Raw genomic sequence first — 144,179 nt, 5'->3', positions numbered from 1 at the left:
GAACTGTTATGTATTAACTGTTACCTGCATTCCCCATCCTCCCCACAATGCTCAGTGGGGCTGTGACAGGAGTCAGGACTAAAGGGAGAAGTTAAGACTGAGAATGGTGGAAGAAAAAGAGTTGTTTTAGTATTTGTGTTCTTGTTTCCCCCTACCCAAATCTATTCAAACTGGCAATAAATTAAATTAATTTTACAAAGTTGAGCCTGTTTTGCCAATGACAGTAATTGACAATTGATCTGCCTGTCCTTACCTCAACCCACAAGCTTTCTCATTTTTGCTTTTTTCTTATTTTCTCCCCCTGTCCAGCTGAGGAGGTGGAGTACAGTTGGTTGGCATTTGGCTGCTAGCCAGGATTAACCCATCACACCATTTTCAAGTTCTAGATTGATTAATTTTTTTCAGACATTATGATGTATAGGCGGCTCTGTGGTGCAGCATGTGTCTGTTTTTTGGCTAATTTGAATAAGAATGATCCTAAGCATCTGTGCCTTACTTGTAAGATCAGTATGGACATCTGAAGCCAAAAAAGAAGCTTCTGTTTTACTGCAGAGCAATGAACTCCCTGATGCTATCTTGATCTAGAGTTGATCAGTAGACTCAAAAGTTACTTGGTGTGGGAAATTGTAGGAAGGTCAAAATAAAAAGAGATGTTCACAAAAAAAGGCTGACTGAGTCCTAAAGAACACTCAAAAGCATAGAATCAATCAAGTGAGGAAATAGCAGTAGATATTTCTCTATTTTGAATGACTCTGTATTTTGACTTGCATGTTTAATCTGTTATGAGTCCTTTAAAAACATGTACCTGGCAGTTTAAAATCCTGGAAAGAAAGCACTAATACTGACTGTAGGACCCTAGTTCTAAGTGACAGAAAACCAGACCTTTTTTCAGGAATGAAGTTAAATCAAAGATTCAGTAACTGAAGTTTTTTGGCTGTTGATGCTTCATTTCACAGGAAAATCAGAAAAAGCGAAAAACACTGGGCAAACACAAGTGTTTTTTTAAACAAAATTTTAAACTACATGAAATATTTAACTTAATCTGAAGTGGACATTTCATTTTGATTTTATTTACTTTTTAGTGACACATTTCAATGAAAATTGAACATGTACAGTATATTCAAACCCCTTATTTTAAAGTATTGCAATGAAAAAACAAAATATGTCTTCCAATTTAAGGAGTTTAGGGAAGTTACTTTTTGGTTGGTTGGTTTGGACAAGTAACTTGATAAAATGAAATCAAATTCTCAGACTCATTTGATACTGCTGAGCCTGCCTTTTTAATGCATATAAAAAATATGTATACTGTGTCAGATGAAAAGTATTGACAAACTTTACCTGGAGCCAGACAAAGTCCACCTGGAGAGCTGAAGCTTGGAGCTGCCACAAGGGAGAAGTCTGGGCAAGGTTGAGGGATGGAACAGTGCTTCCTATTGATCCCAGTAAAGTTGCTTAGGTTTAGAATACCAGACAAAACTATAAAACATATAACAAAACCAAACAAACAAAAGGCACATTCCCTTTGATGTCCTTTTATTTAAGTAAAACTTCTTTAAAAAGTAAAACAAGACTGTACCTTACTTCCTTGGAAAGTGAATTTAAAATTTCAATAATATTTCTCTTCCTTTAAGCTTTGTGAACAAAACAAGAAGTCTGGCCAAAAGAAGCAAACAGCACAGAATGTCAAACTGATTACTCCAAATCTGGATTCCATAAGTATAAATCAATATTAAAGAGTAATGATATTTACACCAAAACCATCTTCCCCTCTTATTGCTAGAGATGACAAACCTCTCACATTCGACCATTTAATGACAGGACCCTGCTCAGAAGCATATGCTTAGCTGCAAGAAAAGGGAACATCTTGTAAAGTCTAGGAAAAACTCTCATTCTGAGAGCTGAGCATGTCTCAATACCTCACTTTGGGCTCCTAGCAAATTCCTGTCCCTTATATGTTTAATAAGTATCATGTTCACGTGGTTAGACTGACCCAGGAGTTGGTCTACAGGAGGTACCCAACTCTCATTTTTCAGCCTGACTTTTCCACAGAGAGAACGGGAATATTCTGGGAGGTAGAAAGGCATGGCTGACTCAGACCATCAGGTGACTGCATTATTGCAAGGAAATGGGACTGATTGAGGAGGAAAGAAGGATACACACCCCTGCCCATACACAACCCCTACAGCGTGGAGAGAGGGAGGAAGTTGGGCAGCAACATCTCTAACAGCTCAGAGTCAGAATGGGTGGAAGGAGGCGGCAGAGATGGAGCTGCTTCCAAGTTTCAGCAAAGAAGAAAGGGAGAGTAACCTCACCACAGCCTGCTTTATGTGGGACAAGACAGAAAGGAAGATGGCAAGGAAGAAAACATCTGCTTACCCAGCACAGAGAAATCTGGCAGAAATACTAACTTTCAAGGTGGGAATCCTGAGGTGGGATGCTGCTGCTGAAGCTGACAAAGCTGGAACTTGTGGAACAAGGACAAGAGCTCCTTTGGGCCTACTTCTCAGCCCCTGTGCTGTGAGATTTGCTTGCACTGACTGTAGTCAGTGCTGAACCTCACACCTAATCTAAGCTTGTGGTAACCATGACTTCATCAAGCCAAACTACTTCTGAAATTTTTCTGCCTTTTCTTACCCAAATACAGGCTTCCTTTTGTGAAAGGCCAGTATATATTTTTGCTTTGTGATTTTACTGGTGAAGCTTCTGGTTTGTGACAAAAGATCATGTAGCCAAACTCAATGGGATAATTTTCCTCACTTTCATGCACTTTTCCTGTAGAAAGCGGTATGAGGTATTCGGGCTATCAGTATGTATTCCCAAGATACATAAAGATCACAATGGTTTTCCTTAGGAAAGGGTCACAGTTATGGAAACTGATCTCATACTGGTGGAAGGCAAAAATTCCTACCAAGACAGAGATTTCAGGGCCAAGTAAAGCCACCAGGTCTCCACTGTCATGGAGCCACATAGGATCTCCCATGCCCATGAAGTGAAATTCATTCCCACCCATCAGATAATCCCAATGACAAAATCTTGACTCAGGTTATGAATGAAGCCAGTCCTATGCTCTTTACTTAGTTTTCCTAAATCCAAATAGATTCCATTGCTGGGGGGTTTTCTTAAGAATGGGCTTTTTACCTTTTTTTTCCTGTAAGAATGGTATCTTGGACTTTCTGTACTTGCTCAGACACTCTGAAACAGATATAGATGTGCACATCTTCTCACCCTGTTCATCCCTCAAAAACCTCACATCCACATGGTCACTGACTGAATAAACTGACTGAATTTCCCCTGAATTTTTGATTTTTCAGGATAAAATCAACAGGGAAATAACTTATCTGATACAATTTTCTGTATCATTGTACTAGACAGTACCCAGGTCCCACCATCATAATTTGTTTATGAGGATAAAAGCACTATTATCTAAAAGGAGGCACTGTGTTCTCAGTGGTGTGCAAACAATGGTTCAAATACTCTAGGTCTGTAACTTAGTCCAAATACATTCTTTAAATTGCATTGTCAAAGCTTTTCACCTTCTCCTTTTCAAAATAAAAAAATATAAAATTTTATAGTGTGAATTGTTGGAATCAAAATTGGGCAGAAATTGGAAGATCCACAGCTGTGATTCCTGCAACTGACCTACAAGATATGTCTTAACCCCCCACCCATATATCTGAAGTTCAATAAATAATGTTCTATGCTGTTTGAGTGCAAAACATTTAGATAACAATGAAGTAAAACAACTTAAAGGTTTTTTTTTCCTTTTTACTCTGTTCACACATACATTTGCTGTGCAAAGCCAGGTGACACTTTCATGAAAACTTGAGGTAAATTCACTGTATATTGTTTAACTTATATACTCACCAAACACACAGATGTTCACATACACTCTCTTCTCTACATCAGTGACCAAAGCTGAAAATAAAAACCAATTTTCATGTTGTCTGTGTCTCTATCACAGTTGCAAATCTAGTGCTTGAGAACACCTTAACCAGCTTGCAGCTGTTTTATGAGAATTCATATATATATGAATTCATATATATGAGAATTCATATATAAAACACAGAATTTCTACTTTTCTACCTTCTTTTTGTTCCAATAAACACAAGAAAACAAACAAACCACACATGACTCAAAATAATTTGACCTAACACTTTATCCTTACTCTCTTCCTATTGGAAGACCACCTATCATATTTTTCTAGTTCTTTTTCCGCTATCCTCTTAACAGAGCTACTCACGTCTGTCCTTTTCCAAATGTTCCCTCTGCTTTAATTCTGATCATTCATGCAGAGACATAGAAGTGATCACATTCCTTATCAGAGGAGTTTGTAGACATCACCATCACCCACACAACAATGTCTCCCCTTCCCACATCTCCTCTGAGATCACTACAGATGGGCCTAGACTCCGACTTCCTTTGAACACTTCTCCCCTTGCACAACTCACTCTTGTTTTCAAAAATGCTCTCTTCCCTCTGTGGTTAGATTTAGAGTAATCTATGCATATTTGGTGATCAAAATTCACAAGTATAATCCAAGTATCCAAGTTTACAACAGCTAATCTCAAGAAAGTTGATTTACACAACAACCTCTTTGCTGAGAAGACATCACACCATTACTTCATTTCCTCTGCTGGCATCCTGTTGAAGATCAGGTAATATTTAAGATTTTAGCCTGCACTTTCAAATCCACATATACAACTAGTCTGAATTATGTTTAGGATTTGTCCTCTGCAATCATGAGTCATTGCATCAGCTACTCCCCAGATGTGAACAAAGTGCTTCTCCCAGTGCAGAAACATGTTAGTGCAGGAGACAGGACTTGGACAGCAGCTGGTGTGCATAATTAGAAAGGAATTCACTTTTGGTATGCACAGGAGGACCACAGAGTCATCACCTCAAACACAACATATATCCCACCACATATCCCACAACATTTATCCCACAGGGTATCCCTAAAAACACTTTCACAACAAAACAGTCTGAAAACAAAGCAAGCCAGATGGACGGACAAAGAGATGTCTTTGTGGGTGTGACAGACTAAAAATGTTAGTTGCTTTCTTCACAAAAGTTAAAGCATTAAAAAGTATACCCAAAACTTATCTTCAAATTGCTTAAAACACCAGCCCAATGTGTTTATCGTGCATATGTACCTTGTCAGGCAGATAGTGTTCTCACTGCTCACACATGGGCACACATCTGTAGGCCAACCCCAGGTCAAACACATCAGTGTCACGCTGAAGGAATGAATCCCCATCCCACTGTGCTCATTGGAAGGGCTTATTTATACACTGAATACTTTTGTGACTGAGAGCAGATGGGATCTGGACATAGACTTGTAGAGTTTGCACAGTTTGTTTAAAATCCCTTATGTAGGTTTTAACTTCTGTCTTAATTCCTGGTTGCATATTCATTTTCCACAAGCTTGAACATAAGACCAAAAAGATTATGAGTCAGTCAGTAAGAATATATTTCTTTGTAGCTAGGAGCTCAGATTTCAGATACTTGACTTTTGTATGACTTGGACAAATTTACATTAAGTGACAAGTGATGTCACGCTGCTGAAGGACATAAATGTCAATATGTGATATATAGTTTAAATGGTTTCAGATTCAAAAAAGAACTGTAGTAAGGAAACTGGAATGATTATTTTTTCAATACCTAGGAGAACATTCAGCCCCTAATTACCCCAGCAGGTGCTGCATATGCACTTTTCAGTTGTTCTGAAAAGTTATAAGGATAGGGCACAACCTGAGTGGTCTTCTCCTTCAGATATGGAAGGATTTACTCAAAATGTTTGTGAACAATCTATCTTGAATATTTTTCTGTCTCCAAGAGATGTTCAAAGCAACCTATAAGGATGTATAAATGCCTCACTTCTCATCAGCTGTAGGATTTGGTAGCATCCTTCACACCCTTGGAGATTAGATGTTTGTGTTATCAGCTAAGCCCACCAAAACCAAGGTGGTGTGGGGCCAGAGTTGGAGAAACCATCAGCAAAATGGAGGGATTCTACCTTTATGGTATCATTTTCACTATGATCTGGTCTCCTTCAGCTCATTCAAGTCTTTTTCATGGCAATCCCCAGCTCCAGCCTCTGAGAGGCCCACAGGAGATGTAAACAGTGTGCTGATCATGACTCCCTCCACGTCCTCATGAAGGGATGAAACTGAAGAGACTGTCTGCTGTCAACATAGTGCAGGTGGTTTGCTTTTGAGACAACACTTTAAATTATGACTGAGGGCTCCCATTCACACAAGCGCCTCCAGCTTTAGCCTTGCACACTCACAGCTGCCCAAGAAGCTATAGCCCTTTGAGATCATCTCAGGCAAAGTGCACCAACATAAAACTGGTTTCTGCCCTGAATCACATTAAAGTTTTCACATGACAATTATTTTATCAAAGCAAATCTAAAAAAAAACCCCACTTTTATTTTAAAGTACATCCATTACCTTCCTCAATGTTGCATCCAAAGCAAAGACATGTTACAGAGCAAGGTTTGAAGGCCATTTTCTGACTTCTGAGTTAATTTAGCACTTTTAATGCAACCAAAGTAGACATAAAAGTAGAAACATTGTATGTGTGCAGGGAAGGTGAGATTGTTAAGAGAAAGTAAAAAAAATTCCCTAAACGTTACCAGTATGCAAAACAATATGAAACTATAATAAAACTACAGCTACTTAAGGGAATAGGACATAATATGACTGGAAGGAGAAAGAAAACAGATACATGTGCATATTGATAAGATGTTTAAGCTCTTGGAAACCAGCTTAATCAACAGAGTGGCTAAAACAGCATAAAACAAAATGTTACCCCTTCAAATGCACAAGTTCTGATAATGGAGCTTCCTATCCAGTCCACAGTTTCTTGCCATTCTCTGTACCTCAGCGTTGCTTGAGCAAAGTGAACTGATACAGTGGGAATAGAAATGCTTCATCTCAAAGCCAGCTGTATTTTTAAATGTATTTTTTAGCACTTCGTGATGTATTTGCCTGTGTCAGGAGACTTAAATATTTAAACAGGGTGACAAAGTTCATTTCAACTTCAATGACAGTCAAACCCCCTGACATCCCCCTTTTGTAATGTGAGCAGAATTTTCTTCATAGAAATAGCCCACCTCAAAGGAGTGTGGAAAGGAAAAAGAAAAAAGAAAACCAAAAACTTCTACAACTTTTAAAGCCCTGAAAGTCTTTGCAATGTCTCTTTCACCTTTACCTACTGAATGACCCCACTCATCTCCTACCGGTAGATATTTATTTTCTAAATAAGCTGCAGGCACACATATCGTGGAAACCAGCCGCCCGCTCTCAGGGGGCAGGCGAGGGCAGGGCGGCAGCCGCCAGTGACCTCCCGGGGCCGGTTGCTCGCCGGCCTCACCCCAGCCCGAACCCTCCCCGGGCACGTCAGGCCGCCTCCTTCTTTCCCAAGCACGGCTCTCTCAGGTCTGCCGGAGGGGTGTGCCTGTCCTCCGGCAGACCCGGCGATGAGCAAGCGCCTGTGAAATGTGACAGAACGAGAAACGCGGACTCTGTGCTCCCAGCTGGCGCGGCCCGGGGGCCTCTGAGGGCTCCGGGTCACCCGCGCGGAGCCGCCTCGTGGCCTGCGCCGGGAACGGCAGCCGGCCGCCCTGCCGGCCCGCGCTCCTCCTTCCCGGGGAGCCCTGCTGAGCCGGGAGCCGTGCTGAGCCGGGAGCCGTGCTCATCCAGGAGCTATGCCCGCTCCGGCTTCCCCGCCCTGCGCCCTCCGTGCACCGCTCGGGGCCTGCAGCCGCCCGCACACCCTGCAGGTGAGCACAGAGTCACAGAACAGCCTGAGCTGGAAGGGGCCCACACGCAGCAGCGAGTCCAACCCTTAGCTCTGCACGGAACATCCCCAGGAATGACACACCATGTGCCTGAGATCTGTTCTGTTGTTCTGGTTCACCGCGGCTCTGGCAAGAGCGGTGCATGTGCAAGCGCACATTGGCTGTTGTAGCTGGAACGTGGAGGGGCAGGCAGAGCACGGTGGCAGAAATATCTTCTGCTGGCGTGGAAAAAGGTAATGACTGTCCTCAGGTGAAGTACTTGGCTTGTATTAGGGAACAGTCACAGCCTGCTTGAGACGAGAGGAAGGAGAGAGCTCTCACAAGTCCCGTCCTTGCGGCATCATCCCTTTCTGCCGCTGTGGAGGGACAGAGGGAAGAAAAGACACTCTTGGAAAAGACCATTCCATGGAAAAGAAAATTGTTCTGTGAAATACGTCTTATGATGAATAGTACAAAGGTATGAAAAAATAGTGTCTTTTGTATGGAGAGTTAGTAGTCACTACACTGACAAATCACAGAATCATCAGGGTTGGAAGAGACCTCTGAAGTTATCCCGTCCAACTGTCAGTCCAGCACTAACACTGTAACCACTAAACCAGGCCTAACCCCTAAACCACACCCAGCGCCAGATCCAAATGCCTCTTAAACCCCTCCAGGAATGGTGGCTGCACAACTTCCCCAGGGCAACCTATTACAGTACCTGACCACTTTAAGAGTGAAAAATTTTTTGTAATACCTAATCTGAGTCTCCTCTGTCTCAGTTGAAGGCTGTTTCCTCTGGTCCTCTCACTACAGTCACAGTAGAACTAGAAACCAGCCCCCAGCTCGCTACATTCTCCTTTCAGGGAGTTGTAGAGAGGGATGAGGTTCCTCCTGAGCCTCCTGCAGGGTAAACAATCCCAGCACCCTCAGCTCTTCCTCATAAGACATTTTCTAGACCTTTCATGAGCCTTGTTGCCCTTCTCTGGACACGCTCCAGCCCCTCAATGTCCTTTTTAAAGTGAAGGGCCCAAAACTGAGTGCAGTACAAACACCTCAAGACTGGCTCTGTCAAAAAGGGCTTAATCTGCTGAAAATACTTGACTGGGCTGGGTGGTTGTTTTGTGAGTGTGTGGTTCATTTTTTTTTCTAACCAGTGGGCATGTGGAGGACCTGCGAGGAATGAGCAGCACCTGGAGCTCCCTCCACTCTTGCTGTGTGTCTCTCCTTGCAGTGGGGCCAGCACATGAACACCTGAGCAGCCTGCGGGAAGGAAACAGAAACCAGCTCACTCTCAAGTACACCAGGGTGCTTGCAGCCCTGGTTTTTACTTAGTGAATCAAAAAGCATAAGGAAATGGGAAATGGGGAAATCATGCCTCATGCTCTTCCAGAGCATTGCAGGCCAGTACCCTGTCAGACCTGTTTTTCAAGCACAGGGGTGTAGAAATGGCTTCCTACACACACACAGGGCTAACACAGGAGTCCCCCAACCCCTTATCTTCAAACAGGAACAGGACTGAAGAAGCTGATTGCCCAAACTATTTTGACATTTATATCCTTGGTCTTTTCTTTGACCCTAGATCCATCCTTCCATAATCAGCTAAAACAGACATGGTCTACCACACAAGGGGCAAAATTATATGTCTAAAAAGCCATGTCTGCTGTACAGTCATGCCATGGGCCATGAGACTCGGGGAGGAACAGAATCATCCTACCAGGAACTTCAGCTTCCTATGCAGGGGAAGGCAAAGAAATTAAGTTTCTCCTTCGTCCTCCATTTCCAGCTTGCTCTGTGCAATAGCCTTTGTGGCTAAACAAGAACAGCAATGATCTTGTTATTCCAACGTATGACTAGAAACAAAGTGGGTCTGACATGTTCCTACCTCTCTATCAGCCTCTGCCCCTCTGTCATGCTTCCGCAAATTTTTATGAAGCTGCTTAGTAAAGCAGTAGCTGAAGTAGCCAAACCTGAAGAAGTGCTTTGAAAATGAAAATAGGGTGATTGTTCTCAAAAGATTTGTATCCATTGTATTGCTTCATGGAGCTGTTGGAATAAGCAGAAAGGCAGCATTCTTCAGCCAGTTTTTTCAAGATGACATGTCTGCTGGTTTCCACCACTGCTGAACCATCAGAGTCTCAGGAACAATGTTCCTATCATTTGTGTGTGTGATACAGAGACATGGACTTCAGGGCCCTGCTTGGTGACTCTCAGGAGATCCTGCAAAGCCCCATGGAGCCTTAGCCTGACACCTGCAAAATCAGCTTCCCTGCCTGAGACAGCAAGTAAGCAAAAGACTGTGGCATACTCTGATATAGTTAAAATGGAACCCATAAAAGCACTGGAGCTAGGAAGTCCCCTACCACCCTCAGACACGGAGTTCTGGGGCAGATTTCTGTCTCTGAGGGGTGGCCACCACCCATGGCAGCACAGCAAGCTGGCACAGGGCTGCTATGTCAGCATGGCACTGTGCCCAACTTGTCAGCTCTGCCGGGAGAGTTTCCTCACTGCCCTGGGTCATGTCTTTCTCACAAAGATTTTACAGAGGTGTCATAACTATACATCCTCCCATATGCACGGTTAAGAGTTAGAGCTTTCCTAATCCTGCATAATTATTAACATGAGAGTGATTAGACAGAAAGATCAAATAGCTTGTTATTAAAAGACCAATGAAGAACATAAAGAGCTACCAATTGACATAAGAAATCTTGATTCCAGAATACTAAAACCCATAACTTATGGAGAGTTTACTTTATATGATATGATTTATATGCTATGGGATGTATCATTCAAATTCGACTTGTCCTGTGCTATGTGGGAACAGTATAATTCATCATGTAGATCTCCAGGTAAAGGAGAAGTGACATCTTGTGTTGCTGGATAGCCTAATTCCGCATTTTTATGGTCAGACTTTAGAATATTATTTTAAGTTCAGCTAAAACATTAGAGATTCTGATTTATAGCTATTTTTTTTCATCATTGAACTGATAAAGTAAGCTATAATGAGAACTTTCTGGATGATAGATGTCATTCTTCTGAGCGGTGCTATTAGCACTTGTCCAGTTTCAGGAATATTTATTAAAGGAAAAAAAGACACACATATGGCTTGGTATAATTATGTAGCCCTTCAGAGTAAAAGAACTGTTCAAGAGAACACATATTCCTAAAGCTATGTTTATCTCCTTTTAATTTCTATTACTTTTTCCAAGTCTGTCAGCTTTACATATAATTTTACATTTTGTCAAATGAAGTTGATAACATTTATTTCACAGAAATAAAGGCCAACATTCATAAACTACAATAACAAGCCAACACACGCCAGCATCTGTGAATGGAAAGGGGGATAGGAAAAAGGCCTTGTTTTGGTAGGCAAACAAATTTCAGTTTGCATTTCACAAGGGATTATCATTAGTCTTGAGCAAACTCAGTGTCTGTGAACATCTTACATTATTCTTCTGGACCACAGAACCTTCTTCTTTTTTTGAAGAGCTAGCTTGACTTTGCAGACATTTCTTTGATGTAATATAAACCCTTTTTTTTTTTTCTTCCCATGTAGGAATTGGAACTGTACTATAACTTAGCAGGTAGGTTGTGGTAAAAAAGCCTCACACAGCTACATAATCTGCCAGATATTTCTCTGGACCATGAATAGAAGTTATTACTAGTATTCCTTTACTAGTATTTACTATTACTAGTATTTCCTTTCTTCTGTCCATGTTACCAAATTCATTCTTCACATGGTGTTGGTATTTCTTTTCCCATTCTGCTTTCTTCTCTTTACTTCCCTTATTTTATCATTAGGTATTATTCTATGTCATCATCTTCTGAAAAGAACAAGAAGCTAATAATATTTCGTGATTAGAAGTAGTCTTTGAATGGGCTTGTAATGAGGTAAAATGAGTTCACCCATCTCTAGTTGTTTTGTATACAATATTCTCCTAATAGTGAGAAATACTTTGACAGAATCCCCTTAATTAAAACATTCAACAAACTGAGAGCCTGTAGTAGCTGGCTTTGTAGATTTACACAGTACTCTACCTTAAGCAGTAGCTGGGCTGAATTCAAGGGTAAATTACTGTGATCTATGATTTCTTCAGGCCAAAGGTATTTTATACTGTCTTAGGTTTTTTTTTTTTATTTTAGTGTACTTAAACACCTTCAGAGTTACTTAATTACCCAGAATAGTTTTGATTCACAATCGCTGATTAATGTATGAGTTACATTCTTGGTCACTTAGATGAATCCTTTACCCTTAGTCTATTTTACTATAAAAAGATTTGACAATGTTGGAGTGTGCTTCCCAGGATGTGCTGTTGTTTCACTGATGAACTCCTTGTGACTAGTGCAAATATCAAAGAATTTTTTCTCAGTTGTAAGAATCAATTACAATTTCTTTTTCTTGCAAGTAACTGTGGGGTTTGCAGCTTTTTTCTAATATGGGTTTTTAAAGAGAAGAAATGCAAAAACTGCTGACAGAAAGTTACTTTCCCACTGAAAGTTACTACAGCTTGTCTGTGGGCAGAGAGATTTTCAGTTAATTTAAAAAGTCCAGAAAAAATGTAGATGTTATAAATAAACAAACCAAAACTACTATTTCATTGTACTATCCATGGCCCTTAGCCATAGGTGATCTAAAATCAAGCCAGGAACAGAAAACTGGAAAATTGTATACCAGCTACTGTTAATAAAAGCAAAAACAAGATTAGCACATTGAGAAAGGAATACTACATTTTTGGCGTCAATCTTTCTCTAGACTTTTCTATACCTCTGGGACAGTACCTGTGAGAGAGGTGCGATGGACAGGGAGGAAAGGAGTGTGCTCAGCATAAGTAGTGCATTTGTTTGAAGTTGTAAAGCAGCATCTCAGCTGGGTTCATGTGAGTTCATTGATGGCACTTCTTGGAGTTGCTTATTCTTGGTGGTGTACTTTGATTAACTCTTTGAAAAAAAAAATGGTGTTCAGATGTTATGAGGCAGGAACTGACAGTCATTCTGCAATAGCGTGGGAGTTTATAGTTTACTCAGCAAAAGCTTGCGTGCTGGTGTATTTTAGAAATGTTGGTCACCTCAGTACTTGAGAACTCTTTTTTTTTTGGAGTCTCTTAGTTCTCCAGAACAGAAATTAACTGCATGGGTTCAGAGTTTTAATTTCACTTACTATTTTTTCGTATTCATAGAACCACTATTTGAGCAAGTTGTGTAGTTTAGAACAGTTATGAACTCACATGAACCATCTGTTCCTGACCTGACAAACTTACCTTGTTTACTGAGCACTGATAAATTCAAAGGATAGGGTCTTCCTCTCGATGAACTGACACAACTGGTCCAAAGTTTTCTGATGCTAAGGCAAGACCCTCACAGACTTCAGAAGTCTAGGGATCAAGCTGTAGTTTCAGACATCCTAGAATGAAAGAGGGCAATGAAAAACAGCACTGTCATTAGTACTGCAACCTTAATATGGCATATTTTATAGAAGCATGGTGTAAAAGCATTATAAACCACATTTTTACACATATATGTTCAGGATCAAATTTCACTTATAGTTGCTGAAAAACTGTATTCACTGGAAAAGACGCACAGCATAATTTTAGTCTGCAAGGAGTAAAAAAAATGCTTGCAGCAGCATGCATCAGAGAAGATCTTGTCAGTTTTATGAGGAAGAGAAGTGATGCCCTGTTGGTAACAGGTCTGTCACAGCCTGGTCTTACCGCAACCAGACTGCATCTGTATCCTCATGTCTACCTGTCTCCTATGTCACTTGGGCTGGACGCGTGTTTGATGGTGTTAAACTCACATTCCCAAAAGCCTGGTCTGGGAAACTAAGGTGTCTTTTCTGCTGTCTTTTGGGCACGTAGGAAGTGATTAATATTCTCCACGATATGCCCCATGCCCACATCCCTGTGTTGTCAGTTGTTAGTCAATGCAGATCATTTAGCACAATGTTCTTCATCTGCCAGGAGAACGTGGATCCTGTTGACCCACTTATTTCACACTATGCTGGAAATATCAGCCGGTGTATCTATATATATCATACGTGTTTGCCATAACAATAGGAACCAGGACACATCTAGCTGGTTTTGCTGCTATCAGGATAATGCTGCTAGCTTTTGAAAGGCATTATGGGAAAACTCTTTGAATAATTTTTGAGGTGAATCACAACTACTAGGTTTGGAAAGTGATTAGGTAATGTAGACCAGCATTTCTCAGCATTGCAGTGGACAGTAATACCATTGCAACATTTAATTACCAACATTTACATAAGGAAGGAGTCAAACAAAAAGGAGGTAATAGTAAAGAAATATTCAGAACTATTTGATTTTAAATAAAAAGTGTAGTAGTTGTACAACATGAGGAAATCCTTCTTTTTTCAAAAAAAAAGGATGTTTGTTAGCTTCTCCATTAATTTAAAGAGGCTGAAAAACTTTAGGCTCCAAAATATTTGCAGCAAATCAAAAAAAAAAAAACCCGAACTTTCTGGATTTGTGAGGAACTACTTAGTTGTTAAAAGGTAATTGATAGTCTTCCTTTTAGAAGTAATGAACTATGTTTATATTTACATGTTCTTTGCACTGAGAAATACAAAGGCAGCATCATTTTTGAGTGATTCCCTAGTTGCTGCAAGAAGTTTCAAGTGTCATCAGCGCTTGATGAAATTAAAGTTTCTCCAAGTTTTGCAGCTTCATTTAAAGATATACTACAGGTTTTTAAGTGCCAACGAGTTTTTGGTGTCCTCCACAGAATATAAATTTGTTGCTGTTTCTTTCTAAAAAGTTATTTTTCTCCTGTGCTTCCCATAAACAATTGCAGTAAGACTACTTTACATATACAAAGTCATGTATACAATTAAAAAAAAAATGGAAAAAGGGGGTGTAACAGCCATCTCTTTGTGTCCACTGTGTGCGAAACACAGTGTATGAGCCACAAGCAGACATTTTCATCTGCGTCAGAGGTGGCTTCTGTGATGTTCATCAGTGTTGCTGTATATGTCATTGGTTAGGGCACTCTTAGGGGTTTTAGTGTAAAATTTCTCCTCCAAATGTTGGTGAAGGGAAAATAGTGATTAAATCAGTGTCTTTCAGAGATGGAAATTCTGAGGCCATATCAAAATTAGTCTTGATGACCAACAGCTGATGATTCAGATTAAACTCGCTTTTCTGAGAACCACATTGCAAAAACAACACAAAACCAAAGGCTTTTCTTCCCTCCTTGTTCTTATGGGTAAAAGTTATATAGAAAATATTAGTTAAAGTGTGGTGAGCTGGCTATCTTGTGATTTGTTCCCAGTAACCACAGGAAAACTTTCTCTGACCTTGTGGATGTGTGGGGAGTCTTAGGAAGGATCACATAATGCTTTTTCTAGAGACTGCATCCTCACTGCAGAAAGGTTAATGCAAGTAGAGTCGAGGCTTAAACCTGCCCTACCTAGTTAATTCAGCTGGTCATTTTATGAAAAGTAACCCTTGTTTTGGAGTTAAAGGGTTCAGGTGCAGAAAAAATTAGGGAGTGATGCAAGTTGTCATTAAATGATACAGAGGAGTTGGCAGGGAAGAAACTTTCTATTTCCTCCTTCCCACTCCCCACTTAACAGTTTGCCTCCCCCTGGTCATGCTGACACAACTAGATGTTGGGCTGTGAAATAAACGAGATCCCTGAAATGATCCAAGTAAAAATAATCCTTCAGAAGTCTACAAATGAAGTATAACTCTAGCAGAGCTCTTAGAGACCAATTTTAATGCTTATTTTATTTAAAATAAATCAGACAGAAATTATTAATTGTGTTATCAGAAAAACACTATTGTTAAGCATTATAAAGCAGTGCGTCATGCTTTTATCAATTCATAGATTTATTTTTTTACAGCCAGAAGGGACTAAGTGTTAGGAAGATGATTTCAAGTTCATGGAGAACAAATGAATTGAATTTTGAGTGAAAAGTAAAAATTGACACCCTAAAGTTAAAACTGGTTTGGCAGGATATCTAAAAATGCAACACTGAGTATTTAAAATGAGAGAGATCTAACCTTAATAACAAGAAAAGATGCAAGACCAAGTGTAAGCTTTTGAAAGATAAATTTATCCCACTTACATATTACTGCTGCTTGCTAAAGCTGTCTCTGCCTAGTTAAAAAAGATTGATGAAAAAATGCTAAAAAATAGAAATGGAAAAGTGTGCATTTCATACAAGTGAAGCAGCAAACAAGAGCATAAGCAGATTGCCTAATAATCAATGTCTGTTCAAATGGTTGACAGGGATAACTTTTAAAACCAGTGCTCAAAGTCATGCAAAAGAGAAGAGATGGTGGGTAATGGCACAGACCCTTCAATAATATGGCAGTGGCATTTTGGTTCTAAATTATTTATATAACTTGCACTGTATTGTAATTCTGTTACTTTCACAAAATACATGTGAAAATTATGCTGTTTATGCTTTAACACTTAAAGAATTGTCTGTGAAAGACAAGGTGATCAGAAAAAAAATATTAAAAGTGCCCTGATTGAAAGAGTAGTCTCAAAAGGGTGTTTTAGCCCTTTACCTGAATGCTGCAACTTTCTGTTTTCAGTCTGCTTAGTTTCCTGGACTAGAGAGCACAGTTAAAAAATACACTTATTCAAGGAAATTTCATTTTGATTCCTGCAGCTTAGCCTGCAGCATAATTTTCTCATCTGCTTCTCCATTTCACTCACTTACTTGAACAACTTTCTCTCCTCTGCTTGAGTTGAAGCAACCTTTCATCAGCATCATTCCAACCATCTCTTTCTTTCAGCTTCATCACTACCAAATGTCATGGTGCAGTATTTACCTGTTTACATTTTAGATTCTCTCCTCCCACAGAGTAGGTAGCTGGGGCTTGTTTGGCTACAAAAAATAGTGGTGGGAAAACCTCTATTATTTTCTAGAGAAATTTGAAGAGAAGAGTGAAAGATTCTCTGTGTTTAACAAAATAGAAAATAATAAAGCCAGATTTACTGAACCCTTCTATATTGCACGAAATTTTATAAGCTTGCTGCAGCTTTGGGTAAAGGAGTAGCAGAAAAGGGCTTATCTACAATGCAATGTAGTAATGAGATACTTCAGGTGTTTCAGATTATGACTGTTCAGCTTTTTCTGGAACAGAAATATAACTTTTGGATATTAGTGCCATTTCAAAATCATTTATTGCTTAGCTCTAATAATATTTTTTTCTTTAGAGTGTCATTTTATTTCTTGCATATTCATTAGGGTCTTGTTCTCAGCCATTACTTCTAAGACCTAATCTAACATGAACAAAACAATATTTAAATAAAAAAAAATTTGAACTCAGATTAGAGCACTCCTATCTTCTGCAAGTTCTTTGCCTTGGTGCCAGGTAATATATTTCTCCTTCTGACATGAATACGCACATGGCTTTTCTAAGCTATATGTAGTAGATACCTTTGCAGCATTTCTTTCCCACATCCATATTTATCAAAAATCTTTTCAAAATGCTAATATAATCCTAAATGTTGGGAAGAAAACATCAGTTAAAGGGGCAATTCAAAAGGGTCCATTTTCATTTCAGTTTACTGGTGTTTATTTCTTCTAAATGTTGAATTTTAATGCTTGTTGTTTTTATCTAGGTTCCAGGCATTTTGTGACCATTGTTTGGAGAAAGACAAGAGAACAGTGAAAGACTGGATGAAAAAGATTTACAACACCTTTTCCATCGTTGGTTACATCCATGTAATTATAGCAAAGCACTGAGTGGGTACCCCTTTGCCATGCACCTGAAGCATTTTTTCCTTGAGAGTGCACTGATAGTTTAGTAACACAGCTCCTACTGTGACTGACAGTTGGTTTTGGACTAAATCATATAAAATTGAATAGGAGACGGTGGCTATTGGCTAGTTCAGCCAAAGTCTATTTGGCAGAGTAGATTAACTTCCATGCAGCTCTGCATTATTGCACAGCTCCACGTGATGCTGGTGTCTGCAGCACAGATTTACCCTTAGCTTGTCTACTAAGAGTAGCCAAAGGCAGCGCTGTAGAAAAGCAGAGAATCACTGGAAAGGCTTTCTTTAGCAGCAACAAAGATTACATGTGTGCCAAACACATCAGTATGGCAGATGACCTGACAGAACCGGTAGTTAAAACAATTTAGTCTTCTTAGGAATGTTGTTCCTGGGGTAAAAGCTCAAACCTCAGCTCACTGAAAAGAAAATTATTCTAGAGCATCATTTCTGTAGTTAACACCTTAGGACTGAAAAATGAGTAAATGAATACTGTTGCTTCAACACTTTTATCTACTTCATTTAGTATTTTCCAAGAGCCAGTTCAATGCCATCTGAATCTGTAAATTACAGAAATGAAAAGCATTTAAGTCTGTTGATTGGGGATAAAAGAAAATAGAATATTTCTATTGAAGAAGCCAAATATGAAGGTGATCTGAGAAATTGCATTAATGTAAGCTTTTGCCAGGAATCACAGATGAGTCTAGTCATCAGTCATCAGGGAGAGATGAGAAAATGAACAGCAGATTAAGAGGTTGAATGGAAACATGATATACGTCCTGCCATCTGACCTCTGCCAGACGAGCCCAATGTGATGGGACCACCTGTGTGAGTTTTCCAAACGAAGTTTGTGCTCTTCTCAAGGGTGCCAAGGCTGCAAGATTTGGTCTCCCACTTGATCTGCACAGACCCCAGTGAGGGAGGAGATTGTCATGTATAGGCATGCATTACTTTAGACACCTAGACCAGTTGAAATTCAAGGTAATTAAAAGTATGAGCCCAGGATTAAATTACTTTCTTCCAAATTAGGCATCAAGTTCATGGAATAAGTTAGGGTAGCCAAGATATCAACCCAAGGTTGACTGGTGTAATACAGACACTATATAGGAGAGCAATGCCCTTCTGCTGCAGCAGCTGCAGGCTAAACAGGTGACAGGAGGTTGTCTCCTGCCTTCAGGAAACTGATCTGAGAGCCCAATTTCTCTTTGTAACCCCCAGAAAGATGTTGGCACCTGCATCAGTTAATTTAGGGTGTTGAAGTTAGAGAACATGATCACAGCCCTCAGAAAGTATTTACGCAGACAGATGGCCTTGTCCATTCACCCTTGGAAATACACATTCTCTCCTCAGTATTAGTGACCTTTCACTCCTGCCACCAAGACAAAAATGTTATTGAGTCTGCTGTCGTGCAGTGCTGGAGTCCTTTTCCCTCTGCTGACTCCTGTCCTTGTCCAGGAGAGAACTTTATTGAAGTGAGGCAATGGCAAAACTCTGCCTGATGCTGAAGTCTGCAGCTTCAGGCTGTCTCAATCCAGGCTGCTGTATCTCACCTCTTCAGCTTGGCCTCTGTCTGCCTGTGAATTGCACTTAATTTAAATTCACACAGGGTGGAGGTGATATTTGTGCAGAGAGGTGGGGAAAATCCCACCCTTGAAAAAATGCTAGGATGGTGAAAAGGGGGCATGTTTGGTACATAGCCTTTGGCAGGTTCAAATGTTCAATTGGAATGAAGTAAAATCAGGGCTTGAAGCATGGGACACTAGCATCTTCCACGTGAGTGTCCTAATATCCTGTACATTAGTGGCTTCTCCAGAGTTGCCTTAGAACACTTGTTTCATCCTGATACAAAAAGGGAAATTTCTGAATTTTTGGCAAGATAGTAAAACCACCCAGCTACAGTCTCAAGGCATGCACCCTCTCTTCATGGGAGGTGAGCAATCACACGCCACGTTGTTCCCTCAGGTACTGGCCCAGCTCCACAGGCTGATAAAGAGGGATAATAGGTCTACAGCCCCACCTCCTTCCTTTGCCTTTTTGACATGCTGCTCCCCGAATCTGAGTGACAACAAAGGCTACCGTAGTTCTTGGGCTGCCTAGGACACCCACAAGGCAACCTGTCAGGTCCTGCATGGATGCCAAGGCTCAGCTGGGAGCAAATCCTCCTCAACACAAACAGCTCTGGAGACTCAAAAGCACTTCCTTCCTTTTCCAGCCACTGGGTTGCCTGAATTTACTGCAGGGTCCAAAGTTTCCTTCCTACCCTGCCATTCCGCTCCTGCGTCACATGTCCCCTACTGGCCAAACCTCACCTGTTAGAGGGGCAGGAGGCGGGCTGAGATGAAGCAGTCATTGAGAAGGCTCGCATAAAGCAGAGAGATAATGATTGCTCCAGCCAGCGCTGGCAGCCCCGGCACAAACTTCCCCGCGCAGCGCTGCCAATGCGGCTCGCTGCTGACTGCGGCACACCTGCTTGCTGAGAGATGCGCTGCCCGTGCCAGGGCTGCCCTCCGCACCGACCGCGCCGCGCTCCCGAGCGGCGCACACGCCGCCAAAACCACCCCGGTCGCTCCGCTTCTAACTGCAAAGAGCCAAATTCAGGCCTACAGCTCTCGGTCTGATGTAGTAACACATCCTTTGCATTCTTACCACCTGTGTGTGTGCCGTATACTTAACCAGGAAGTCGCACTTTTCTGCCCGTAGAATCCTCTGCGTGATTTACAGAACATCACGGAGCACATTTTAAGAGAATTCAGTGCTGGAAAATGATTTTCAGTGAATCTTTTATTTATCTACACGTGCTAAATCATATCTGCAGGGGAAAAACAAAATTCTAAAAGAAGCCCAAACAAAAATAATAGAACAATTATTGCTTGAAAATTCTGATTGCCTATAAATTATAAGTCTATTCAGCTCTGTGAAAATTTATGTTTTCATTTATGAAACCATTCTTGTTATTAACTTTCAATCTTGTTTACTGAGGGAAGTAAGAATACACCAAGCAGGCAAATAATTTTAAACCATGTCCTGAAAACCTAGGGTTATGGCACACGGGACAAGTTTATTACCACTGTTTTAGAGCACATGATAAGTTTAAAATGGGGCCCTATTTCAAACAGCAGGGGTTGGTTAGGACAAGGCAACTTACCATGACCGCAGTTTCTAATGTAAAAGTGTCAATGTGCTCGGTATATTCATAATGTGTTTATTCTCATTACAGTTTTCAATTTGTCAGTGTTTTACTGGCATGCAACCACAGAGCACAGACAGCTATTGCTGGTTAACCTTGTTATTGCAGACAAGTTACAAGTCCTGACAAGAGTCTGATAACTGTGCCGACTTATTTTAAGCCATGCATGAGGAAAGGGTAGGAGGTTCAAAGTAAGTTATGCTTTCCTGTGTGAGTCCCCATATGATCACTCAAAGTTACTGTAAATATAAAAGCAGAAGTGCCTGATTGCCATTTTGTCATTATGACATTAGACAAGAAGGTAATCAAAAGACAGAATCAAACATGAGGCTGAAGTTGCAAAAGTGTAAAACCCTGAAGCCTCAATCCTCTAAAGCAAATACATGGATTTAGTCACCTGTGCAGGTTTTTGCAGGATGGAGGACTCATTCACTTGCAAATAATCTGTCCTGGAATCTATATCCCAGAAGAAACAATGACCAAACAGGTAAAGAGTAGAAATTACTATTTCTTATGGAAAAAGTATGCTTTTCTCCTCCTCCTCCTCCTCCTTTTCCTCTTGACACATTTACCACTTGCTCATCTGTCTCAGCACCTTGTTGCATCCTGATGTAAACTTGTAAACTTGCTGGATCAGAATAATCTCTTTTCCTATTAATTTAACAAAACCAAAGCAACTTGTAAAAAAGCCCATGATCTAGCTCTGATCCCTGACTGAGGTCATGTATCACTGCTGGAATGTAAATATGATCTTACTAGTTGACCAAATGCTCCACAGCAGTTAAATAATAAATATACAGTCATGGAGGAAAAAAGAAAAAAAGTTCAGGCAATTCCTGGGTGCAATTTCACAGATCATGGTAAATCAGATAACACTTTTACAGCTTCCCAAAAAGAGACACATAAATAAAATCTTTTTAATATTCAGAGACATAGGCCATGCGCTGTTCTTTAAAAGTGAGGATCATGGATGTGCAGCCCTACAATTAAGGACTCATTTTCTATTTACATTTTGCTATTTAAATTAGGAAGCCACCAAGGACTGCTAGGGAAAAAATAAAGAATAAAAATATAAGGAAAAAAAAGTCATCAATCTCTTACAAGCATCTGCCAGTAGCCATTTGCACATAACTTCTGATTGTTGTTCTGCCAAGGAGAGAAGTGGTGCTGTCCTGTGTATACCTTTGGTTTCAGCAGAACTTCCTCATCGTTTGGGTCTATTAGAGCTCATTCATGTCCTACAACATGAGCAGCCAACATGGGAGATGGAGCAGAGAGAGCCAGGACTCTGCTCCCAAACAGCATCTGATGCTGCTTGGAAATCCTGCTTCCTCCATCTAGGAACATGCTGCCTCTGGAAAGGCATTATCTTACACATGTAGCATTCTTTCAGTGAAGGCCAATTTTACCAGAAAATTAAAAAAAAAAAAAACAAGCTAAACTCAGACTGCTGTGAAGCTGCTGTAAAATTAAAATTAAGAAAGCCCTTTTCTCATTCATCTTTTAATGTTCCTTTAAATTAGATGGAGAGGAGAGATAGTTACTTGCTTCACCCTCACCCTTCTCCACCCTATCATTTAACCACAAAAAAGACTGATTTATAACAAGAGTAACTTCTGTACTATCAGACATCTACAAGTTTTTCAGTCTGCAATTTTACCTCACATGGATAGGTACTGCAGACTTAACATGCTTCAAAAAGTTAGAACCATTTAATGAGCTACTACTAATGTGACTACACTTCTGAGGACATGCAGTTCTCACAAATGTGTTTCCAAGTGAAATAATGCTTCTGAGATTTATTATAACACATATATTTTTTGTCTGAAAATTCAGGGCTCAACTAGTTGGAAAGCTGAGTGGTGTGTACAGACCTTGTTAGTTCTGGACTGGACCATTTTCAAGATAGATGGCTTTAAGAAGAACTGTGCTTAAATTATTCTTAAGTGTTTGAAAACTGGTTTTGGGTTGGTTTTTTTTTTTGCTGTTTTTGTTTTTTGTTTTTTGTTTTTTAATCTGTTTTGATCCAAGCTTGGTTTAAAGAAAAACCAAGACAAACGCAAAACTGTCCATTTCTGCATTTGTTGTTTTGCAGTCCTACGAATGTTTTGCATTACAATACTCCAACTCAGAGCAGAAATTTCTCACATCATTTCACAAAGCTTCAAGATGGAACACCTATTCTTCTGATAAAATGTTTGTTTAGAGAAACCTCCCAGGCTCCTCGGTGACGGTTTTGCCACCTTGGTAAATATTTATAAATGAGTCACAAGCCTCTGAACAAAATCTTTGGATTGGAAGCCTGACTGAAGCCCTGATATTAGTACCCATATTCATATTTCACTTGCTGACCTTGTATCTGCCACTTTTATGTGAAAATCAAATGCTTTTCATTATTACATTCAATTTCTGTCTTATATTTCAAGCCACATCTGAATTCTACTCCTTGAGATTCATGATTATATGCTTCTTTATGAATCATACAGTTGTCAGCACCATGGGTCTTGGGTAAAGTTAACACACCTAATGAAGCTAAACCATAAGGGACTTTTTGTTGGGTCTGTGAGAGTGAAATGGCTCATTGAAATGAATTCTGTTTATATCCAGTGCACAAAAGAAATTTATTTTTATACTCCAACATACCTCAGTATCAGGAAGTGAAACATCAGGAGTAATAAGGAATAAAAGGATGACAGACATTCCACCAAAACAAATATTCTTTTTTGTAGATGAGATGCCATGCCAGGGCTAATCCCATTTTTAGCTCTGTCGTGGACAGTCCATAGGGACTGTGGTGTCTCCACACAGCTATTCTACATAGGCAGCCCATGTAACTCTCACTAGGCCAGTAGATTCACATGGTAACACACTGTTTTGGAAAAATATCAGACCTAAATTAGATTAATTATTTGGATTTTTTTTTCTTTTTAATTAAGTGCCAAGGAGAGCTTAAGAATGATATGAACCATGTGAGGTCCATCACCAAGGGATTCCTGGCCACCATTTCTGTCCAGTTCACAACTTCAAAAAGCCAGGCCAAGCTTTCTTAGCCAGTTTCATTTCAGGATCAAAACAGAATTCAGACCAATGAGCTTCTCTAAAATTAAAGAAAAAAAAAGGAATATAGTCTCAGTTGTAATCCTCATATTGACCTTCATGAGGCCAAGATGATTCCATCTACACCAACCACAACCCCTCTGATGCAACTGGAGACCCACAGATGTCAGGCTGATCACTTTGCATGTCTCTGTAAAAGAATGTTGGGGACATGAATCCCAACAGAAGTTGCAACTGGAAAATGAGCCTCCTACAGAAATGCAGGGAATGTGCTGGAAGGAAAAGACCTTTCTTTCAGGAATGCAAAGTAAAACCACAGCAGGTATTCTCTTGCAGGTCTCCATACTACCTGGACCTTTTAGGTGTTGGAATGACATGCTTCCTGATCTGCAGCAGAACAAAACAAAACAAGCTTTAAAACAAAGAAAAGCATTTATTCTTTTTTTTTTCCAATGCTTTAGATTTGGAAAGATGTGACAAAGAAACCCCAAAGTTGAGTGCAAACAAGACCAGGGAATTCATAGCTAAATAATTAACATTCTTACTTATTACAGTCACAATGGCTGATGGACTGAGGGCAGGCTGCTCATGAAAAGGTGAGGGATATAGGACATGATGGAGAAGGTTTTGAGGGGACAGTAATGCGAGTGATACAGAGTAAAAAAGAGAGTTATATTTCCTTTGGTAGGAAACCTGCTGACATGATTTTAAACAGCACTACTCTTATTTGAAATGTGTTAAAACATGGTAATTGGCCTGAATAGCTCATTTTTCTAGTGCTAATGATCAGGATTGCAAGAAGAAAAACTATGAAGACCATCAACTAAGAGAGAATATGAGAATACCTCCATATTTGTGGACAAACTGCCCCATTTTTTGCAAAGGCATTAACTGGGATATTTCTCATGGTGTTTGAAAGGGTAACAAGATTATCCTCAGAATACACCAGTTAAGAAAGTGTGCAGGAACAGGCTGAATATCAGAAACAGCACAAATATTTTATTTTCCTGCCTGAAAATAGTTGAAAGCAATAGGAACAAGTATCTGGTGCCAAAAAAATACAAATATTATCACTCCAGCATGGGATTCATGAGCCAGCTCTCAAATTTGGGTCCAAACATTACTGACAATTCTTTTAAAAAAGTTCAGTAACATGTTTTTAAAAAATTCAAATGTTTCTGCAATTACTGTTTTCATCCAGATCACAAAGTGGAAGTATCAGAATGTGAAGAGAAAGGTCTGGCAGTCCTGCTGAGCAAGATGAAAACACAAGAAGAGCTAGAAGACTCACATAAACAAACAACCCCTCCCAACAGTTGTTTTGGTGATCTTTTTGTTTTCTTTTTCCTATTTCTCCAAACAAGAAGTTAGGAGAAGTGTTTGTATATTGAGGATAATATCCCTACATTATTTCAAGTATTCTTTTCAATGCTGATTATTTATTAGAATATTATTTATTCATACTTGCCAAGCATGTCCTCTCAAACTGACTGAAATCAAAGGGATTTTAAGGCGAATTCCCCTGCTTCACCCCATTTTCTGGGACATCTTTAGAGGGCTGTGAGAGAGAGGACAAGCCAGTCCCTGAGTGCCTACATCTGCTGGGTGACTACAGAGATAAGCAAGGGTCCCAGGAGATTGCACAAACTTCTCCTCATCCAGGAGCCACAGAGATCCACATCCCAAATGTGTGTGTTGCTGAGCCCTGGACTAGCTGGGGTGGACAGACAGCAGCTTGTCACCCTTGTCCGCAGAGAGGAGGGACAGAGGGAGATGCCTGAGCAGTTCCTGGGGTGAGATCCGAGAGGAGCAGGGACTGGGGCTCTGGAGGCAGATTCAGGCACAGGTGTCCGTGACCAGAGTGCCGGAGGGAGGGTCACCTCGCCAGCGTGGCTCCAGATGGCATTGCACATGGCTCTCCTCTTACCGGAGCTGTGTCTACTGAGGCAGCACCTAAGGTCACGGCAAGCCTTGGCAGAGACCTTGCAGACCTCCCTCTCCCCCCACAGTTGCTTGGATTTGGAAGGCCAGTGGGTTAGCAAACGACAAGCTGCTCTCCCCCAAGCTGGGGAGAGCTACCTGGTGACCTTCCAGAAGACAGTGCCTACTAGCCTTTGCCCTGGCATCAGTGACTTGCCTGCTTCAGGAAAAATAAAGAAAAAGAAAAGTAAAAAACAGTTGTGTTCCTTCACCTATCCCAAAATTACAGGCAGAGGGTCAGTTGTTCCTTACCCAGGAGACCACTACAGCATTATTTGCTTGTGATAGGCACCCAGAGCAACTGAGAATTTTAGATCTGCACTCAGAGGTAGCAGCTCTCACCAACCAGGTACTGTGGACCAAGCATGGAGTTAACACTCGTGCTTGTCAAGGTGCCTTGGATGGTAGATATGGTGCTTGATCAACTGGCTTTCATGCTCCAACAGAACTGGCATTTTCTACTCTAGGCTGGAACATTGTGTTCTTCCTCCCTTCCTTCTCCAGCCCCGTGAGTGGCCACATACTGCAGCAAACATGCATATTGGTGGGACCTTCATGTGGGATCAAGTGTAAGGATGGCATTACCAAGGATCCCACTGTGACTATGGGAGTGGGGACAAGTCCAATGGCATGCCACGCAGTGTGTGCCCCAGGGATGACATTGAAACAGTCCAGGACACTGCAAGCGTACCTCTCTCATGAGGAAATGACAGGAGTCAGAGTAGATGATCCTCTGTGGGTCACCAATAGTTAAAGACACCATGAGATTAACACATAGTGATAGGATAGTCCAACTTCTGCCCAGAACCACAAACTCCAGGAGTCTTGTGCCTTTTACATAGTTTTTATGGACTTTACAAATTCAAGGAGAGTGAAAATATGACATATATATATTTATATATATAAATTATATATATATATATATATATACACTATACATCACTCAACCTGAAGCAAGAGTACTGTGCTGAATGGTGCTGTGCACTTCAGTACAGTATTAATACAATAGGAGGTGTATCAGCTTACTTATAAAACATTCCTCATTCTCATCCTTGATTTTAATTTGTTGTTGAGGTACATACCACAGGTTGAGCATTTCAGGTCATTTAAGGAGTTATGACACAGCACCATACCATGGCTACCGTATTCCAAAAGACTGAACATCGCTGTTAATCACAGCTTCCCAGTAGATCCAGAGAGGGAATACCATAAAATTGTTTAGTAAACAGTGCATCTGCTTTGAATAAAGATGAAAGCCCAATTTGAAATATTTGAAAGTAATTTTTAAAGAAAAAAGGCATGAATTCTTATTACAAGTTTCCACAAAATCCTTTTCTGCTGCTATTACAGTGTGCCTTCTTGGGATAAATGTGTGGTCTACAGCATCTACATTACAATGTATAACTTTTAGCATTCACTCACTTGATGCTGTAAGACAATTTTTTTCTCCTCGAACTTCTTTTGGATATGATTTCTTAAGGCTTGTCTACTTGGGGAAAGTTAAGCAGCATAGCAATTCCAGGATAACTACTCTGTGATAGCTCCCTGTGGACACTTCATTGCAATAAAAAAAAAGACTTTATTTGGGAATAATTACCATGCATTGTGACTAGTGGAATAATTATTCTAAAATAAAACCCAACCTAATTCCAAGATAAAGTATATACACCCATGCAGGAGTTTTTGTCTCTTTGCTTGGGGTTTGGGTTTTTTACCACAGAATATGAATTCTGTATATGAGCAGTTAGAACACTTATTTTTCCCCTAGAATAGATATGTCAGTCCATTTTTACTGATAGATGAGGTTATGATATTGAGTTAAAATAAGCATATGTCACCTGGATTCCTGTTACTTTGAAATGTAGTTTTTCTCAGTCCAAAATATTTGTGTTGGCAGCCTGTAACAGGCTGATGTGCCTTTCCTTGACAAGGATTTTCCATTCCTTGGTAACAGGAGGACTTGTCCTCCCCAGCATATTCTTTAGATAGGAAATCTGTAGCTGGAAGCCAAAATGTTACAAATTTTCTTTGGAGCAATCTGTGATCATGCTGGAAATTATCTTCTTTTTTGTGTATCTCTAGCAAAAAGAACAATTGCTTCTGGCCCATAAATCCAGAAGAATCAAATTGTGATGGGCAAGCTCTTATCTAATAGTGTTTTGTCTCTCTTTTCTCTCTAAATGCAACTGGCTATTTATTTTAAGCAATTAGGTAATAGACAAAGATTTGAGAAGGCCTCAATGCTTTGCCTGTTAAGCAAAGCTGAAATAGCTCTCCACCTGGTCGAGACACCAGCCAGCAGCAGGCATCTCTCCTGGTCTGGTAGCACCGATCTTTCTCCAAGTTCACTCAGGCATTTCTTACCTCCTGTATTTATGACCTCTCCTGCCTTTGTATTTTAACTGGTTCTGCTCTCAGGCTGTGGGTGGAGAGAAATGTGTAAAACTACCTGCCCATGATGATGTGTTTCCATTCAGCTTCAGGAAAAAAAGGTTTATTCAGTAATTAAAAACTCTATTTTGTCTTTGGATGTGCCTAAGTGCTTCTAGCAGAGTATAAGACATGCAAACATTCCATTCCTCATCCATCTTGCTGGCCTACCTTTCCCTTTTAAAGCCATGTAATTCTGTAATTTTGGTGGAAGGTGATCTTCAGGGTTCTTAGTCCTTTCATAATATGTCCTTTCATTTCCCTTCTTACCCTCTAGTATTTTGAAGATCTGGCAGCAAGGGCTGTTTCAGATACAGAATGTGTTCCTGGTACAAACAGTGTTTTAATACACAAGCCAATGGAGATATTTAAAGCATCCCATCAACCATAAGGAGTTAAATTCAACTGTCTTCAATATGAATCAGCTTTATGTGCAGATGAATTGCCAGGCAAAGAGCAAACTGCAAATGTTGCTCCTAATTCTGTGTACACCAGCATTTTTGGTAATTTTTAAACATTCTATATTATCTTTTAAACAACAGATGGTGTTAATAAAATTATAAACCACACCCCATAAAATACCAAGCAGCAATAGCATTTTCCACGGAAATAATACAAGGTATAATATTTCTGCATTTATGAAAAGCTGAGCCTGGAAAACATTCAGGTTGCAAAAGATAAGACCCAAAATACTCCTTTTCATTTCTTGTTAATGCGGCTTCAGCATTTTAATTAGTATCAATTACTGGGAATGCAGTTTTTGATGTGTTTTAACTTGCTCAAAAGTTTCAAAAAAGAAAGTTTTTATTTGTTTGGTATTAGTCTCACTGCAAGTTCAGATGTGCAACATGTAAAAAAAAAGAATCTACTTCAAGAAATTGAGTTTGCTTTTAATCATTTAAACTGAAAGAGATGGATGACATGTTAAGTTTTCTGTGAGCTCTGAGTATTAAATTACTTAATAAAAGAAAAGTAAAATTTGGCAATGCTGGATAAGTAATCAGAAAATAATGAAAACACTCTTAAATAGGTGACAAGTCAAAGCTCTATCTAAAGGGCCAATTCATATTCCAGGAAATCTCACATTAACTTTGACTGAAGCAAGAGCTTATGGTTCTTCCACAGATAGCAAAAAATACAGACTAGTTAACATAAAGATCTTTATTCTACTGACATTTTTCAACAGTTTATAAACTAGATGGAAATACACTGGCTTTCTCCTTCAGACTAAACTTGTGGTCTGAATATCTCTCCAGAAGAACACAACAGTAGTTTCTTAGCTACAGTATGGGTATGAAGACATATGGACAAAACAAGTGTCTTCTATACATGCAGGAGAATGCCACCAAGCCTGTCATCACTTGGTCATTCAGCACTTCCTCTGTCTATTTTGAGACCAGCCTGCTGCCATATCACACTATGCTGAAGGGAGAATCTGTTTCTTCTCTCCTCCATCTATATTTCTGATATTCACAAGGCAGTTCTCTTTCCCCGAGAAGCCAGCAGTCATGGCAGTTCAGTTACTGATCTGAAAGAAATGAAAGTGGAGAGTGTTTGTTACAGAGCTGGACAAGGAGTCTGGTAGTGAGGATGTGAATGTAGCTAGACTGCAGCACAATGAAGTGTGAACCCAGTCAGACTCTGCACTTAATTATGGAAAGTAGTGATTATGCAGGATGAAAGTCTCGTCTCAGCCAACTGCTGCCAGGTCTACCTGTCTTAAGGTGTTCCAGCAAGGTGTGTGGCTGAATCCCCATAGCTCCACCCTCCTTTTGCAGTCTCCTGTGGCATGAGTGCATCTTCATTTTATAGTCTTCAGGGCTAGTCCTCTGAGTGCAGTTTGTATGAGTCAAGACACTCACGCTGGCATTACCAAGATCAGAATCTAGCCATTTGTATGTCTGAGCACATATTCTCCTTGAAACAAGTTTGTGATAGTGTATTCAGGAATGTTTCGCACTCAGGTTCAGATCTGGTTCCAGCTGGAGTTCCCTTGTAATGTTCCAAATCTCATTAAGTTAATGAGAGTTTTTTCCAGCAATTCCAACGGGATTCCCTGTTTCTGTGCCCACATCCTCAGCTCAGCCGCGCACTCAGGACGCCAGGGTGAGTGTTGGGAACAAGAGGTCAAACTCCATCCTGGCTGCTCCCTTTGCAGCAAGGAAGTAAAGCGGACAAGTAGCCACCCCTGCCTGCCTCCCTCATGCCTTGCCTTCTCCTGCTCCTCAGTTTTTTCTGTTTATTGGTAGGGTCAGAGACTTGAATTTAGGAATGCAGGGGTAGGTCATGCAGAAGAAAAATTAAACATGAATTCTGTGGGAAGTGCACACTGACATTATGGTGATGGGAAACGATGTGACCCCCACCTACAGGTCAAGTCCAAGCATTTAACATACCTTTTTTTTCCTTTCCAACTACATTATCAAATTGCCCTGTCACACCTGGCTGCCTTGTTGACCATTCCAAAATAAAAGAGAACCACAGATAGAAGAGCTTGCCCTCAGATGAACTGGGATGGCTGGAAACCTTGCACAGCAGGTGACAAAGCTGACATTTTCATGGAAAGAAGACAGTAGCAATCAGGACAGTCTAACCAGTACCTTTAATGAGAACTAGATTCACCCACACAAACAAGTTGAATGGACTCAGAGATATATATCTTCTCATATCCAAATCATATACTTCCTATTAGCAGTACAATTATTATACAGACTCACCGAGAGAAGACAATCTTCCTAAATATTTATTTAGTGTTGATAGAATTGCTTACAAAACCTCTCTCTCATTCTGAGAACCCCTTACAAGACTCCCTTGTTCCCAAGTTCATTATTGCTACTTATATTATTACTGTAAATCTTTCTAATGCCTCAAATGCTTGGCTCAGAAGAACATTTTTATAATGAGGGTGGGGCAATGCAAAACTTTTCCTCTCCTAATTCATTGCTAAATTGTATTTGCAAGTTCAAATGCCAGAGTGATGAAATCACAATATTATTCATTGGATTTTGTTTGATTATTTGGTAGTGTTGTAGGGAACGTATCTATAAAACAACATGAAAAGCAAAGCAATAGAGCTGTAGGGGTTTTCCGGAATTTCTCTTCCGCACACATCAATTTTACTGGATGACTGTCCTGAAAGATTTATGCTTTGTGTTTTGAGGGCCAGGTTTTAAATGGCTTCACAGAATAAAAATATTAAAATTTAAATGCAACTTTAAAAATGTGTGTTGGACCTTTGGGCCTTCTGAAGAGGTCAAGTTCAAGACACTTATAAAAAGACCATTCCCAGAGAGACTGCATGGGAAAGCCTATTAACATTACTGCTTTCCCTTTATTTCCCCTTTGATCATAAAACAAGGTTATGGGTGGCAAAAGCTGTAATGGTGGGAAGATCCCAAATAGGATAGTATGATTTAATCTACTGAATATAAAAAACCCCAAATTACCAACAACAATATGGTGGGTTGCCAAGCAAGTATATAACTACAAAATACCTTACTAAGGAGAAACAAAAACAATAACAACAACAAAAATGTGGGGGGGAAAGCCCTGTACAACTGCACAGTAGGAACAAGGTTTGCTTCTTTTTTTTAAAAAAGGAAAAAGAGAATTTTCATTCTACTTCTTCTTTAATTAGGCCTTATTTTGTCCATATGACAAAAAAAAAAAGTGCTATTTAAAGTGTTCCTAAATATTGACTAAAAATAAACAAGTTCTGCATCTGGCTTAGAAAATACCAAAAGAAAATTTTCTGTTTAGGCTAGAAACATGACTTGAAGTCTCCATATTCCACACAGAGGATATCAAAGCCCTCTTTTTCCTACTTCTGCAGGTCTAATCGTGATAGTGAGTGATTTAGGGGAAGACAGGGAGAATCTACAAGTCTGCGTGAGCAGTTCTGAGCTTATTTTCAGCCAAACAAACTGACTTTGGACTGTTACACATATTTTATATTAAAAACTGGGGTCTTTTTCTCAATTTTACTGCATGAGGTAAAATGTAGAAAATATACTCTGAACTTTATAAATTCTTCAATTGCTGCTAAGGCCATTTTTTACTATGTGGGTATCAAAAGGTCCCTAGTGTAAAACAGACTTAAGCTCATTGATTTTAAATAGTCCCATCTAAATAAAACCAAAATTTGGCTCTGAACACCTCTAGCAGAAAGCTCTGCTACTGTAATGAATATCTTAAATGTAATCTTTTTTCTTTTAATTAACATTCAAAAGAGAAGAGGAAGTTGGAAATCCAGATAAATCTGTTATGAGTCAATTAAGAATCTGGGATTAGCATATGCAATCAAGATGGGTGCAGCAAGATTTCATGGAAGAGTTCATGAGGAAGCAACCAGGATGTATCATTTGCATGGGCGGCCTCCTTGGTTTGTGTTCTGCTCAACCTCAGTATTGTTGACTTGACTCACTGCATGAGTATTGCCAAGCAGTAGCAAACCACGACTTCATTTTCCTGCTTGCACAGATGCAACTTACCTTGACATGCGGTTTTAAAAGAGACAAATATGAACTGTGACAAACTGTAGTGGTGCTTTTCTTCTTTCTGTAGATGTTCCTTTTAACAAAATCTCTTCCTAAACCTCAGTTGTTTGAATATCATCAGCAGATATTGTATACTGTCCTACCCTTTCCTTGATCTGATAAATGATATTGAATACCCCCTGGGACTAAAGTGGGATACTTCACACGTAGGCCACCTGAGCAATGGAAGCCTTTAACAGGGTGTGATTGATTAGCAGACAGTATAAAAGGAATTGATGAACTCACACCAAGCATTTATATTCTAAAGCCAATGTCCAATCTACATGAGAATGCAGCACTTTTTCTTTTTTTTTTTTTTAGTTTTTTCTTTTTTTTTTTAGTAAAGCAAAAAAATACATTACATTTATTGTGCAGAGCTTTCAACTTTTTACATTTTAACCTTTTACATTTAAATCTTTCAACCGATTATTCTAGAATTTGGTTATCATGGATATGATAACCACAGAGATCAGATGCACAGAGCATCTTCTGTGTATGTAGGTATGCATCTATCTATCTATCTATCTATCTATCTATCTATCTATCTATCTATCTATCTATCTATCTATCTATCTATCTACCTATCTATCTATCCATGATTTATATTTTCTACAAATAAACTGAAAGCATGAGTATCCTGGGAAAAAAAGCAAATTTTTCCTAGCTTCACCTTTCACAGAAAAAAGATTTCAAGCCTTTTAAAATGTGACACTCAACAGTAATAAAAATAATTAAGTATATATGTGTGATCTCAATTGTTTTGAAAAAAGCTGTCCATAACACTGCAGAACAATACAAATTTAGCACAGCTGCTGAAAGACAGTCACTACTGAGCTAATTTTCAACATATGGTGTGATTTTTGCTTAGATCTACAGATTGAGGAAGTTTGATGAAAACTAAACAATCGTTCATAAATCTCAAGACTCGGTTACCATGGTTCACAGGAAGCCATACACCTAATGCCAGTTAAGAAAACTATTTGTTTTGTAATGACACAAGAACATAGAATGTGAAATAAGAAAAACTGAATTTCAGCCACCTGAAGCAGTGTTAGAAGATCATGCCTCCTTTTGTTGATTTCACATTCAGTGGTTATGATAGGCTTTGCATAACACTGCTCTCCCTCCTATTGACCAAGACTTATGTTGATACTAGTGTAACACAACATTTTATCCCTTCAGATTGAACAAAGAAAATCACACTACATCACAAATGTGGTTTCCTAATTTGAAGTTTTTGAAAAAAAAAAAAAATACAGTACAGAGGGGTATGTGGGTTTTTTTAAACAGGCTGCACAATGAAAGATGGCAAGACCCTGACAGTGCAGTGAAGACTGACCACTGTAATAGTGGCAAACATAACCCTTTATTCTAGGACAGAAGCTTAAAGTTATTAAAAGAAACACATCTATGGTATCTTCATTTGTCTTACTGAATCATCACAGTCAATCTAAAAAGCAAAAAAAAGAGTAAGGAACCCTGCAATTCAGAAATGCTCTACATGGACTACATTTTTAGAGGGTGTAAATACATTAGAATATATCAATGTATATTAACAAATTAGGGTAAAAAGGTGTGTTCCAGAGGCTTCTGAATGTGTGCACACTATTAAAATCTGTCTGAGATCTGTTTGGCGAAAGCAACAATTATATTTCTTATTAAAGAATATGCAATTACAGCCCTCTTAGCACTTCCTGCTTCCTTCAACAATGAAGACCTGTCTGCACTGCAGATTATAAAGTCCTCCACTGTTTCACTGGGTCACCAGACTAAACAGGCCAATCCACTTTCACGGCAATTTATTCCATATTTTCTCTTTTGGGCCAGCCAACTTCTTGTATAATAAAACTGGGCCTAGCTAAAGATTTACAGGACTGTCACCACAGGAGAGTTAGCCCCTGTAAAGTGGCATAGAATGTTGTTTAAATTTAAACACCAAAAACTTTTGTCAAATCCCTAGTGTATCTGATCTCATATCTATTATCTTTGAATTCTTCATCAGACATTGAAAAATATGATCTTCAGACTTCTCACGCTTCCACAAAAGTTACCACGGCCATAGAGCTGGTACAAATGCTTTATATACTAAACTACTATTTTAGTTCATGGTATTTGTCTGTCATCAGAAAAACCAGAAAGTCTACAGTTCAGATTTCTCAGGATCATAAATGGTTTGATTAAACTGCAGATGTTAATTAAGACCCAAATCTGTATCTTCATGCATAGCCAGAATAACCAGCTTGTTAGCTGGGAAAGCCCAAGATATTTAGAATATTCCATATTGTAGGATGTAGATCACAAGTGGAAGGGTTCCAGGACAGCTTTGTAACCTACTCTTCAGTTGTATCAAGCAGGTTTGGGGAAGGCAACACAGATGGGGCAGACTGTCTGAACTGTGCCCATACATCCTATATGTGGCAAAAGCAGTCAGCTATGCCATGGCAGAGGAAATCCATGCAATGGGCTGCTGTCAAGTAGTTGCCTTTTTTTGGAGGAATATATTGTGCCCTGATTTTGGAAGTTTTCAAATAGGCAAAATAAAAGTATTATTAAAGAAGAAATAGGCATCTTTAACTATTATCACACTTTTCCTAGAGAAGGCCAAAATTTTAGTGGGTATTTCCATTTTAATTTAGACAAATTCCATAAAAAGATAATTTTAACCTTGCATCCCACAGGACCCAAAACAAATATAAGTGTCTAGCCGTGTTAGCCATTAGAGCTTCTAATGGGAAACACTTACAGAGAGAATTTTCATTATAAGTAATATGCTATCCAACAGTTTCCTGTGCTGTCCTTTGTGATGCAAAATAAAAATGGACCAGAAACTGTACCGAGAGAGCAGTTCCCAGCAGATACCAAGTATTGCTGTTATTACGAAATAAACTGTTGTTAATAATTAGATACTGATTTATATCATTTGTGGCCTAATCCTATAAAGCATCCTGGCGCTCCAGCACTAAATTTTTGTCCCATGGTTCCCTATCAAGTATCCAAAACCATGTTTTGAAAGCGTGACTTTCCTGCGGCGTACCAGGAGAGACACCTGGGTGGCCTGGAAAACAGCCAGCACAGCGTGTCTTGACCTCAACATAAGACAACTGGAGTTAACCAGGGGAAAAATGAGGTTTGTCCCAAATCTACAATCCTGCCTCCTTCTCTAAAGCAAAGGCCCTACCTGAGGGTTACCTCTAAAGACAGGGCTCTACCCAGGGCTGTCTGAGAGATGCCTCCATCCACTCAGTATCTACACCCTCGTTCTTTTTATGAAAATAGGTCCCTGTGATCTTTCCTTCAAAACTTATGTTTTATTAAAACATAGCTGGAGGAGAAGCTGGCTTCCCATCTCCCTCTATATAACAACTCTGTGATTAGAGCACTAATGCAATCATGGGATTCATCTCTGCTGCCCTGAAAGGCCCCAATTTACAACTCCTCTCACCCCAGGGAGGACTCTGACCACCAGGCTGATGGTTATTTTAAAAGAGGCAGTCTCGACCCTTCTGCTGAAACAGTGCCCTTGAGCAAAAACGAATTCAAGATTCCTTAGACCATAATCTTATGTTTAGTTTATTCCCAGGGCTGGGGCACACACTGAGTTTTCTTGGGATTATTTTTGTCTCCACTATGTTAAATAGTTGTGAAATACATACAACATCCCCCTTAAAAAAATTAAAAACAAATACAAAAATCAGAGTAAAAATCAAAAATAGTCCTGGGATTAAGTCCCATTATTACCACAGTGACCCTGCTGCATTTTGTCAAGAATGCAGTTATGTCAGGAAGGTTGGGCACACTCCATGAGTAACCAGGAGGCCAAGCTGATCAAGACACTCGAGCAGAAGAATATTGCAGGTCTAGAGGACTTGGGTGGGCATGAACAGTCCTGAATGGCCACTTAGGAGTCCCAGGTGGAAAAGGAACTAACTCTAAGGCAAACCCAGTGCTTTGAGGTTTAGGCAATTTCTTAGAAGAGGTCTTGTGAATCACAGCTGTTTGTTCATATGTCTGAATTCCACCCGATTCCCACATTTCAACCCATCCAGATCCTTTTATTGACTGAAACACAAGTATTGACAGAGACATCTTTGTGGTCAACAAAATATCATTTTATTTAGGAAAAAACAGCCGCAGTTACTGAAAATTATTAACATTAAAAGCATTGAGGGGCTACCTTCACAGCATAATGCCTGTCATAGCTCATCTGACAGACTGATTATTCAAACTCTGGTGCACCTATGGTTGGGAATCATATTGCAAGGCTTAGGGCTTGACACTAAAACTGCCCTGTCTACAGGAAGAATTATGCTAAATCCCGTTTTCACTTCACAATATTCCTGAAGTGAAGATATAATTTTGTAGAAGTAAAATGTTTATTTTGACATTGTGACTGATGTCTTCTACTCTGTGACAAGCAACATTAATAAAAGGTCTCACTAACTAGACACTGTAAACTCCAGACCAAAAGCATGTTTCTCTGAAACTTCCTTATTCTGGGCACATTCTGTTTAGGCCCTTACAAAATCTCTACATTTCTAGAAACCAAGTGTACTTTTTTCTCTAAACAGCACAGTAGTGAGGCATTTATATTATCACCTACACCAGGAAAAGCTTTTTCACTAGATTTAACAAAAATACAAGAGAAAAAGCCAAACATCTTCTGTTTCTTTTGGGTTTGTAAACCTAGTTACTAAGATCTAGTGGCACACCTTGTAACTCCTAGTTAGGCATTCAAAATTGCCTACATGACTACAAGTTAAATATAATTTGTGAAATATATGCCATATTTGATAAAAAATGCATGTAGTCAGAATCATATGATGATTTAATTTGCATAGATGTAAAACCGGAATTTATTATACACAACCTATATTCATAAAAGTAGACAGTCACCTGGTTTCTCTTCACTGGTTTAATCTGGCAGTCTCTCAATAGAGGCAACAGAATTTTTAAAAGCAGCCAAGACAAACCAGACACCAAGTGGAAGGAGAAAAGAACAGACAATGTGCAGGGTAAGTGGTTCACACACATATTAACATATCTCCTTCAATCCTTTAAAAAATGATACTTTTAGACTGATGGAAGAGAGACACGGCAGCCAGGCAAAACAGAAGTGAGTCTGACATCACTGATGCACCTGCAAAAAGTTGATCTCCTTTCCAAAAAGCAAAGTGCTATGAGGAAACCTACAGGATGCACTTTACTTTTTTAGGCAATCCAAAGATCTCCTGTAACAGAGATGTGGAGCAGAAAGCAGTTGGGGCAGTACCATGTTGGAGAGAGGCCGAATGGACTGAGGTACTGAGTAGCACAAGGGCCTTCACTGTATGATTGGAGAGAACTTAAGGCAGTCTGGAGATAGACAGATGAATATGCTATTATTGACATGATGCCCACTTCAGTAAAGAATTTTTCAGAACAGACACTCAAGTAGCAAGGTGATATAGGCCTGAGCTCAAGAGATTGATGTCTAACCAACACAGAGTAGAATAACCAACAGCCTGCAGAAATGCACTAAAGACATATTCAGAAAAAGACATCTGACTATCTTCCACTGAGCCACTTGCAAGATGAAACATGAGAAAAGGTTGTGGTACAGCTGGTAATGGCCACTTGCATTTAAGATATGCACAGAAGGCTACTTCAGCATGGTTGTATCTGTTGATTACCATTTTCATCTACAACAGATAACATTTATAACTGGTTGGAACACAGTTCAAACCAAGTCTTAACATTTCATCAAGCTGCTGAGACATCCATGTGTACTCCACGCCAATATGCAGGTTTATTTGCAAGGTTTCACAAATAATAGCATATAAATAGTTTTCAAAACGTAGGCTGGAGCTTTTGTATGTTAAGAAGGAAAAAATACCCAAATGTTATTTTCAGTTTCTGATATGCTCAGCTTAAGCAAACCATGATGAAAGCAAGCAATTATAAAGAATGATAGGTGGCATGTGGTGGTTTTCACTGATATAGCATTATCCACACACTACATGCTGGAAATAAACCACACTCGATAATGTACATATAACTTGGGAATGACACAAGTATCTAAGCACTGCTGAGAGTTCTGTTGCTCATCAGTAATTTCAGGCAGAAGATGGCCTTCTCTGTCAACCATGGGTCAACATAACTCTCAAGTAGGCACACGTTCCTGAAGCATTTCTTCTAGATAATGAACATTTCATTTCAAGCCCCAGGTAATATCAGATACAGAAAAAAGCCCACATATGTATGTATTTGGTTCCTGGATCCATGTGGATGCTTTTAACCCCACTCTACTCCTTGCTGAACTTCACTTTCCACCCCTCTGTACTCATGTCTAAACATAAAGGTATTTACATGTCTGAAAGGAACTGGAAAGCAACTGTGATATTTCCCAGAGGATTTTAAAGCTCTTCTCACACAAAAGCAACACATCATTATGTCATAGTAGCACTTCAATAAGGGGCAGCTCAGGAAGGGCCTCTGACATGGTTATGATTAGCAGATTCATCACTTTCTCTACCTCACTTGTAAAAGAAAGACTGGAACAGAAACATTTTCAGTTAGTATTATCCTTCCCTGGAATCAGTTATGTCTGTAGGCCTTATAGAATGTGCCATCAATAAGATGGTCTTTGGATAAATGTACTTATATGCACTGCTGGAAGTACCTAAAACTGATGGGTCTCTGAAATCGTGTGTGTATCTGTTGTTCCTTGGCAGGTTCTAAATCCACAAATTCATGAGTGGCTTATTGTGATTCATATGCCACTTACATTTTTGGCAGGTAATGCTAATGGTATTGGAGAATGACTATTTGAATGAGATCTGCACCCACTTCCCTCAAATCAGGACTCTAAAAATGCTCAGAAAGGAGCTGTCAGCATAAATAAAAAAAAAAAATTAAAAAAGAATGTGAACACTTATTCTGTATAGGGTTTCAACTCCACAATTCCAGGCATCAGGGATGAGCAGGATGAACAGGACTTTCTATAGCTCCTGTAGAAGGCTGGGCAAGCAAACATCTAGGGGGGGAAATTGAGGAAGAGGAAATATCTACGTGTCAGTAATAGGAAAGCTATATTGTATACCTGGTTTTTAGGCATGCCATCTGTGCTCAGTCATACCAAATAGCTTTGATGACATGCCACAGCTAAAGGACAGGCAATATATGTCTTGCTCCAGTGACATGAATGACACAACTTGGTAAAACTCACTGCTTAATGATATAAATCATTACTCTCAAACACAGTATATGGTTGTCCCATACGTTTTTCAGTGATTAGACTCATACTAGGTATTTGGATACTGAAAGCACTGAAGGAGCGTTATGGTGAAAACCAGTGCACACTAGGTAAGCAAGAGAGCCTTATCTATACTAATCCTGGACTTCCCATCATAGTTTGTTGGTTTGTAACAATACCATAACATTCAGCTAATATTGTTTACAGTAGCCTAATAACAAGCAATTCTATTCCCATTACTGCTCACAGTCTGGTATTAAATATTTGTTTCCAAAGTAAACTGCCTGATGTAGTTGAAAAGTATTACCACACTTTTTTTTTAAACCTGAATAAACCTTATCTTTTAAAAACAAAATGTGACCTTAAAAAAGGGTGTATATTTTGACTAATATACAAAGTTGATGGAAAAAAAGGTTTATGTTACATTTCGATTTTAAGGAAGGATTTTCCATAGTGCATTTGAGGATCTTTAAGAGGGAGCTTGATCTAAACTCAGTTCCAGTTCTGGATCTGGTCTCAAATCCATGTGTAGCCTCAGGCAAATGTGTTAATTTTCCTGTTTCAGTTTCCCTGCCTTTAAAGTGGGGATAACGTGACTAACCGAAATAGCTTAGCTGCAATTTGTAGCAATGAGTAACTTGATTATTAGATTTCTGAGACATGAAACATGATTATTATTAGGGCTTACTGACCAGCCAGTCAGAAATGTGATACAAATAAAGGAGATGGGTCTTTGACAATAGAAGGATGTAGGTTAGTCAGTCAGTCAGTCAGAGTAGCTCTGCAAGGAGGCAACTCCAGGGAGTGGAGAGTTGGACCTATAAAAGAGAGAATGTTCCCTTTGTACTGATCTCCTCTTTATTACCCCATGGTATCAAAAGACCATAAAAAGCTAAGTCCTCTCTGAGAAATGAATAGGTCCAAAGCACTACAACAAATCAGCTGCAGGCAAATAAATTTTTATCTGTGTGAGTGAGCTCAATGTTATTTTCTAGTGGAAATGTCAGAATTTATTAAAGACCTAGCATTTCTATTTAAAATGAGAGAGTAGAGGATGATACGTTTTAAACTGAGAAAAAGTCAGAGGACTGATAACATGGAGATAAAGGAGTGAATTAATTTCTGGTGTTGTTGAAGTAATTTGGTATTCAACATATTGAGTCCAAATTTGCACCACCGTACCTAGTATAAATAGTAGTGCCTTTTAATAACTGTGACAAAAATACTCTCCCCACTGGCAAGGTCAATATTATTAATTGCTATTCCTATTATTAACCTTTGGGCTTGTGTATCCTCCATGGATTAATGATTATTCAATAACTGAGCTACAAGGTTAACTTACTAATAGCAATTAATAGAAGGACATACTGCTGGCTAACTAGGAAAAGCAATGACAAATCAACTTCTTGGCCTTGGTCTTGTTTCATGCAAAGGTGCCTGCGGGAATTGTACCTGTCGGCTCCCAAAGTTGAAAGAGAAAATCTGCCTCAAAGTCGAGACAAATAAAAAACGGAGATCGGGCTGACATCCGGGGTCCCCTCTATCGTCAGTCTCCTAGGGAATAAGAAACAGCCTCAGCTTTCAGGGAAACCTGCGTTCATTGCCAGGGTCATTCTCCAGGAACTCCACTTCCAAATCCTGCATCAGCGAAGAGGGGACAGAAGGTCTTAAAAACAGAAAAAGGAGAGAAAAGTACTTCCCCTAGGAGAAGTTTCATGAATAAAGGCAATTCTCAAAGAGCGTTACGGAGGAGCACGTGGTGCCAGGTGAAACACCGGGCAGGAGGACCACAGCGATGCGGGATTCGGCCCCGCTCCCGGCCCGACGGGGCAGCGGAGCTGCCGGCAGGCAGAGGCCTCCGGGGGATGCCTGCTCGCCCCCGGGCATCCCCAACCCGCGGAGACGGCCTGCGCGGTAGCGGAGCTGCTCTCCGTCGGCCGCCTCAAATCGCGGGTGGCCGTGGAGCGCTGCCTGCCCGAAAGGGGCTGCCGCCGGCGCTCTGGGAGTAGCGGCGCGGGGCGGCCAGAGGGCGCGGGGACAGCTGTGGAAATAAAGGAGCGGGGGAAGGATGGAGTGAAGGGGGAAGAGGGGGGCGGGGGCGCGGTGCCGGGGAAGGCAATGCGGGGACGGTGGAGGGTTTCGACCCGAGTTCTGGAGGGAAGGGGGGCACGGCAGGCAGGGACACACGGACACCGCCATCCCCCGGCACTTCCAGCAAGTCAGCCCCATCGCCCCGCGGGGCCGGGAGCCGCCAGAGGGAAGGAGCCGCCGCGCACACACACACACACAGACACACAGACACACGCCACCGCTGCACTCCAGCCGCCGCTCGCTTCTCCCCCTCCTCCCACCGCCGCCGCGCAGGCAGGAGGCAGCGGGCGCGGAGCAGAGCGGGCGGCGCAGGGCTCGGGGACCCCGGCCCCGGTCGGACCGGCCTCCAGCGGCCGCGCTGCCCCGACGGCACCGCCGCCCCCTCCCCGGGGGCAGCGCGCACCTCCCCGCCTGGAGGGGCCGTGCGAGGCAGCGGGCGGGGGGAGCGCGGGCACACACACACACACACACACACTCACACACACACACACACACATATACACACACACACACGCAGGCACACCCGCACAGACACACGCAGGCAGAGGCAGGGCTGCCCCACGCCGGTACCTTGCTGCCCTGGTGTTTTCCGTCCGGGCTCCTCCTTGCTGAGGCAGCTCGGAGCGGAGCCGAGCGGGCGGGTGCGTGTGCGTGTGTGTGTGTGTGCGTGCGTGCATGCGTGTGCCTCTCTGTGTGTCTGTCTGTGTGTGTCTGTGTGTGTGTGTGTGCGAGAGCGAGCGAGCGAGAGAGACTCTCCCCCCTCCCCCTCCTCCTCCTCGCTCTCCTTCCTTTAAACGCCCACTCCTGATGGGTGAAAAGACAACTTGAACTTCAGTGCAATTAACTTCGCCGGCGCCTCGGAAGCCGGAGGTGTCGCCGGCCTCGCCCGCCGCGCTCCCATGAGTGAGTCGGTCCCGCTCCTTCGGCGTCTCTCCTCGGGGACGTGGGGGACGGGGGGGGACAGAGCCGTGCCGGGGGCACCCGCCGCGGCGATTTACCCGGCCGTGCCGGCCCGGGAGGGCGGGCGGGAGGGAGGCGCGGGGCGGGTGGCTGCGCTCGGCGCTGCTGCTGCCGGAGCTTCCCGGCCGGCACGGGCTCTCACCTGCCGCCGCGCCGCTGCCGGTCGCCGGCCCCGCTCCGCTCCGCTCCCTCGCCCGCTGCCGCCTCGCCCGCCGCCGGCACGGGGGAGCGGGGGGGAGGTGGGGGGTGGGGGCAGAGGAAAAACCCCAAAGTTTGGCAAAGTTCTTACCCAGCGCCGCGCGCCTCCCGGCTGCGGCGGGCGCGGGGCGGCGGCGCCCCCGACGGCGCGCGGCGAAGCGGCGGGGCCGGGGGTCGCGGGCAGGGGGGGATGGGGGGTCGCGGGGTGGCGCTTCCGCGGGGCGCGGGGGTTGCGCGGGCGGCCGAGCGGCGGCGGCTGCCCCAGCCGGGGGCGCGCCCGTGGCGGTGGGTGGCACGTCCCCCCGCCCGTCCGCGACACGACCCGGCGCTGCCGCTGTCACGGGGAGCAGTGCCAGGAGCTCATCTGTGTGCTCCAGGATTTACTTTTGATTTTTCCGCTCCGTCTCCGAACCCGCCACTCGAGGTTTTGCTAAATCCTCGCCCCTTTGTCGCCGTGTCCGCCGGCTGCCGGGGGGAACGCTCCTGACAGGCACCTGCCCGACCCGGAGTTTCCCTCTGCCAGTCTCCAGCTTTTTCTGACTGCGGGAGAAACTTCGCTACAATCTAAGTTTTCTGAAACACTTTGCACCAGCTCCTAAGCTGAAATGAGTTTAAACTGAGAAAAGCTCTCCGCTGGTTTTACTCCGTGCAAATCAGCACTGCGCTTCTGCGAAAATAATTCACAAATTCAGATGCAGAGACTCCAGGACGTGTGATCTGGAGGTGCTCTTTCATTCTGGTCCATGCTACTTGGGTGGGAGTTAGCAGCAGCCTCTTATTTCTACTTTATATTATTTTGGTACAGTGCGTTCATATATTTGTCTGCTGTAGTCTGCTGGCAAACATTAGCATTCAAGCTTACATTTTTGACAAATGTGCAGACAGGAATAGCATGAATAGGCATCTTAAATATTAACAACCTAAGCATCTGTTGTGAAACAAATTTAATATATTTACTCTGTTTTTCTCACATTGTTAGGAAAGGTTACAATAAGTGTAAAATTTCAGCTGTAGTTAGCACAAGGAATGCTTGGATATTTCACTATCTGTTCAAGCATTTAACACAATCGCCAGATAGAAATGTGTCAAATCAGGCGCACTATTCAAAAACAACTTGAAACTGTAAGCGTAGAGTGTATAGACATGAATATAGCATGTTCTCTGCAATTTATATCTTCTAATTACTCTTCAGCACTATTTGTAGAATTTGAGAATGCTTTTTCCAGTCCCGTACTCCTATATGCTCTTTAATATGTTTATACCTACACACACTCATTTTCTAATTCACTATTTGAGATTGTTATTGGTATTACCTTGCTTTTTGAGTTGAAGCAATAGTTTTGTGAGGAAATGTGAAATAATATAGAGTAGGTAAAAAAATGAGCAGGCAGAAAAAGCAATGTGTTCACATATAAGCATGCGTCGGAACAGATAGTGCACAAACAAGGCAATAGAAGAGAAATTAAAATCCTTGGCTAGTATGCTATGTATGCCCACTCTTCTGTACAGCTAGTGGAAAAGAAACAACTGACTCCAAGGAATTCCTCTGTCCCTGTAATAAAACTGTTCAGAGCAGAACAAGAGCACAGAAGAGCAAAGCCTCCAAAAAGGCTGTAGAGTTATTTCAGGAATCAGTGCATTCCTTCCCTTTTCCCCACAAGTTCAAATATGTAATAAATAAGTCCTTTGTATGCAAAATAGTTTACTGGAACAAAAAATATTTAAATGAAATGCTTTTTGTGCATGAATTTTGAAAAACTGGCCATTTCCTTTTTATATTCTTTGTTCTTGATACTTTAAATAGCAAAGTAACTCTTGCAGTTTCCCCTCTCATGCTATTTTAGCGACTTGTGTGAATCCTAACCTGCTGCTGAGCTCCTGAGAAAGCAGTGTGAAGCAGAGTCGATCTGTAAGTCACTGATGGGACACAGTGTTTTGGCAGTATCAGAGCAGAGAGAGGCTGCCACGCCAGCCCCAGCTTGTACAGGAGCAGGGCACCTCTTTGGTTTGCAGCGTAGGCCCAGCGTGTCAGGGGATGAGCACCTGCCCTCTGTGGCTGTGCTTCCCAAGGCAGCTCCAGCCCTGCCTGCAGCCCTGCCAGCATCCCACAGGCACCAAGCACCACGCTCAGCCCTGCTGGGGACGTGGGCACATCCACCCCAGCAGCACTAAAACCTCTTCAGAGAGGTTTCTCTAAAGAAAATGCTTCTCCCACGTTACAGGTTTGGGATAGAGAGGGCTTTACATGTGTGCAATTGCCATTTAGATGATAATCAGTTGAAGTCTGGTGTTCTTCTTAAAAAAAAGACCAACCAAAAACCCCACCAAATCTTTTAAATGTATCAACTACTTGATTTTTCAAAGTACTGTTACCTTTTTAATGTCACCTAATTTTTTTTAGTCTAAGTATTGTCAGAGGAATTTGAAGTAATTCTTTAAGTTTCCAGCTGTATTTGAAAAAAAATTAAGAAGATTACTTTATTAATAAAATAGCTCATAATATATAGAAAAATACATTAAAGTAGATTTCTGAATTAAAACTGGAGGAAATATGACTTCTGAAATGTTTTAGTCATATTTCTAGGAACTATGGTATTTTAACATAGACTCTAGTGAAGCATTTTATTGCCTTCTTGTATATAACAGCCATTGCTCTCTCTAGATATATTTAATATATATCCAGTGAAGGCACAAACTTTCCTTCTACAACAGTTTAAACACATCTGGAACATTTTACTTTCTTATAATTTATGTTAATAGATGTAGAGTGCATATACAATCTTCTCAGACATCATTGCTTTTTCCAAAGGGGAATTTTTTTACTTTCAGTCAGGGAATATATTTATAAGAACAAAATAACTCAAAGTATAGGCAATTCTATATATCATTTTATTTTCTGTTATATTAGGTTGATTATATAAAGCTTTCATTTAGAGCGATGGGATGATGAAATTACAGAGGAGTGATTGGCTTTTGTTTTTTCAAATGGTTCAAGTTGAGGGCTGCAAAAATGAATGTTTTTTGTAAAGTTCTTTGAGTGCATAGTATTTTTCATAGAATTCTGACAAATTAATTTAATAGAAAAGCCACAAGTCTCTTAGCCAGGTAAAATGGAAGTTCTGTTTTTGCCGTTATAGGCATCAGGCTTCAGTAACCTGCTGCTCTTGTGGAATGAACACTTTCTACTTAAAGCTATCATGCACCTACTGTTTATTTACGCTGCATTAAACTGACAGCACGGCAATCAGAGGAAAAAATATTACTTACTTTCCTGAAGTAAACACCAGTTTATAGGTTAGTGCCTGTATTTATATTCCTGTCGCCACTAAATAATGGCTGTCTCCATTTTAATACCTACCTGTGGTGTTACCCAGGGCAGCTGGCTCTTCCTTGTTTAAAACAAGCAAAAAAGGAAGGTGGGGGTGAGGAAGAGAAGAAAGTTTTGTTATCATTCCACTCTAAGAGGAACTTAATAGAAAAGTGATTCAGTATTCCTTTCTGTGGCAAGCCGAAGCCAGTTTTAAAGACATAGTATTCAGTTTTACTTGGTGTAATTGAATTGCATCTCAAACAGGGAAAACAGAATTCCTTAACAGTATTTGTCTATCCAAGACACTGTAATTGTATATTCAGGCAATGGCAGATTAAGGGCAGAAGCATTTTATTAATAACTGAAAGCACATATGTGTGTGTGATGAAAAATGTTCTGCAAATCTGTCACTATGCAATCAAGTGCATTTTTTAAACTTTAGTTGTCACAAAGTTGCTACTGATTCTAAAAAAAAAAATAAAGAAAAAAGAAAGAAGTAAAACAGTTTGACGGTTAAAGAGTAACTTACAGTTCTTACTGCCTGCTATACGGAAATTTTGTAACTTTGTAAAGTCAGTCTCAGAAAGCCCTGTTGATGTTACTTTTAATCTTGGACTGATGAGTCCAAGTAGCCAGCATTTGAACCGAAGATAACTGCAGTCAGAATAACTCACAGTTTGTAAAAAGGTTCTCTAGATTCTCTGTTGAAGGACTCCATTAATAACTTTTACGTGAGAGGTTAATTCCACCCTCAGATTCTCAAAGTATTATACTTAACACTAAGTTGGCTTGTTGGTCAGTTCCCTTGGCTGTGGTATCATGAACTCTCAACAGTCCTGACCACAACTTGTAACTGTTACTTCCAAGAGGATATACTATGATGTTCCCTTCAAAAATGCTGGTGGTTTTGAACATTTGCCATCCTGTGGCATCTAAGTTTACCACAGTTATCACCAGCACTTCATTACATAATGGGTATCCATCCTATTGCTTTGCAAATGTCAGCTTTCTCATGGTTTCTGCACAGCATTGCTCTCAGTATGTTTGTCTTGATAGAGATTAATTTTAAGGAGATTTGCCAGCACTGATCCTTGTGCCCTGTACCAGTTGTAACCTACACTTAATCTGTTTTATCTGGTGCTGTGTACTAGGAATGGCATAGTAATAGTAGAGTACAGTAGTAGAATGTAGTAACATACCTCAGGCACTGTCTGAATTCTAAATATTTCCTTTTAAACTTGCTGAGCCTGACTTTGCTCCCATGCACACTGGTGTGTCTCTGCAGAGCTTGGTTTTCACCATTCCTGTAGAGCATCAGTGTTAGGCATTCAGATGGGCTGAGGGACACACTAACACTCAGTATTTGTGGCAAGGTCCACCTTTCAGCTCTTTATTTAGAACACCAACGCACAGCAATCTCTTTGGAGATTGATTCCCCTGTGAAACACCGTGGATTTGCTGGGACTGTGACTGTAAGACTTGCTTCCACCGGAGTGCAGGCTAGCTGCTGTCTCTGAGCTGCTGTAAAGCACTGCTGATGACACCTCTGCACAGCTGTAGGCTGAGAGAAGTCAGCTCTCGCTACCTCGCGCTTTGCTGCTGTGAACTGCGGGTGAGAGAGGCAGAGGAGCCTGCTGGCTTGCACATGGGCCTCGGTCACCCCAGCTGCACCTGGGTGCAGAACATCAGGATGGGCCACGTCTGTCAGCTGCGCTGGCCTTACATAACTTCCAGGGACTATCTGCTCTATCTCTTTCCCGTGGCGCATTATGACATGATATGACCTGAGGAGATGAGGGAGGTGCTTTAAACCTCAAGTGCATCTCGTCTTCCCGGGATCCTGCTCTGACAGGATTTATTTGGCCAGCAGCAATCATTTGTGGGTCGTTACACTTGCTGCTCACTAGACGAAGTGGTGATGCACTCAGACCACCTGTGCTTGGAGGACTGTCTCATCATCTTTTCTGATGTCTTGACTCCTGGCTCTGGTTTCAGCCCTGAAAAAAAAAGTGTAATTTTGGGTTAATAACTGTCATGCCATACTTGTCATCTTTGATGCTGTAACACTGATTTTGAAAATGCTCAGCATATAACTTCATATGAAGGAAAAGGAAGCTGCAGCACACTATCCTTTTATAAATGCTGCCTTAATATGCTCCTGGTTTATTTACCCAGCTATAAAATTAGTAGTATATGTGTTTCACAGAACAGTGAAGGATTAAGTAATTCTTTATATTTGTAAATTAGTCCTAGAGTGGAAAATATTTTTAGCAGAAGTGCCAAGAATTGCTGCCCTGAACTCAAACCCACATGCAAAGGTATGAGAAAGGTATTTCCTTTTCAGTAACTGCACTTAGAATATGTGTCTGGTCATAATAGTCTGGTAATTAAAAACATTTTCAATGAAAAGGAGGAAAGTTCTAAACATCATACACATCCTATATTCCTACTTCTATTACATTAAATAAAAGACAGAAAAGAGAGGAGGGGAAAGACAGTGGGAGAGAGCGTGCGTGCGTGCAGGGTCTCAGAAGGACCAAAGGCAAAAAATGAAGTGGAGAGGAATTCCAGACTGAGTTTTAAAATGTTTATAATCAAAGATTAAATTAATATTTTTGTGGAGAGCAGTATTAGAAAGATTTTAAATCATTAGTGCTTTTCATCATAGGTGGGCTTTCTTGATAAATGTAAGAAGTCTCAAGAATAATTAAAGGCATCTTAAAACTTAAAAATGACAATTTTAGCTTCTAAGAATTCATTGTAATGTAATAATACTGTATGCTTTTTAGTGTTACTTCTGTACTAGACATTTAATTACAGTCTTTGTGAGACATGTTATCTGTATAGTAACCAGTGCATAAAAAGAATGATATTTACTTTCACATGCAAGCTCTTGCTTGCCAGCTTTCTTTTTAAGATTATAGATTAAGATCTCCAATCTAGAATGTTCATGACTTCAATGAAAACAACTTAATTTGACACAATTTTGGGGAGGAATGGAGCATTTATTGTAATAGTACTGCTTCTCTAGTCACACTTTTGCAATAATACTTGAACTGCTGTTTAGCAGTGGGGTTTTCTTCTGTGCAAGGGCCCAAACTCAGTGTTCTTTGCTTGTTCAAAGGGTAGATTTTAGAATATCAAATGAAAAAGCATGTCTAATTCTTGTGTTGAGAAGTAGGATTAAAAAAACTTCTAAGCATAGTATGGTAGGTTTTTCACAGGTACAGTTTATTGCTGAGAGGAAATTTGAAGCTTGCTTTTGCTACATCAGATATTGACTATTGTCTGAAACATACACTGGACAATGTGAATTTATGGGGTTCATAGTTTGGTCCACCCATTGCTGTGAAAAAGTGAGTACATTTGCAAAAAGGTGCATAAAATTAGTTTTTCTCTCAATAAGTTTCCAGATTCCCCTACCTGTGGAAAGTGCTCCTCGACATAGTGAACTTCCCACAGTTCCTAGGTTCCGCACTGCCGTCATTGCAGAATGAGGCACGAGGGAAAAGAAACCGCATCCAGCTGTTTTAAAGCAGAGCTTTTCAGTTGATAATGTCGATCATAGATCTTCTTTTAGGTCTTGTTTCTCATTTCTTACCTAGCAGTCCTGTGCAGGAACGGTATGATATAGGTTTTGAGCCCCTAGTTTTGGTATGCTTTGAAAGAAAATCTCACAGTAAAGTCAATCGGTCAAAATCAATCTCTGTCCCATTGACTGCATTTTATTGACTTTCTTTTTCTTTTTTTCTTCACTTGACTCACTGAATACCATAATAATTTTTGCCATTCCTGATGACTTTCATTATAATCTGTTCAAGACAATTTTATGGCATGTTTGCATTTGAAACTTGTGATTCCACTACTTTATTTGGGCTGCGAGCCCTACAAGTAACTGACTTCTGCATTGCCGCTTAAAATGACAATTAGGATACTCATAGGTGTAGTTATTGTTTTCTAAGCATTCCAGAAGAATTTTATGGATACTGTGCAGGAGAATTGAACCAGTAGAATTTCTTTATATGTTTGGCAGGATGACAGATATGCCGTAAGAAGCATTATACTGTCTGATAAATTGCATTACCAAGCACTATTTCTTATAGGTTCTGTCTCTTTAAAAATGCAGTCTCCTCTATTTGCCCTATTAATTGTTGATATGTTGCCATCCACGAGACAAAAATTAGAGCTGTAATTAAATAATCATGTGATGCTCCTTAGTGCCAGTGAGAGCAAACTCATTTTTCCAGGCCCTGATGGTCACTGATTATTGTATTACTACTGGCTTGCTTTATTTTTTTTTAATGGCTCTATATTGCTGGGTTACCTAACCACTGCCCTTCTTTTCAAAATTAAAGGAATTGAAGAACATTAAGTCACCTAATTGGCCAGTAGTCTGTGGGGATACAAAGCAGTCATACCTTCTCTGCTTTTTGGTCACTCAGTTGGTTCTACGGGGAGAACTACATCAGTGGTGTGGTTGTGTGCCATTTAATTTACACTGGTGTTTTGGCTGGGATGGATGCATATAGGGAATGCCAGGAGAATTACAAAAGGAGCAGGGTATTAAAATTCAGAAATGATTAAAATTGAAATAAAAGGATGCTGCTGCTTTGCCAGTACTCTGGCAGTCATAATGACACATAGAGATTAGTTTCCACCTTCATCTTTTCCTTCTTTCTCATTTCCTCTTGTTTATTGTTGACACATTTTCCTTATGTCTCTGCTTCTCAGCACTTTTTTTTCACTGTTACATATTCCTACTTTTTCTCTTTCCTTAAGCATGGAGAAGCTTACTTAACCTTATTATAACAATAACAGAATAGGTTATTAATATTTAATATGCACATGATTAAAATTTCTCTCTTAAACATAGGTCAGCTCTATTATTAACTGACATGTTATTTTTCATTAAAAATTTTTATTCTGCCCTTACGGTTTCTCAAACACCCTTTACTTTGGTGGTGATTTAACACATAATGTTTAGAAAACTGTGTTAGGCTAGTGAAAAAAAAGAACTTACCAGTCATGGATAATCAATTATGCATGAATTCAGATATAACAGATGGAAACTGGTGAGTTAAAGTTTCTCTTTAGCTTCGTGATTTTTTTGTTTTGTTTTTGTGACACCTGTCTCTTATGTATAGATAAACATCTAACATAGCATACTGCTTTTCATGCATCTTTGTGTTTTTTGCTTTTTGGGTTTGGGTTCTTTTTTTTCTTTTTGGTTTTGTTGGTGTGGCATAAACTTATTTTCCCCTGTTTATAACTTACTATTTTTAATTTGTTTGTCTGTGAGCATTTCTATACTGCCTGCCTTTTCTAGGGCTGTAGTGTCCTGTGATGAAGCAAGCATTTAATCTTCTAATAAACTACACAATGTAATTTGACCTTAAAATTGTGTCAGCACGATATTTTAAATTATAGGAGTTCGTTTTTGCCTTCAGCTGCTCATGGACTATAGTGTTATGACATTAAAGCAACAGGGTAGACTGTGGCTGAGCATATGTATTCATATATGCATATATGCACATTCTTGTGATTGTGATACTTATATAGGCGTTCCCTCCAAAGGCATTAATTAAATTTCTTTCAATCATTTGACAATGAAGTAGATTGCTTTACTGCTTTTTATTAAAAAGTTCAGTATGGACTGAGTGCAATGCTTCTTTTGGTCATGGAAAGAATTTTACAGAACAAAATCAAGCAAAAATGACAGTAACTCTTTTGATATGCCCACAGCAATGACCACTTGGTATTAAGTAAATGAAGATCTGAATACATTTTCTTTCTCCTTTTATACAAAAGTATCTAAAAGAGTTTTAAGCATGAACTTAGATGTGAGATGTGTTTCTGTGTAGTTCATTCGTGGCAGCATATTCAGCGATTCTTGTATTTGAAGGTGTTTGAAAAATATGGGGGTAAGTTGATTTGGATGTTATTTTTCTGCAGCTGTAATAATTTGGAGCATTTCTTCACCTGGCTCCATCCACTTCAGAAGTGGCACATTTGTAGATGTGGTGCAGAGAGGTTTTCCATCTGTATATCCATAAAGGAAAAATGAATTGAGAGAATGCACTGCATCTTTCATGAGCAGAATATTCCAAAACTTCTCATTTTATCAAGATTTGTGAGGGAAAAATCTAATACAGGAAGGAGTTTGTAGTATAACCTGCCAGAAGCAAATTACAGAGAAGACATCTTTCCCGACAAATTTTTGTATTTAACACAGGAACTAACTTTCTACACACCTGTTACAGCATTTCCTTCAAGTGTTTTCATGAGTATAAATTACTATCATAAATATTAACCAAAATTTGCCCTAAAAATACTGTATTCTAGTGACTTTCCAGCTGCTGCTCTCCATCTCAGTTTGTTTCCATTGTAGCCACTTTGCAGGAAATCTAGAAACATAGTTGCTTTAAGAAAATATATACATCAAATACTTAAATACATGTTTGTTAATTTCTCTCTTTTTGTGTGTGTGTGTGTGTGTATGTGTTTGGTTTCGGGTTTTTTGGGGGTCTTTGTTGTTTTTTTTCTAAATCAGAACAAGTATGTTTAACATTTTGAAGTGATTTGGTTTTGCTTTATGTTGTTTGCATTAAACTAAGCATACTCTGACACATGTATAAATTACCTTTATGTAAGTGACACTACATATGCTAAACCTTTTTTAGTTAGCACCTGGTAATATTAACAGGTATCTTGTTCCTTAAAAGAGCTGTGAATATTAACAGCTAATTGCTCCTGAAAAGAACTAAAAAACTCATTCATTTCATCTTTGTTACTGTGGAATCATCTGCGTTTGAGATTGGAAGGAGCCCTAGAAGAAAATGCTAATTTGGCCAAAACCACCAACTTTCATTTTGTTTTACACCAAAACCACACATTTTGCATGTATTTCATGTACAGTGAATATTGACTTCTGTCAAGTTTTGGCCGTAATTAGATGCACAGTTTTACTTACAAGGTTTTGAACTGTAGAAAAAGTGCAGCAGAACATGTGCAGAGTTCTGAGTTAATGAAACTGGAAACAGGACATTTCATGTGGTTTTGTGTTTCATAATGAAAGTTTGACATAGTTCAATTCATCAATCAGTTCTAACCATTTCCTTCGACTTAAAACTCTTCCATGTTTTCAGTTTGTGTCGCTAGATTTTTAGTTGTATCATCAGGTCAGTGACAGAGATGATTCTCCTGTTGGTGAAGAATCCCTATGTAAGAACTCGCCATGGTTTGAGCTCTAGAGCACGAACATCTAAGTCTACATAGTAATATTTGAATCATCCTCTGTAGGGCTAAGTGCAACAGTTCAGATGTTTTCTACCATAATGCACAGCTTTCCTTGGGCTGTGTGAAATTCATCCCTACCCAGAATTGTTGGATCAAATTTCTGTATTCATAAAAGCATACTAACTGGGATAGAAGCACAGTGGTTGGAAGTGAGGGAAAATGAGTCACAAAATGGAAAAAAAATGCAGAACCAGTCAAAAAATTGCAAACAACATTGAAAAACACTTAGGAGATAACTTGCTGTAACTTTCCTTTTAAGAAGTAAAAAATAACAGGAACTGTGGCTTTCTGTGTCCAGGGATCATGATTTACATACTCTTAAATTAATAGAGCTTCTCTTCAGACACATCCCTAAAATAACCACTTATCAACTGACTCTTTTAGGTAACAATTATATGCCCATCTCATGCCCTAGGAGTTATCTAGTGCTGTGATGATGACGGAGAAGGAACCACTCTTTTTTCATCTCTCAGTGTCCCACATTAAGCATCTTCACATGAAAGACCTAAAAATTATACCTCTGGGTAGAAAGCTGTGAAATTAGTGACCTGCTGAAGATACATTTATGACATGGGAAACTTGACTGATCCTAAGATGCCAACTTTCCTCCTTTCTTCAAGCTGCCTAATTGCATAAAATGTTATTACATAAAGCTCTATTGCATTTTTTAATTTGTTCTTTTTTGTGGAAGTAGTTGGCTGTAGTTGCCACATGGAAATTACAAGCATGACTCATCAAGGTCCTAGTCTAGTGTTAAGGATGGAAGAGAATATGGTCTTCAAAATGCTTTTTTTAAAGTTGAAGCTTTTTATCTGAAGTGGTTCTAAAGTCCACAGTCATAAAACATACTGGCTTATATTAAATGACATATAGGTAGTGTTTGTGGGAGTTTATGTCCTACTATTGATAGCAAAAAGTGAACTCAGTTTGTCCACATAGCAGGCAAGAGACTGTGCAACTACAGAGTAAGATTTATGTGATTAACCACTAATATTGATTGCTCTAATCTTTTATGGGAAAGTGGGCACCTCTCTATTACAATTTTAAGCACCTAAGATTTCTTGTGGCAACCAGGGGTGAAAGACTCACTATTCTCATTAGCGCTCTTGTTCACCCTTCTCTACATCATGCCAAACAGATTTGTTGGATTTTACTCCATAATTTTCTTCCAGCATTTTGCCTCTCCGTGACTCACCAAGGGGTGAACTGAAATAACTGTTGGGGCCACATCTGCAGAAGTATGTATTTACTTCAGTTGCACAACCATCTTAGTCAAAATAGACATACAGCTACGAAATTACTTGCACAAAATGGTGCAGTAGTTTGACTAAAAGTAACTTGTTTTATCCATAATCACATTTTGCATATTCTTATTCAACTCCATTTTAAAAAAAGATTCCATGATTGAAGTACATTGCTGATAATATTTGCAGGAGTAAACGAGCCTCGTCACAGAGGCAATCAATAGGGAGATGTCTGTTTGTATATGATTTTACATATCTGCAAGCTAGCTGAGACATCCAGCTAAAAAATGCTGCACCATGGGACACTGTGTAGATATCTGATACTTCCCAGGAGCCTTGGGGTCTGTAAACTAATGAATGCACTACATGTATCCATATATGTAGGTTTTTCACCTCTGACAAATATGGTAAGGATAATTTACTTCACTTAATAACCAATTAAGTGCAGTTCAATACAGCTGACTATCGTAAGTTAAATATTCATTTTACGTAACTGTTTCAGGACATGGTGTGTGAGAGAACACAAACGAGCAGAAATTGCTCATGCAAAATGTGAGAGGGGACGACAGCTTGTGTGCGATGCCTTTCAGTGCTATGAATTTCATTTCATAGCACTTTTGCTTTTTGACAGGCATCCTATCCAGGCTGGGGCAGGTTGCAGTCAAAAAAATCTAGGTTGGTATGTAACTTTTGAGTTCAGCGTGGGGGATGTCGCAGAATGCTGTGATTCACATTGGTGTGCATTGGATTCTTGGGTCATATGTAAATTGAGATTGCTGCAGTCAGGTTGGTTGAAGCATTTGAGCGGTGTCAAGCAACTATTGTTGTTCAGGGCAAAGTGAAGGGGAAGTTAGTCTGAGGAAACTGAAAAACAACTTTAGTCTGAGGTGCAAAACTTGTAGGGCTATGGGACTGCGCTGACACAGCAGCGGTCATGTGCTGAGGTTTGCATAGGTAGACGTAGGAAAGGACTGTGGGGTGCATCCTTCCCCCTCACCCACAGCTCTGTCTAACCCACGTGGCAAGTAGGCACGAGCCCTCCGGGGCGTCACCCACCTTCCGGCCACAGATGTTTACCTTAAGAAAGCCACGGAAAGGTACTGCCATTGCCTTGCTGTCCAGCAGTACCATTACCCATAGACGTGCGCCCGTCACACCTTGCAGTGGGGGAAATGCATTCAAATTCCCACTGAAGAGAATTGTCCTGCTGTCCCGCTGCTGCTGCACAGCTCTGCATCACCTCCAGCATGGGATGGTGCTTACAGGTTGCCCAAAGGGCTGCAGCATTGTCAGAAGTATGTATGTGTAAAAGCCAATCAGCCTGATCTCCCCAAAGAAATCTGATAAAAGAGAATACACAGCCATGCTGGTTTTGCTCTGCTGCCAGGTCATTTCTGTTTGCATTGCACAAGAGCCAAGCCTCAAGATTTGGGCCCATATTTCCTAATTTATTTTGAACAAGAAAATATTGGAACAGAGACCTTAGGAGGCACTGAGGCAGCATGCCACACTGGAGAATTTGTTTTGCTTTGCAGCTACTGAGACTGCTGCTCGAGAGTTAATTCACCATGGGGTTGAAATATGCAGCCCAACTTTTTAAATATTTGTCTTATTTCAAAATATGCTAGGGCAAAATGCATTTATATATAATAAAAACAGTGCAACAACTTTATTAAGGATTAATAACCTTTATTAAGCATATATTTGCCTGCTGTACGTTGACTAGAAGCTATGAAAAATGTGATGTTACTATTGCCGCGTGTTTAAATGATTGCCTGCATATGTATCCATGACAATATCTATTCATCTTCTGTATTTTATATATGTTTTTATTATAAATATCTTTATTCTAGCTGAACATTTTAATATCAAAGTTGACACAGTGAAGTGCAAATTGGAATAGGTCAAATGAAAATCAGATATCTGTATCTTGAATTATTTCCAAGTAGTTCGGTATTGATAAGAGATATCTGATTGTTGTCTGTCAAGAAGTAGCAGCCTTCAGTAATTCGTGCTTTCTAGTCAAAGCAAGGGTTTCACACTCAGCTTTCCAAGTCTGTAGTAAATACTTTACCAGGCATAAGTGGTGTATGGGAATTAGATTAATCCATGTGGTAGAGAGTTTATAAGGTTTAGTGCATATATGTAATTTCAAGTAGAGAGTTCTTTTCCATAACCATTTATCTCAAGCATAGGAAGCATATGCACAATTATATAATTAACAGAATATTTGTTTGTCAGTGTTTGGTTATGTGCGTAATAATATCATTATTAGGCCTTCTGTGCTCCTGTATTATCAGATTGTTATCTCCCTGCTCCTTTAATTCACCATCTCTGCTTTTTAGATTAATCACTTTGTTTTAATCCAAACATTGTGTTGTTTTGGTTTGTCTTTTTTTTTTTTTTTAACCAGGAACAGAATTATTTGTGAACACCAAAGCAAAAGTTATTTTAGAAGATTTTAATCTTTTGTTGTTGTTATTTGATTTTGTTATTATCATATCTGGTAATCATTTTTATAAGGTGGTATTTTAGTCCCAAATCTTGTTCCAGATCATATTTGCTCTATTCTAATCAGCTCTGCATCTCTTAAATTATCTTCAGTGTCCTTTTCCTCCATCATGCTGCAGACAGCATACTGCCAGCTGAAACTCTCACAATCTTCATGATTTTTTTCTTTAGTGGCCAGTCTTGCTTACTGCTGAAGTTTAAGTTTATCTTATCAGGCTTTTCTGAAAAGGTTGAAAAAACAGTACATTGATATTTTCCATTGTGCCTACAAAGTTTGAATTAAACTAGTTAATACAGTTTTCCTTCAAATATTCAAATGTATTGGGAAATACATATATATATAATATATATATTTTTTTTAAGAGGGACTGATTGATACTCTATCTTGTTGAAAAAAAAGATTGGTTTCTAAACAAGCAACCTGCTAGACAGTTACCCCTTGATCATATGTTATGGAAGATGTCATCTACATTTTCCCTTGTTTTTCTTTGTGAAACATGTTTCTTTGGTTTTGGGTTTTGGTTTTTATTTTTCCTTTTCAGCAGTCTCGGTAATGATCTTAGTAAGCCTTTTCAAGACACACAACATAGGTACAACTTTTCATGTTTCATACATATGCCACCTCCACTTATTCTGCTTTGAATAATAGTATTATGTAACAGTGTATTCATTTTCCAGCCTTGCATTTCTTTGCTTCTGAGATTATAATCTATTTTATGCACTGCAGAATATGATAAATATTTCATGCATTTTGCCCTATTATCATTTTCTTTTTCCTGCATGTCCTATATGCTGTTTGTGCTTATTTTAGTAAACATCAATGTGATTCTTTACCTTGTCTTCATGCATTCCTCTTCTTTAATAATAAGCAATATATGCGTAGTGCAAAATTTTCTCTTTATAGAATTAATGATTTTCCTTTTCTGTGTTCAGAGGCCATACTATTTTGTGTACTACAGGACTGGTATTAGCCTTCTCACTCACCTACTTTTGCTGCTGCCTCATGTTTGTATTTTGTTGTTGCTTTGTTGTTGGTTGTTTTAAAGTTACTGCCCTAAACGTTTTGGTTATATACCTGTCTATGCAGTAATTCATGTTTTCTTTGGTCGATGATGCAACTTTCCCTTTAGACATAGTCTATTCAAACACTATGCATTTTATCAATAAAGAAGTTTAATTTTTCCCTTATCTCGCAGCTTGTACAAACTTGTTGCTTTCAAGTTTGTCTAGTTGGGTTACTTTCTTCCAAGTGCATGATGGGAACAAGCCATGTCTGTCTCGCAGTTACTTATTTTGTCAATACTTTACCACCTTTTAGCTTTCACCTTCCAGGGGTGGCTTTCGGTCCCGCGCTCCGGACTTGACCCAGGGGCAGTTTTGTGGCGTGGGGATGTGGCATCTGGCCGTCCCGAGCCCGGAGCGGTGTATCGCTCTCACGCGCGGTGTGTTGCAGCTCGCTCTGGCTGGCTGCGGTGCCCAGCGGAGCCACCAGAGCCGCGGTGGATGATGACCTCCGCGGAACGAGGCCGGTTTCACTCAGCCTCGGCCGCCTTTCAGAACCGTGGCTGGTGCTATTCTTTAACCCCTGTCGGTATCGAAGGCGAGGGGAGGGAAGGAAAAACTTCTTTCCCTCACGTGGGCCGCTGGCTCCCCGGGGCGGCCCCCGCGGCGCGTCCCCACCTGCGGGCCCTGCGGGGCCACCGCCGCTGCCGCTGTGCACCTGCCAGGCGCGGCCCGCGCAGGCTCCGCGCGGAGGGGCGGGGGCTGCGCCAGCGCGGCGCACCCGGCAGCGCCGGCAGGATATTGTTCAGCCTTCACCCCCGCCCCTCTTCCTCCTCTTCTTGCTGCTGTTGCGGGTGCTGCTGCTGTGCCCCCATGCCCGACCCCCGGCTCGCCCCCTCCGCCGCAGGCCCCATCTGCCGGGGGGCGCGCTTGTGGCGCGGGGCGGCGCGGAGCGGGCATTGTGCGCGGCGCAGGCAGGGCCGCCTCACCCGCACCCAGCGAGCTGCAAATTCGTGCGCGCCCGGAAGCCGCACGCCCTCTTCCCCCGGCCCCCCCGCTCACCTACCGCCGCCGGCGGCCGCCCCCCCGGCCTGGCCCGGCCCGGCCCGGCCTGGCGCCCCCTCCCCGCTCCTCGCTGCGGTCCCCCTCTGCCGCCGCACTTCTGCCGACCCCCTCCCCCTTCCCCGGCCTCCCCTCCCCCACGCCTCTCTCCTTCACCACCACCACCTCCTCCTCCTCATCCTCCTCCTCCTCCTCCTCTGCCACTTTCTCTCTCTCTCCCAGGACGCGTCGGATGATCCGGGGCCGCTGGGGAAGGGCTCCGGGCAGCAGCAGGGAGGCTGCGTCCTCCTCCCGTCTCCGGCTGTGGGGAAAAAAAAAAAAAAAGCCGGTGGCCTCGGTGTTATTTTGTATTAAAATGAGGAGGAGGAAGAAGAAGCAGCGGCAGCAGCGGCAGCGAGCGGTAGCGGAGAGGAGGAGAGGAGGCTGTGAGCAGGGGACGGCGGCGGCAGCAGCAGGAGGAGGAGGAGTAGTGATGAGTCAACTAATAATTTAATGGGGACAGAAACAGAGAGGGAGAGAGAGAGAGGAGGGGGGGAGCAGAGCAGAGCGAGGCAGCTCCGTCCGGGGACACACACACATACACACACACATATCCATGTAACATCCAGCAACAACCACCAAACCGGCCTAAATAACAACCATACCCAGCCAGCCAGGGGAAACGAGAATTAAAAAAAAAAGACAAAATACAAAGCCTACCATTATTATTCTTTTTCAATTGTTACTGGGGTTTTTTTGCTGGCTTGGTTTTTGTTGTTGTTGGCTTTTTGCAACCTTTCTATTTTATATTTTTTACCCCTTCTTGCGAGTAACTCTTCTCGGAGTTCCCAGATTTTTTTTTTTTTTTTTTTTCTTTGCAGAAGCAGAACCAGTTTTTTGTTGTTGGTTATCTTTTTTTTCCTTTTTTTTTTTTTTCCTAATAGGATCGGGGTTTTTTTTAAATTATAATTTCTCCCGGTGTTGGACTCGGAGGGAGTGAAACCTCGTCACTTTTTTGTAGTGGTGGTGTGCCTTGTTGTGTGTTTCCTTCCTCCCCTCTGTTCTTTTTCTCTCTCCCCTCCTCTCTCGCTCCCTCTCTCCCCCTCGTCACTCGCACAACAGCCCCCGGTAAATGAGAGGAGACAGGTCCTCTCTGCCTTTTTTTTTTTTTTTTTTTTTTTTTTTTCCCTCCCCGGACCGCAGAGGCGAGATTAAAAGTGGCATTTTAGTGCCTTTTCCTGCAATTTTCTCTCCACTTTTTTTTTCTCTTTTTATCTCCAGTAGCGATCTCTGGGGCTGAGGTTTCCGCAGAAAGTTTGGGGGCTGTTACGGTGTATATTTTGCGGAGGGGGAGGGGAGCGGGCTCCTTCTGTGTGTGCTGCTCCTCTGGGTGCCTATTGGAGAATAATAGTGTAAGTGACAACCTAGAAGTAGACTTTCTGCTCTTCACACTGGATAGAAAAGCTGCCTTTTTTTTTCTTTGCTTTTTTTTTTTAATAATCCCCTTTCTCACTTGATCCTTTATGCATTGGTTTTATTTTTGAAAGGATAGCTAGACTTAAATCACCCTCCACCTTAATTTAAACCTGCTACTTATTTTTAAATTATTATTATTATTATTAATTCCTCGTTTTGAGCGTTACACTTGTCTGATCAATTTGATCTGCAGCTCTGTCTTCCGTTGCTAAACCTCGAAAACTGGCTCTCTCAAAAGATATTTAATCTCTATTTTTTTTTTTTGTCCATTGCCATTTTTGCTCATGGCTACTCTGTTTCTCGCTATCTGTTTTTGCCCCTCCCCGCCTAGAGGAAAATAGCAACAAGAAAAAAAAAGAAAAAAATAAGAGAATATTAGAGGAAGTAGTCCTCAGGTCTGCTGCCCCCCACCCCCCCCCCCCCCCCTTCAGAAAGGGGGGGGACCTAAAAACATCAGTCTTGAACTTCTTCCTCTTCAAGAGCTCGGGCTGCAAAGGAAACCTCCTTTGTTTTTGTTATTTATATGCTGTCAAGTTTTGAAGTGGTGAGTTTCGGGTCGGTTTTGCTAATTTCACTCAGAAAACTGCAGTGTTTCTGTTTCTAGATAAGTACTTTGCTTCTTTGTCTCTTTAAAAGGTCACAGGGAAAGCTTGGCCTGGATTGTGAGAGCCATATGGAACGGATAAGTGCGGAGCCTCTCTCAAATGTGATTATGGGTTTTTATGGGGGAGGGAGGGAAGAGGAGGGGAAAGGCATGGGGAGGGGGCTGATTCAGGAGGAGAGAAAGAAATAATATAATACCGGCAGCGTTACATCGCGACAAAAGGAGATACGGCACCGACTCTCATTCAGAAATTGCGCGGTGTGCCCGTACGTGTACGCTGGCTCCGGGAAACTGTGCCTTGAAATTGTGCTCTTCTCTCACTGATCTGTGATGAAAACTTGTAGTTGTGAAAGATGCCTAAATGCGAAACCCGGGGAAACTCCTGGCCTGGAACCGGCAGAGATGATAGGTCTTTCCTGCCACCCTCTCCCTGGGCAGGCCATGCTGGTTGTTGCTCATCACTATTCCAAACTGAGGTTTCATGAACTTTAGCCTTGGGCATGGAGTTTAAATGAGTAAATTAGGTGTTTTATGTGCATGTAATTTTGCTTTGTAACATAAAGCTTTTTACAAGATGACTAAGCGGTGAAAGGATGCCGATGGGTGGGTATTCTCAGGCCAAGCAAAAATGACCCATTTGGTGTTTTGGTTGCAGTCAGTGTATTAACTAAGTGGCGATCTATCACTTTTATTCACTGTACATGATGTAGTGCGATTCTGACTCATGATGACTAGATACTTTTTGTAGCAAAGAACCTTCCTGCCTTAGAGTACTTCTGAAGTTGCCAAAAGTGATGAGGAATTTCTTGTTCGAAGCTTTTTTGTGTGTGTTTTCTTTTACTCTTCCCCCCCCCAACACCCCTTTTTTTTTTTTTTTTTTTTTTTTTGTTAATCCTCTTTTTCTTGAGATAGACCAGTCTCAGAATAGCAGCCCTATGGTCTGTTAGCGTTGTTAGAAACATCGGAAGATGTTAACAGTTTGAGTCTGTAATTCTTTGCTTAGGTTACACTTAGCACAGTTTAAAAAATTCTTTTTGAAAAGTGGCTAAAATAGGCATATTTACTGTTAATGAGACGCATGACCTAAAACAGATGGGATAAAGATGAACCTTAGCTTGTCACCTAACAGCATAAGGAAAAATAATGATTGTCTGAACTTCATCTATTTGGTTGCATTCTTGAGGTTGCTTGTAAAGGTTTGAATTAATACATTGCTTTTTTCTTCACCGTATCGGGAAAAACAGCGTGATGTTCAAACAAGAAAAAAATAGTCTACAAAATTATCATTGGCATGTATACTAGTGACATAGAAGTGCATATATATAAAGATTCCAAGATATTTAGGCTCTAATAACTTGGCTATGAAATGTGCAGAAAATGTATTGAATTATTAGCAAACTGAAAGAAAAAGCAGCAATTTTCCGATTCACACCAGTCTTTCTAAATGTGACTTCCCCAGTATTACTATTTGTACTTGCTAATGTAAATACTGGTTCAAAGATTAATGTCTGTTGACCTGTCCTTAGTAATTATATTATTTATGTATATATATAACATAATTGTCTGTATAGTTATACCTTTCCCTGTCAGGGAAAGGTAGATAAAATACCTAACAATCACAACAGTATTGATTAGTGAAATCATAACCAGAAAGATGCCTTTGCTCTCAGCAAGCTTTTTTAATATAGTTGAAAACCAGGTACTGATGAGTGGCAAAAATCCTTAAAACTTAGCGAAATTTTTAGTGATTTAACTGTAATTGTTATTCATGGACAGAGGTTTCAGAAGTTTAAGAGAAGGGAAGTACAAGCATGCCAATATATACCTTTTCTTAATTTGCTATTGAAATTCTGGTTTTTTGGTTTCAAATAGCTGTGTCAGCATCACTCAGGTTTTGGGGTTTTTTTATATTTAAGGGCATCAAAAGTACTGTGGAAATTGTGGAGGATTTTCCCCAGCTTTATGTTTGATGAGAAACTATTCAGTTATTTATCTTAATTGAATAAACTACTTTGTTTAACACTTGAAGCTTAATATCTGAAAAATTACATATTTTGAACCTTGCAGAAGTTGATAAATTCTGTCTAATATTGGTTAGGAAACTCAAAATCAATCCTCTCCCGCCACTACTTTCTGAAGTTAAATGTCAAATTCTTTTCTAACTTCTGTTTTTAAGGGGGAGAGGAATTGTAAATGGACAATAGTCTACATCTCTAATAAATCTGTTGCTCCTTCAACTTAAGTTTTAACAATCTCTCTTATTTTTGCTTGTCCATTTTATAATCAAATAGATCAAGAAATTTTTCATTAGAATCTTTCTCTCCACAACAAAAACATCCGCGAATAATAACAAACATTTCTGTGAGATTTGTGACAATACCTGTCTTGGAGCACACACCTTGACAATCATCATCATTTATATGGGTTTTAGACTCAGTTCTAGTAGAATATCTCCAAAGATTTTTAAATTTTTTTTAAGAGGTACTCTGGTTGGCTTTTAAAAACCATTCCACTAGATTATGATACAATTTCTCTGTAAACTGGGATATGAGGTAATTTTTGAAGAATAAGTTTGTTTCTTTTAAAAAAGGCATTTCTTTCTAGTTAAAATAGTTATCTATTCTTCTTTATGAGCTTGTGATACATTTATATCTGTCTCTGTACATGTGCAGGCTGTGTACGTATACATATGCGCACACGTGTACAACATATATATTTTTTTTTAATCATGGCAGGTGATCTTTAGAGGCGGGACTGAGTATGGATCATTTGAACGAGGCAACTCAGGGGAAAGAACATTCAGAAATGTCTAACAATGTAAGCGATCCGAAGGGTCCACCAGCCAAAATTGCGCGCTTGGAACAGAATGGGAGCCCATTAGGAAGAGGAAGACTTGGAAGTACAGGAACTAAAATGCAAGGAGTGCCTTTAAAACACTCTGGACACCTGATGAAAACTAATATTAGAAAAGGTAACGCTTTTGATAATTCTGCATTAGAGAAATATGATTTATAATATTTGGGGGGAAGCATACTTTTGCAGACTCTACTTCATTTATATTTCAGGATTAATATCTCCATTCTAAAATACTATATATTCCCAATTCTGATATAAATCACTTTTGGGAAATGTAAGGTTCATTCTTGGGTGGAGCATCTTGCTTTTCAGGGTGGAGTCTGATTTTTGTTAAGGTAAAGGCTAGCTACTGAGATTAAAGCAAATTCTTACATTGAAATAATAGTAATTTGGTGCGTTAATTCTTTGAGTAGGCGCTGGGCTAAGAAACTCAAAAATATGTAAGAGTAAATACTGAACCCCCAAAACAAATTCTTCGCCTTTCCTCCTAATGATGGTCCTATGATTGGAAGGGCAGCAGTATTTCCATAGCAGTTGCAAGTTGGTTTAAAGGAGAGAGTGTAAATCTTTAGGTATCACATTGGAAAAGTCATTTATGATGTCAATCTTCGCAGTTTATTTTCTTAAGTACAATTCATTATTGAACAATGAACAACTTGGGTGTCATATTTTTCAGTGGCTGGTTTGCTGTAATTAGACATTTACACAAGGAAAAGGCACATTTAGAATCATTGATGTTTGTATATGGATGGCTTTTGTTTGCATTGAAAATACTTTAAATGGACAATAATATGCAAATTTTACTTATCAAAATTCGTAAGTCTTTTTGACCATGTCCTGCAGGCTTGCTAATTTAAATCGAAATATGCTGCATATAATTTGGCATATATCTTAAAACAGCCTCTACTTTTCCTAGTATAATCAGTTATGTTTATAATCCAGATTTTTCTTGTATTTGCTAAGCAAAGTGCAAAATGCAACCAAGACTATTAAATGCACAAAGTTAGAAGGCAGAGGAATTTCATTGTGTCTGATGCATAACATTTATCGTACAATCATTTATTTTTTCCTCGGTTTGGCGAAAACAAAGAATATATTGATCCTGAAATGAACAGACACAGCAGTCCGTATTGTTAGATCTTTATCTATTAAAAATGGAAAAACAGCACTTCAGCAAATTCTTTGGCCTCTGCTCATGATTACCCTATTTATTGATTGTTTGCCAAGAATGTATGCATCTTAAGAAAGCCAGGGTAAGAGCATTAAAAATATAATTTATTACGGCTTTTCAAGCAGAGTGCATTAACATTGTACAGTGAAGCAGTGGGGCTGTATAAAAAGGACTTTCTGACGCCTGCAAACATATAAGTTCCATAAATTCCTAAATAGGAGATTTCAGCTGTCTCTGGTATTATGTGATATTTGCACAGCAAACTTTAATGCCAGGACAGTTTTAGACAAGGATTCTACAGACTTCAGTGCTCCTTATGGCAGACGTGCTGTTTACACAGACTCATAAAGCTTCAGCAAAAGCTCTAACACTGCCTTCAGGTTTAAATCATGCTGTATTTTTAGCAGGGAGCACTGACCAATGCTCTCCCCTTTAATACTAGAAGGTTATGAAGTTGCTGCACTTGGAGGTCTTGCCAAGTACTAGCAGGAGTGATCAGCCAGCTGAGATGGTGCTCTCCTGTATAACATTTTTCACATTTACAGAAGGACACTAGTGACAGTTTGCTAAAAGATTTAGTGGCTTGATTTGTAGTCAGATGATACCTGTGTCGCACTGCCGGGATCCACCTCTGTTAATCTATGCTGTGCCTCAAAATTTGGCCAGGAGGCTCTCCTGTGTTGTTTAAAGTACCACATTTCCCAAAATGCTGCAACTGAAGAAACCATGTACCCGGCAAAAAAAGGGGCTGATAAGCAGCAAAGTACCTGTGTGTTGTGTCTGATCATAGCCTAATTTGTAGGAGCTGATAAGGGGAAAAACTAATATGCTTTAGCTGGTTTAGGATGTATCTGCACTGTTTGTTAGAATGAAGCTTTGCTTACACTTTATCTTCAGGAATTACTGGTGAAACTACGTAAGAATTTTGAGCCCTTACTCTGAGTCAGATAGGTAAAACATCAATTGTGAGAGCCTGAAAGGGAGAAAAAGCCCAAAAACCAAACCACCACCTTTTTGCAGATGAATCGTGTGTGTCCACAGCTTATTTAAAACCAGTGAAATAAACATCGCTTTGCATGTACTGCTTTTGCTTTGGTCTTCTCTCCCTTCCTGGCCAGTCTCACTCAGATTACAAAAAAAAAAAAAAAAAAAATTAAAAAGAAAAAAAAATCTCCTTCCTGCACTACATAAATATTGGCAAGCTTTTGCTCTTGTGTTTCAGTCTTTCATGCTGAGCCTATTGGGCAAACTGGAGTGAGTTTGTGAGCTTTTCCTTGCAAGCCTGAAGGGGTTTGTTTGTCAGAGATTGGCTCTGTGGTGAACAGATGTATTTTAAATATACGTGCTTAAGAGGTATCTTTTTTATCGTGATTTCTTACTATACGTTAGAGCACAAATCAGCAGACATGGTCTTACTCTATTGTCAAGAGTAAAGCTTCCTTTTAGACTATAGCACGTCTGGTGCACCTTAGCAGGTTAGGAGGTTTCTGTAAGTCTAGAGGGCAGTGGTTATAGAGGCATTAACATTGTAGGACTAATTGGAGTTCCTGGGTGCCCTGTTAAAATAACCCTTGTCATCATTTATGCTAAAGATGATACCCCTCTGGCAGGCTGCCATAAGACAATTCTGTACATCTCCTTTTAACCCTTCTCCTTTCTGTCATTAAGAGATCCTAACCTGTGCTGCTGGAGACAGTGGAACAGGATTGGAGCTTAAAACCACAAGTCATTGTGTCATCAGTGTCCATCTGGGAGGCTGGGAGGGATTTTCATAAAGTCCAGGAATCTGATTGCTGGGAGAGACTTTGTCCCTAAACCAGCTTGGGTTGTTTGTTACCTCTGTCATCAAAAGGGAGGAAAATAAAATAAAATAAAATAAAAAAGAAAAAGGCAAAACGAAAGAAAAAAGGTTACTTGCTTAATATTCTGTGCAGTGTATGGAAGGGTTTGCCATATGATGCTACGAAACTGGAAACTAGTGATTAACTTTCAGGCATGCCAAAATAGCGTTGTGGGATGTAAAGTGCGGGAGACAACAACAAGAACAACAAAAATAAACCTGAACTGCAGGTACACTTCTTAAAGTGGCATTGAAGTAATGATTTGTTCCTTAAAGATGCAAGTGAAAGTAGTGCTCAATTGCACTCAGTGAATGAAACACGAATTAGTGTTAACTTTTGCCTTGTTTCCTTGTGTACTCTTTTCAGAGTGAATGTGTAACACACAAGGTGATTTGTTGTTGATGTTGAAACCAATTAAATATTTTTGGCAGGACTAAGAAAGTTTTAATGTTAACAAACAAAATTGTGTGGCTGGTACTAAAATGGCTTACAGTGAAGACATCTGCAGTATGTATTTAGGTTCTCATGCTGCCTGCTACTCACAACAAATCAGGCAGGACAGACAGAATCAACTTCTCTTCAGTCAACCTTGTTATTTCTATAGAAGGTAATTCTTTAAATCTGCATCTGATCAAGGGAGATAAATTTGCATTTCTGCCTTTCAGGGAGATGTATGTTTTGTAGAACTTTCTGGTTTTTGGGGAGGGTGAGGGGAAAGGACTCGGTGAATATGTTGATTAAATATTTGTGATGATTCTTGATGCCTCCTCTGCCTGTTCGTACAGGTTTTATTTACATAACTCTGTATAGACCCACTTACTCTAATATAACTCAAGTTTAATATGTTAAATTTAATTTTTTTAATAGGAAGTATGCTTCCAGTTTTCTGTGTAGTGGAACATTATGAAAATGCCATTGAGTATGATTCTAAGGAGGAGCATGCAGAATTTGTGTTGGTGAGGAAGGATATGCTTTTCAACCAGCTGATTGAAATGGCATTGCTATCTCTTGGATATTCTCACAGCTCTGCTGCCCAAGCAAAAGGTAAATAAGATTATGAAATTGTACAATGAATTGTGTTTGTTTGTGGGGTCTTGGGGGAGGGGCAGGATTTCTTTCAGGAATGCAATGCAGGTTTTACTTCTTAAATTTCTTACAGATTCTGTATGGTTTTTTTTCCTTGATGTGTTTTTATTTAGTTAGTGCACATTTTGTTCATGGGGAATGTGGAGGTAAATTCCTTTTTTTTTTTTTTAAGAAGAAAAAAGACTTCAACTGAATCATTAGTATGCTTATTGACCTTAATAATCTGCTCCACTGAGGATCCACAAGGAAGTGTAAAGCATATTTGAGCAGATGGACTGTTGAGAGTCAACTTGCATTTATGACTGAATATCCAGCTCTGTTTCTTTTATTTTGTTCCTGATGGTTTTATAGACTGCAAAGTAATTTTTTTTTTTGTGCTCAATTCTTGCATTGCAAAATTCTTACTAATTTGTTAAGCGGAATGCTAACTATTATATCATGTCCTACTGAATTCATGGGAGCTTAGGAAAATATACTTCTATACATATTAAAAAAATCTCTACTGCAATGCATTTGTATTATTTCATAATATAGATAAGGCCTATCCTTGGTGGTGTGTGGGTGGGGGTTTTTGGAGGGGACGGGGTTGTTCTTTTGTTTTGCCAGATTTAAGAGGTTAGAAACAAAGGTAGTGATCTTGTTAAAATCAGATACTTCTTTTGCCCCTAGGAATTAGGTAAATCACTTTCTTTCAATTTTTCCTGTCCTTCTTGCCCACTCCCCTTCCCCTCCGAAAATTACAATCCTGCAGGGCTTATCCAGGTTGGGAAGTGGAATCCAGTTCCACTCTCCTATGTGACAGATGCCCCTGATGCTACAGTAGCAGACATGCTGCAAGACGTGTATCATGTGGTCACACTGAAAATCCAGTTACACAGGTAAGTCATATACCAGTTCTGGGTTGTGAACTGTTACTTGTCTGCTCTTAACTGTTAATATTGCTTGTATTTAATTCCCACTGTGTTTTGTGCTCAAAGTACAAAGGCTTGCCTAAATTCCTTTTTAGTTACTCTAATTCTTCTTTAACTTACAGTATACTATTGCAGAAAACTTTTATAGCTCTGATACATAGATTTTCTTTGGATATCTCATTAAAACTATATTGCATTTTAGTCAATTAAATGATGCATTACAAGAAGGCATTTTACATAAAGTTTACTTAAGAGAAAAATATTTTTGCATATCATGAACAGTACCATCTGTGTGCATTTTGTAAAAGAATGACTTGCTCTCACTTATTGTTGCTGTCTAGGTTCTTAAATTTCACGGCAACAAAAAAGCAAAAATAGTTAATATATTAATGCTTTTCATGATCAGTCGTGAGAAAGCATTACACCTTAAATTGTTTTACCAAGCGCATCAGAGCAGGAAGGTAGAAGTAACATGAAAAAATAGTCGCCACATGCAGCTGATGTATAATTCATGCATCAATACAGCAGATGTGTTGTATAAAGTAATTAACTAATCGGAACAATCAGGAGACCGAGAGCAATCTCCAGATGCATCTGCTTGATGCGCAAAATGAAATCTGTCTGTCTTAAAGGAATGTTCTGCAGCAGGATGCAATCTTGTAATAATCCCTTTTCTAATCTGTGTTTCAAATAGTTGCCCTAAACTAGAAGACTTGCCTCCTGAACAATGGTCTCACACAACAGTAAGAAATGCTCTGAAGGACTTACTGAAGGATATGAACCAGAGTTCATTGGCCAAGGAATGTCCCCTTTCGCAGGTACTTAGCATAACATGTAATAAATAATAAAGCACTATAGGCAAGGCTGATGTGAGATTTGAGATTTCTACAGACTGTAGCAAGTAGTACCCGTGGAGTGGATCTGCCAAAAATGCAAATGCATTTGACCACTTCATGATCTTTATAAATATGCCTGATTCATTTTGAACATAGTCTTACAACATTTCCCATGGGGAGTCGTGAAAGGTTGTTTACACCACACTAAAATCATCTCACAGCAAACTGGATTTTAACTGGTTTTTGCCTGCAGTCTTTGAACTGCTTTGATGCAACTACTTTTTTCAAGCACATGTGTTCAAGATGTTAAAAGGCTCTTTACTTACTGCTGTCAAAAGTACTATTGAATCTGAATGCTTGTTAGATAACCTACAGTAGTTTTAAATGCTAATTCACAAACTGAGACAGTCTTTGGAATGCTATATGAGAAGGGAATAAAGAATAAAGCTCTTTGGGTGATATGTCGTTGTTGCAAAGAACCAAAGGAAAATCAGTCATTTATTAGTTATAATCAAAATATACCTAAACAAAAATGAGACCTCAATTTATGCGTTGCTAAATATTGAACCGATGCATTCTTCAAGCCTTAGTCGTATTGTTCTATTTTTGCCATTCTTTTTGTTCTTCTCCTGTCAAATTACTGCAAAGGCACAACTCATTTTTCTATGCGGTATGGTGTCCAATGATACTGTGGTGGGAACATGGTATTTTTTTTTTGCCTTTTACATTTTAAAATGTATTTTATTGTAGCGCAGTGGAGACAAATTCAGTGTACAAATAAATGATGCTAGTTGTGGCAGGGAGGGAGAAAGAGAAATTAAGTGAAGGTATTTTTATGGGGATTTTATTTCTCTTGCTTAGAATACTGGAGTCTTTGTCTCTGAAAGACTTCAGTTAATCTACAGGAGACTACTCTCCTCCTCTGTCTAGTTTTCATGAAGAGATTAGCAGACTTGTTTCCCATCACTTTTTTTTTCCCCCTACGGTTAGATTGTTTTCAGTGATGTGGCTCCAATATAGGAAGTTTTGAAGTGGAAATAATCAACATTATCTTCACTGGTTGCAAACCATTCCAGTAATATGTCTATGAAGTTATCTTGTATGTACCTACTGTAAAAGCCTGTGAGCTTTTGCACTGCTGGCTTATGGAGGCTGCAGATAACTTGGGATTTTTCTCCATTTTAATCTAATAGTGCTACTTTTTACTGGATACTGATAGAAAGAAAATAATTTCTATTGAGGTGGAATATCTCATTTCTATTTGAACATTGTGTTTCACAAAGGAGTTTCTGTATATATGTATATATAAAGCAGGAAAAAGCTTTTAAAAGGAATACTTTACTATAGAAAGTATCCTGGTACAGGAGACAAATCAATAATTACATTCTTCTAAAAACATTTCTTTCAAACTATACTGAATTTTTATGTAATAACTTTAATGGACAAAAAACCATCTTTCTTAATAGCTACTCTTCAAGTTAATGCTTAAGATGACTAAAACTCTACACTACAGAACTCTGATTTGGGACAGTTTGTTTACTGGTTTGTATTTCTTTATTTGTAAAAGAATATACTTAAAGCCATGAGCTTCTTCCAGTTGTTAAAAGTGTGCTTATTACTGTTGCCATCTCTGTCTTCACCAGGGCTGCCATAGTTGGGTTGCAAGAATTTAAATAGCTTCTGCTTTTCTTTTTTCTTTAAAAAGCAAATCATATTAAGCTTAAAGCACATTTATTTATTCTTAACATTAGGAAAAACAAGCTTTTACAGTAGTTGATCAAGAGCCCATCAGTCAGTCTAAGTCTTCCTGTTTTCCTCTGGGAGCTTGAGGGAAGATGTGTTGATCTGACAGTGTCCTTTTCACATGAGTAAATTGATCAGAATACTTCCCGGTTTTGCCTTACCTCTAACTCCTTGTATATCATTCCTATGGAAAGGGCACAGATTTAAGAGTGCCAGTGTTTTATTAAAGGTATTAAAGTTTTTGAATTGCCCTGCCATGGCGTGCTCCTGCAGCAGAGGTGAGAAGTAGGGGCAAAGCAGAGGTCAGGAGACAGCGTTTATTTAGGGGATCCATCAAAGTGCCAGCATAGGAAATCCTTCTGAGAGCAGAGAAGGGCTCTCTCCTGTTCTGTTCTTCCATGGGTATAGGTAATGCCATATGAAGTTCTTCATCATAAATGCAAACTAATGCAGTGACACCGTACCATAACTTATTAACACTGTTATGGATATAATTTATTAACCACAGAAAAATGACTCAAAGTGGAAACGAGAGTAGTTATCATTTTCTGTCACTGTCATTAGCAATACTCTGTTTTGTGTAGGTATGGAAGAACTTGCTTTAAAGTAATTAAGCCGCTGTGCTCAATGCATAGCATCTCTGAAGCCCCATTTTCACTTAGAGTTTACTGTATTTTCTGAAGCAATCTTGAATTTTGTCTATTTAAAAAATTGCTCATATTTGTTCAGAATACTGGCATTCTATATACTGAAAAAAAACTAAAACCAAGCCAACTATTTTGTAGCGCAGACATACTTAATAACTTGAAAATACATGAACAAAACTTTGAGAGCGAGTCTGTTTCAATTATAGAGTCTTGAAAACTTAACAATATTATTTGCTAGAGAGTTTGGTTTATTTTACTTTTTAGCCATTTATTTTCTTGTCCCACTAAAACCTTGAGGCACGAGCTCTTCATGCCTTTCTTGATAAAATACCACTGTGACTCTTGCTCTCATTAGGAGAGTTGAATACATGGTCCTTTTTGAAGCTGCTGTAATTCTCACTCTGTGGCTGTGTGGCCACCCCTGAAGGTCAGTTTTATTGCTCAGTGTATAAGCCCACATCATGGGGAATCCCTGTCAACATGACTTGGAACACTTGGGATGGCCAGGAGCAAACGCACGCCTCTGAATTGCTGTGGAATTGCAAACAACCATTCAGACATTTAGCCTCAAATTTTTGGTATCAAGCAGTCAAGGTAAAAGGACATTTCAAATTTTGCACGGAAAACCCAAGCCTGTTCTGAATTACGCACTAAAGTGCATGTTTTCATGCTTTACATCAGGTTTGCAGATTTTATTGCTAGAGACTGGCAGCATGTGCAGATGCCGACTGAAAGACTTTTTGCATTTGATACACACAGCTTGCTTCATTTCTCTTTCCTCTCCAGACCTCTTTTGATGGGGAAGGTAACTTGGAATTTAATCTAGGGCTCAATTTTGGGCCGTCTTGTGCATTCCATTAAATTGGTCTATCTCGCGAGTGGCCTAGATCTCATTTCCCTCCTGTTTTGGCTCTTCAGTCTCCAAAGGGTTGTAAAGAAATTGTTCTACCATCAGTTCTTATTTCCAAACCCTTGCACAGAAGCTCTACTCTACTTCGGCCTTCTGGGAGCTGCTCTAAAGTGATCAGGCAGGCAGGCAGTTCTGTTGCATTTACTTACTTAATGTTTGTCCTTCAATGTCTCGCCTTAGTCTTAGCATTTTCATACTTCACTTTCACTGTTTTGCTCTGTTTTATTTTTTATTACAGAAGTTTCTTCTTACTTCCACAGTTAATAACTGTGAAATATTATTGAATTATATATTTATTCTGTATTTATTCAGATATTGATAAGGGTTTTTTCCTCTTTTGCTCCTATTGAATTACTACATCTTTCTCTGTTTCTCTGTGTATTTATATATATATATATATGTATATAAGTATGATATATATAGTTCGATCAACTTTTATGAGGAAGAGGAGAGCAGCGTGGGGTATTGGTCTAAGAAAAGGACAGGAAATCCTTTTGATAATTCTAGAACAAACTCACGGTGTGTTTTGAACATTTAGATGTATCCCTTATCTTCAGTTCCTGTAACCTTTTCCATGAAAAGATGATAACGAGTCACCTACCAAATGATGAGATTGTAGAGATTCATTAGTATCTGGGCACTGCTTTAAAAATACGGCAGCGATCAAATGACATTGACTTTTCTACTAGTATTATCTTACCTGATTTTTTTTCTACAAAAAGATATTCTAAATGATTGTTGTTAGTATTCACAAACAGCGCTTACAAAGCACTGCAAAAGCACTTCTGAAGCAAGGTATTCTTTTTTTTACCCTGTAGTATCCTGAAATGTGAAGGTATTTGGTTGGGGATTTTTTTCCCTTCCCTTTTGCTCATCTTTTGAGACTGTTTGTATCTAGTCTGACTCTCAGGACAACCAGGAGTCAGTGCATTATAGATGAGAAATTCCAGGCCTGATATAGAGTACAATCTCAAATCTCAATGGCTTTTTGTTCAATATTTTGTAGGGGACATGCAGTATTTAAAAAAATTATATCCAGAGGCTGTGATACTTGGGGACATAGTAATTTACAGACTATTTAAAAATTTTTGGAAGATATTTGTGTGTTCCTCCCTTCCCCCGCCTGTAATGTCATTTACATAATTTTGCTCTAGGTGATGAGGGAATAGCGTTATTGCAGTCAGAGGGATGTATGCTTGCATTGCATGAAACGTATGCATACACAGTACAAGTGCTGGTACGATACCCAAGTCTGCATAGCTTTGCACTTGTGACAAATATAACTATCCTGACTGCATTTTTAGCAAGCTTTCATCCTGTAGTGAATGATTCTCTTCACCTGACATGGGCATGGTATAGATCATATACTTTCCTTTCTGTTCAGATACCCTGCCCTGAATTTGCATGCTGTTTTGTTCAGACTTTATATGATCTGGCAGAGACAACAGACAGAAAGCTTTCTTGGAACATCAGTGTTTCTCAGTTCACCTGATGTGAAGGCACTTGGCCATCATAGCAAATAGGCAGCTCAATAGAAATCCTCTCACATTTCCACCGCTGTTCTGATCTACCCTTCCAAAATCCTAACCAAAAAAGTTGTGTTTGCTAAAATTAAAATTTCTGTACCTATAGATAATCAAGGAATGAGCTATTAAGAGTTGCCAAAATATATACTTTTTATGAGCAGTTTTTGATTCATGCTTTACTAAACCAAAGGTGTTTTTTGCCCCCTCCCCTTTCAATTTTACCTGCCTAGACCTGAGATCAAGTCCTTGGATTTCTTTGTTGCTTGTAAGTCTCTTCTGTCTTCCTCCCTTCCCCCAATAATTAATAACCTGAGTAAGGAATGCAGCTCTTTCTTCTGCTTTAGAAGTTACTGTACTTTAGATTTTAAAGATGCCATTAATTATTTCGGGGAAGTAAATCCTTGAGGGCCTGGGCTCAGCTTTTGGCAGGCAGGGCTTTTCAACCCACTCCCCATTGCTCAAGAGCATTCACTGTGATGTCTCTTCAAGCTGACATGGTATCTGGATTTTTAAAACATTTTCAATTAACTGTTAAAATTTCTGCCTAGAATTTTTAGTCATCCAGATAGAAAGGGCACTGCAAAGCCTATTGCTGATGGGATGAGCAAGATATATTTAATAGGTATTTGGGTAGAGCTGTGTGAGGACATTCAGAGGGTACTCAGCCTTTCAATTGACTGATCATTTGATCATTGATTTATGTTCTTTAGATGCACCTAAACATTCTCAGTGTTAAAGCTACACCAGTCTATATGCAACTGTTTTATCTGTGTAGCACCCTATTAAAGGTGAAAATATATAGTTCATTTTTTTCTGCCTCTTTATTAGAATTAAGTATAACAAGGATGTAAAGTCACTTTCCAAAACAGTTATGAGGCCTGAAACTATTGTGGGAGGAGGGCGAAAACATATTTTGTTCTTCAAACAAATGCAGTGTCTGACTTCAGTGGTGTCTGTGAGGTGTCAGCATGTCCCTTGGTATCTGTGCTGTAATGTGATCTGCTTCTGAAAAGTGGAGGAGTCCAAGAGAGGAATGGTGCTAGTGTTGAGGATTTTTGTTGTTGATGTTTGATTTTTTAAGTTTTGTTTTTACACTCCTAAAGTCAGGAGTTATCAGCACCTGTCCTCCACCAGGCTCTCTTGCGAAAAGTACAAAATTAATGCTTTTTTAGGGCTGTGTGTCCCGCTTTGAGTACTAACCATTTTTGATTGTATCTTGGCAATTTTGAGAACTGTGTCATGTGAATAATTATCTGCATCACATGGACTTCAAGTTTTAGAGAAGTTACAGGATGAAAAAGGAACACAGATAGTTTTCTTCTGATACATTTTCCTCCTAAAGCATGCATGCGTTGTAGAACTGAGCCCATTTGTAGTGATGTTCTTCTTTTTGTAAATACACACATACACATAACCATGTTCTTTTTTGTTTTTTTTTTCTTCTGGGTACATTTAGTGGGTTAAGAGGCAGTCAAGTAATGCACTTCTTTAGAATTTTGTATTCGTTCATATTCATTCATGTTTCTTGCATACCTCTTAACACAGTCACAGCCAACTGCTAGCCCTGATTAATTTCTTTTTTACATCATTTCATTAAAGAGTTAACAAACCACTTCTCCAGTGTTCTTTAAAGTAAGATTGCAAATAAATATTTTTTTTTCTTCTTATTGGCAAATTTTTGGCTGTGGAGTACTGCACAAGTATAAACAACATGAGAGATCCTTTAACATAACATGAGAGAGCCTTTAGTCGCTTTGCTCCCCAGCTTTGGAACTCATTGCCAATTGAAGTAAGGAAAGCTTGGCTGTTGGGACTTTTAAATCTAGACTTAAAAGTTATTTGTTCTGTTTAGCATTTTTAAAATGATTCTATTAGGAATTGTATGTGCTTCAGTTTTAATTTTAACTCATAATGATTGTAAAGCACCCTGGGATGCTTGCATGAAGGGCGCTACAGAAACCCAAGATTGTATTGTACTGTGTTGTAATGTATTGTATTATTACATGGTACTGGAGTTGGACCACGGACAATTCATATAGAAAGCATTTGAATACTTAGCTAAAGATAAGGGGTGGGGGGGGGATACTGTCTTTTCTTGCTTCTTTTCCCCCTTTTCTGTCAGTTATTTTATTAAACTAAATTAACATGGCAGTTATTCCCTAAGAAATGCCAGCATAATTTACTGCTGCAAAGGGGCTCAAAATGTAAACCAGATGATAAACTAAAAATAAAAAAGTCCACATTAAGATTTAATTGCACTTCCCTTTCTATATTACGTTCTTATGTAAAATACATTACAAAACAGTACATTCTTTATCACTTCCTTCACTTTTAACTGAATTTCATTAACAATAAAGAAATATATTGTCTCTATTTTCAGTAATGTCACTTGACAGTTAATCCCTTAACTTGATGTACATGTCTTTAAGATTTTTTTTTTTAAATGAAGAACACGATAGCACTGACTGGAGCCAAGTATTGCACAATCATGTGATTTGCAAGTTTCCCAGCTCGCAGCTTTGCCAGTGCAGGTCAATTCACACCTGCCACACTTATGCCATTCTGGTCCTCATGTTGCTTTTCCTCGGTGATTGTCAGAGGTAGAGAGAGTTGTGCATGCGGCTCCTTCCTTCCCCCCTCCCTCCCCACTCCAAATGTGTGGTAAACCTTGTGCATTGGAAGTGTCTGCTCAGGAATTAAATGGAGTTTAATTTCTGTCCATTAGAAAGCTGCGATCCACATTGCCAATTAAGCCTTCTATTTAAAGGGCGATGAGATACGTATGTCTACATCTTAATCACTGCTGTGACTGGTTTGCAGAGACCTTCTCTGACTGGTTCAGTTATTACTAGCAGTGGTGGGAGGCACAGGGATTGATTTATAACCAATCAGCGTGGTTATAAAACCTACCCAAAAGCTGAGCAAATTCTGTAGGTGCTGTAGCGTCACTGTCAGCAGATTTGAAGCTGAGGTACATCTGTATTAGGGGATGCAGGAGTGTAGGCATAAAGATGAGCCAGGGAAAAATTACTTGCACTGGTAATAATTCTTACCTGGCAGGAGCAAAAGCAAACAGGACCCACTTGTTGAGAGGCAGTGCTCAGAGACATGCAACTCTCACCTTGTCAGACCGGACTCATTGCATGCCTTCACTATAATTATAACTTAGAGGAAAAGAGATGAGTTTCTCAGACTGAGCAAAAGTCTGAAAGCTTACTCCCCCACCATCACCGCTCTTTTTCTTTTTTAATTAGTGATTAAGTTCTTCCTTTTTATATCCAAGAACCATGGTAGAAGAACCTTAAGGCAAGGGTGAGCTCTGTCTCTCTTTGCTTAGACACTTCCTTAAGAGCAGCACAAATGGTATCAGATTCCACTGGTGCCTTGCAGCAGTGATCAGAGGACAGGTTTTTCAGGACAGTAGCAGCCTCAGATGTGCCTCACTTGAAGCCGTGCACTAAACTGCTCAAAAGGGAAAGTTCTGTTCCCCAGAGGTGGAAAAGGATGGAATGTTCTCCTCATATACACCTATCTCGCTTATTTTTATTTTGTTTTTTAAGTACTAAGATTTCCTACACCGAGAACTGCTGTTCCTCTATAAGCTTGCACCAGAAGAGGGGAAAGTATGCCTGCCTGTGCCTCTGTTCCAAGGGATTTGATAATATACAGTAAACTGTCAGGGAGAAGGATGACTTTTGTGATGATGAAAAACTGAGACACATGCAAAGGACATTGGTGTCAATGGCCTTTCTTGAGCCAGAGAGAAGATTTCAACTCCATAAGTTTAGCTAGGGTGTTTGTATTTGAATCAGTATTTTGGGACTTCCTTAGAATTCTAGGGGTTGTGTGTGTATTTTTATATATATATATATATATATATATATATATCACAATAAAATTCCACCAAGATATATGTACCAACTCACACATCCCTGAGCTCCTAAATGTGTGTTCCTTACTCTGCACTACTTTTAAGGAGGGTCTTTGTGTGCTAAGTCTAATTCAGCTCATTGTTTTTTTTTTTTTAAATTTATATATTTTAATGTTAATGCAATGACTACTCAAGAAAAATTTAGTAAATAGAACCCTAAAGTGCACATACATATTCCTCATGGAAAGCTAGCTGGAACATTTCTCTTTTGAGAAACCTTCATTGAATCTTGGATCTTTTTATGAATTCTTCAGAGTGTTTACACTTTTCACAAACTCTTGCTAGTGAAAGATGGCAACACAGAGGCAAAACTAATACCTTGGCTAACACAGCTGCTTACAATATCACCTTTACAATTTTATGTTGCAAAAGTTAAGAATCCATAGCAAGTTTCATTCTATAAATTACTTTTCTCCTGACAAATTTTTATGTTTTTCTCAGTACAGACAGAAGTGTGTTTGTGTGCTTTTAGCAGCACATCCGTCATAGAATTTGGGTCTATATGATTAAGAATAATCAGATGTACATGTGGTTCATAAAGAGGCATGTGACATGAAACAGTAAAACTGAGACTTAACCATTTAAACAAAGGATAGATAAGGGATGTTACATTTGGCACTAGAGGGGTATTTAAGTGAGCAATCAGAGGCATGAGAAATGCTCTCAGTAGGAGCAGAAATCAATGAAGTTCAAAAAGCTAGTCATACATTTAAAAAAAGAAAGAAAAAAGGTACATGAAAGGTACATTTAGAGGCTACAGAAAGAGATTACAATGGATATGATGAAAGATCCAGCACAAGAAGTCTTCAGATAAATACTTGATGATTTCTCTAGCTTAGCCACTGGTAACTTGGCTGAATTTGGAAATTGCTGGATGAAGTTCTAGGGTCTCATTTTATGTAGATCCCAAAATGGATGCTCAAAATGGCCTCTTTTAATTTTAAAAATCTGCAAAAACTTATGTAAAAATGGGAAAGAGATTAAAGAAAAGGCTTATCCTTAACACCAAAAGAAATTCAACAAGACAACTGTTAGTGCTACTGAGTCTGATGACTTCTTGTCTGGACATTGTGCCTTAGGGCTCAACTTCATGCCAGACATCTGATGCTTTGCTTAGCAGAACAGTGGAATCTGAGAAGAGACTTGCTGAAAATCATGTCCTATTTCCCAGAAAGGAAATCTTCCTTAACATGGTAGGTAATATTAGGCAAAAACTAAAATGAAAACAGCCATTGTGGCTGGGTGAAGATAATGCAATTATCAACACCTCTATCAGGAGTATGTATATACTGCAGGTTTGTAGAAAATTTTAGTGTACACAAAGCTGACTTTAATGCATTAATAGGTCTAAAATGTCTTGTATCACACAAAGCATTTGCATTAGGTTAATATTTGAAAGCGTGTTCATTAGGACAGCATCACAGATAGGAAACAAGGCAGAAGCGCTCTGACCTGGCTAGAACAGAGTGGTTGGAAAGAAAAGCAATCCATCAGAGAGGAATGCTGAAGGTGTCTCATATTTTCACCAAACCAGTCTGTGAGATCTCCAAGACCCACCTACCTCTTTATTCTCATACAAGAAATTCTGGTTTGTATCTTAGACTATTCAGATTGTCCTCTTGGTTTCTAGTTTCCCCTAGTATCCATTCATTGCATCCCAAGAAGAGGTGACTGCAGGTGCCCAGGCTTCATGTAGTACATTGCCTAGTGTAGGAACAGCAGCCTTCTGGAGAGATGCTGAGGCTGTCACCACACAGAACTGGTAAGAAGGGATGTATCTTACTGTGGTTTTCTGGACTTACAGTCCAGCCCAGGTTGTAGCATGGCTTCTGAGTTTGTCTTCATCCAGCAGAAATTCTGTCTGTACCCCAAGATAGTGTTGTGGTGGGTACCAGTGGGGAGAGCTCCTGAAAACGTGCATCCCCAGCTCAAGCTGAAAGAGAAGTATAAAGAAATCTCTTCATTTCATAACAGCTCTTTTAAATGGATTCCTGGCTGAAATGGATAGCACATTTCTTACTCATGGAACTCTCAAATTTCAGAGCTTTGCTGGCAAAGACACTTGCATAATCAAAGTCTTAGGGTGTAATAACTCACCCCTCAATTTCATTTTCATTCTGTGAAGTAAACCAAGAATTAACTTATTAAATACTGGTTATTTTGCATTCTGTATTTTATCCAAGTTGTTTTTAGGAAGGGTTTAGCCAGGACTTTTACTACTAAGTATCTGCCATTTACAAATCGTGTGCAGTAAAATCGGGATTCTTAAAAAGATTTGTGTTGGACATCTGACAATGAAGACAAAAATGCGTTATGTCTCCTTATCTTTTATAGGTTGAGGTTGTGACTTCATTTTCTTTCCTTTTTTTTTTTTAGTCTAAGGCACTGTGCCATGAAGCTTGTAACGCAGTTATGAAGTTCTTCAAATCTGAATTAACATTTCCCACCTACCTATCTTTCTCTCTTTTAAGCTTTTAACCTTTGTAGATATAAGAGTAGTATCTTGGGAAGCAGCTTTTTATTTGAGCTTTATTTATATCCATCAGTGGGAGATGCTCAGAAAACATTGGGAGAATGCTGCTCTGTCATGCAGCAACTGGGAATTTACATTACAGAATGGTAAAAATAGTGCAAGGATCAGTTCCTTCAGATGCTGAATCCTCATTTCTGATTTTCAAAATCTTCCCATGTGTGGGTATATTTCTATCCATATATAAATATATGCGTATATATGTATATATAATTTGGGTTCTTTTAGTTTTGTATCTTCCCTCATTACACCAATGTAGCTCTATGTTTACATTAATACATACCTTTAAAATACTTAAAGACAACATAAGACAGAAAAGGAGGAGGAGATAATTTCAGTTTTTCAAGGATAGGAGAAAGGAGGAAAGGCATACTAATGTATTGGAAGAAAAGCTGATGCCATCACTGTAAATCTGCCTTTTATTCAGTTTTAACTTACATGGCCAGCATTTGCCATGCAGATCCTTATTCTCCTGACCCTGGCAACAGTATGGAGGTCAGATAGCCATCCAAGTGCAATGCCAAAGGCACAAACAAAAGTTTTTTTCTTCTCTGTCCATCTGTGGGTTTTTCTCTGATCCTACATGTTTGTAGGGCATATGACAACAAATTCCATTGCATTATTTGCTATAGTTCAATATAATGGACCAAGGAATTTAACATAATTCTTTGTACGCAGTTAAACTGTCCATGTCAGGACTTCTTGCCCAAAAACCAGCTAGTGGCTGGATATATTTGGTCTGCTTTTATTCAGAATGGCAGATGATATTTCTCTGCCATGCCAGAACACTGGGAACGACATTTTGCCCTGGTTGGGTCTTTGCAGTACGTGGGCTGGCATAGGCTCAGGCAGGCTAAAATCTTTTGATTTGGGGATAATCTTGTGTTATCTGGTTGGGGCTTGAATGTTCCCTTCTCATTTGAAAAAAGGTTAACGTGGAGCCTCCTGAGAAATAAGCACTCGTAAGAGTTCAGCTTCTGTTAGAACTGATGCTTGCTATTTCCATGCAAACAAAAGCCACTGATAGTGGCTAGAATAGAGGAAACAAAGTTCCTCTGTCCTTTATGAAAAGATCCCCCCCTCCATCTGCCCCCAAACTTTTAAGTTCTGTTCTGCAACTTTATCACTATTCAAACTAGGTCTAGGGACAAAGGCCCATAGCTTTTCTCTTTTACTTTTTTTTAAAAAAGCATGTTAAGTTTGCAGCATTGGAACATGCCTCCCTGCTGGTGTCTAGGGACGTAAAGCAGGGGATTTATGGGAGACAAAATAGAATAAAGTCTTAAAAGTTTGGCTTTAAAAAATGGAGCCAGTGGTTTGACAGATTGTTCAGTAAATGTTCGTTTTATTGAGAATTATAAAAAAGGTGCTTAATGCCTCTGTACCACTAATATAATACATTAAAAGGGTACTGTCAAGATTAGTGTTTCAGCTCTGAAAATTGACTGTAGGGTTTATGGGCAGCACTGTTCATACTCTGCTTGTAAGATGAGGTATCTTCTACTTACCACTTTACAAAACCATTATGTTGTTACAAGGCTTTATATTGAAAAACTTGATAAATAGTAAAACGTAAATATAATCTTATTTGAAAAGTGAGAGGATAGTTGCTGCCTGTCTTATAGCCAGATTTAGCAGATGCGGGTTTGAATGTAAAACAGTTGTGAAAATAGCCAGTGCCAAACTAGTGCAAAATTAAACTTGTGGGGTGTTCTGTTTTCAGTGTCTGTCATTGTTGAAATACTCCATTTCAAAAGCATGCATTCCTTTCTACAGAAAAAAAAAAATCAGATTCCTTAGTTGAAATTAATTAGCATTCAGAAACCAGATAGCATGTTTTTGGGTATTCATGAGATCTCTGTTTGAAAAAATGTTTTTAACTTGTAGAAATGTGTTGCAACACACAGATGGGAAGAAAAAGAAAAAAAAAATCTCTTTAGCAAGCACTGTGTGTAAAAGGAATATTACATTTTGCACGCTCCTGATTACCCTGTGTAAACAGTTTTTGACATCTGTCTTTATAGTTTTCGAGGAGAGGAAGACTTTGTTAAAAGAACCATTTTTATACAGCAGTCACCATTTCAGTCTTGCTTTACCTGTATTATGAAAGCAGATGGTCTGCATGTCTTTTGAATATTTATAACTATCAAAAACAATCTCTTGCTATTCACCCTTAGGCTTATGAGATGTCAGGACTGTTCTGGTTGAAAAAAAATCATCTTGGGTGTTTACAGAAAGGGGATTACATTAAGCTGAAATGACTATACATTTTCCAGTTTAATATTTGTCCATCAGCTGTTTAATCGTATTTAGATAATTGTGTAAATAAGTTGTTGCAGCCCTTGCCCCTTCCACTGAGCAGGCTTGAAGCTTTAAACACCAATGAATGAGTTGCTAAAAAGCTCAGATTTTTTTTTTTCCTAGTAAAACAACCTGGAAGGCCTAAATAAGTTTTGGTTACAGTGCTTCTTTTGAGAAAAATGTTTAAATTGCAAAGGGATCCCTGATATCTAATTCAGACGAGTTGTTCTAGGAAGCTGCTGTGTCTGTTACTTTCTCTTAAGTCTGTTAGCATGTATTTGCTCTGTGTAAATACTGCAGCCCAAGTACCCCTTCATGAGGCATGAAAACAACCTTATTCTGCCCATATAAAAATAATTTTAAGGTTATTTAGTGGAAGTTTTGGGACTGTGGGGGTTAAAAGCTTTTTTGACTGGAAGCTGAGCAATCACTGATAACAGATTTTGCTGTGGTTGGTTGATTTGGCAGAAAAGCATGAACAGTTTTGGTTTAGATGATTGAATTAACCTGATTAACATTGTTTTTGTTGTTTTGCAAAAAGGACAACAGTATACTTTTAGTGATGATTGAGCAACACTTCACCTGGTTGAAGAGCAGTGTTAGAGGCAATGACTCAGAAATGCCTCCCTTGAAGCACCTGCAGCAGTGGCTGCAGCAACGAGCCGGCATGAAAGGCTCGGGTCCTTCCCATATCTTGCAGGATGCACCTTGCGCTAGATTCTGGCACAAAACAAAAGGTGTCTGATGCTACCATTTTATTGGGTTTCGTTTGATGGGCATATGAAACGATTCCTGCTTGAGATTTATGATATTTCCCCAGGGAGTTCCCCAACTTCTTTGAGAAAAAGATGGTGTCTGGTATTTAATCTCTGGTATTTAATCTTCCAGAGAAAATGGGATTTGGTTCAATCTACGCTGGGTGAACCTCAGCTGAACCTCAGAACAAATTCTACCCCTACCTTCACACAGTTGTTGGATGCCTAATTATAATTAACTTATTTGGCTAAAAAAAGAGCACTTGGGCTGCAGCAGATGGTATCATTCCAGAATAGTGGGATTTCTGTGAAGGTGGCACCATTTCAGATGAGATCTCCCGATTCTCAGAACATGACTGCAAGTGATATGGTTGGGGGGAGGGAGATATGGGAGAGGAAAAAGAGGGAAATTTGAGATCTTGAAGGCTCACAACTTACTTTTGTGGATAAACTACAAGGAGATAAGATTGCGTGTCCATGACCAGTTTTTGCATTCTCTTAATTTTCTTTGCAACATATGAAAAAGAAATCTGATTATGAATGATGCATGTGATGCATTTGAATATTTGTATGATATATTTATATTCGTCATCCTTGTATGGTGAGGGCATCTGCCTCTGTGCCTCACAGATAAGGAGGATATGTACAATAGTACCAGGATATGATGTGCTTCAAATACAATAATTTTGATTTTGATTATTGATAATTCAAGACATGGGTAACTCCTTGTTGGTAATGACCCATGTAATATGAAAAGCATCAATATGCCTTCAGTCTAGATAGTGAATCTCTGAAGATCACTAGCTCATGGGGTTCATCTGAAGTTTTAGGCCATAAGCATACCAGACAGTTATATATGTAGATTGGTATTAAAATGTACAAGAATTCTATAGCAGCAGGAAATTTCTATAGCTGAGTGTATCTCTCTGCACTGATGTGACTGCACGTTTAATGACAATAAATAAAGAATAGAAACAATGAAATTCAGTGTTGTCAAGATATTTTCTGAGTTAACAAGGTAATAATATTTTATCTGGCTTGTAAAATTTTGCCTTCAGTGAATTAGTAAATAAATCATTGATTCCTTCTGATGAGGATTCTTAGCGTAGGTAATATCACTTGAATGTTTGCATGAAGTGTTCTCAAAGAAAATGCAGGATAATTTTCATTTTTAAATGTGTTTATAATGTCTGTCTTTTTTTTTAATCCACTTTGAAGAGCAGGAGTGCCATCACAGTGTTAGCCATCAAAGCTTGAAATTCACATTGTGTCAGAGAAACTAAAACTCCCAGCAGCATTCCTTAAACAGACCAGTCCCCTATTTGGTTGTAAAGTAACTGCATTAAATTTATTCCTGAAGAAGCAGGGGATGTGTTGCAAACTACCATGTCATTTGTGTATTGTTTTTGTAAAATTACATGGGAGGGAGCACTAGGAAATCTTAGACAAACATCTTCAATAATAGGTAATTTACTAAAATTAATATATGTATTTTCATACTTTAAATTAGTTGGGCAGGAGAACAAATCTGAAAGGGGCAAAGTAAAATAAGGTAAGAGAAACCCACCTTGAAGTGTAAATGACATCTGCAAAATACACATGAGCTGGTGTGGGATGATGGCCTCTGACAGGTGCAGTTCCCCATTTTGCACATACAGATCTGCAGTTTCTGCAGTAGTCTGTGCAGTCATATAATTTGCCAGCTCAGATCCACAGGACTTTTAAAATCATGCCTTATATATCATGTGCCCATGTTTAAGATGGTTTAATCTATAAAAGAGCTTAAAAGATAATTTTGTACATATTCAACCTTAAGTATACTGCTCTTATACTGGAAATTGCAATTGGGATCAGCTGAGCTTAGTTCTGGTCTTTCAGGCTAGACTATTAAAATTTCACTCTCCTTTCATACCACTGACAAAAGACTTCTAGCTAGTTTCAGAAATGACAGATTAGTATCATGAAATGGCAAGAATTTTGGTGATTTGGAGAAATATTAAAATATGTGCCTGGTGAGTAGGGGATATCCACATTTGGCATAAATAATTCTGCCTCACTCTAGCAGTTCTGAGCCTCCACGAACAGCTTGCCACTGAGCAGTGCCTTAGAAAATGGTTATAATGAACTTCACTAAGATCAGTAAGGAAGGTACTTTCAGTCAGAAATTGAACTAGGCTTTTAAGAGAAGAACTTAAAGTAACATTTTTTGCATTTCTTCTCCAGGCTCTTCCTTCCAGTGGCTATTGTAGTCGGTGTAACAAAGGGTTGATGCTCTAAATGATTCTTCAGACAGCACAAATATACCTAAATGTTACATACTGAATAGTGAAAAAATGTAATAATCAAGGCTTTGTCTTCTTGACTGTCATTGCTGTTTTGATACACTGGACAATTCTTGTAGTTAAGCCAAAAGTAACTACTTTCCACACAGAAATTTTAAAGGGTGGCAAAGTTCAGTCTGTTGAAAGTATATTTGCTAATTTTGTTGTTCATACATCATATACTGAGTATAATTTTCAAGTTGGAGCATTATCTCATTTTGCGAGGCTTAGTCTTAATTGATTTGTAAAAGAATGTACTGGAACTGAAAGTTTTATGCATTGTAAATTCCACTATTTTAAAATTGGTCAAAACTGAGCAGAAGGTAAATTTCTCACTGTAGCTATCTGATATCTCGAGAACCTTTGAGAAAAAATCATCTTGATCTTCCTTTGGTCTATTTTACAGCTAATATTCAGTTACAGAATTAGACATGACAATAAGCTTTTCATAAGCCTGTTTTTGCAAATCCCTTAAAATACCCTGTTTTAGGAAAAACAAGGGTTCATCTTGGGTTATTAGATACATATTTTATTCTACTATAAATCTCATATTTTTATCCTATTCGTAGGTCATTCAGATAAAGTTTTATCCTATGATTTTTTTGGTGTCGACTCTGTGATAAGTGGCACAGAGGATGGGCATGGGTAACTTGGGTCACTGCTTGCATTTGTAAAGGCAGTGTAGGAATTGTATGCCTGTGTGGGTGTGTGAAGGGTCAATCAAATTTAAAAGCAGAAATAGGATGAACAAAATTCACTTTCAAGATTAGCATCTTCTGTCTAGAGCCCATCCCATTGCATGATGTTTCTTGGTCGATAACTTTGTTCTTCCCTTAGTACATCTGCTATTTTTGCTCCCATTTACAATATACCTTGGTTTATTTTCATGTTCAATAATGAGTTTTTTAAAAGGCTTCGGATTATAGGATTTTAAATGCAACATGGTTCTCAAACTTTAAAAATATATTGGCTCAACAATTGAAATAATTTGTGCTTTGACTTGTACTGCTCTGTATTACAGATTTTTTTCTTCTTCTCCCCTTTTCACACAGAGTATGATTTCTTCCATTGTGAACAGCACTTACTATGCAAATGTCTCAGCAGCAAAATGTCAGGAATTTGGAAGGTGGTATAAACATTTCAAGAAGGCAAAAGATATGATGGGTAAGCAAAAAAAAAAATTGCCTTGATGGTGGTTACATACCATTATGTGTCACATTGAGGTCTGTCACAGTCATATAAGAAGCCAGTTCCCTTCATGATAAGTTTAGGATGCTTTTGATGAGTAGATGTAGAAAGTACATATATAGTGAAAGAATTCATTTAAATAAATATTTGCTATTGAAACAGCCAAGCTGACTTGGGTTGCCAGAGATGTAAAGCTGTCATTCTGTAAATCTAGAGATCTTCTACCACCCAGAATAATTGTTTAGAAAACCTGTTCCTGGAACTGTGACGAACTGATTTTTTAATGTATGTATTTTTTTTCTCATGCTGGCTAATGTATATTTAAAGAAACAGGCTTCTACAGCTATCACTACCTTCCAGCAAGAATGCTGTAATTTTATATATTCATATCTTTCTCTAACCTTGGGACCCTAATTTCAATTAATTTTAACAAATAGTGATTGTGACAATTGTTTGCTTGTTGTAAGCACAAGTAAATTATTGAAGAAAAAAAAATCTGACAATTCTGTGATACCTTTTATCTTTCTTAAACCTGTTCACATAATTTTGAACACTATGTCAGAAAATTTCTACATAGATTTCAACAGAATGGAGAAAGAGGACCTCAACTTGGATTGAATTTTGAGCTTGACTTAGCTTTCAGTATTTGAGGCAAAATCATTCATCTACCCAAACGGGTTCCTTGCCTTTTATAGCTTAAGGCTGTAATGAAGACAATGCATCACTTTTGTGATAATTGCTTGAATTACTGTTCCGAGTGAATGGCCCACTTGGGTTGATCTCTACTTTCCCTGAGTGAAAAAAGACAGCTTCTTTCCATAATCTGCTTTGTACCTCCTGTGCAACATGGAACCCTTCTTCTGAGACCACCAAATTTAGTGGGAAGACTTCACTTGGTTTCAGGTGGTCCATGTGTGAGGCAGCAGAGTGGCCATATGGGCAGAATGACCTTTCCACAGCAGCCTCTCCCACATCCTTTGCAGCGGTGCTCATGTATGGGGCAACTCCTGCAAAATTTTATTTATACGCTCTGCCAAGATGGATTCATCTTCCATTCACTTGGAGTCAGTGAAGCCAGCGAATAGAAAATGTGTGTTTGTGTATTCTTGTATAAAATGATACTGGCAGAAGAGGCAGCAGCATTGCCCCCAAAGCCAGCTGTGTGAGGGGTAGTAGAGCCTCTGCTTGGGTATTGATCCAGGCTATGGACACTAGAAATCTCTGAAGAACAACTGGCTTGCTTTTTATTTATCAAATTTCTGCCCATGTAAGACAGGGGAGGAAGATGGGGATGTGGGTAGGAATCCAAGTGCCAATTTCTTCATCCAGATCTGATACTTGTCGAGGAAAGTGTGGCCTTGCACTGATGACTGTTAGTGAAGATCGTAACTACTGTGACAAGCTCAGACACTGCCTTGAAAAAAAAAAAGTCTTACTAGGATAAGAAAAAAAATTGCTCCAACACTTTTGTGAAAATACTGGACTTTGGGTTTTTAAATAAAGCTTATTTGCTTAAGGCTATTTCCAGACCAGAGCTGCTGCTAAAGCTCTAGAATAAAAAAAGTCACAAATGCTGATAAAAAGGAGGCTCCTTCATATCAACCTTGAGTTATTTTATATTGTTTAATCATGCACAAGAGGGGAACTGGAAGAACTCTTGTAGTTTAAAAAACTGTGCTGTTATTTAAAAAGGAGGGTGTGTCAAAGACAGATGAGTTAATATAAGAAAAAATTCAACCATGTTGCAAGTCACTGAAAAAAGCCATGCATACATGGTTGCAAGATAAAGCAGCCCATCTGTGTAATTTACATAAATTATACTAGTTCCTAGCAGTCCCATACAATTGATGCAGCATCTAGAAATTAGCAGAGCATAGGGAGGTCTGCACCTCACCCTGCTTATTACAGATTTCCAGTGGCTGGGAACTGCAGATGTCATAGCAGGGACCTCTTGGGAGGAGCAAAACCAGTCACTGGGGGCTTCTGTCTCTCTGACTGCGACATGTTTTCCCACAAAAGCCCTCCTTACCCTTTGCACAGATGCACTTGCTGTTTCACCTGCATCATCTGCAGCACACAGTGGGTTTTTGTCTCTTGTCTTTGCCCCATCTCTAGTTCTTTACTGCTTTGTCTGAAGTCCCCTGTGTCTGTCACAGTGGAATGCAGCAGCCCCACTCATGGTTGGGTTGCATTGCACCATTTTACATTTGTTTATTTTTATTAGCATGTCTTGTGAGGAGAGTCAAGGTTGTGATTTTCAGTCTGATATTGGCCTTTTCAATGTTTCTTTTCTGCTGTAGTTGAGATGGATAGCCTTTCTGAACTATCCCAGCAAGGTGCCAACCATGTCAACTTCGGTCAGCAGCCAGTCCCAGGGAACACAGCCGAACAGCCTCCATCTCCTGTTCAGCTTTCTCATGGTAGTCAACCATCAGTTCGGACCCCGCTTCCAAACCTGCACCCTGGACTTGTATCTACTCCCATTAGCCCTCAGCTGGTAAATCAGCAGCTGGTAATGGCCCAGTTGCTGAACCAGCAGTATGCAGTGAACAGACTTCTAGCCCAGCAGTCCTTAAACCAACAGTACTTGAACCACCCTCCTCCTGTCAGTAGATCCATGAACAAGCCGTTGGAGCAGCAGGTCTCAACGAACACAGAGGTGTCTTCCGAAATCTACCAGTGGGTTCGTGATGAATTGAAACGAGCAGGAATCTCACAGGCAGTATTTGCACGCGTGGCTTTTAACCGAACTCAGGTCAGTCATCTTTCTTCTAATTTTTTTAAAGTCTAAGAGTCTCTTCTTTCTCTCTCTAATTAGTAATTGCCATCTTCTAAGTCTGCCTTCTCATTTCTACCTTGTCTCTTGGTTCCTCTGAAGGAACCATGCTTTCTTGCAGGATTACTGTCCATGTTGACCAAGTACTGAAATCCTCAGGGACTGGTTTGTGGAAATATACACTGTTCTTACAGGAAGCATGGTTCCTCTCCAGTTGTGATGGTCTATGAATAGCTGAATTTCCCAGTAAAGGAAATTAACAGCTCTGTGCAGAGCCATTCACGAAGTCACCAACAGATTGCCTTTTGTGTTGTAGAGTTGTACCCGCTCTGACCACCTGCACGCACTGAACAACCTGGCTTCTTTCACAGGTGTACTGGAGATGGTCTTTTATCTATACTTGTGTTTATTTTTATTATTTCCCCGTGAAAGTCCTAATAGCATCTTTTCAGGCTTCTGAAGAGATTAAAAATTAAAAACTTTAGATCATCTACTCTCTTCATGTATTTTTGTAGTTTGTTGCAAAAACAGTAGTTGCTGAGCTTGCCGGTGTCCACGTCAGAACATATACTTCAGCTCTTCAATGCAGAAAAAGCCAGCCCTAGCAAAGCTGATAAGTAACACTAAAATGTGTTATTTTTTACACCTGTTTTAGAAGCTAACCCTGTTATAATTTATTCTGCTCTATGAATTTAACTTAATACCATGTTGCATGGAATTTATTCAAGCAGAAATTATAGAAGAAATGTCACTATATTGGATGCAAATAATATCTCAAAATTTTAGAAGTATGTTATAACACAAAATAAAATATTTTTAATAGGACATTGTAAAATGGGAAATATTTAAAAAAGACATAGGTAAATTTGCTTTCGGTTCCCTATTTTTAAATGAAAACAAATACTTAGGGAACAGTTTGCCCATTGAAGATTATAGTATAACAAAAAATATTATCATTTGAGCTTCTCTTGAAACATTCTTGTTTCTCCCTGCATAGCTTAGAGAATAAAAATTCTGTTTCATATGCTCTTGTGCAGGTTTGAATCAGCATGCCATTTATAATTGTTCTGAATTACTATTGCCTTACAAAATTTACATCCTCCTTTAGCTAAAAGAAAGTAGAGTCATTGTGTGAATTCTCTGTAGGGCTCTGTGTGTGTGTATCTTTCCTCTTTACAGCAGAGGAGGTTTTCAAGATCTGGGCCTTTCATACCAAATTTCATTGCTTATGTGAACTCATGCAAGGATTATTTACATTAAGTTAGGTCCAGGCAGTGTTAGTTGTTACATTTACAAATAAGAGAGTCTTGTTTCATACAGTGTTTAAAAATTTAATTATTAATACTCTAAGGTATTAAAGCAATAGTAGTAGCTTCATGTTACAGTGGTTTGCAGCTGCCATCTTACCTGGACAAAAAAGCCAAGCAAGTAATTCAGAAAATAAAGTTTATTTTATATTTACTTCTTTCTAATGTTTGCCTAAAAGCACATTGTTTTATTTAAACTTTCCCCCCTCTGAAGTGGTCAGTTTTTGTCAGCTAGTTTTGCATACAGCTTTTGGCATTTCCTTTGTGCACAAGCAGTACTTGTTACCTGAAATACAAGGATGATTGGTTCTGACTGGACATTAAATTTATATGACAGAGTAGGAGAAAATGCTCTTTCAATGTGATGAATGTGACTGTAGAAAAAGCTTTCTAGTGCAAATACTGATTCTTTACTTTAATATTAGTATTATTACACTAAATATATATTAAAATATGTATTGCTATGTATTTTTCTTACTACAAATGTTATTAAATATTTGTTTAATGTTCAGTTCTTCTCCAGAATTTGTGGTTAACTAGCTTAGTAAAATATGTTGAGAGTGACCCAGAACTGGGAGGAAGCCCCAAAACGAACACTGAAAACAATTCTCCTAAAGTGATACGAAAAACACCTATATATTTTGTCAATTTTCAATCAAATCTATTTGAAAGAACATAGAGTAGTATTCCTACATCCTACAAATTGTTTTTGCTAATCAAGCTAGTATTCACAGTTAGCTAGAAAAGATTTTGCAGTATTTGTTATGTTTTGTGGCAAACATAAGGAGCAAAAAGGAAAAATACCAGGAGCCTAGAGAGTGTCAACCTCAGTTTTGCCAAGAAATATCTCAGCATACTTTTCATATGAAGCAAAGCCCTACTGAAATACAGAAGAGTTTGTTGCAGGTGCATTTCACCTTTACAAACCTGGAAATTGTTAATTTTACCCATAGTGACAGCTAATATCCAACGGTAAACACTGGTACCAGCAATTTTTACATGAAAAATTTAAAAATTTGTTCTGCTTGCTGTATTTCTGAATTCCTCACAGCTTATTCAAGCATACATGACATTGAGCTAAAATTAGGATAGTACTTTAAAACTGATGCAGTTGAGGAGTTATTTTCTAATAGTGATGTAATATCCTAAGTTTTGGGGGTTTTTGCTAGAAAATGCTTGTTTAAATTCATGCTCTGTTTTCTGAGATAGAAAGCTAGCTCAGGCTTACCAGTGACATTTTTGAAACTGTCATAAGCATATTTGAGCCGTGTCCAGGGACCATATCATGCCATCAGTTTCTAAAGGTGTAAGAACTCACTGAAATTGGTTCAGAGTTCTGTGCAAGAAAACCCTGGTGTCAGGATACAGTCTCAGATGAGGGGAGAGATTTGCTTTCAGTGTTAAAATTAAGGAAGGAAACAATCTATAAATTAAGAGTTATTTAGCTTAATTTTTAGGCAATAAAATGGTCTTCGAAATTGGCTGATGATGCTGTTGTTTTTCAGACTTATGCTCTACAATATGAATACAGAATTTTGTGATGGTTTTTGGGTGGGAAGTTTCTGCCAGTGTAATGTGGTAATTCAACACTTGGTCCTCATTTTCAAGATTTTTTAATTTGGCTACAAAAATGTCAACTAGAAATATTTTCTATCTTACCACAATCCAAGAATTTGGCAAAGTGAGAACTAGAGAGTCTTTTTTTTTACTATTACTAATTATCTATAAAGCTGAAAAAAACCCCCTTAGCTACACCTTAGAAGCAAGTTTTTAAGAAAAAATGTGACTTTAATGTGTTCTTGAGTAATTTCCCCCCACCCTTAAGTTCCAATTGGTAATTTCAAAACTGAATTCTCAGGAATGTGCTTTGTAAACTTTATTCAAGGTCCAGATACCTATAACTTGAATGAAACTTTCACATCTATACAGGCACAATAAGACAACTGTTGCAGGGAGCAGAAGTTTTGGCTGAAGGAATTTCTCTATGGTCCATCTAGGAAGCCTTCAGACTACAGTAGGATCTGAAGTTTAGCTTGTCCTTCAGCAGTTGCGATTCCAACTCACTGGATGCAAAGAAACAGGTTGAATCCTGTTAGCACCTCCTTTCAGCGCACCGTGGAAAACTTTGTTGAGTTAGTACTTGTGCTGGCAGATCTGAGTTTCACCTCAAGCAAGGTGTCCAAAGGTCTCCAGTCTGCCAGGATAATTTTGGTAAATTGAGATGCTTATGTTTCAGTTGCCAGTTCATCAAAAGAATAAATATAATATTTTGTTTTAGCTGATGTCAGTGCACTGTGCAGATACCTCTACTGTCCTGAAAGAGCAAGTTCCATATTTTCTTGTGCTTTGCAGGCTAGAAAATGGTATTTGTGATCAGTTTGCTGCCTTGGGTAGCCCCAAGCAGCCAGGGTGACAGTGAAACATGCAATGGGGTAGCCCCCTAAAGTGTGGTGCCACAGGTCCCTGTCAGCAGAGAAGCTTTGCCTACTGTTTCAAATATTAAGTTAAAGTGGGAGTTTAAACTCTACTCTGTTGTGTCCTTAAAGCTGGAGTGCAACAGCAACATTTGTTGGGTTGAACTGCCCTCAGAGCCCTAAACAAATAAATAAACTCCTCTCCCATTTGTGTTGTGTGTTTCTAAGTGTAAGCGAGTCAGGAAGTGAAAGGCTTGAGTTCCCACAGTCTGACATTTGACTGGAAGGTGCAGCTTAGCCTGGTGCATGGAAGGGTGACGAGCCCGCACTGTGCGAGCAAGGAATTGTTAGTCATGGTTGTGGCTGGAACTGGAACTGGGGGCTGCCTCTCTCTGTTTGTGTACACTTTCAGCTGTCAGGTTTGCTGCAGGGACTTGGGTGCTATTATACACAGGTGACCTCATGGCTCTGTCTTTATGAAAGAAGGGAGAGTGCTTTTTGCTGCTTTTCCGTGTCTGAATTTTGATACTTTTCTTTTTCCCACAAGTGACAGTGTTTGATCGGAAGATTTTTGAATATTTCTCAGTGTTTCTCACTTTTCTCTCTCCCTTTCTACTTGAGCCCCATGCTTGTTTAAAATATTAACTGTCAGGACGTACTGCCTTTCATTCTTGTATAATGCCTTTTCTCATATGTGAAAACTTCTGTGTATTTAGGACTGTGCTCATGCTAATTCTGGGCAAATGCTATTTCGAAGGAGAATGCTTGGATGCACTAAATGGCTCTGTGTAATTGTAAAACAAAATCTAAGTTTACACAAGCCACCTTCTCAGGCACTACTTTTTTTTTTGCTTCCACTTTGTCTTTGGCACACTTTATTTTCCAGTAAAATGAAAAATGAAGATGGATTATTCAAAATTGATAACAGTAATGGACCATCATGTAATGTTTTATTGAATTTGAGTTCTGTAAATTATGTGGTAGAGAGAAATTTGCCTGCTTAAGTATAACAGAAATTGCCACTGTATTCATATAATTCTTCATAGTGTAATTTAAGAAAAAGTACACTATCCATATCACTATTGAATAAAAGGTAAAAAGGTGCTATTACACTATCATGACAGCTCTCCTCTTGTTACTAAGCGACATAGATAAATGTGTCTGCTTATAACTTACTTGGCTAGGGTCCAGGCTTGGGAGTGGAGTTTGGGAATAATCTTCCACCTGGACATGGGATAGGAGGGCCCTGCAACAAAGAGGGACAGTGTTCAGGGATGTTCTGCATGTTTTGGGAAGGTTTGGGCAAATTGCATGTTTCTTCTGGAAGCTTTGAAGTTCTATCACACTGATAAAAATCTATTTGAATCAGTGATTATGTTCAAGGAGGAGACAAACTGGGGGCCAGACAGGCAGTGTTTTTGTTCATATTGGCAGACACTTTAATTTATCTCCATTTTTAAAGAATTTGTAATGAGCTTTTGAAAGCCTTGATAATATTTATTGAACATTTTTGTGCCATTAGTAATGAATTATACTTGTGATGACATGTAAACCTTTTTTTTCCAATGGAACCTGGGAATATTAAAAAAATACATTTCCATTGCAAAGAGAATACAAGGGAGGAACAGTGATGAGGGCTCTGAGCCTAACAGTGTTTATAATCTCTTTGCAAAACAATCTTAGTTTTTATGCAATTTGAGGTACAGTATCAGGAGATCGCACCAAGACTAGTATCTTGGAAAACCAGTTCAAGCCTGGTAAAATGGACAGTTCATCTGTGCACATCAGCACAGGTCAGAATGTGAGAGCCAATATTTTCGTTCTAGGATTTTTCCCATTGTACATCTTGTCTAACAACTTTTAGCTAAAGTTTTGTGCTCAAAAATTGAAGTAGTAGCAATTATATAATATGTGAAGCAGGCAAACTGTGTTCTAAGTCTGCCTGCACCTGGTGCTACATCTTCATTTTCATGGGTTTTCCTCACATATTCTGACCTTTAGGTTTCAAGCCTAGAAGCAAACTCCTCCTGCCTTCTCCATGCTCTGTCATCTCCTCTCCTCTCCCTGCATTGCTGTCCTCTGCTCTGCTCTGCTCCCAGCTCAAAGACTCATGACAGTGATTGGGGAAGAGAGGAGAATGAATACTTAGTGGCATTTCTAATCACCACAAAGTGTCTCACAGCAGTGGAAATGCAGGCAAATGTTAAAAAAAAAAAAAAAAAGAAAATATGAACAGCATTTTCTTTGGTTACTTATTTCACTGAAGAGGAAAAAGTTATACAAGAAAACCAGCCTTTTCTAACTTTTTTAGCTGCCCACTATGTGGCTAAGGCTTATACAAGCAAATATTTTCTATTATGGGGTAAAGTATTTTTTAAGATCATTTCCTGTAGCTGACAGTGGGGTGGCTTTTTGTAAGGAGTCTTCTCTCCTGACAATGATCAGTCCACTTGAGTTTCATTTTTCTTGCTCATTTTTTCATGGAGAGGTATCTCCAGCACAGAAATCACACATGTTTACAACTACCTATAAGGAGATGAATGATGTGGGCCTTGGTCTCTTGTGCCAAGTAACAGCAGGGTGAGAGAGAATGTTCTCAGGTTATGTCAGGGGATGTTTAGATTGGCTATCAGGAAGAATTTCTTCTCCAAAAATGTTGTCCAGCACTGGAACAGGCAGAGAGGGAAGTGGTGGAATAACCATCCCTGGAGGTATTGGAAAGACATATAAATGTAGTACTTGGGGACATGGTTTAGTGGTGGGCTTGGCAGTGCACAGTTAATGGATGGACACAATGATCTTAAAGGTCCCTTCCAACATAAATTTTTCTATTATGTTCTCTGTATCCTGTGCTCTGCAGACAGCTTTTCCTTGTCTCCAGTAGAACAAAATCATTTTTTGCCTCCTCTTGAGGTGGATTGTGTAACCCTACTACTAAAAAACACTGGTAACTGTGTATTTGAATACTTAAAAGTAGAAAAAACGATAGACACAAATTTATTTGCCATGTTTGCTAATAAGTAAATTTATTATTAGACTAACCATTAAGAAAAAAATTTAAAACTTGACCCAAATGCCACTTTTTCAGTAACTTGTTTATTTACCTTCTGGGAAATTTCTGCCTGGATACCAGAAAACAGGAGGGATCATGAAAAGTGGTAAGAAAGAATCCCCTGAGATTATTTTTTTCTATCCTCCTCCTCTGAAATATTTTTCATGCTTAATGCTGGAAAGATTGTTGGGTTTTTTCCATCCTGTTGCCTTGTTACACGTGCAGGCACAGACAGGGCCATGAGGACCACACTGGCTGAGGTGTGGTGCTTGGTACCTCTGTCCCCATCGCCCAGCAGGGAAGTGCAGAGCTCACACCCACGCTGGGTGGGCCCTGGTCCTGCCTAAGCACAGCTGCTCGAGAGCAGTGGCTTTGCAGCAGCACCTCCCTAAGGGTCTTTCGCCTGATAGGAAAAGACCTTTGAGAGAGGTGACAACTTCCACAGGTGCTGCGGGCATCAGACTTCCCAAAAAGATTCCCTTGGCCACATCATTCTCTTGTACCCCCTTAGGAATATATATATTCAGTCAGTATTACCTATCTTAGTTTTGGCTTTTTATTGTTTTCTTCCCTCTCTCTATTTACCCCTCCATTACCATGAATAACTTACAAAAGTTCTTTAGGAAAAGAAACATTGGGTTATCTTATTCCTTGAAATTCACGTGTGTGTTCCCTTGTTACACTGTAAGTAAGAGCCTCCCATGCCAATCCTCTCTCTTTCCCAGCACGGCAACAATATTTATTCTGAATAGTAGTTCACATCTGCTTTTCCAAAACTTACCTTTCTTATCGCCATCTTGTTACTCCAAGACAGCAGAGCATTTTGAATGCCCAACGTATTTAAAAGGAGAATCTGTCAGGGAGAGGAGATGTCAAGAACCTGTTGACATTAAATATAATTATCCCAGGCAATGGACTGTTTGAGGATTAGGGATGTCCTGATGAAGGTGCAAGAAGAAGGTAGAACATGAGGGCACTCATGTTTTTAAACTCACTTTTTAAACTCCAATATGCAACTCTTAGAAAGAAATACTGACTTATAAAAAACATGGCCCTGAGTCAGTGAAGCAGTACTTCAGAAACGTTGCAAGTTTATAGTCTCAGATTAGTTGTGAAATATCACATCCTTTCAAAGATCTATTTAAGTTGCTAGAAATGTGGAAGCCTTTTTTTAAGGTTGGGTATGCATTTTGCCTGTGAAGCCTGAGAACCCCCCAGTGTATCTCACTTACCTTTAACATCTCATGATTATCTGTGGACTGTGAAAAATATCATGGCAAGTTAAGCCAGTAAAAGGAGGAAGACCTATTAGGAAGTTTCAGTTTATGTTGTATTTAAAACAGTTGCTTAATAAAATTAAGGGTACAATTGAGGCTCTCTTCTCTGCTATCTGATATGCCATTAATAAAATCCTATGTGGAGCAAACTGTGCATTTACTGTTCTCATTCCCAGCCCAGTGTTAAGAAGAACGAGGACTGATAAGCAATGGCTTTGCAGAGCACGGTTTTACAGACACTCACCTAGGCTAACTCTCGAGCCTATGTTTTCTTCCTTCCCTACAGGGCTTGCTCTCAGAAATCCTCCGAAAAGAAGAGGATCCCAAGACTGCCTCTCAGTCCTTGCTGGTAAACCTTCGGGCTATGCAGAACTTCTTGCAGCTGCCGGAAGCAGAACGAGATCGAATTTACCAGGACGAAAGGGAAAGGAGCTTGAACGCAGCGTCCGCCATGGGCCCGGCGCCTCTCATCAGCACACCGCCCAGCCGGCCTCCACAAGTAAACTGCTCTCTCTGCCTCTGGGGTTTGCTTCTTGTGCTCTCTCACTGTACTGCTGGGTGAGACCTTTCTGAAAAAGAAGAAACCTTTTGCTGTCGCACTTTTTAAACACTGGTAGAATCATTACTTGCAGTGCATATTGCAAATTAAATTTAAGAAATATAATGGATGATAGTAGCATTTTATTACTACCTATTTTCTAATTTTAAGATAAATTCTATCCATTATGGTTCCTACCGAATTTTTTGCTCATTTTATTGAGGTACAAGCTTTACTGGGCATGGAAGATGATAGCTTTTAGCTGTCATCTTTTCTTACAATTCTTAGGTTCTTAATGTTATAGCTTCAGATAGGGATTTTGAGGGATTTGGACCATTAAACTGAGAGGGAACAAAAGCAGAAATGTGAGTACCTTCTAGTGCCTTAAAAATTATTTTTTCAGAAAGCAAACAGGTAAAACTAAAGTGATGGGGGAAAGAAGATCCCGTCCCAAAATGCTGGGCATGCTTTTACCATCTTGAGCTACTGACAACTGCTTAAAATAACAGCTTGCTATATCCATTGCTCTGAATGATTTGGATATGTTCATTAAAGCTTCATGTAGTATCTGTTAAAATGAAACTCCTATTGATTTTTCTAAAATTTATTTGATTTAATTCTTCAAAAATTGCAAAGTTTGATAGACTGGGATCAAGGGATTCAGTGGTGCAGTCCTTGTGTCAATCAAGGAAATTCTGATGCTTGTTTTAAGGTATGTGAGAAATGCATGTGAGCAGTAGGAATGCACAGAATTTCCACAAAGAAACATGGTTCACTCCAAAACCTGTATATTTTCAGAAATACTCTGTGTTGATCTGGCTCAAGGTTGTACTTTTGCAAAGGAAAATCCAAACTGATCTGCAGATATGTGGTGATCATGCTGTATACACAGTCCACTTTTGCTAAACAAAGCAAAGCTTTAGGATTGTTGGAATTTTGTGATGGGTGATTTTTTGAGAAAACACAGCAGGTTTTTGTTATCCAGTCATAGGCTTGTGACTGTGACTATGTTTTGTACCCGTTCAGAATGCTATAAATTCCTCTTGAGATTATTTTTCTAAGTTACCTTCAGCTAATGGATACTAAGAACCACACTAAAGTAACGAATAACAAAATTGTAGGAGGGAGGAGAGATCACCTTGACCTGCTGCAGTACTTTTCACAAGAGAAGAATTTTTTACCAGAAAAACAGGCTGTACTAATGGTGTAGTTTTGTTATCATAACTGAGTTTAGTCTATAAAATCCACTATAGATATTCTTCAAGATAAAGGACAAGAATCTATTTACATAGGGATGCTTTAGTGGGAAATAGTTAAATAGAGATAACTGTGTTTAAAATAACATTTGAGTTTGTTTTAATATCTGTACCTGCTCCCACAGCCCAGGTAATTCAGAGCGAAGGCTAACCCTCCTTCTTAACTTATCTCTTTCTGCCAAGGTAATGTCTCACTCTGTCTCAAGTGGTCTTGGGCAATTTCACAGCTAAAGAACAGAGTTAATTACAGGACCTTCCTGAAGGATGTCAAGTCAGAGGTAGTCCTTGTACTGGTTTTAATTCACACTTTAAACTGTATAAATCCCTTGCAGCCAGAAAGAAAGTAAGACGTAGGGGTTTTCTTAACTGACTAAACATACTGTAAGTCCAAATTTGATGGGAAAAGGGGGCTAAATCTATCTGTCTCTACTGTGCTCTTGTTCATAATTACATTTCATTTTTTTAGTGTGAGTCAGGAGTATAGTTAACCTAATTGCGACAGTTCAAAGTGGAAACAGCATACATTTTTGTTTTAATCCTTTTCAAAAGGAAAGCAAGTTTAAAAGGAAACATTATAGACTAATACTTGAGGTCTACAGAACAAAGCACTTATTTTTCCAGTTGTTGTGCTGTTCTCTGTCATTCAGCAAAACACACACATTTTCCCTAGTGAATAGATTGAGAACGTATAAACCTCTGAGTTGTGATTCTTTGTGACCTTGTTTCCAGAATTCCACACTATAAACATCTGAAGCACTTTTCACCTGCTGCTAAGCGTTCAGTCTTAAGTTTGAAAATTGAAATATCTGTGTTGGTAAGATAACTACAATACTTGGTGCTTGAAATAATAGTGAAATTGTCCTAGTTGTAACACTGGCAAGTATAACTTCACAAAACACAGCAGAAATAAATTACAGTCAGGATACTGCAAAATTTTCAGTGCAAACTGCTACTGTGATACCTCCCCCAAAATGTCCACAGTTTATTGAATATTTGATACTAAGGAAATAAAACTACTATCATCCTTACTACTAAATTTATTATAAGCAATTATTTAAAGATCACTTTGCAGGAATACAGCATAATATTTTTCCAGCTTGACTATGAGCTTCTCGGATAACCATTGAAAGAGAAAACAGACCGTTTATCCTGACAACAGAATTTACACAAGAGCCAACATATTTAATATTAAATCTTTAGACCAGTGTAACGTTTGAAACAATTAAACTATGAAACCATGAAAAATGGGAGCTAATATGCCACACATGAAGGTTTATTTTGCAATTGCAAGTTATCAGTTTCGGAAGGATGTGAAAATAAACATCCTGAAAAGGATCTATTTTGCATTTTTGTGTTGCCAACTGGTGGCCAGACAGTAGAGCAGAGTTAACCATTTAGCAGCTGAGCTTGTTCTGTGTAAATTTTGCATTCTGTTGTATGCAAAACCAGAAAGTGTGACCTTGGAGGTCTGATTGGATAGTAAGAACTCACCAAGCATAAACCCTGGTGCCTGAGTTAGAAGGAAGAGTGTTGAATTTATCTCATTTTTACAGCATTCTTACTAGTTGCTACTTGAGCTAATGTATCTGGATTGTTTCCAATTCTTTTTTGAAATCCTTTAAGAAGCTCTTTGTCCCCGTTACTTCTCCCTTTCTCTCTGACTTAAACAAAATGCAAAATCTTACTTTTTTTTTTTAATTGAAATCATTAGCCTCTAATGCATGAGCTTTTGGGATGCGTGTATAGCCCTCTAAGCTGGTCAAGTTGTAAAAGTCTGCTACTATCTTCCACACTGGTGGACTGAGCACAAGGAGACGGCGTGCACAAGGATTTTTCCCTTGGACATTGTTCGAGTTGCCACCCCTGGGGCAGAAGCCTGTCTGTCAGGCTGTTTCCTGGGGCACTGGAATTTATAAGTATTAGCATCTCCATCAGGTAGGTACTGCATGGAGACGTTTAACCTCTGCAATCTAGAAGGAAAGGAAAAGGTCCTTTCACATTCTATTTCTTTTAATCATTTCCCCGCACTCTTCAATGCCTTCATCTTGCAGATCACCCCACAAAGGCCCTTCTGGGATATTCTTAGGTCAAGTTGAGAGAATGAGTCTATTGCATGTTATATGGAAATGAGAGAATCTGTGGATACTTTAGAGGATGATGAGGTGCTAGGGATGGCCTTTATATCTCATCAGGGCAGAAGGGAAGATGACTCCCTCTCCTCTGTACAGTTTGTGGGGGGGATAGAGACAGGTGGCCAAGTTACAGATTTTCTTTTCCAAAATATTCTGCTTAGAGGTTTTTAGCCATCCTGCAGTTACAAACACTTCTTCTCAGGACAAGTAATCTCCATTTCAGCTGAGCCAAGGAAGAAACCTTTCTTGCCACCCATATTTCCCAAAGAAAATTTGTGTTAACCCTTGGGGCCCATCATCATCCTGTGTAAAAATAGAGTACGTGTAATGTCAAGAGCAGAATATTATTTTAACAATATTATTTTAACAAGGCGATGTTTTAAGAAGTAGCCAAAATCTTGCATGAGTCATGGTTCTAGGTACTCATTGACCAAAACCTTAATCTCATAAATACAATCCTGGCCTCTCTGACTGCAGATAAATTACGGTTCCTTCAAGTTAAAGCAATCGTGGGTTGGGTCTCAGAGATAGGATGTTACTCTTGAAAGAATGGTATCTAGGAGAGCGCTGCTTTGATGATGTTTGAGGAACAGTGAATCTCCATTGCAAGGAGTTCTGGATAACACCAGCTTCCTTGAAACTTTATGGTGGAGTCCTAGTCCCATATGCATGTGCCATGTATCACCACCAGCAAAATTTTTATTTTCAAGTTGGCAAAATTTTAGATTTAGGTTGATAATCTTTGTGCCAAGTTGCATTTTAATAAAAGTAAAATGAACAAAATAATAAATGCAATCCTCTCCTCCCACCCCCACAAAAACCACCATGGAGGAGAGTTAATGGGAAACCCTGACACTTAACTATAACTGCACTTCCAGGCGCCACTGCAATAATGGAGTAGTAAACCTTGTCCTGATAAAAGCTGTTCTGAAAGCAACAGCATTTATTGTACCTCCTCTGCTATTTGCAGAGCAGAACTGAAAAGTAGTTTGTTTTGCCTGGAATGAACTACTTTATGAATTTTAATGTACAATGTAATATTAAAAGCTAAACCAGGATTAAAGAAGATTTTTGTTCCCAAGCTAAAACAGTAGTTATGAGAATGTGTTATATAAGTTTTTTTGTTTCAGTTTCGATGGGGAAGGAATGAGGTTCCATGTTTGTGAAAACCTCTTCATGCTGGTTATTCCTTCTATGACAACTTACCCTTTTTTTAGGAAAACTGAATTAATCCAGAACTTCTTGCTGCTGTAATCAGTCTTATTTGATGAGAAGATATATCTGGGTAGGCCAGGAGGAGATGGATATGTTATTTTTTTTCAAGTATTCTTAGAAGACTAGATTGATTGGTGATAGGAAGATGGCCAAATGAATTCCTGATTTTCAGTGTGTTACATTTGTAAAATAATGCTCCTCTCTTCAGTTAGTATTTCCAATATTTGGTTACTGTCAAAAAAAAAATTAGCTGATCTATGGTTTCTTTCGTAAACAGAAAATATGGCTGTTGGTGTGGGTGGGGTGGGAGGTTGTGCTTAAGTGTGGATGAGATGAGAGATTATGTTTTGTTTTGTTTTTCTCTCCAAAATGAATACTTTTTCCACCTCCTCTCTCAAGTCGTGAAGTTGCACCATTGAGAGCTTTTTTGTTTTCTGTTGGGTTTTTTTGAGGAGGAGGGTGTTTTTTCAACCCAGCTTCAAACAGCCTCTGTCTTAAACTCAATTCTAAATTCAACACAACAGCCTAGATGCTGCTTATGTATAAATTATGAAACAGTTATATGTATGGATATTCTCCAAGAGGTTAATTGACATTATTGCATGGAATTCATGAGACCAGAGCAGACCAATGGTCAATCTAGACCAGCCAGATTCTACACCTGATCTTTTAAGAGAAATTATTAAGACACAGGAAAAGAATTTTTATACCTGGTCAATGAAGTGAATTGGAAAGGGAGAGGGTATGACTGAGAATCACAACTCTTGGTAACCCCCAAACCATCATTTTATAACTTTAAGACTTTATTCCCCTGAAGATCTTTGGGCTAATACTGCTTTTTGATGCAGATATTGGTGTTTTCTGAATTCAATTAGTGTTCCCTGATTAAATATCAACAGAAGGCAATAGGAGTTTGTTTGTTTGTTTTAACTTTGATGACATATTAGATGCTGTTGAATTTATTGTACCTGTATAAAGATAGATGTGATTTGCAAACCAGAATGAGGATTTTCAGTAATTCCCTTGGGTTAAATGCATAACTGTATTAAATTGGACATTGAGAAGTGTGGACTGAGTAGCATAGTTTAAATTATGTCTGCAGCATGGTGTGTGATGGCTTTTGATGGTCTGTGTGTTCACAGCTCAGTTAAGTGATCTCTGAAGTACTGCTACAACATGAAGCTGTCCTTTGAAGCTCAGTAGCAATCAAAAAGGCAGTGTGCTTACAGAAGAGACACAATTTGATCAAGATCACAAGAGCAAAATATTTCCTTCCCAAAAACTTGTGTATGCTAGCTGAATACCTTCATCTTCTCATCTTCCCCTTGGGTCTTTCAAAGATTAGTTACAAGTTTAAATTATTTTGGGGGGAAGGACTGAAATTTGTTTCCCAAAATTTAAACCCAAGGTTCAAGAAAGTGTCTTGACAAAGCCATCACTTTTTCATTCTCTAATTTAGCTTAGGCTGATTTTTACATGCACAGAGATAAGTCTGTCTACAGTTGTATATTTAACATCCCCACCACTTGTCAGTTGTCTTCTGGCACATCCTTCTTATTTAAAAGTTATAAAATTGCCACTGATTTTGTATTTTTAAATTATTTCACTGTATTATCTTCAGGAGATGCATCTGCTCTTGCAGCCCTGTATGGTGTGAGGCATACCTTTTCCTGCTCTGCAGTGGGAAGGAGAGAGTTTCATGGTGCTGATTCTCCCTCCCTGCTGCCAGGTATCTCAAATGTTTCTGAGCAACCTTTGGTCCAGGCTTGGCCATCCTCTTGTGCAATGTGGCTGGTAAAATGTCACACTACAGAAAAGGGCATGGCTGCCAACTACTAATTGTTTTCTGATAAAAAAAAATCATATGATTAACTGTATGCCATATTCTGGGATTTTTCTTCATTTCCATTTTTACTTAGAACCCTTGTTTTCAGACACCAGAAAGTGCTAATGCCTGCCAGAATGGGGGCAAGGGGAAGTGCTTGTGGACAACTTGTTCTTCTGAATTTTACCCCTTATAGTTAATGGGCATGTGTTAGCACAGATCCTGAAAAGCCTGATGGACAAATCACATTCAGCAAAAATGTCATGCACTCCCAGTTTCTGGGCTAGATTATTTTATATTAAAAGCACTATGGATGATAGCTAACACAAACTGAGGATGGCATTTCTAGGAAAAAATGGGCTGCTGATTTGCCTAAGTACATCTCTCATCCAAACCCTTTGACTCCCATATTGTGTGACCTGTGACATATGAAAGCTCATAGAGAGTGAGATTAGAAGATGAATTATCATGTTGTCATGATTTCCTTTTGAACCTCAAGGGTCTTCAGAGCACAGGAAGATGCTGACTTGCACTGGATCAAACTGATAGGGAAAGTGTGGGTTTAGACATGTACTTAAGAGTAGGCTGAATCACCTTCAGGAAGTGCCAAGCTCTGTCCATTAGACCTAGAATTAGGTGGAATGACTGTCTTAAACTAGCTGTGTAACTTCAGAATAACCAAATTAATTCAGCTCTCAATAACCTCTGTATGAATCAGTATGTTTGAATTGAAATCTTAACGTTTGATTTTGTTTGCATCGTCACCCTGTGGGTTCTCGGCAGAAATCCAGTTTTCCTTTCCTCTGATCCACTTTAGGATTAGTGGCCCATTAGGTCCACTAATCTTGAGCAAGCCATGCAAGAGTAACTGCTAAAAACAGACGTTGTCCTTTACTACTAAGAATATTGTAGGATAAGCTGAGTACGTGCTGATTTTTTGTGCCTCTCAACTGATATTGCAGAAACTGCAGTCTAACCTTGGTGGGATGATGCTTGGTGTTGAAACATCACTTCCATCATTTCCAGAGGATGAAGGAAAGGATAGTCTCCTGCACATCATGTCGCTACTGATGTATTTTTTTTGTTGTTTTCCTTAATGCTGCAGATGCAGCATAAAGGTGGTACTGTAATCATTCTGTCTTGTTTACATGTTTGGTGTTTACTTAATCTGGATTGCAATAAGAATAAATATTTGGTGTATGTAAGTGAAATACAACTAGAATCAGTAGCTTTAAGTCCTATCTTGGTTTTATGAAGGAGTGGTTAAAGTATGCATTATTGTAAACTGTCTCTTAAAAACAGCTTAAGAACCAAACTGATAAGATAAATTTTTAAAAATCCAATCTAAAGCCACAACTTTTCGACATTATCATGCATTTGAGTGTACTGGGCATAAGACATGAATCAAGATATATCTGTCAGATTTCTATTTCATTAGAGATTCTTTTATGTTGTATTTACAATTTTTATTTCATTTGTGTGGGGCAAAGAAATCATGTAAGGATTCACAAGTCTCTACAAGACTGTTTGACAGGTTTCCACCTAATTTATAACCTTGAAATTTGCAGTGATCTGTTAATGGTAACTTGAATTTCAGATGCACCTGTTACAATGCACTGAATTTTCCTGTTTCCCAGTTGCTGAAACTATAGATAACTTATAATGTTTATTCTGCAAAATACTGAAAGAATATCAGAGAAAGATTGGATAAAAGGAATAAAATGCAAAGGGGAACTACTTAGGGAGGGAAAGAGAGGAAAATAACTTTTTCATAATGAAAAATGTCTCATATTTTCTAGGTCAAAACTGCTACTATTGCTACAGAGAGGAATGGAAAACCAGAAAACAATTCCATGAACATTAATGCTTCCATTTATGATGAGATTCAGCAGGAAATGAAGAGAGCTAAGGTGTCCCAAGCACTGTTTGCGAAGGTTGCAGCAACCAAAAGCCAGGTAAAATTCCCAGGGCTCAAAGAGCTCCATGTCCTGTGCAAGTATTCCCCCAGATCATTTTCTATGTGAGTTTAAAATGTGTAGCTGGGTCAGTGTATCAGCCCAGTACAACAACTCAGAGCTCCTTGCTGAGTTTGGAGGTAACCTCTGGTTCCCCAGACAGGGTAGAGAAGCAGCTTCCTGAGATGTCTCGCTCCCTTTTCCCCACCAGCCAGACACCTTTCCTGTGTGCCCATGGATCTTGGTGTGGCTCAGAAGGGATCAGGTTCATCAGTTCTCAGCTGGTGTGGATGTGGCAAAAGCTGTGGTCAAGATCTGGGTATTGCTGCCAAATTCATCTTGAGGCTTTGGTGTTTTGCAATTGCATGTGCTGCAGTGAGGAACGCTGGGGTGCTGGTTTTTTGCAAAAAAAAAATTTAGTCAGACCCACTGGTGAGACTGGCATGAGAGGTGGACTGTCAAAAAACAGGAAAAAAAAGAAAACCAACAAAAAAAGGACACCAAAAATTACAGTTGTACAAGTTATAGCTGAGAAAAAAAGTATAATTTTGTCAAACACAATGTCTGTTTGGTTACCTGCTTGCATGCATACATATATGTTGCATATTCAGTTTTAAGCCTTTGTTTTGTGGTTTCCTATTCTGTTTTCTTTAACTGAAGATTTTCTGTCAAGTTTAGTGGCAAGAGGGAAATCAGTAGGCACTTGTTGGGTGTGATTACCATAAATGACATGTCTTCTGAGAAAGATCATTGTAGTATGTGAATGCATTGATTTAAGTGAGAATGTGCTCAAGAAGTAAAGGCAAAACATATAGAAAAATGAGAAAGGTATAGTTATACAAATGCTTGAAAGAAATCAGATGTTGAATTTTCATATTAGATTGTGTTAAATACACTTAATCACTACTTCTATATTTTTCTAAAATTACTTCATAGAAAAATTCAGCATCTTCCAGGGAAAGCTAGTGGAGCTCAGTTAGACTGATGTTTCTTGGGCCATCAGCATTTTAGTGCTGGTTTTCTTTTTAACAAGGCTTTAACTTTTGACTTCTGTGCTGTTCACATTTTGGAGTTCACTTCATTGTACAGAAAGGATGTTGTCTCTTAAGTTATATGGTGTAAGGAGCATTTAAAGGGATATTTTGGAAATGTTGTATCAAAATGATTAAACTCAAGCTGTGGACTGTAAAAATTATAGCTTTATAGGCCACATGCCTGCCTACCCTTCAATCACTGTCAAAGTGATAATTTCAACAATAATATGTTTCCTTTATTGTGGGATTCTAAACACCAAGTGCTGTTTAAACATTAAACTGAATTGTTTATGTTAGTGCTGTACTCAGTGTGTCATACATCAGGCCACTATAATCTCCCATGGAATGTAAAAATTCCGTCATGAATCATGGCTTGTATATCAGAAATTACTGTAATTTTGATTGGAAATTACAGAGCTCTTGAAATGTTTCTAATTATGATAGAATGTTACAGCAGCTTCCAACCTGTGTGCTCCTCAGATGTCTTTATTTACATGTCAAAACTTGGGGTTAGAGAACTGTCCGTTTTCCGCACCTTCCCCTTTCCACTGCAGTCTTCTGTAAAGCTAAGGTATGAAGCCAGTCTATCAGCCCACATAATTTTGCTCTGATCTGGTTTGTGCAATAGTGTATTTATTTCAGTGCAAAGCCTTAAAATTTCTAGGTGGATCAGCTCTTTCAGTGCTGACTTTCAGAGGGACAGGCAATCAAAATGAAGCCTGAAAGCCTCCAGAGGACTGCAGGTTTAGTTGAGCATTGGTATAAAATCTAGATTCTTGTACAAACTTTGCCTGCTAAGTACAGAAAACAACACCAAACACATAGTTCTTTTCCATTTTACTCTGGTGATTATACCTGTGTTCTCAGGGGTTATTTTTCCCACCAATTTCAGCAATGTTAATTTATGTGTCTAGCATGCTTTCAGGTCTGTAGTTAAACAAAGTGTCATTTGTACTGGAAAGCTGCTTTGCAGAAGTACCCTCCCAGGTAGACTAGGATGTGCTAGGTCTTCTCGAACTAGCTGACTGTTAGTAACCCAATCAATAATCTTTCAATATGTAGCAATGCCACCTATACTAAAGGAGGTGCATGTACTGTAAAAGATTCTTCATTGGAGCTCTTCAGTGGTACAAGTAAACATTTCTTGGGGCAAAAAAGTCTCCCTTGCACAAAAAAGAGGCTTGTTCAAACATATTCTCTAAGAGAACCTCTCTTGAGAGAGATCTCTTTCTGATATTTTTTTCAGTTTGGAGATATTGGTTCCATACTCAGAACTGGGAATCCTGAGATATAACCCAAGTTGTAGTGAAAAGTCTGAAAGACTCATATTAGCAAATGATGTGTTGATTAACATTTTTGTTTTTAAAAATTGCTAAAATTGAACATTATTGATTTTATCTTATTTTGGATATAAGGACTTAATTAATTTCTGAGCGCAGTCTGGAGTTGTGGTGTAAAACCATATGTGACCTAAACCAGCTCTGTGAGGGGACAAAGGCCTGGAGGGCCTTGCCTTTTTTTTCCTAATAAACTGATTTGGGGCAACATTAGACTGGATGTCTAAGCAGCCAGTATCTGCAAGGTGGCTGGGCTTGCCTGAGCCAGGAGACTGCAGATAATGTTCTGCTGACTAGAGCACTTTGTACAGAATTGCTACTAAATGATGCACTACAGGAGTTTCTATTTGGGTAGCACCAAGGTAAAAAATGAGCATCTTCCCTTGCACTGTGTTAGTGCCTTTGGCAAGAGTGGAACTGGAAGTCCTGGGATAATCACTTCATTACAATGAAAAGTCTGGAGGAAACACATTAGAAAATAATGTGTTGATTAACAGTTTTATTTTTAAATCCTCCTGAATTGTGGAGGACCAACCACATGTGGACCTGATGCTCAACAAAGCAGCTGGGGCCTGCTGTGGCAGAGGTCCTGGGGTCAGGCAGAGGTTGCTGTGCTGTTAAGAGAGTTCATTTTCTGACTCAGGTGGAGGATGATTTGCCTGCTTGAAGTTTCATGGTGCACTTTGCTGGCAGCTTGTTAGCGTTCCCAAAGGAAACGACCTGTCTGGTACATGGGTTTGAATGAGTTTGGGGACACAAGTAGGACATTTCTTCAATTGTTGAATGCTTTTCCCATACAGGAATGCATATGTTCTGTATATTTTAAAAGTTTCTATGTTTTTAAGGATCGATATATTATCTACAGAATAATTTAAAAATCTGTTAAATTCAAAATACATACTTCAAAAGTTAATATGATTATACTAAGAAGGTAAGGAAGATACTACAATTCAAATTCCTGGAATACATCATATCTTTGGGGAGTTTTAGAGCTTTATTTGGCAAAGCACCTAATGTCCATGTTTAAAATCTTGTGTTTTTATTGTAGGTTGTCTTTCTAGTAGGCCTGCATGGGTTTTTTGTTAGATTGTGTTGAAAAGAAAGCTTTGCAAAAATGCACACAAAAGGAAGACAGAAAGGTTTACCAAGTGTTTTGTCTCTTCTCGCAGGTTATTGATTCTTAATGACAGAGTGGCAATGCCAACAGTATTATTTGCTAAAATTTAATCAGCATACCTGAATAACTCTAAATTAAAAGAATCCACACATAAAATTTTGTGGCATATGTTACTTTTACAATTTCATCATATTGGGTTTTTATTAAATTTGTAACCTGAAAGTCTGATTCAAGTACTTATGGAAGCACAATCTTAATTTTGTTATTTAAAAAAATAAAAGAAAAAAAAAAGTTGATTTGTATAATGATCATTAAGGCATCATGGTTCAGTAACTCTGCAGTGGCTACGATGTTCTCATGTGGGAGCCAGGGATGAGTTTTCCTTGATGGTGACAGATGCTGAAATCTAATTTTATTCCATAAAAACAGATAAACAAGCAAACAAAACCCCCATACCTAAGAGCCCTGAGAGATAAGGCAGGTAGAGACTTGTTTCTGTATGTTTGCTATGTTTTGAGAAGTTAGATTGATGTTATGGCTTATCCTGAAAAGCTGTGTCTCACATGTGCTAGCATGAAGCAGGGAAGAAAGCAATACTTTGCTGAAAATCAGGTTAAATTGCTAAAGCTTTCTTAAATTTAGGAAATTACAGTTTGCAAAAACATCAGTAATATCGAGCTCCATACCTCTGAGAGTCCCATGCACTACAGTTTCAGGCCACTAGCCTGCTTTATTTACCTAAAGAAGTTTAATTTTTAGTGAAATAAATGGGTGAAATCTTCTGCAGTCGATCCTGCAATCCTGGCTCATTATGGCCCCATAGGTGCCAAATGCCCTCCCTTCTCACCAAATGAAAATGCCTGTATGTGGAGGGTGAGACTCTTGGTTCTCACAGAATCATGCTTTGATTTTAAAATAATTCTAATGGAGTACTACCATACCTCCAGAAACCTCATTTAATGACGTAGTTCTGACCTGTTACTTCTGAGCTGTTGTGTTGTGTTGCCCAGTTTCCTGTTCTTCGTCCCTGTCTTTTGCTTTGGTTAGTAGTAGTTTCACATACAAAGTGTGGAGGTAAAATCATGGTTTTCAGAACATCTAGAGAGTCCATCCTGAGCCATCAGGCAAGTATTTTATACAGTGGCTATTTAATTAGATGGGGTTGACTTTTTGCCATTGTATGCACCAGGAGTGTGCTCTTCCAGGAGGCTGCATAGGAGATCCGATGGGTAGGCACTAGGCAGAGAATCTAGCACTCATGAGTAGATGGGAAGGAGTTAAATGGGAAGGGAATGCTAAACATTGGCACTAAAAATGCTTTTGGCATGCAAATACCATGCTTTTCCTGACATAAATATTTTCAGAATAGGCCATTAGAGTTCAGGTATATAAAACCCTGCTTTTACTGGAAATTTTAATGTTGTAGTAAACCTAGAGATTTATAGTGAAAAATTGATGTCTGTTATCTCACTTTTAACTTTTTAACCAGCAGTTTTATAAATGCTATATCTTTGATCTGGCTTTTTCCATCTAGAGACTAAGCTATATACTCTAATAGGAAAGTCATTTTTAAACAGCTTCCCACACTGAACAAGCACGGTATTGTGGATCTGGCACAGAGATGTAACATGCCATTACCGCAGATATAGAACAATCTATTCAACTATTTTCCAGCTGGAGGAAAAGAAACCTTTTTATCACCAAGAGTAACCCTCTGGTAACAATGTGGCTTTAGGAGGGGATCTTGAAATTTATTTCCAAAGCTGTTTCCTCAGGGCATTGTACCTCAGGCTGCCCAGAGGGGTGCAACCTGCAGGGCAGGAGGGGGCTCAGTCCTTCGCCCATCACCCTGCTCTCAGTCAAGTTCTCTCCTGCCTTTGTCTCCCTCAGAGCAGCTGAGTCACTTCCTGGGTTTAAATCTTGGCTTAAAAACCTCCTTCCCCCCCACCCCCCTCCCCCCCAACCTCAGTGTACAATGGATTCTCTGTGGAGCAGGGGGGGATGCTGCACAGGGAGACGCGAGGTGGAAACACAATGTACTCTGAGGTCTGCCGTTTCACAGGTCCACCTGGAAATAAACCCCTCATCCCGGTGCAAAGGCGAGATACAGTAGTTAGGAAACATTAGCTGCAAAAACACACAACAACATCTATTTCTTATAATTTTTTATGTTGTTTTCCTCCCCCCTCATTGCCTGGGGGTGATTGCTCTGGCAGTTGAAGAGGTGCCATGAGCAGCAGGAGTCGGGGTGGGATCGGGTGTCGGCAGGGATGCAAGAGGAAGAGTGTGAACTGAGAAAGCAAGATGGGCTTTTGCATGCAATCGAGAATTGCCCCATAAAGCAGCATGTCATTCAGTGAAACTGTGAAACTTGGCAGATAGAGCTGATTTGTTTCTTTCACAAAATATCGAGTTACAGAGTCATAGTGTGTTCTGTCTTGCCCAGGTCAGAGGAAAAAGGATTTTCAGGTTTCTGGTAGGGGAAAAAAATTAATGTTTCATGTCCTTCCTCTGCCCCATGTCCTAGTCCCTCTTACAACATCTCCTCTCAGAAATAAAGGTTAAATCTCAGGAAATTTCCATAGCTTTTTTTTTAAAAAATACTTCTCAGAAAGGGAGTAGAAAAATTGAGTTTAGTTGACTCTCTTATCTCTTGATCATGGTAGACCCAAGAAAGGGCTGGCATTGATCCTGACTATATCCCACTTTATTGGTATGGCTTTGGTGGAGTGGCTAGACTTCAGTGAGCCTTGTGTTCCCCCTAATAAAAAAGGGGGAATAGACGTCAGCTTCATGAATGAACAAAGATGCAGTGAAGAGAAACCACCTTAAAATCTTCAAGGTGGTTCACATCAGCATGTAATTGCCCACGTAACCTTGGAGCCAGGTAGCCTTTTCAACACATTAGGCAAAGGCTAGATTTGTTGACACACTGATGAAAAAAGAGTGCTTCCTGAGCATGCTTTACAGGAGGGGTCAAATCGGCTGAGGCTGGAGGTTCCCAGCCAGACGGGTGGCAGCAGGAGCTGTTCAAATGCTGCCGTTTAAAGGACTGGTAGCAGCTTCAGGAGATGGAGTGTATTTGAGCCCTGAGGAGAGCTTCCCTGGAGGGATACGGTGCACACCTGCCCTGCTCTACTCTGGTTGGGAGTTAATGCTTAACGGTCTCACGGCCGCAGCCTGTGGCACGTCCCTGGGAGGCGCTGGGACCGCTGAGTGCCTGGCAGGATGTGGCCCGCAGGTGTCCAGAAACAGCAGAGTGGGGGGTTTTGGTTGGATGGTTTTTGTCTGGTGGAAAGAGCATAAATGAGTGAGAGAAGCTAGGAGAAGTACAAGTTAAAGTCATTAAATGTACAAATGAAAAAAGAGAGCCAAGAAGAGAAAGCTCTTTACAAAATACAAAATTATGTTAAAGCATCAAGACGGCACAACATAAGGAATGTTTGGTACATGTTATTGAAACTGAAAAATCAGAGTATGGAATGAATTATAATTTAGCATAATCCATAATTTTACAGTTTTCATTTTGAATTATTTATCTTATATGATTTGATTAAAGATAAAACTGGCTGACAAGATCTCTAACATCTCTGCATGTCTTAATGTCAAATGAAAAAACTCTGTATTATAACTTCACCATTTTAAATTTTTTATTTGTATTGTTTCTATATAGCTCCCTTTTATTTTTAAAGCATATTTCAGCTTCTCATTGTGTACACGCGATTCCATAACCCATCAGGCTTCAGTGTTGCCTCAGTACCTCTGATTCAGTAAATCAGATCATAGGCAGCATGCTGTCATATAATAAGGTGTCTGATCCTTATTACCAGTTTGTTGATGCACAGACTCCTTCAAATTGACCATTGCAACACATGGTTTCCCCTGAAACTAGCTGTGATAATTAGCGTGGCTCTAATGAGACAGAATGTCACTGATCTTGTGCTGAACTGTCGAGTATCGACGCTACGGATGGGAACTGTCAAAGCTTGCCATCTGTGACAGAGCTTGGCATATTCCATTTGCAAGGTAGAGCATGCTCAATAGACTGTTTTTAAACAAATGGTCCATTTCTTGATTAGGGCTCTGTGTTCTGTTACTGTGGAAGACTTTATATCATAGTTAAACTTCTTGCTTTTTTTTCCCCCTTTTTCTTCTGCTGGGGTAAGCTCGTTAGGAAATGAAGGCATTAATGATCCTCAAACCAGTCCTTGAATCTTCTGTTAGACTTTTAGGGAGAGGTGGGGAGGATCTGATCACATATTTATTCTTCTTCCTTCCCCCAGTTATCTTCATGTATTTCTTCTAGGGCTTGCGATCCCACAAGCCTTTTATCTGATTTTTTTTAAGCACTGAGGGGTAGGGATGGCATAGTTTTGAAGTATAGAAGAACAAAAATTTAAAAGTCTCAGGTGACATGCAGCAGGAGCATGTGCACCTGGGATGAAAGATTGAACTGGTCAGGAGAGTCAGGCACCCAGGCTCCCAGGACTGGCCCTGCATAATGCCGTGAAAAAAGTCCAGCGCTGCTTATCATTCCAAAATATGCTTTGTTGCTTTTTATTTCCTCCTTCTCTGGCAGACCACACAGGGCTTGTTCTGAAGAACATTTTCACTAATCTGATCAGGCAGCCAAATACGCCGGGAAAACTGCTTTAATGATCCCACTAATTACCTCAAGTCAATATGAACTGTATTATTAGACTGAGGGAAAATATTCCATTAGGTCTCCCCCTTGGGAGTTTCTCCGCTTTGTGATGTCACCGAAGCCTTCGCCCTCTCGCTTGTAATTAATTTTATTTACACACGCAGGCACGCACAAGGTCACACCTGCACAACCGGAGCTGGCCAGGGAGCTAGTGGCACTCAGGCTTAATCAGATCTGTCATAATTACCATTCTGCATGTTTCTGACACACGCTGTGAAATATTTCAATTTAACTGCCGCTACCAGCACAACCAGATGTAGTGTGAGTGTGGCTGCATTGGAAATATTATTCCTCAGGATAAACTCTCTCCTCCTCCTTTTTCCTCCCACCCCCTCTCCCTTTTACAGCTAATGTGGCACAGAAGCTGATGTATCCTGTAAATCTTGAATGCAGTGCTAGATTGATAACAGCAGATTAGACAGTTTAACCACAAACAGCTTGTTCATTTTTCACAAATGAAAACCACATGTGGTGTAACTAAAATTTCAGGCTTTTTTTTTTCCCCCTCTCCTCTTTGGTTGTTGTTTCCTTTTGTGTGTGCGTGTGTGTGTTAAGGTCTGCCTTTAGCTGTTAAGGGGTGAAATAAAAGAGTAAACATACAGGGGGAAGAGACACTGCTGTCTTTGGAGATTATTTCTCTTTGACCTTTATTGAAAACCTTCCCTGTTTTGGCAAAGAAATCAGATACCGCACAGGGGTTTGTCATTCACTCTGAGACTTTCTAATCTCTGGGGTTTGTGCCCACTTATTAAAGAAGTCATCCTACTGCGCTGGTTTTCAAAATAACATGCCAGCAAACACCTCACTTTAACCAAAAAATGTAGTCTTCAATGCTACCTAAATTTAATGGAAATAAAATTTTCTGCCAAAGTTTTTCACCATGGATTTTGTCTGCTTGCTAACCCTTCCCTGTACCTCTTCCTTTGGGGAAAAGATTATTTTTAAAAAGAATCCTCAAAGTCATTAGAAATTTTTGGAAATGGAAAATTGATCAGTATTTTTATTAAAATATTCCCATATTTCTTTTAAAAAGAGATAATGAAAAATTAAATATTTTCTTATTAAACACTTTTTAGGAGACTAGAAATTTCTGTAAATTGTTTTGCTTTTTTTCATAAATTCATTTTTTCAGGTAAATTGTTCAGCTTTCCCTAATTAAACAGCCATCAGTACTTGGTAAGGTGTTTTTTTTTAAACCATGTACTCTTTAGTAGATCACAGTTGGCTAGTTTTCCTACACAGAGAAAAAAATCTATGCTATTTTGATAGAAAGTTTTAATTATAAGACTCTAAAACAATTTTTGCAGCAACAAAAAAAAATGTAAGTGTGCAGAATGGAACTGAGCAGATTCTCCGAAAGCTGTTCCAGGTATTGTCAGGCAGGAGGAGTGGAGCACTACATGGGATAGAAATTCATCAAATCTAATCTGTAATAAGGCTTCCAGGGCAGGTTAAAAAAAAAAAAAGTAGCTTTAGTAAGAGGTTGTTTCATCCATTGGCAGAGATTTGTGATGCAGTAGCAATATTGAAAGTGCAAGAGTCAGGGAGCTAAGAATCAGTATTTGAAGTCAGTCACAAGAAGGTGAACAGGACAGGTTTTGAAAGCCACTGAAGGTGCAGTTTGTAGCAGGAAATTTGGCTATGTATATGGTCCCCCAGGCTGCTGCACACTCATACCAGTTGGGCAGCAGCTACTGACTGCATTTCTGACTGCATTACTGGTTTCCCAGAGCTGAGTTGGTCGGTGCAGGTGTGCCATCAGTGTCCCTCACTGCATGGCAGTGCCATCTCCATTAGTGATTCCCCCAGAATCCATGCAGGCCCCAAAAAATGTGAAAATCTTATTCTGGAGGAGCAGCCAAATCCCTGGAAGTGCTGTGGGTGCAGATGTCAGAAAAATAAGTCTGAAGTAAGATGAAGAGGAGGACAGGAAGGGCTCATATTGGACGAGGCAATGCTGAAATGAATTGTCAAGATTCTTGCAAAGATCTGGAAATACAGCACTCATTTCTCCAGAAAGCTATTCAAAAAATGTCATGCAGTTGGGAAGCACTGGATTGCCAAAAGAAGAAAGTATGGCACCCTCTGCCACCTCCTCTGAGTCTTTTATTTTTAGTTTTTCTCTCTTAGGTAGAGGTGTTCTGGTTCCTACACTCCAGATGTGTGAATCAGCTCTTCCCCAGGCAGCACCTGCTGTCTGCCTGACAAGAGGTGCTGTTTCTGGCAGGATGGATTTTCTTAATATCTCTTCCTGCATTCTATACCCCTTACCTTCTGTTTTGTTTTTATCTCACCACCTTCTCTTATTCCTCTCAGTATGGCTCTTCTCTTAGTTCTCCTTGGACTTTCCCCACCCCTTCCTGTCCCTTAAACACCCTTACCACCCACTCTTGTTCCATCTGCCTCTTTATCCTGTCCTATCCCGTCCCCTGCCTGCTGGAATCCCACCCCAGGCACATCCTCCCACACACCATGATTTTGTACACAAATTCCTTTGTGTGTGGGGCACAGTGTGGGCACTCCATGCCCTTGGCCTTTGCCAGACTGGTCACCAGCACTGCTGACTTTTAGGGTGAAGCATTGTTCCAATTCTCTGCACGGTGACACGGATTTAGCCAGGAGAAGAACCATACTCTTGATTTCTCTTGTGCCTTCTGTGAGCAGATCACTGATTCAGGAGGTTTTTGAAGATTGAGTATATCAGTGTTTTAACTATTAATAAAAAGGGGGAAAGTTTGAGTGAGCTGTATGAGAGTTAACTAGGGGCATAAAAGCAAACAAAGCTGTGGTGGCAGAGGCAAGGAGGAGGCTAAGGAGTCAGCGAGCAGCCTGTGGTTCCCGGCTGTGGGGGAAGCAGGGTACCAAGTAAACAGCACGGAAAACAAAAGCGAGCTCAACCCGTAACTAAACAGGAAATGACAGGGTAGAATTCCTGCTGAAAAACCGAGCTGCTAAATATGTAACTGCAACGAATAAAGGCATCTTATGCAAGCACAAATATACAGTAACAGTCTGAGAAGTAATTTGTTAAAGGGGTGACCAATTACAAATCAGGTGAAGGGCCGCTGGGCAAAGGCAGGAATAAGAAATAACAGATGTTTGTTTTCTCCCCTAAACTGTGTAATTCAAAACATATTACACCTGAAAGAATGTTGCAGGATTGCTAGATGCAAGGTGAGAAAGGAGACGATATTTTGTTCCAGATAAATTTTTATTTTACTATTCCTAATAATTTCTCATTGCATCCATCTTTTTTATTTGCTTCAAATTTAGCCTCTAAGTCAAACTTCAGATTTTTGGTTATGTATTAGCCCGAACTGTTGGCATCTATTGAAGAGGCTAGAGCAGGCATGCAGCTAGCTAAGTGGGGAAATTTCCAATTTGCAAATATTTATCTAATTTCAAATCTGCCAGATTCTGTCTGAAAGCACATTGTTATTCGGGGGGCATCTCATTTTTATTCCTGTGCAGTGTAATGTTCCCTTACTTCAGGATGGAATTTTAGAAGCATGTAAATATAGTTTTCAGAATCTTTGTAAAGCAAAGATGTTTGGACGAGAAGTCCTTAGCAGAATTCCCTGAAGTTTTGGACTCCAACTTAGCAAGAATGGCGCACGTAGCAGTTAACATCTGTGGGTTTATTCAGGTAACTGGTTATTTTGCTGAACCTAGTGCTTAGCATCTTTAGTACCTATAGCATGCAAGAGAAAGCTCTACTGATACAGGAAGTTTCCTCTCTTTATGTAAGACCAGTTATTAAAAAAACCAAAAAACTATGAAAAGCTTGAATTAGTTTCTTTACATTTTTTACTTTAAGGGAGCCAGTTTGCTTCACCTCCAATAAATTATTTGCTACTGTTATTTTAGATGAAGAGAGAATCTAAAAGGATTGATCTTTTTCACCTGAGGAACAGGATGGGAGGGCTCAGGGCAGGAAGACACGTGCTGCTCCCTTGCAGTCCCTGACTTAAGGGCAGAAGGTACTGCTGAAACTGCTGTCTGGAAACACAGCTGGGACTGGGACTCAGCTGGGCTGGTGCTCTTCTTGGCTAGTGAGGAAAATTGTAACACTAAGAGCTGCTCTTTCTAGGAACTTTTCCCTCGTGGCTGTTCTTGACCTCATCCTGACGGCAAACTACCTGGAAGCACTCTTGTGTTGGTTCCCACCCAGGAGAGAGAAATCTGATCTCTCCAGCTTCCCTTTTGATCCAGCTTTCCTATTATTTTAAGTTTCTGCCGCAAGCAATTGTGCTCCAAGTAAGGGTATTTTAGCTTTCTGAGGATTTCACTGCCTTTCTTTTTCCATGGGCAAGATACGTGCTTCTGGCTGCTCCTGTCTCATTTGCTGGGAGGCATCGAACTCTCACAGGTGTGGATTTTAAAGATTTTTTTTTTAACTGCTTTGAGATAATGAACATTATTAATTTTCTGACTGTTGCTGTGGTTAACAAAATCTGGAGGAAAGTCAGAGAAAAGTTTCTTTTCAATTTTCTTAAGACTCCCTCACCCTTGGCTTTATTGGGGCATTAAGTGTTCTTCACTATGAAGCTGAGAGCCACAGAATCCAGCTTAACTGCAAGAGATGAGACATTTTCTCAGGATATTTAAATGTCTAATTCAAGTCTATATGAAAGCTTTTAGTTAGGCTGTGAAAATTTGAAGGGATGTCTGAGAATGGATTTGAGCTGTGTATGTTTTGGAATGATGTCACTTGTTGGAATATCTTGTCAGCTGAGCTGCATTTACAATGAAGTCCAAATATCTGTGAGCCTGTGATTCCTCAATGTGTGGTAGATCTTCCCCTGATCCAAAATGAATTCTGGAAAGAAAAAACCGTGACAAGAAACCATGAAATTAAATTGCTCCATCTGGGAAATTATAATATTTTTAAAAAAATATATATAACAACATGATGGGTTAACATATAAGTAATTACAAAAGTGACACTTTGGCCCAATGGCTCTTTTACTGGAGATCTTTTCCCCCAAAGCAAATGTTAAATCTCTTTAAGCAATGTAATAATAAACATTTGCTGTTCACTGTAAATTGATAGTAGTAAAAAAGATTTTTAAAATTGCCAGGCTCTTTCTATTAAAGACTCTTCTCTAACTAAACTGCAGATATAGCTGCCATACAAAATTGATTGCATGTTTAAGAAAAAATAAATGTGGGTTGTTAAGGGTCGTGGTTGAATTTAGGGTTGTATTTACTTTCAAGGGACACATTGATATTGCAGTGAAGTCAGTACTTCTTTCTGCTTAAATAAAAGATAAAGGGCTGATATATATTATCAGTCACCCTCTGTGAAAGCCATTGACCCATTTTATATGACTGTACTATAAAAAGCAATGTACCAGACTAAGACTGGCTTATTTAATAATTAGCAGGTGGTTTTTCTTTCTATGTTATTTTTATTATTGTTAAGTCCATTTTTGTCAGATGTTCTCTCACAGTTACAATGACAATTGACTCAGGTGTGTGTGAAAGAGGAAGGATCTGGAGGACAGGAAGGCAAAGCTGCACCCATTATTTTTTGCATCTATTACTTTTTTCTCTTTTTGCATATGAATGTAGCTGCATTTTATATAAGATTTTCAAAGTTACGTACGTTGTGGTTTTGATGAGGGCTTGTACCTATCTATCATTGCTAGGTAATTGAAGACAATGCTGTAAAAAAGATACTTTTGAACAGGGGAAAGAAAAGGTGAAGGAAGCTGAGAGCAAAGAAACCAAGCTCGGGAGAAGCCCCTCATTTAGATTATTGAATTTCCTCTGTACTCGACTAAAAAGTAATGATACTTATGTTTTCAGTCAGGTTTAGAGTTACAGGTCAGGTTTTTTCTGTCCATGAGCTGGTGGTGTCTGCAGTGCTCATACACAGGGGACACACGGACCGGTTTTGATACAGGCCTCAGACTTAATCTAGGTAGTTTTTTTGCAAGCACTGGCTTTTGGCCACTCACCATGGCTCTGTGTAGAAACAGAGGTGTGATAAGACAGACAAGGCTGTGGGAGCAGCGCAACAGCTCTCCACGTCATTTTGCTTCTGTACTTGTTGGATGCTTGTCATTGATTTTTAGAGGTTGCTTTAGCAAGTTTTCCTTTCCTATTTATTTGTTCGGATGTTTACAAGAATAGAAATATGTATTTAACTTTGAAATGCTGCAGCTAGGGAGAGGAAAAGGCAGAGGGATGAAGAGACACTAGGAATCCTTTTCCCCTAAAATTTCACTGAAAATTTGTGTACCACTGCTAGGTATTTGGTCATTTGCTTTTAACCACACAGACAAAAGGTGGAGGTACCATGCAGACAGATGGTGTAGCTAAATAATAGGCTGGATAAGAAAGTTTAGGAATGGCATAATCTGTCTCGGTATTTTTCAAAGGAAGTTTTTTTCTGCCAGTGAAGTTTACCTTTCTTCTGAAAAACTGTATGAGGTTGTGGGGTTTTCAGTTTCAAATCTCATCTATGATGATGGCAGATACAGATTTACTTAAAATCCACATCTGGCTTCCCTTTTCAACATTCTAGTAATGAAAGCCAGTAAAATAGATGAACCAGGAATATCTGGAGATAAAGGACAGATTCAGGTTTCAAACTTTCTCTGATTTAGGACAATGCTCAAAGGCAAAGCCTGGAACTTAAGGCTGATTAGCGTAAATAAAATACTAATGCAACCATTGTTCTGGGTACATTTATTATCACTTTAGGCCACATATCAAGAAGAGAATTCATATTCTGGTATCTCTACTCATCTTCTGGAACCAGCTGAAAATGAACTTTTGCTTCCTAAGTTCAAGATGCACAATTTTCTTAGAAAAATAGGAAAATTTCAAAGTATTGAATATTCACTACTGTTTTTAAAATTAGTCAAAACTATATGCCTCACAGAAGGAAATCAGTGCTTAAAATTTCCTGAAAAGTTAGTTAAAATGAACTCTAACAAATGTTTTGGTCAGTATCAAAAATTGCTAAGTCCAGTAGGTTATTAGTTTTCCCAGTTCTTTATAAAAATACCCAGTGGCTTTTCTTTTAATAGACTTCAGTTCTTCTGTGAAGCACTTAAGTCTATTCAGCTTTGCATAAGAGCTAGCCAGGACACTTTATGTATTTTAGGAAAGATAAACCTGCAGTCAGAACAAATTTTCCTGCAGCAGGAAATTCTGGAATAACATCTAAGGGTAAAAAGGACTGCTCTTGTCATGTAGGCTTGTTCCCACGTCTGAACCCACAGGTATTTCACACAGAAAGAAGTCAGATTTAAGGGATCTTCACATGAAAATGAATTTTGAATTAAATGCTCTGTTCTTACCCTGCAGTGGGTGTTCCCTGTTTTCCCTGTTCTGTTTTTTCAGATAATGTAAATGTAGCACAAACAGCATTTCACAGAGAAAATAAGCAGTGTCCATTGTTATTTATTGGTCATATTTGTTTGTGCTGAAGTGACATTTGCTTATTTTTGCTTCTCAATGCCATATGCATGAGTTTACTGATTCAGAACTCTCTGAATTTTTGATCCTGTTCAACACTGTGAGAAATCTCAGTTGAAGGGTCTAATGCATTTTTCAATCAATGTGTAGGGGAAATTTGGCCTTATCAATTTAAATGCTAGAGATCCTTTCATTGCATTATGGAAGAATCTTCTCTAAGCAGAGATTATTCTTAAGAACTTCATAACATTTAAAGGTTAATATGTTAGGTAAAGAACAATATCTTAAGACAAACATTTTTATTACAGGACATGAAGGGATAGTTCTGATTAAATTACACGATTATTTGAATGGGAAAGAAGACAAAGTGCATCATTTCTTGCCCTCAACTTTAATGCCTTTAATCAAATAATGACCTTCTGGAAATAGTTAATTTTAAGCATTTGGAAAGATCAATACCACTTTGCCACCAAAAAATGGCCCAGATGATGAAATTTGATGTATTTAAAGTACCATTTCACCCTTTTAACCTAGTAAATAATTTAAAATGCTTTCAGTACTCCTTTGCTACCATTATGTATCTCACTCAAAGTATTATGACTTTTCCAAAAGCAACCTTTCTGTGCAATGTGCAGCTTACAAGTTTAATACTAAAGACTAATACTATATGCATATATGGTAGTGGTTGTGTTGACCCTTTTTCTTCCCTTGTACATGTGGAATCTGTTGAGTAAAGAAATAGAAGTATCTAAGATGAGTGCAGCTGTTTGGAACAATAATGAGATTGTAAAGCAAGTTGGATGGCTTTTGAAGGGGAAAAAGTCAATATTTAAAGTTTAGTCCCTGAGTTCTTTTCCTTTGTTTTGTCTACAAGCTTTCCTGTTAAAGGTGAAGGATTTGGATTGCTCAGACAATTAAGAGCCCATTTTACCAAGTGTAATTTCATATCTGCGTTCTATAAACTGGAGTGCCTTCAGCATTGTAAATAATAAAAATTGCCCTCTATTAGCATGTTTGTGGGCAGATTAAAAACAGTCTTCATTAGCATAAGTAACACTTACAGATTCTTTTAAAAGTAGAAAATTATTTGTTGAATGATAAATTGCTAGCTTTCTAGTTAGTTGCTGAAAATGTGCTCATTCAAAATGCCTACTTTAGTTTAGTCTACAATACTCTTTTTTTTTTTAGTTAGAAGTACTGTTTAATGGATTATGTACTTAGTCTTTGTTCATGGTAGATACTGAAATGCAATTCACACTTTCTGCTAAAATGTTGATATCAAATACCTCCCTATTTAGATTGATTTCTTTTAGCACCATATATTTTTATTATACTATATGCCCCAGAGAATGATACAAAATAATCTTAAATATACTATAACTAAAAAAACCTGAGCATGTCTTAGCATTGATCCCCTAAAATGTTTTCCCTTTCTAGATTTAAGCTAAACCCTTTCTAAGAAATGCTGAAGTCGTTGGTATTCTGTAAGAAGTATTCATCATTTGGCAAATTATTATCAATGTAACAAATTAACCAAACAAGTTCAATTGCTTCACCTTGTAGCCTTCCCTTCTCAGACTAGGTGTATTTGTTGCTGATCTGGAAAGCTTTGGCCAGAGAACATTTTTCATTATTGTAATGCTATCCTTATTTGATGTAATTAGGGTATATATTTACACCTTAGGTGTAGATTTCTTTTTCCTTTCAATAATAAAGAATGGAAGAATATTTTATTAGAAACGCTATGTGAAAGAGCAGATTTTATTTAAGCACAGCAGAGATCTAACTGAAAAGAATAGAATTTGGATATATGGATAAAATGCATAGCTGTGTTCTTTAAAATAAGCATGCTCATGGGTATTGCAGAGCCCAAGTTTTGGCAGTTATCCTCTTTGCGCTTTTCCTGCAATAGTTTGGCAGTTCGGCTTTCACAGGTTTTTTTTTCCTCTAATGTCTTGTGTTTCTTTACTAAATCCCTATCAGAAAACCAGACAGAAGACTCTTATTTATTTTAAATATCTTAGGTTTAGCATCTTTTTTTTTTCACCATTTTCTTGCTTACTGTAGCAAGACCTTTGCAGATGGTACTTGGTTACTTGAAAGTGCATAACAGTATTTTCTTTGTAGCAGATGGATTTAAGACTTTTAGTTCCCAATAAATGTAGGTTTACAATACATAACTTTACAGGATTTGTGTTGTATATAACAGGTTTGAACATATTATCTCAGAATTCATCTGCATGGCATTTTCAGCTTATCCAGGGCCCATGCCAGTATTTTAAGTAATAGGGAGAGCATAGTGATTGATAGCAGCTAAAGGCGTGATTTTGAATAGAAACAAAGGTTTTAGAACAGAAGGTGTCAAATTAAACTTTGTCAGTTTGAAAAGTAGTAACATCCTGAAAGTTCTCCAAACATATTTACATGTGGCTAATGTTTATATTTTGCTTTGTACTCTCTTTATATTCAGTGTAATGTTGCCTGGCAAATTAACTCTGTTTTAAAATCAAGGTTGTTCCCAATGTCATTGCAGAGTTTTTGGGGGGTTTGCTTTTCTGCATAAATGTATCAACTTCATTATTTTAATTCTGTTTTCTTAACAATGTACTCTATATGCTCTATAAACCGGTTGTGATCTAATCTGATTTATAAATATTTCCTTATTATTTTGTGGTCATTTCCACTTCCTGTAAAACTATAAAGACAAGAAAAAAATGAAACTAGACAGAAATTGCTCTAGACTTAAAAAAGTATGAAAGGAGAAAAACCAGCCCTGTTACATTCACTTGTAAATTCAGCTGCATTATCTGCAGCACTTCATATCTTTTTTAGATCAAATGGAAAAAAAACTTATAAATTTTACAGAACTTAAAATTAACCATTAGAAAAGTCTGGATTATTTTTTCCAAAATTTTGTAAAAACATTTCATACTTTCTCATGTAGGTGACTTTTATGAATGAGCTTTATTTCATGTACAGAATTCGGAACCAGAAACTAAATTAAATACTTCTATTTTTAATTGTTTGTCTTGAACCAAAAGGAAGCATATTGGGATAAAGTTCATACTTTCTTAACAAATTAAGCCCCTATAGCCTCTCTTGCTGTCCATCCACTATCTCATCTGAGAACATTGGTGAGATCAGCTTTCATAAATATGTACAGAAATAAACCATGAAGACCAAAAATTTTTTTCTATCCTTGTAATTGTAAAATAATTCAGTTGTTTGTTTCCATGTTTTCCATCAAATGTTTCATCAGAGTGTGTCTACTTCTTTAAAAATGTGCCAAGTGGAATAGAGACATTTTGGTAGAACAGTAATCTTTTGTGTGTACCCTGTCAGAAGTATCTGTCTTCATTATCTCAAAATCCCTGAAAGGCTAGCAGAGACATGTTTCAGGTTACAATTCATCAAATAATTTTAGATAAGGCATTAGAAGTATTATTTCAGTGCAAAAATTGAGAGAAAACCATTGGAAATACAATGTTAGCTATCAGTAGTTAATAAAAATAAGGTCTGACCTAGTAAATACAGAAACAGAAAAGACAGTAAGGGTAGAAGGTATTTCTTAGTGATCAAAAACTGTTGTGAAATATATTTCATCAACAGAAAATGTTATTGCCTAGGAATTATTTTTTCTACTGCATATTTTTTAATTATAAAGAGTTTCTACTGCATTTTTAAGAAAAAACAAACCCTGTGATTCCCGTGGTCAGCAGACAAAACATCTGCAGCTTCTAAATACAGGGTGCACTTCTTTTCCAGCCTGTGTGTATGCCTTGGAGAGGTGTCATGGGTGGAGATGGGCTGTCTTGTCTTTTTTTTTTACTTCCACCAAACTGTCATGATAGACAGCTCTGCTCTTTGTTTCATCACTTTAGAAAGAAAGGCAGTGGTTTCAGTGTAAAGCAGTGCGGATTCCAGACAACCAAAGGACAATTTTTACTCTTTGGCATGGGATGGTTTGTGGCTTTGGGGTTCTTTAATTAAGAATTTGTAACTGCTCTTCAGTTAAAAGATCTAGATTGGTTTATCTTCGTCATCATCTCTCCTCTGTCCCCAAGAAGCTGCCTCTGCTTTCTGAGTGCACCACTTTTAACTTACTGCAATAAAGGAATACTGCTGCTGAGCATAATCCAGCACTCAGTATCCCCATGGATGCAAGGTGAGCAGAGAGCCATGAGCAACATGCTGTTTTTGTTAGGGGCAGGGAGAGCTTGCCCTGCTAATACATTCCAGTGAGATTCCAGAGACCCTTGCTACTGTTTTGAAAACATGCCATACAATTCCAGCCAGGACAGGCTGAGTGTTGTGTGCTCTGTGTGAAGGCATTTGGTCACATTTCCAAGTCGTTTTGCTAAACCCTGGGGCAATACCCAGCATCCCCACTTAGTGCATGGTCAAGGAATGGGGTGTGCTCCATCCCTAGGGTGTAGGGGAGCCCTTCTGCTGCCCCTGCTCTCCCCTGTCTCTGCTCCCTCCCTCGCACACCTCATGAGCACCTGACAGATTTTGGCCCCATTTAAATTTTTGCTTTTTCAGCTCTGCTAGCACCATCTCTATAACATTTGTCATTTTGATAGTTTCTTGGGGGCATTTTCTTCTGTGTCATTTGTTCAGTTTTTCTCTTATATCCAAGCAAATATACTTCCAATTTTTATACACACCTCACTAAATATTTTCATATACAATATGAATGCATTAACATTATTTGTTTGCTTTGAGTCTTCCTGTTGTGGGAATATTTTTACACTGCATTTATTAACTATTAGCTAAAGATATGAGTATCTTCAAGAAAATACATATCTATATCATATCTATGAGTCTATTGTATGTGTTAGTAAACCGTTCTGGATAAACTATTAATCCACTACTGCTACATATAAAAAGGACCTAAAAGCTTCTGTACATTTATATTATTTGTTGATTCAATAAAATGTCATATTATCTTTCCTACAGCATTAAGAAATAAAACTGCATGGACCTGTTTTTGAAAACAGATCCTTGAAGCTAAAATAAAGGAAATATGCATGTTTTATACATGTAATATTTTGTTCCTAAATTTTAATATACTAGAAAATTTCTGCTGATGTTCACTGTCCTAGCTAGAGGGTTTGCATTCCTCTTTTAGAACTACCAGTGCACAGTTGAGAAAGAAATCCTCAATTAAATTTTAAGAAGATGTAAAGAAACATTAAATTTTCGTGATAAACTCGTATGTCTCTTTCAGAAACAAACTAGCAACTGCTTCAGTTCTTGCAGGGGATTCTGTAGCTGACTTCATATTATGTACCCCAAAGACTCATAGGCACCTTTCTGTCCTTGATGTGGAAATGTATAAAGGGTGTATCAGAAGCTGGAGCACATCTTCCTTCCCCCCAGCCCCTAATAATCCTGTATGTAAAACTGAGACTGATTTTTTTCTGTGTCTATGAGGACAATCTGGAAACAGTTCCGTATCACTTGAAATAAGTTCACCTGCAGAGAAACCTCTTCTTGTAGCAAAAATTAAGAAGTTATCACTTGACTGCATCTAGTCATAGGATTCCTGTCTTTTGAAGAGATGATAGGGAGTTCCTCTACTGCTGTGGTTTACATTAGGCAGCCCTACAGTCAAGCAAACAAATAGCAGCACTGTGGTGTGACACCAAGGGGAAGATGCTTTCCAAAATGCCTATAGTTGCTAAGGGTCTGTGAAATGGCTGGGCAGCCTCTCAATGCATTGGTGTTTGCTTTAAGCCCAGCCTGTGCAGTGAAAGCCCTTTTGACCAGGTGAGAGGATGAGAGAATGCAGGACCTCAAAAGTACACATTTCACCCTCATTTTGCCCCTTGCATTGTGATGAAAAAATACCTAATGTTTTGCTGCTTTTGTCTTTAAGGGGTGGCTCTGTGAGCTGTTACGTTGGAAAGAAGATCCATCACCAGAAAACAGGACCCTCTGGGAGAATCTCTCCATGATCCGAAGGTTCCTCAGTCTTCCTCAGCCTGAACGCGATGCCATTTATGAACAAGAAAGCAATGCAGTTCATCACCATGGTGACAGGCCTTCCCACATTATCCATGTGCCAGCAGAACAGATTCAGGTTAGTTTACCTTGGCCAATCCCGCAGAGCGCTAAGTAAATAAAGCTTTAAACGGAGCAAAGGAAATTAGTGTTTCTTCCCTCCTGGTCAGGCTGAACGCAGGTCTCCCGGTGCAAGATAAGAGCGCGCTGCCATCCACCAGCACAGTTCAAAGGAGACCGCGCGACCACCCACAGTTCTTGTTCCTGTTCGCTGGTGTTTGCTAACGTATGTGGTGGCAGTGCAGAGGCAGCTGTGTGCGGGCAGGGCGAGCACAGCCCCGTGCTGGCTGTGCCTGCCTGGGCAGGCACCAGGGCCAAAAGGCAGGGGTGTGTGGCACCGGTCAAGGGTCTTCCTTCCCAGCAGACCAGGAGGACCTTCTTGTGCTGCTGTGTGAAAACCAAGCAAAAACCTTCAGCAGTGGCAGCTCATCCTGGGCAGGAGTGAAGGGAAGGTGATTTCTCATCCCACTTTAACCCCAGTTGAGACTGGGGTGAGTCAATATTTGTTTGTTTTTCCTTCAGAGCCCCTCTCCCACCACCCTTGGGAAAGGAGAGCATAGAGGCGCTTTCCTACCAGGCCTGCTGACCGCTGGACCTTGGCTGGGTGCTGCTCCGCAGGTGAGCTGGCACAAGGGCACCGTGTCAGGGAGAGAGAGGAGGGGATGCAAGACCCACATCATGAGGCTTGGAAGAGCTGCCCTCTGCTTCAGGGCAGCCCCAGCTGGAGCTGCACACACCCTTTTTTGCTGGCACAGGTGCTGCCAGCCAGGAGTAGAGCTGGCTGTTGTGCTAAGCTGTGTAGCCCAGGTTGTCAGTGGGGACTGCTGTCTCTCTGAGCTGGGGACTCTTTAATCACTTCTCACAAAAGGCCTGAGGTCAACCTTGTAACTGCTCCTTCTTGAAGGGCAGATATTACCCCACACTTTTCCAGCCTCAGCTGAGACCCCGTGTATCACTTGTATTACCTATACAGAAAAATATTTACAAAGCTAGGAAGGATAGAGTTATCTCGCAGCCAGAAACAACACGAGTGTATATTAAAGATAAAGCAAACTGAATAAGACAATCCCTTAGGATATCAAGTACTAAAATAATTGTGAAAGCCTGGAAACTTGCTGTTTGATTTAGCAAAAAGAGAGAGAAAGATCTATATTAAGTAATAAAACAGCACTTGTTTGAAAATGTACATTGTTTTTAATAAAATCGCTTCTTAAGGGGATAAAAGGAGAAGCTTATGCACAGTATAAACATTCAACCACTATGCCACTTACTTAGATTTTCTTGCCTTGTTGATAAAAGTTGTGTGTTTGATCTCATAAATATTATTCACACAAGCAGTTGCATTGTAATCTCTTCATATGACTTATAAGAGTAAGGATTGGGAGATTGGGCCTGAGTTTTGTCTCTACTGTTCTACATGGTAATTATTGTAGATGCATAAATATGTAGCTCAGACACAAGTTTTCAAACTGCATATAGAAAGCCTCCAGTCTTATAAGAATTTAAGGTACTGGGAGTAGTCTTGAATCTCTTCAGGACAGGAGCCTTGAATGGGACTGCTCACAGACCATAAAACATGCAAAGACCTGAACAGGGATGAGGAAGGAGCCCCAGTTCCAGGACATTTGTGTCAGGTCTTGAAATATGAAGATCACTTAAAGCAGTGGCTTCTAAACCAGTTGTGGATGTCTGTGCGAAGTCTCCACAACCACAAGAGCCCCTATGAAGTGGACAGAATTATAATCCCTCCAGTATTTATGTCATTTGTACAGCATTTTGTGCTTCTTAGGATCTCAAAGAGCTGCTACTAGAAGCCTGGAAACCACTACCAAAAGACAAAAATTGTTGAAGGGAGACTCTCAAAGGGAAATAAAATGCAGTGATAGCAACTGCTTGTTTTGCTGTGGTTGTTTTTTAATAATAACTGGTGGTTTGTACCATATGACAAGAAATTCGCTGATCCAAAATATCTTACTAACCAGTGCTTCCTGTGCTGTGCAGCAAAAGAATTGTCAACACAAACAGTAGCTGATAAATTTACTTTTGATTTTAAACATGATCTTATAGTGTACTGTACTCTGGTGGTAGATGAGAAAAACATTTCTATCCCTAGGGCTCAGTGCCTCACCTTTTAAGAATGTTTCTGAATCCATGCTTGCAAAACTTCATTTTAAGCTCTTGTTAATTATTTACATCATGATTTGCTTTATCTTATTCTTCTGATGTGCATATTGGCTCATTTTTATTGCCTGAGTTTTTGGAATGCAGCATGTTCCCTTCTAATAATAATAGTGCAACTTCTTTAGAGCTTTGCATCTTAGTGCTTTATAAATATTAACTAAATAATCCCCAGCACAAACACAGAGGCAGGTAAATAGGTCTGTTCCCTGTTTATTTGTAGGGATACAGGCAGTGCAGGCCTGCTCAAAGACTGCAGGCAGGAGAGGTCAGATCCAGAAGGGGAAACACAGATTTTCTACCTCCAGATCCCTTTGTCCTTGCCGAGGCTGGGTTTGACAGCGCCACGTTAGGCACTTCCAGCCAGCATATTCTGTTGTAATGTTTGCAAGTTTGACGAGACTTCAGTGCATGCTGAGGTCAGATCAGCAGTGAGATATTTCTGTACTCAAAGAGATAAAATGCTCTTCTTCCCCCTGACTCCCCAGCCCGTTTGTCTAGCTATTGCTAGAGAGTTGCAGCCCTTGTTTTTGGGCAGCAGCTGCCGTTGCTGGCAGGGCTCCGGCACGTTTGCCCTCATCTGGCACTTTTCTCACTTTGCCCTTGCTACAGTTCTGGCTAAGCTGGTCAAGTTAATCCTATACTATGTCATTTAGCATTTTGTCTTGTCTGCACTTGACTCGTGGAGCATGTTCATTAAAATTTGTCAGCTAAAACACACCGATGTTGTATCATCAGTGCTTTTGGTCTGGCAAAGCTACAGTGTTCTTTTTGTTCTTTCTTTTTTTCCCTTCCTTTTTTTAAACTTACTAAGCCTTTGTTTGTAGCTCTGCAATTTCTTCCCCCCCCCGCTCCCTCCTCAGGATTTTCTCAGGAACAAAATAGGAGCAAGAATACATGTACAAAAAAATGCTGTTCTTTGTCTTGCAGCAGCAGCAGCAGCAACAGCAACAACAGCAGCAGCAACAGCAACAACAGCCAGGTCCCAGACTACCCCCAAGGCAACCGACAGTAGCATCACCAGCTGAATCTGAGGATGAAAATCGTCAGAAACCCCGACCGCGAACAAAGATTTCTGTGGAGGCCCTAGGGATCCTACAGAGTTTCATACAAGATGTAGGCCTGTATCCAGATGAAGAAGCAATCCAGACTCTCTCCGCTCAGCTTGACCTGCCCAAGTACACCATTATCAAGTTCTTTCAGAACCAGCGATATTATCTCAAGCACCATGGGAAGCTGAAGGACAATTCTGGTTTGGAGGTGGATGTTGCAGAATACAAGGAAGAAGAGCTGCTCAAGGATTTAGAAGACAGCATCCAAGACAAAAATGCAAACACGCTTTTTTCAGTTAAACTAGAAGAAGAGTTATCAGTAGAAGGGAACACAGAGATTAATGCTGAATTGAAAGACTGATCTAAAAGTATTATTTTCTTTCAACAGTGCCGCTGGTATTTACTAATGAAATGAAAATTCCATCTTGCGTTGTGTCAAAAACCCTTATTATTCATTGTTTGGCCAATGAATCTTCCAAAACTTGCACAAAAGTTGAAAAAAAGGATAATGCAGACTGCACTAGATGTTTTACTCTATTTTACAAACTGCTTCGCAGCAACAGATGAAGCATTGAGGATTGTTTGTTATTAATTTGTGTTCACTGGATACACTGTGAGTGTACCCAATAAGCATGATACCAGTGATTTTGATTCTGGAGCCTTCAGACAAGCATTACAACTTTTGTGATTTACTGTTTTTTCGTTTCTGTTTTGTTCTTGTTTTTTAATTATTACTGTAGCACTCCACACTTGATCTTTGAAAAATCACATTTATTTAAAAAAATAAAATAAAAAGAGTTTGTTACTCTTGTTCTATTGTATGTTACAAAAGAACTATAGACTGTGGAATGCAGTTTAAAGATAACATATGCCAACAAATGCCTTGTATTATATGGCACTGCCGTAATTCAGATTTGTTTTCTTTTGGAAATAAAGGTCACTGTATTTTTTTTTCCATTCTCATTGTTACATGGTTTTAGAGAAAATGAAAAAGAAAATGTGAAACACGATTTAGTCCTCATTATTTATTTGTAGATCCTGCAGCATCATGTTGTAATTAATTTTTTTGGAAGTTTCCGTTAAATGTAATATTGCTTCTCTTGTTACCATACTGATTTTTTTTCTATTTATAAATGTATTTTGATGGGCAGTAAAACAAAGTGTCTTAAAAGTTTTAAATAGAGAAAATGTGCTTTACACAGTTGCCTATAAAAAGTGCTCTATGTTATCCAAGCAATTCATACTATAAGCTTCACTCTTATTGTTGTATGCAATTTTTACTATCATGCAAATAAGCTTAGGTAAATAAAACTAATAGATCACCTTAGAAACTTATGCAATTAATGTGAAAATAATTGATGTTTGCAATGTGTCTTCCTTTGGTTTACAATCAATTTTAAAGCTACAGCTGTATAAATTTTCTGTATAAAGGTGTATTTCTTTTTTATGAGTTTATTGCTATGAAAACACCAGTTATTTTGTTACAGCTGGCTGTTTTTATAAGTGTATCACAATTTTCTTTATGCAGAAATGTTCTGACTAGGAGTGGTTATTGACTGTAACTACACAATTAAAATTGTTTGTATGGTATGATATGGCAGGGTTTGTCTGCGTATGTGTATATCTGGGAGGAATAACTTGTTCTTAGTGCACATCATACCTTCTTGCTACCACTTTGTTCTCCTTTAAAATCACAGGCAGATTTTTTTAATGACCTTCTTAAAATTTGAATTTAGATAACTTACTTCAAAAAGAAACACAGTTTGGTTATGAAAATCATAACCTGTCTTTTCTTGGTTTAAAAACTTGCCTGCCCAACAGAGATAGCAGGATATTATTGAGTCAGAAGGCTATCAGGCATAAACATATTTACAGTTCCTGGCAGTAATGCACTTATAATGGATATAGCTGGTTTTATTTTACACTAGAATTATGCTAACACTGTTCCTTGCACTAATGTATAAACATTAAAAAAAAACATTAATAGTCATAAAATAAATAGGAAAGATGGTCTTTGCCCATAGCAGTCTCCTTCTAAGCAAGATTATTTTTAATGATCACTAATAAGGTTCTTGATAAAGCCATAACAATTGGTGACCTCTGAATTTATGCAAGGCTCATGTCTAGGCTAAAGAGCAGTCTGCAGCTACAAGTTATGGAGTACACACTGTTGTTCTCCTAGGAGAGAAATAACTCACACGCAGTGTGACTTGGCATGGGGATTCAGCTCAGTTCTTCCTGAAATGACTAAAAGTTTACAAAACTCAACATGAATTTCAAAGGCACAAATGACTCTCAGCAAAAGTCTTGGTTTAGTTCTATTAAGTTCATAAGGAAATTTAAAACTGCTGCAGGCTGTCCTTGGTCTCAATGTCCTTTGTGGGTCCATTGAGCAGCTCTCAGCTGTGACACCTCTTGGCTTCTTCCAGGACTGTGTTGGGGCTACACCATGCTTTGGACTTGGGATCCAGTCCAGTTGAAAGAAAAAGCCTTAGTACCACTCTGGAAGGGAAATAAGCCTTAGGAGGGACACATCTATATAATTTGGCATTGCATTCCAATAAAAAGGCAGTAAAACTATGCTCTCGCTTAAGGGACTTGTAGTAGCTATAAAACTATCAATAGCCCAAAGCTATGCTGGTCACTAAAAGGCAAAAATGAGCCTAGTCTAGGGAAGTGACTGTGATCATGATTGGATTTCTTCCCTTATTTCAATGGCATTGTTGCTGTGTACAGCCATGCAGATGGAGCTAGGACTGACCCCTGTACACAGCTGAGGGGCAGGGTACGTGGCCCAGGCAATGCAAGCTGATTTGGTGGGCAGGACGATACTGCTGGCACCCTTGGGTACACTTTGTACCTAACAATGTGTGCAGATACAAGGCAGAAGGGGGAGTGAAGGAAAGACTTGAATGTACCTCTCTCCATCCTAAACGCTAATACACACAGCACTCCAAATACCTGAAAGAGGGCAACCCTAAAAAAGTGTAAGAAGAAATGTTTAGTCCTTGCTATTTTGCAATTTCCTTTTCTTTTATCATTTTAAGTTTTATGGGTGCTGAAGTAGAGGCCATGTGTGCTTGCAGATGGTTATTATAGCTGTTTCTTTTCCATTATCTTCGTTGTTCTTTCTCCTACTGTAGCTGAGGTTATCTTCCAAATGGTTCAGCCTCTGTAGTCACACATTACCTGCACAGGAGTTCAAATCATTGCCTTTTGTGTCCCAATGGGTGGGCTGCAAGTACAGTCTTTTAATTTGGCCTATGTGACCAAAAGCATTTTTGGTAAATCTTTGGCAGTGTTTTCAAAGGAGATATGGGTATTAAGGATTCCAGCTTTCTGTGAATGCGAGATTTGAACTGTTAGGAATTCAGCTACAGCAAGCATATGCCACCTTGACTCATGGACCAGTTAGACTATCTAGAAAATTACCTTATGTCCTTTTCTGTTCCTTAAGTTCCTTTTTCTTACTGTTTGGTGGAAACATACCAAAAAAAAAAAAAAACCAAAACCACAAAACAAAACAAAACAAAACAAACAAACAAAAAAAAAACCAAACAGACAAAACCACCAAATGAACAAACACACTTTACCACTTCAGCAAAGATTAAGAAATCAGACTGGAATTCTGTAATGAAGCACAAAAATTGAGACATAAAACCAATATTAGTTGGGAAGTTGTTAGTAAAACTCACTGAGTAGGACTTCTCTAAATGTATGAAATTAATATTATATACTCATACATACATACATACATATATATATATTTAATATGTAGTATTCTATACTACATGTATACTTAGAGTAGAATGGGGAAGGAATATTACTAGGAATAGACTGAAAGCTGCAAAGAAAGCCAAATGCCTAAAAAGAGGGAACTGATTGCTGGGATGGGATGGCAGGACTTAGTTTTTACTATAAAACTGAAGTATTTACCGTGTTTAGGTAATGGTGTTTACCATAAAAAGTGGAGTATTTTTACTCTCTGATGATTCCCATTATTCTATATTTAACTGGTAAGATTTATGTGTATATGCTAGAATCCCCAGTGTGTGTTTTTCCACCCTGAAAGAAACCCAAATAGGCCCCAGATTCCAAGAGGTCTGTGGCCTGGGGAGAGTCTCAAGCCCCAGTCACATCTGCAAGTTGCTTATAATTATAATGACTCACTACCCTACAATGCGGGGGTTTAGATTTGTGTTTTGTATGCCTACGTAAATTGATAAGATGACCCAGCAAAAACTGTCCATGTATAAAAGTACATTATTGCACTCACTTTTTTCTTTTAGTAGGGAAGGTGCAGCAAATGGAGAAAGCAAAAGGTTCCTTCAAACTGGTGATTTTGTTGCAATGATTTCCAAAGTCAGTGCTTTGATTGTGTGCTGGGAAAGCACCAAATATTACTAAGTTCATTTGCCAAAGCAAATGCTCCATATGTTAAGAGCAGTATAAATGAGATATTATAGAGGCTCTACTAGAACATCAAGTATTAACAATTCTGCTTAACTTATTGAACTCGTGCTTTGAAGTCAGGTACATTGCAGAGACCAAAGGTATTTTGATTTTTACATAATGATTTATATTGTGCTTTGAATAACAGTCCCATAGCAAAGCAGGGATATAAATATACTCCCAGGCCTTTTTTTGCACACAGAGGTAATTTAGGTTGGTCTCCTCACAGTGCCTTGCGTCCACACACTCTTTTACTACAACAAATGAGCTAATAATTCAAACTGCAATAAGTGATCCTCCTTGGAGCAGGAGTAGTGCTACTTGGCAGTGAGTTTGTTTGCTTTCAGGTTCATACGGGAGCCTTCCTGCCGCTCTGCTGCTGGCAGCCCTCCCACTATCTCAAGCTGCATTGTTTCATTTTGGCCTGACCCAGGCACTCTTCCTGCTCCAGGTCATCTTGGCCAAATGTCATCTCTCCTGGTTATAGGCCATTACTCAGGTATATGTGCCACAGTTTAATATGAGGCAGCAAGGACTGTATGTGTCTGATGTCACCTACCCTTTGTCATCACCATTCATGCCGTGAGCCCTGCAGAGTTGCTTGAATAAGCCACTTGCATTGGAAAGAGAGTGACACCCAGAGCAAACCCACCAGGAGACAGGTTGCTTCTGAGCTGATGGAGTAGAGGGGGCATGGGGATGTGCATTCCACAGGGGAGAAAGAAGGAAGGTGCCAGAGAAAGATGAAAGAATCAGAAAGGTCACAATAGCTACCCTTGCATGGGTGATCGAGCTTTTTTGCAAGGCTTGCTGTGGCAAAACTCATAATTCTACAGAGTACTGTCAAGGCTCAGTGGAAAATGGACGACTGTCTCCATTTGAGGGGATTCCCTGTCAGGCAATATCTAGTTTAATACAAAAACCTTCTCAGCTGTCCATGGCTAAAGATGTCCCCTATCAGTTGTCCTCTGGTACCGTCCCTGTGCGTAAGATATGCAGGATTCTTTTTGCCAGCTGCTGACATGTTACCATGGCAGTTGCAGCCGGGACTCTCTTTCTAGGTTACTTGCTTACCCATACAATGTGCTGAAGTAGCATCCAGGCTGTAAACGCTCTCATTTTCTTCCAGGATCACATCCAAACACAAGCAGTGTGCTTGCAGCCTCAAATCTACTTTTTGGAGATGTCTCCTACAGTGCTCCTTCTCCTCAGACCAGATGTGCCACAGCAAATGTGTTGTATAGCTTAGATGTTCATCATAATGCAAGAGAACAGAAAAAACATTACTTTTGTGGGTGCAGAGATATATAAAGCACCCACAGGTCAGAAGTTTTGGAGCAAGTAAAATGCCCCAAGAGGTTTCAGAGAGAGATTTCATACTGCTGTAGTTGTCTCAAAACATCAGTTGCAATGATTGGAAATTGTTGGGCCAGAAAAGTTCATGTAAAATCCTCCTATATTTGCAGAAGACCTTCTGCCAGAACAGAATTTGAAACAAAGGGCACCCTGTTTTGTTATTTGCATTACAAAATAAACATTCTTTGCAGTACAAACCTTGTTACCATTCCACATCTACACTAAAGCAGGACCCTGTCCTGATAATGAGCAGCACTGACTCAGTTATTTGTCCCTCATATGTGCCCCATCTCCAGGGGTTCCCCTGAATGTGGCATGCCCAAAAACAGCTTCACTCATCTTCACTCTCCCATCACCAACCATGGCTTTTACCTGCAGTCAACATTTTCACCTGGGGAAAACAATGAAAAAAAACTTATAGCAAACCAGGGCACGGAAAGGTAAACTGGGCTGTCTTTTCACAAGGGAAAGAGAAGTGATTCTTTATCATTAACAGTATAGCAGCTTGCACTGTGAAATAAGTAGGGGTGTTGTTGTTGGCTTGCCTTAGTAGGAAAAATGCTATATCCCCAACCTAATAAGGATTTAATATCAGCTGGAAGAAGAGTAAAGGAGATAGAAAATTATGAAGAGGGAGTGAGAAGAAATACCTAAATCAAATCTTATTGGGGGCAGTCATGCCTAGAGATGGCTGGAGAACTACAGGACTAGTTTAAATTAAAGGAAATCCAAGTTAGCAAAAAACCCCCAAAAAACTAAATGAGGACCACTTCGTGGTTCATATACTGGATGTCCTGTGAAAATGGGGAAGATCGAACACAAAGCTGTTTCAGAGGAAAGACTGAGTAGAAAAGGCTTGTAAAAAGGCAGCTCAGCTTGCTGGACAACCATAAGTGATATGTGGAAGGTGAATACAGAAAGAAAATTCAAAAATTCTTGTAACGCAGCTAGAGGCAATGTTTGAAATTATCAACTAGCAGGATTAAAAATCAGTAAAAGCGAGCATTTTTCTGCATGTCTAGCTGCTGAACTCACCGCTATACACACCCCTTCATACCAAAAAGTACAAATGGCTTTTAAAAAGTGCAAAGAAATTGTGAAAAAAAGAGTTGATCTGACCTTCTTTTGGAGAGGCCAAGGATTATTTTCCACTCTCTTACTGGACAGCTGGCAATCCAGTAATGGCATCCATATGGACAGTGTTGAGCATCCAGCCAGTTGCTTTGAGTCCTCTGCAACCACAAGTGTGACAAATTGGAGTGGGCTGAAATTTTCTGTCTTCTTGGTCAGGTATGCTAGCTGCAGTTTGTGTACTTTATTCCCTATATTCTTCATAACCAGATTTTTTAAAAACTGATTTGAATAATTTCATTGAGGAGTAAGTACCTCATATTTACAGAAGATGCCCTCCCACGCATGCCAGCAATGAAAATTTATACCCAAATAATTTTGGTCATTGCCATGGTACCAGTACAGTTGCTGTTCACAACTGTGCTCCAGCTGCAGCAAGAGTAAAGTAGGGCTCCTTTGACCCCATTTGCCTACAAAACTGGGCCACTTTTTATCACTTGTTACCACCATTCTTTCAGTCTTCCCTCTGCACAACCCTCTTCCATTCAGGTTTAGCTGACCTGTTCCTTTCTCTTCTTCAAAAGCCCTGAGGAAAGGTTCACACAGGATTAAAAAAGAAAAATAAAAATGTATGTATTTACATAGGCCTGATAGGCCATCACTCCCAAGCTTTTTAAGGATGTGGTATTTTTGGGGTCCCCTGTCGTGGGGAGGAAATGACAAATCTGACTCCATATTATTAGAAGGCTAACTATTATATTATATTATATTATATTATATTATATTATATTATATTATATTATATTATATTATATTATATTATATTATATTATATTATATTATATTATATTATATTATATTATATTATATTATATTATATTGAATAGAGAAAGAATACTTACAGAAGGCTTAACAAGATACTAATGAAAAACTCGTGACTCTCTAGAGCCTCGACACAGCTGGACCGTGATTGGTCATTAAGTCAAAACAATTCACATGAAACCAGTCAAACAATGACCAGCAGTAAACGATGTCCAATCCACATTCCAAAGCAGCAAAACACAGGAGAAGCGGATCCGATAATTATTGTTTTAATTTTTCTCTGAGGCTTCTCAGTTTTCCAGGAGAAGAAATCCCAGCAAAGGGGTTTTTCAGAAAATATGATGGTGACATAAGGATGCGCTACAGGATGGCCAGGAGAAGAATCACAGGAATGTACTGGTTTGCTTCCAGGTCTCCTCCTCCAGTTCTCACTGGGTTTTCTGGAACACACTCTGGGTGATTGGATGGCCCCTGCTAGGGTTCTTCCCCAAGGCACCACGCAGCCCATGAGCCTGACACCGCTTGCAAACACTGTTGGACAGAAAGAGCGCAGTGTGAAGGCAGATCAAAGCAATGTGATTGCATTTCACATTTGATGCAGCTCATTCCTGAAGCCAGAGTGAATTGCCTAATCCAATGTATCATTTCTGTGCAGGCAGACCCTTGGGCTCGCATCATGTCCCACAGAGCACTGCTCCAGTGTGCAGCATCTGCCACCGCCTGCCCTAGGGCTTGGCTTCACATTGCCCTCCTCCTTTCCACCTCCTTTTGGGAGATGCTTTGCACAAACCTTGAAGGCCAAAACTCAGGCTGTTTCAGGCCCTTCAGGGCATTTATTACCCTCCCACTTCCTCAATTACTTGATCTTTGAGCCACACTCCTGACCTTTAAAGATTCAAAGAGGCATATTTCCAGTGATTTAGCTTCAATTTCGCTTGATATTATTTTTGGAAATAAAAGTTTATCTGCTTATCCGTTGTCTCTCCTCTTTAATCAATATGTCAGCTGTTGATCACAACCTCTGCCAGCCAGCCAGTAGATAGGACAATTATTCTCACAAGAACTTTCAAGTCCAGACTTTTAACCCACAGGGTCTAACACGGAGCAGCTGCAAGAGCTCTGAGTAGCAGCTGCCCCTTTTCTACTGCAGCTGCTGAGCTGCTCTCCTGATGGTCTCTGGCTATTTTGCTGGGACAAGGGGAAAACTACCTTGTTTTCTAGGCATCATAGTACAAAAGCTTCATTCACTGTTGCTGTAACAAAGGAGGTGAAATGCCATGGTCAGCTGGCACCCAGAATGGTCATGATGCAGGTCAGGGTACCTGGGGTGCTTCTTTCTACCTTGTACCCAGCCAGAAAATGAGTGAGAGGCACGAGACACAACAGGAAAGCTTTTCCTGGCCTTATAGCCACAGAGCACTGAGACTGGGGATAAAAATATTTAATTTAAGGCCATACTACCTCACACCTCCTTGGTTTTGCTGTAAGCACTGGTCATCAGTATCAAACCATCTGTACTGCCAGAGCTGAGGGATATAAAGCTATAGCTGCAAAGTGTTACTGCTGATAGTAAGAAGTTATGTGCCACATGCAAGTCAAGCAGCTATAACTGCAGTTTTCTGCTGGACATGTGGTCTTTTATCCACTCCTTCAGCACTGGCGTCTGGCAGGGTAGGCAGGAGGGCATTCCTGACATCAAGGAAATTCCCTCCTTCTGCTGACTTCTCCTTCCTGGGTTCTTCCAGAGCCTGGTTCGTGTGATTTATTAAGGGAAAGCAAGAGACAAAGTGAATTCATGTCCACATGCCCAGTCCTTTCACAGTACCTCGAAGTGAGTTACAGGGCTGGCTGTAGGGTCAGGAAATTGTTTCAGAGGATTTGTGCTGACTTTTTTGAAATGTTCTATCCAGCTGTGTAATCAGCTGTTACATCAAGGCACCTTCATGCCCCACAAGAGGTGTCCCTTCCAGCAGGCAGATGAGAGGGAGCTTCAGCACAGAGCAATGAGTCTGCTGGGTCTGTGTAGCAGCGTGTTCATGGCCCACCACTGAAAGTGCCCCAAGAGAACAGCATCAGAGGCAAGTGAGGAACAGCGCAGGGCAGAAAACGTGTGAGAGGGAAGGATTTCCTTGATACTGAAAAAGTAGGAGAAACAATAAAAAAATTAGAGAAAAAAAAAGAAATAAAAGACAAACAGACAACACTAATATCAGTAAAATGTCTTACCCCTCATCTATACTAATGTTATTCCGGTATTTCCTCTCATGTCTTGCACAGACTTGCTAGTTTCACACTCAGACAGAATAAAATAAACATATAGAAGCTATTTCTTCCCCAGTGAAGGAAGTGTTTTAAACTTTGATGGACTTGGATTCTTCTAAGTTCTTTTTTATCATTATTCTTTCTTTTGGGTCCATACACATGATGTTTATCTCATCCACGTATGGGAAGAGGGGGAGGAATGGGTAGGCTTGACTTGTGCTAGCTGTTGACAACAGTTGTTTAATTTTTTGCAACATGCACCCAAGTATCATGAGACTGAGTAAAATATAAATAAATATGGTCGTTGGAAACCCCATACATCTTTATGGCCTACAATACCTTCAAATCATGGAAAAACACATGTTTATTTGTTTGTTTGTTTTAAAAAAGGATTTTGGTGGCAATGCTACCTCCCATCGCTGTAAACAAGGTCAGGAGGCCAAAATTAGTCTGTCCTATTTTGCACAAAATAGTCAACAACTTAAGATGTTTTTGCAATAATCAGAAAATTATTGACCGGTGTCAACACCCCCTTTCTGATAAACTGTTGAAATGTTAATATTCTTGGCAAAATTGTTTTTGCTCTAATTACTGTATCCATCTGGTCTATAAGATTGATTATACTGTGAGAATGTTTGTTCTCTTGTCTCCTGCAATGATGGGCCTCTCCTTGGCGCAGAAATAGTCTTGCCTCATCTTTACACAGAGACAAACATGCAGCAGAAATCAAACCAACACTCAGCTCCTATGGAGTTGAATAAAAATTCCTTGAAGGAGTTAATTCAGTAGACATCACCTGCCTCTTGGATGGACCAACTCTTGGAAAACCATTGCCCTGGCTTTCACCCAGCATGGGTACCAGTGACCAGGAAGGCCACCAAAAAACCTGGGAGCCCACAAATGCTGGCATTTCTGCAGCGTTACTGATTCAGCTGAGGAGAAGTTTGGCTACTTGGCAGTGCCAGGCCCCCTCTGCAACAGCTCCTTGGCAACGAGCAGCCGAGCTGTCTGAGGAGCAAAGCGTTTCCTGTCTGATCTTCCATCAGCACCTGCAAAGGCTAATGTTACCTGGATTGGATTGGTTATTTCTGGAGCCAATGCCTAATATATGTGCTAGCTGTGGCACGTGCCAATAACGACCCAGTAAAAGTCATGTCAAGTATTAATCATTATTAAATCTGATTGAAACGAAACAAACCACGACAAAACCCCCATATGTTTTCTTCTGAAAAGAAAATAAATAAAAAAAAACCAAATACAAAGCCAGTGGAAAAATCATTGCTGTATTAGAAAAATCTTCTTTCTCATGGTAAGTA

At 39.3% G+C, this 144,179-nt stretch overlaps 2 protein-coding genes across 6 annotated transcripts; one reads left to right on the top strand and one right to left on the bottom strand.

Annotated features, from left to right (window-relative positions):
- Positions 1-42,547: 42,547 nt before the first annotated feature.
- SATB1 (SATB homeobox 1) lies at positions 42,548-134,490 on the top strand. Of its 5 annotated transcripts, XM_030967553.1 has the most exons (13): positions 59,730-61,012; positions 61,713-61,782; positions 64,416-64,651; positions 68,416-68,592; positions 69,386-69,512; positions 70,240-70,363; positions 88,098-88,209; positions 90,534-90,988; positions 99,346-99,558; positions 107,825-107,980; positions 129,486-129,689; positions 130,193-130,288; positions 132,779-134,490. In XM_030967553.1, the coding sequence occupies exons 3-13, from the start codon at positions 64,441-64,443 to the stop codon at positions 133,259-133,261; spliced, it is 2,358 nt and encodes a 785-aa protein (XP_030823413.1). In that variant the 5' UTR covers positions 59,730-61,012; positions 61,713-61,782; positions 64,416-64,440; the 3' UTR covers positions 133,262-134,490. The 5 variants fall into 5 exon arrangements, with proteins under 5 accessions (XP_030823396.1, XP_030823413.1, XP_030823404.1 ...); XM_030967536.1 differs by lacking the exons at positions 59,730-61,012; positions 61,713-61,782 and adding an exon at positions 42,548-42,941; XM_030967544.1 differs by lacking the exon at positions 61,713-61,782.
- On the bottom strand, positions 57,769-62,182 carry LOC115912236. The gene is made up of 3 exons (XM_030963698.1): positions 61,951-62,182; positions 58,883-59,321; positions 57,769-57,778 (listed from the first exon to the last, which is right to left on the bottom strand). Exons 1-3 carry the CDS (start codon positions 62,180-62,182, stop codon positions 57,769-57,771), a joined length of 681 nt encoding a protein of 226 aa, XP_030819558.1.
- Positions 134,491-144,179: the final 9,689 nt, after the last annotated feature.

This window comes from Camarhynchus parvulus, chromosome 2 (genome assembly GCF_901933205.1).
Source record: "Camarhynchus parvulus chromosome 2, STF_HiC, whole genome shotgun sequence".
NCBI classification, from domain to species: Eukaryota; Metazoa; Chordata; class Aves; order Passeriformes; family Thraupidae; genus Camarhynchus; species Camarhynchus parvulus.
This window is presented reverse-complemented; position numbering and strand designations above follow the sequence as displayed.

What these genes read in the sequence shown, in the direction of transcription:
- SATB1 (XM_030967536.1), top strand. Translation starts at nt 64,441, where the DNA reads ATGGATCATTTGAACGAGGCAACTCAGGGGAAAGAACATTCAGAAATG. An exon ending in TGGCTTTTAACCGAACTCAG is followed by an intron (nt 90,989 to 99,345) that starts GTCAGTCATCTT and finishes CCTTCCCTACAG; the next exon opens with GGCTTGCTCTCAGAAATCCT. An exon ending in CGCCCAGCCGGCCTCCACAA is followed by an intron (nt 99,559 to 107,824) that starts GTAAACTGCTCT and finishes CATATTTTCTAG; the next exon opens with GTCAAAACTGCTACTATTGC.
- LOC115912236 (XM_030963698.1), bottom strand. Translation starts at nt 62,182, where the DNA reads ATGCCCAAGGCTAAAGTTCATGAAACCTCAGTTTGGAATAGTGATGAG. An exon ending in TTCCCGGAGCCAGCGTACAC is followed by an intron (nt 59,322 to 61,950) that starts GTACGGGCACAC and finishes GCGCTGGCGCAG; the next exon opens with CCCCCGCCCCTCCGCGCGGA.